Genomic DNA, 139,773 nt, shown 5'->3' with positions numbered 1-139,773 from the left:
ATACCGCATGGGTTTTAAGACCACCAAGTCTCACATCAGTGAGAGGAAAATCATTTTTGAAAATTCTTCGGGCTGTTGAGCCTGGCTCATTAAATATCTTTAGGATTGAGGCAGACTGATTTTCATACAAGGTTTATGGTGAAAATATAGACAAGTGGAATGGGGGATTATCAAAATCGATCTCACCTAATTGAGTGGAAAAGCAGACTCAGTGAGTGGATAGACATATTGGTGTCCCTATGTTGAATTGTATCATTTTTACAATAGCCTTGTATTCACTGGAACATCAACCTCGCTCGCTGTGGAGTGCGACACATTTTGGAATGCAGTCGACGGATTCAAGGAATTAATAAATGCAGTACTCTTAAACGGAAAGGACCAAGGGACTGTGGCAACGCAGATTGGCTGTCGGGGTGAAGATTAGCATCAGCGCAGTTAGCACTACCAGAAGGAAAATCTTAGTAAGACATATTCCAAGGCCAATCAGTGATCTTGGATGGAGAGCAGGTCGTCAGTGGCCAGGTATCAAGGAGTGCTTAATGCCCAAGTGCTACATCACTGCAGTGTCTCCCTCCTTCCCAATCCAAAACTAAATATGAAGGGGTAGAGAGACATGCGGTTGGCAGCAGAGTCAGGAGTAATGTTTGGCTCAAGAGGTTTTGGACAGCAGCAGCTCAGCGAAAACTACAGGCAAGCTCAAATAAAGTCCTTTCAACTTTAGTCTTGCAGCAATGGAGATGGCAGTTAGGACTGTTGAACGTTCTTCCTACGGGATTTGGGAGATCAGGGAAATTCCCACCGTCCGTGGTAACTGCACGTGTGGAAAATGCACCCAGCTGCAACTCCTGGGAGACCGTGTTCAGGAGCTGGAGCTGGATGCCCTCAGGATCATCTGAGATATTGAGAACTTCATAGATAAGAGCTTTTGTGTTGTGGTCACACCCAAGACTCGCCCCAATCATATTTCTGTAATGACTATAATATCCCAGTCCCACGTTAAGATCCATGCAATGAGTACATCAGGCTTACCTATCTGTCCTGTTGCATTTAAATAAGGGCAATTTAATCCAACAGGAGTCCTTGCTCCCTGTTGTGTTCAAGACAGAAAGGAGATTGGCGACCATCTGGAATGGCGAACGGAGTAGGCAGAGAATGCAGGAATCCCCTGTGGCAATTCCCCGCGAAAACAAGTGCACCGTTTTGGATACTGTTCAGGGGAAATACATTCCGGGGAAAGCAGCAGTAGCCAGGTTGGTGGCACTACCATTGACTCTGGGGCACAGTGGGAAATGGTAACAGTTAACAGGACCTTCGAGATAGGAGAGTCGATTGTTAGAGGGACAGATTGGAGATTCTGTGGCCTCAAATGGGAATCCAGAATGTTGAGTTACCGCCCAGGTGCCAGGGTCCAGGATGTCTCCGAGCGGCTGCAGAACATTCTCAAGGGGGAGGGGGAGCAGCCAGAAATCATTATGCACGTTGGCACAAATGACACGGGTAGATGTAGGAATGAGGTCGTACAGAGTGATTAGGGAGAGCTGGGAGAAAAGTTAAAAACCAGGACCTTGACAGTGGTAATATCCTGATTACTTCCATTGTAATGAGCTAATGAAGGTAAGAACAGGAGGATATAGCAGATAAATAAGTAACTAAAGAATTGGTGCGGGGGAGGGGGGCAGAGAGATTCAGATTTTTACATTGTTGTCTTTTCTGTGACAGAGTTGACCTGATCAGGAGGGACATTGGCGCATGCACTGGGAAGGGGACCACTGTCTTGTTGGCGAATTTTGTTCATGCTACAAGGGAGGATTTAAACTATATTGGCGAGGAGCAATACCGTCATGATCAGGGAGGCAAGAACGAGGCTGGTAGGAGATACAGTAATCAGAAACAATAAAGCGAAGAGACAGGTCAGGCTGGAACATGATAAGGAGTAAGGAATGCCTTTTGGATTAAACAACTTTTATTTCGGTGCAAGAGGGTTGGCAGGTAAGACCAATAAACTAATGGTGTGGATAGGAACATGGGATTGGGATAATATAGCCTTTATAGAAACATGGCTAAGCGAGGGTCAGGACTGGCAGCTTCACGCATCAGGTACAGGTGGTTTAGGCGGGACAGGGATGGTGGAAGGAGGGGAGGAGGAGTTGAATTTCTGATTAAGGGGATTATCACTGCAGTAATCAGAGATAAAATAACTGACCAATCATCCAGTGAGGCTTCGCGGGTGGAGCTAAGAAGTAGGAAGGAGATGATGATGTCACCGGGGTTGTACGATAGGCCTCCAAATAGTCAACGTGAATTAGAGTAACAAATATGCAGGGAGAAGGGAGACATGCAGGAGCATGGTTGTCAGAGCAGTGGATTTTAATTTTTGTAACAGACTGAGACTGCTGGAGCGTTAAGGATGTTGATGGAGTGGAGTACGTTAAGTGCGTTCTGGAAAGATTCCTCAAGCAGTATGTAGAGGGTCCTACTTGGGAAGGGGCAAAACTCGAACGACTCTTGGGAAACAGAGGAGGACAGGTGACTGAGGTGACAGTGGGGGAGCACTTTGGAACCAGTGACCATCGTCCTATTAATTTTCAAATAGCTATGGAGAGGGACAAAACTGGTCCACAGGTTCAAGTTCTAAATTGGGACAAGTGGAATATTGATGGGATTGGACAGGATCTTGCAGGGGTCGACTGGAGTAATTTGTTTACAGGTAAGTGGACCGCTGGCTAGTGTGAAGCCTTTAAACGTGAGATAGCTAGAGTTCAAGGTCTATATGTTCCTGATACGGTGAAGGGCAAGGTTGGCAGGAAAGGGGAACCCAGGATGACAAGAGATATTTAGGCTTTGACTGGAAAAAAATAGGGATGCGTGGCTCAGGCACAGGCAACTGGGATCAAGGGAGTCCCTGGCACACAATAAGGGATATAGGAGTTTACATTTGATGGAAATCAGGAGGGCGACAAAGTGGATATGAAAGAACCTTGGCTGAGAAGATTAGGATGAATCCAAAGAGGCACTTTAAGAATATGAAAGGAAAGCAATAGCTAGTGAGAGAATAGGACCCCTCAAATACTAAAGTGGACATATATGTGTGGAACCATAAGAGATGAACGAGGTCCTCAAAATATATTTCTTCTCCGTATTTACCATGGAGAAAGACATAAGGAGTTGGGGCCTTGAGGAAGTTAGTGGTGATATCTTAGGGGCAGTCTGTATCACAGTAAAGGAGGCATTGGGCGTACTAGGATGTTTGACGGTGGATTCATCTCACAATCCTTAACAAGTATATCCATGAACACTGCAAGGAGCTAGAGAAGAACTTGCGGGGACACTGGTTAAATCCATTTATCACAAAGGTGAGATTCCGGAAGACTGGAGGATAACAAATGTTGTGCCCTTATTCAAAAAGAACTGTTTAAAAAAAAGCCTGGGAACTATAGACCAGTAGGTTTAACATCTTTGGTAGGTACATTACTTGAGAATATACAAAGGAATAAGATGTAAATGTTTTCGGAAAGGCAGGGTTTGATTAGGAATAGTAAGCATAGGCTTTGTGCATGGAGGTTTATGCCTAATAGGCTGTTACAGTTATTTGATGATGTGACCAGAAAGGTTGATTTTGGCAGGGTGTTAGACGTCGAAACATATGGTGCTGGAAATGCACATCAGACCAGGCAGCATTCAAGGAACAGGAGAATCGATATTTCAGACATAAGCCCTACATCAGGAACGTCCAAACATCGATTCTCCTGCGTCTCGGATGGTGCCTGACCTGTCGTGATTTCCCAATGCCACACTTTTTTCGCTCTGATCTCCAGCATCTGCAGTGCTCACTTTCTCCTCGGATGGTAGAATTAGTCCGTATGGATTTCAGTTACAACATAATAGGATGAAGGTTTCCACCCCCCAGGACACTGACATACAGTTACAGGAGGAGGCTCATCAGCCCCTTGAGCCTATAAAGCTGTACCCAGATTAGATCACGCAGCATCAGTATCCTGTTCCAGGAACAGGATCAGTCTGTTCAGTTACTTGAAGTCCGTAACACAGGAAATCGAAGAGGCTACAAACTGCCTGGACTCTGGGGTATACTGGAATAATACAAGGCCATTTAGCTCCTCAATCCTCTTTTCCCTTCAGTAAAGTCAGGGCTGATCTGGTCTCGGCTGCAATTTCTCTTTCATGCCCAATTCTTTGTAGCCCTTGAATCTCTGACGTGTCAAAATCCATTGACATCCACTTCCACCCCCCCAACCATTTCAGGAATGCAGCTGTGAGAGACAGAGAGTCCCCAACATTCTCTACCCTCTGAGGGAAGGCAACACTCCCCACACATATGCCTTGGCCTATTGATATGAACAAAAATGCGAACTCAGCGTCAGAGTGGCTGGCCCTGACATTACAGCAGGATTTGACGGAGCAATGTGTCAAAGATTCTGAATAAGGTTGAACTGAATGGGAGCAGGTGTAACCTCCCCCCTGGGTCATTCAGAAAACAATGTGGCTGGTCGACAGCAATACTCTTTGTACCTGGATATGTCTGTGGGCAATCCTTCGGGTAGCTTCTTCAGCACAAACACCTTCAGCTACTTCATCAATGTCTTTCCCTCCATCATTCGATCAGAAGTGAAGATGTTCTGTAGAAATCACATAGAGCTTCAAAACCTGGACAACGTTCAAGCTCATGTTGTTAACGTGCAAGTAACATTCATGTGACATCACTGCTGGACCCTGAACATTTTTACAGGATAAAAAGAGGAGCTCTTTCAGCATGTCAAGCAGGTTTCACAGGAATGTGAGAAAGCCATTCAGTCCATCGAAACTATTGGATAAGCAGAGTCGCAACCAATTCACTCTCTCCTGCCTATTACACCTGAAGATTTTTTTAAAAAAAATACAAATATTGGAAAGCAGGCGGCTGGAAAACCACACCAAGCAAAGCAGCATCAGGAGGTGGAGAAGTCAAGACTTTGGGTGTAACATTACTTCAGGAGTGGGGATAGAGGTAAGGAGGTTTACAGATAAAGAAGCGGCATGGGGAGAAGAGGTGGTGTGGTAAGGTGGGGATGGATCACCACTGGTAAAGGGTACCACCGGGTTAGTCGATTGGAGGAATACATCCAGTTGGAAGCTGGAAGAAGGGTTGATCAGAGGAATGGTAAAGAGGTGGACGGGCTGGGAAGGGAGGGGGAGGTGATGGGAAGGGAGTGGGAGGGACTGAGTAGGGAGTCAACAGATTGGAAGGGTGTTTATTTGAAATTAGAGAACTCAGTGTTCTCGAGACAATTGAGACACTGACACATCAAAAGAAGAGGCCATTCGGCCCCTCTAAACAGTGATACTGAAACAGGAGGATGTCTTTGATGCTGCAATGTGACAAATTAACGAAGCATAGACTGCACAAACAATCTGCTCCATGTTTCTTTCCTCCTGGCCCCATTGCTAATGGTACACACGTGTTAAATTAACATGGTTTGATAACAGTAAGGAGGGAAAGTGAATGATTTGTACCAAGTTCCAAGGTGTTATGGACGAGTCTATACCACTCAAAACATGCTTAAGCAAACAGCCCAGAACATAACTTTGCAAATTGTTTCATTAAGTGTACGGTGAAAATTGCCTGGTGTAATTTAGCTGCGTTGATTACTGGATTTTAAAACAGACAAAAACGTTATTCACAAAAGTACCCAATGAACACAAAGAACAGAATAAAGAACGCCTTCAGAACTCAGCCTGTCCAGTGAGACTTAATTATACTGTTCTGAATGCACGTAACAGTCCCAATAAGCAAACTCCCTGTAAAACCCAGTACAAATGGAATACATGTTTACGGGTTGAAGTTGAAGAGCAGAAAAGAGAGAGAGAGTTGCCACACAGCTCCCTGTTGAACTTGCCAGTTCAAACTCAACTGAAAACTGAGTTCAGCTCAGCTCATCTCAGCTAGTTCAGCTCAAAGAGCTCATCACTCCCATTTAATTATACAGGTCACTTCTAAAGCACGACCACTTTGTACTGAATTCTCATCTATTTACAGATAAACAAATGGCCTCGAAAATCCTTTTAGTCTCTTTACCAAACCAGACTAACTGTAGTCCAGCCCAGTTTTATTGTCTCTCTGAAAAAAATCAAGGACAGAGTACTCCTGAACCATGAAAAAGCTTCATGACAAAAAAGGGACTAGCTTTACGACGACTCCCCCTTGAAAAATAAACCATCAATACCAAAAGATGACTGCAGTTTTAACCATTCAAACCCAGTTAGTAGTCTAAAAATGCACATATACACTATAGCAACTCTAAACATGCAAACATGCCAACCCCATGCAAATTCAGGCTGCGGTACACCCACAACAAAACACCTCCATATCTCATTTAAGTTTCAATAACGCATCGGCAAATACGTTTTTGCAACCTGCCACATGCACAATTGTCATAATGAATGGCTCCAACAACAAGCTCCATCGAAACAGTCTAGCACTTTTCTCCTTAAATTTATCCACAAATATCAATGGGTTGTGATCAGCATATACGATTGTCTGAGATGCATCGCTGGTGATATAAACACTGAAATGTTGTCATGCCAACACCAAGCTTTAATTCTCATTATCTACCATTGAATATTTCTGTTGATGAACGTTCAACTTCCTGGAAAAATACCCGATGGGTCTCTTGATTCCGTTGTCATCTTCCTGCAGGAGCACCGCATCGACCCCCACATCACTGGCATCGATAGCCACCTTGAAAGGCTTTGTGTAATCCCGTGGGGCTCATACTGGGGACAGTGGTTAACACAGTTTTTAGGCTGACAAATTGACAGTTTTCTATCCACTGAGAGTTCTTGCCCTTTTTAAATAATTTGGTGAGTGGGGCAGCCACACAGGTAACGTTTGGCACAAACTTTCAGTAAAATCCAGTCAATCCCAGTAAACGTAAAATTGCTTTTTGTTGATGGTGTGAGAATTTTCCCACTACTTTCGTTTTTGTATCTCATGGGGTTATTGGTCCATTTCCAATAACATGGCCCAGGAACGTGACTTGGGCTTTCGCAAATTCACTTTTATCTGGGTTTACCACCAAGCCTGCCTTCTGAATTCGAGAGAACATGTCCGATAAATGCTGAAAGTGATCCATCAATGAGCGACTAAAAATCACCACGACATTAATGTACATTACATAGTTGGGCAATCCGGCAAAAAACATTATTGTCAATCTCTGAAATGTGGCTGGAGCATTTTTCACACCAAATGCCATGGCTTTGAACTGATGTAGTTCATTTGGTGTTATGAACACCGAGATTGCCTTTTCCCTCAATGGCAGAGGTCCTTGCCAGGAGCCTCTGAACAAGTCTAACTTAGAAATGTAAGTAGCTTCTCCCACTTTTTCGACACAGTTCTCCAAACATGGAATTGGATATGCATCAGTCTTTGCAATGGTATTGACTTTGTGATAGTCCCCACTTGACCTCCGGGTACCATTTGGCTTTGGAATCATGACTATAGGAGAGTTCCAGTCATTGTAACTCACTTCGATTATGACATCTTGGAGCATTCACTCTCTCTCTCTTTCTGAACCTGTGCCAACTTTGGAGGGTTATGCCGAAAAGGATGTTGCTTAATCGGAACAGCATCTCCTATATCTACATCATGCACAATTATGATAGCACTTCCCAGTTTATTTCGGGATATCTGCCGAAGTGATAGTAATAACTCTTTTGGGTCATTTCGATTTTCTTGTGGAAGGTAACTCAATAATTTATCCCAATTTTTGGCAACTTTCTCATTGTTCAATTTGATTTGAGGAATGTCCAATTCAGAATCCTCTGAAATTGGTTCTTCCTTTCTTCATGATCACCTTCTCCTCTTGCTTTCTTTCACTATCAACCTATCTTTTGAGCATATTCACATGACACACTTTGTGCGATTTCTTCCTGTCTGGAGTCCTTATCAATTAGCTCATCTCATCTCACTATAGTTCTTCTCAACTTGATAAGGTACACGAAACCTTGTTTTTAAATGCTCACCTGTCACTGGAAGGAACACCAATGCCTTATTCCCAATGGCAAAATTGTAAATTTGTGATTTATTATCTGCTTCCTGTTTCATTGTATGCTGTGATACTTTTAAATGTATCTTTCCAACTCTCCAGCTCTATTGAGTCGTTCCCTAAAATTTGACACATCATTCAAATGGGTAGTCTCTGAATTATGACTTGTTAAATCTTCCCTCATCAAATTTAATGGTCCTGCTAGTTCTTACCCAAAAATTATTTAAAGTGTACTGAATTTGGTCGATTCATTCGATACATCTCTGATCGCAAAAAGTTCAAAAGGGATTTCCTTATCGCAATCATCTGGATAATCCTGATCACAAAAACTCAACCTGGTCTCGGTTTTTGATGCCATCTCTCTCATGCTCCCTGTGATTATGGATAATGAGCAATAGATTTGAATTGCTTTATTCCCAAGTTATCCGTCGCCTCCTTGAATACTTTGGATGTGAATTTTGATCGTTGATCTCACTGTATCATTATTGATAGTCCGTATCTATCAAAAAAATAATTATTTTTATCTACAACCTTTTAAGCTGTGGTGCTGAATAATGAGATTGCCTCTGGATCTCTAGTCAGCACGTCCGTTATTGTTAATAAATGCTTATTCCCACCGTTTGTTTGTAGTAGGGGACCTACGCAATCAATCAACACTCTTATGAAACGCTCCTCAAATGCTGGAATAGGTATTAAAGATGCAAGTTTTATTCCTGCCTGCGTGATATGTTTTACATGTCTAGCAAAATTCAGGTACATCTTTATGTAGTCCAAGCCTGTTACCAAATCTTTATATTTTAGCCGGTGCTGTCCTCACCCCAAAATGACCTCCATCTAGTAGCCCAAGTGCCAATCACGGCACCTCCTTTATATACCCAATTGGAAAAATAATTTGATGAATTTCTGCTCATGTCTGCTCTGCTTGAAATTGTGATGGTCTCCATTTATTCATTAAGACATAATTTGTTAAGTAATAACAGACAGGAATGCTTTCTTTCTTGCTTGCGAAATGCCTTTGATATAACTGTTTTAATTCCTCATCTTTCTGCTGCAAGTCAATCAACTTAACAGCGCTAAAAATACTTGCATGTTTTCCGACCTCCTCCTTCTCTGTTCTACTTAGCTGGTCAAAATAAGATTCGGATAACTCCACATCAGCTTCCTTTTCATCCATGCATTTTGATCCTTCCTGCTTCAACCTGTACATTGTGATCTGTGATCCCACAATCAGGGAAAATTCCTGGATAATCATTCCCCAGGTCTTCCGTTGCCTGCATCTCCACTGGCTTTTCAATTAGAGTAGGCTGCACTCCTACCGGTGAATCAGCTATACCATTTGCAAGGACAGATTTTGTTCCTGGAGCTGACAGTTTAGGGTCCAGTACTCCTATCACACATTCTCCACTGTTCTCACTTTACATAACCGAGCATATTTTGTCTCGCCATGAATTCTTGTTACCAGCACATTTTCTGACAATATTCTCTCAGGAGTGCATAATCTCCTCATCCCTCAGCATTACAGACTGAGAAGATCCCGTGACCAAGAATATTGGAACCTCCTTACCTATTACTCCTGGCCTATGTGAATTTCCTTTAATCTTTCAATATATATTTTTTAAGCAGATCTGAAACATCCTCATAAATCAACCTCTGATCATCTTGTAACTCTGAGACAGTTGTCAAACTTCTCTTGTGCTTTTTGTTACTAGTCCACCAAAACTTCCACGCTTGTCTAATTTTCCTATATCTGGTTTTCTGCTCGCCCACCAACACAGTGATTTTGTGTGGCCCACTTTATTGCAATGAAAACACCTGCGCCTTTTTTGTCCCCGTCAAGGGTTTCTTTTTTACCCTGTGGTAAATTATCCTTATGACCTTCACTGAGATCTATCCTTCCGTTTCCACGGGAGGAAATCTCTTTGCTCCAATTTCTATCCCTCATGGACTGAAATTGATTCTGGAAGCCCAACCGAGTTTATGGAACAGTTCATAATTATGAGCCACTTCAACAGCTCACCTTGCTGTTTTAACTCTCTTCTTTTCCATACGAGTTCACACCACTTCAGGCAGTGAACTTTTGAATTCATCCAAAATACTTACCTCTCTAAGGGCATCGTAGTTTTGCTTGATTTTTAAAGCCCTTATTCATTCAACGAAGTAACTCTCTTTGATCGTTTCGAACTCAATGTAGGTTTGACCAGGGTCCCTCCTTAGATTTCTGAGACGTTGGCCATAGCCTTCTAGTACAAGCTCATATGAAGTTAAAATGGCTTTTTTCACCTCCTCATACACCCCAGATACCTCGTCTGATAGTGGTGCAAATACCTCACTTGCCCTACCTACAAGTTTCGTTTGGACCAACAAAACCCACATTGCCTCTGGCCACTGCATTTGTTTAGCCAACTTTTCAAATAATTTGAAAAAAGACTTCTACATCCTCCTCATCAAATTTAGGGAATGCTTGAACATACTTAAACAGCTTCTCATTGGGCTTCTGACTATCAGGGGCTTGTTCATCCTCACTCTCTTCCTCACTAAGCCCCCAAAGCCTTTCTCTCCAGCCTTTGACACTGACTTTGCGTTTTAAAGTGTTAGTTTTCGCGGTCAAAAAAGCTCTCTCATTTTTCTCCTCTAATGCTCTCTCTTTTTCGTTTTCTTTTGCTTTTAATCGTAACTCAAATTCTTTCCTTTCTGCTGCCCTTTCCTTACCTCTCACCTCCAACTCAAGCTTCTTCAGTTGCAATTGAATTGTTGCCAACTCTAGAGATTCTGATGGTTTTTGTAGCAGGTTTAATTGATGTGCAACTGTTGTTATGAGCTCTCATTTCCTCACAGAAGCAGACAGTTCTAAATCCATCTTCTCTGCTAATTCTTGCAAGTTGGTCTTTTCTTACATTTTGCAAATCTTCCAGAATCACTGCATTCACATCGAGAAAACTTCTGGCGACTGAAATGGAAATTACTATCCCAAGATTTGACTACCCAACAAAACCAACACCCAAAATAAAGACACGAGCACCTCACACTCTCTGTTTAAAATCCCTTAAAGAGCCCCCAATCTGATAGGGGCTAGGCTGGACCACTCAACACATTCGTAAGCAGGCAGCCCAGACCATAACTTTGCAATCTTTTTCGTTCAATGTACAATGAAAATTACCCTGAGTAAGATAGCGAGGTTGTCCACTAGATTTTAAAACACACAAAAACTGTACTCACAAAATTACACAATGAAACACAAAGAACAGAGTAAAGAACCCCTATAGAACTCAATCTATCCAGCTAGATTAATTTAAGTGTTCCGAATATATACAACAGTCCCAATTAGCAAACTCCCTTTAAACCCCAGTATAAATGGAACACATGCTTACAGGTTGAAGGTGAAGGGCAGAAAAGAGAGAGAGAGTTTCCACATAGCTCCCTGCTGAACGTCCCAGTTCAAGACTCAACTGAAAACTGTTCAGCTCAGCTCAGCTCAGCTAGATAATCTAAAAGAGCTGACCACTCCCCTTTCATTATACATGTCACTTCTAAAGCATGACCACTTTGTCCTGACGTCTCATCTGTTTACATATAAACAAACATCTCTTAAAATAATTTCATCTCTGTAACAAACCAGACTGACTGGAGTCAGGTCCTGTTTTATTGCCCCTAAAGTCAAGGGCAGTCTCTTTGAGCCAACGAACAGCCTTGAGAAAACAAAAGGGACTAGATTTTTTTGACAGAGAAGACAGGGTAGTGTTCTGTATGGAGGTCACAATCTGGTGGGAATGGTTAACTCGATGAGAGGGTGACTGCTGACAGATCTGTGAACAACATGACGTTTAGTGCAAGGTCACACAACAACTGCACATTGAGGCGGTGAGCATTCATTCAGAACCTGGAGCTCTCTCTCAACCATCATGGTGGGTGTGTCTGCAGAGTTATGAAAACTAACATAGAGTCATAGAATCCTACAGCACGGAGACAGTCCGCTGTGCCCAAACTGGTTCATGCTGACAAAATTGTCCACTCATACTAACCTCATTTCTCTGCACTTGGCACATGTCCTTCTCAACATTTCCAATCTATATATTTGGCCTCGTGTGAAGACGTGAATAGCAGAAAACACGTTATATTTCACGCTATCAACGTTTTGGTTTGGAAATAATGAGAGTTACTCCATAACGTTCATGTTTTAATACAATCAGTTTTTTAAAAAATTCTTTTGTAGATATACAGTTTAAACACTCATTTCCTTCACACTGTCCTCATGGTCCCATCACTGCAGCGATGGTATGGTGATACTCCATTAAACTGTCACTCTGTAGCAAGGAGATCATACAATATAAATGAATGAAAATCTGTTCACCGTGACAGTGTACTGTCTCAATAACACTTTACAACTGAAGGAATGTGTCATCACACTTATACATTAATCATTTTGCAATGAACGATACCACACATTTACTGTGCTGATTACTTACTGCTCTGTATGAATTCTGTCAGTGGCTCATGTCCAAGGACATCCAGCTCCTTTTCACCAAGAGCACTTCCCATCATCTCGCCTTCTCATAAATACAAAATGAGAAGGATGGCATATTTTGCCAAATCATTTCTTTGCCTTATGAAGCAAAGCCACACCAAAAGCACCATCACTACTGTCAGTGGCGATGCTGAGGAGACGATGGTTTAGCTGTATTATGTACGAAATATTAATCCAGGGAGCCAGGTAATGACCCAGAGCCAGACTTCGAATCCTACCCCGGCAAATGTTGGAAGGAAATCAATAAAATATCAGGAATTCATAATCAAATAAAACAATGAAACCATTCTCTCGATTGTCCTACCTGGCACCCTCATGCTCTTCAGGGAAGGCAATCTACCATCTTAACCAGTTCGGGCTTACATGTGACTCCAGAACAACAGCAATGTGGTTAACCCTCAGTTGTAGTTTGAAATGGCCAAGCCAGCCACTCAGTTATATCACTCACTACAAAGTCTCAAAGAAATGAAACAGGACAGAACTACGCACTGACTCCTTACAGCCCCCAGACTGCAGTGGGTTAGGAAGGCAGCTCACCAACATCTTCTCAAGGACAATGAGGAAAGAGAATTACATGCTGGCTAAGCATTCATTCATGAATACAAGAAGATGATCACACTCAGGGAAGAGAAAAAAAGGGACATAATTCACTTCAACAGTAACTTTGATTTATACCTTACATGGGCATGATTTTCAGTAATATAGGAACAAGATAAAAATAAATAAGGTTAATCTCGTTTAACTTTCCATCCCAGCTGACCATCAACAATCCCTTTGCTTGCTCCTTTCTCTCTCTCTCTCTCTCTCTCTCTCTTTCTCTATCTATTCAACACAGTCCTACTCCCCTTTACAACAGACTTCCCTGTCGCCAGCATCAATCACGCTATTTCACAGCTGTGTTCAGTTCTGATGTACGCTCATTGTACTCGAAATGGAAATTTCGTTGTTCTCTCGATCCGAGGCTGCCAAATCAGCTGTTTCTCTGGCACTTTCTCGTTCTTTTTGCTTCTGATCTCTTGCGAAAATATTTGTTTTATTTAACCTTTAATTTTGTTATTACATGGGATGTCTGTATCGCTGGCAAGGGCAGCATTTGTTCACCTCACTGAATGCATTTTCCTGTGAGGTCATTCTTTCAGGCAGTATACAGCCAAGCACATTGGCTGTGGGTCTGACGTCAGTCTTATGTCTGACCAGATAATAATGCTAGATGTCCTTAACAAAGGACATCAGTGAAACAGATGAACTTATTGACAAAATTCAGGTGAAGATATGGTTGATATGAGTGAAATTGCTTTCCTTTCCAATTCCTGTCATTTGAGTTTAAGTTCTGACATCATCTGTGGTAGGATCTGAAACAGTATCATTATGTGACACAACCTGGGCCTCTGACTTAAATTTGTTGTGACATTACGAATATGACAGTATGCCTTTCGTGGAGTTAATTTAGAGACAAGAACAATGCTGTGATCGAAATATTTGCAACTGAAATCGTGCTTCGACGAGAGCTGGAACCATATAGTCTGAATTTTATCAAGGTATAGATAATCATTTATTAAGCATTAGCATTGATGTCAAGATGGCAACTGGGGGTATTATCGAGCTTGTAGTGGATAGGTTTGGTGACAGCCAGAATACCGAGACATAAATTAATTCAGGGAAAAAGGTACTTCGGTTTGTGAACAGTCTTGTTCTCAGATATTTGTGAGGCCAGGAGTGTGGGCGATTCTGAAATATGTGGGTAATGAATGGAATTTGCAGTTGAAACTAAAGACAACAGTTTCCGTCTTTGCCAATATAGAAAACAGAAATAACAATGAGGTTTGAAATGGTTTATGGGATTAATAAATGGATAGAGATGGAGAGACTTACCAGGAACACCAACAATAGCAAGCATGGGATAGCAACCGCCTGAATAATCATCAGTACACCGGATATCCGATCGGATAATGTCGACCCAGACCAGGAAAACATAATAAGACCCCAGGATAAACTCCTGTCCATTGTTGCAGCATTCCAGTCTAATGTTCTCAGATTCTAGTCCATTAATGGAACATTCCAGACTATTCTCAGATGTTGATCTCTCCTCTTACTGTACCTGGAGCTGTTGGTCACTTTTAGTGTTGGATGTGATGCATCTGCTGCTGCAATGGGATAAATCATTGCAAGAAGCCCCTTATGAATAGAAGAGGGAAACCATCCAGTGACACAATTAGGGTCGATGGAGACTGGCATCAACTACAGTCAATGAACAAACAGATCCAGTTAACTCCTTTCAGTATGGTTCCTTCAGATCATAATAAGAACAGGACTGGACTGGATTCTGACATTGCTGGCTATTGGTCACATCTCCCATCACCCATTGCTCTGGTGAAGTTCGTTGTGAGGAAGAATGATGGATGTTTTGTAATCGCAGGCTGGATGATACTGAAGTGCTGTCTGTTTGCAATGTTGTAACTGCCTGAGCCTCCCACAACCACCCCCCAGAAAACACAACCTAGATGCTGTTACTGAGCCAATCTCTCCTCGACTAGATTACGCAAAGCCAATAGATTCTCAGTGGGCATATTTGCCCTGACCATACACAGCAAGTGTTGGTCTGTCTGGGTATTCCTTTCATTGCTCTGATAAGGCAATTTTGTATCTTCAATAAACAATGCGCTAAAGTATTTTTCAATTCAAACTCACAAACATCTTAATGCACTTGATTTGCTTCAAACCAGTAAGTCTTACATTTCTTTGAATTCAGTCCAAAGCCAAATGTGGCATGTTACAACGCCGGTCCCTTTAAAAGTTTATGTTGTCCTTGTTTATTTTCAGAGAGGGTTCTAAAAACCCAAGATTCCAATATATCTGAATTTTGAAAAGTCCATTGTGGCACCTTTGATTGTAACTACAGGTAATGCCTCAGGTAGACCACTTTCATTTCATTTAAAAACAAACTAGTGTAATCAAGAGGACATGGATGGGATGGGCAGATCATTTAAGTTTGGGGGTTAGATGAGTCAGGGTCACTGTTGACTTTGGACGCTCTCTACCTCCTTCTGCCTTTCTGACCTCATAACCTGTAAGATTTTTGTGTCAGATTTACTCTTTGTCCTAAGAGGTTATTTGATTGCGATTGTTGCAAGTATTTTGGAACAGCATCCTTAAGTCAAACCCTATCGGTTGGATAGAATTAGTTATTCGGGTATTATATCTTCAGGTCGTGTCCTTCATTCCGTAATTTGGAAAATAAATATTGTTTGTTTAAAACTCGGCCGTCTGAACCAGCTCATTCCCTCCGGAAATATACACTATACACTAGCCTTCAATAAATAGCAAACCTATGGTCTGGGTTACCTGCTTAAAATGTGTTGAGGAGTTGGGCCTGGTCCTGTATAATAACCTTGTTCATTAAAAGTCATGAATTAATGAGTAAGGGATGGAATGAATAGGATATTGGCTATGAGACAAGAAGGGCTTCGGCCAGTGGCTGAGCAACGCTGAGGGGAGGACAGTAACATATTCTGGTCACGAGTATTCAACCATCACTCTTTCTGAAAAATGGAATGAAATGCAATGCAGAGCAAGATAACAGATAATCTTTGGTACATGGAATGCTGAACGACAATGTGAGTAGAACAGGACAATTTTAAATGAGATATGTGGAATTGTATTTTATGTTTAGACTGTTTAATCACAGGTTATATAGGTTGAGAAGATTGTTTATAAATGGACGTGATATTCAGAATTAAAAACAGACACAGATAACAAAATATGTTAAATTACAGGGAGTTACAGCAGAGTAAGAGTGAGGATATAGCTCATTCCGAGCTGGTACAGAGATGATGGGCTACGTGACCACCACCTTTGCTATAATTATTCTGAGAAACGTGTTGTAAACTTTCAAAGCCTAAGGGTATAAGCTTAATCAAAAAGCGCGCAGACGATGTCATAATTAATAATCTATTCCCAGTTTTCATCACGTGTAGCTGTCTCTAAAATACCTATTAAATCAAAATCAATTTGCTGTGATTCGTTAATTTATTTTCAGAACTTAAAGAAGCAGAAATGTAATACATATAGCACTCGCACAAAAAAAATGGGAACAGGATTGGAGCATGATTTCCAAATATAACCTGGTTCAGCATCTAGCCCAATCAAGATAAGCAAAATATATAGATAGTGGAAATCTTAAACACAAACAAAATGGGGGAGAAATGCAGCAGATGGCGCAGGATCTGGACGGAGAAACAAAGTTGACATATTGAGGCTTATACGAACCTGTTCTAAACAAGTCAAGTGGGACTCAAAAAGCTAATTCTGTTTTTCTCTGCTCTGATACTGCCTGACCTGTGGGGTTTCTCTCCACCACTTTCAATTGGTGCAATGGCAGGAGACAGAGAGTAATGGTGGGCAGTTGCTTTTTGGACTGAAGTCTTGTGACCAACAGTGTTACACAGAGAGTGGTTCTGGATTTTCATTGTTTGTCATTTATGTAAACTATTTGGATGAGAATATAGAAGGCATGTTCATAAGTTTGTGGATGACACCAAAACTGGTGACACAGTGGACAGTGAAGGAGGTTTTCTGAGATTACAAAAGGATCTTGATCAAATGGGTCAATGTGCTGACAAATAGCAGATAGTGTTCAATCTGGATGAATGCGAGGTGCAGTCAATAGTGTGTGTTTGTTGCTGTCTGATGCACCAGGAATGGAATGATTTTATTCCCCGTCTCCTGGGTTCAGCGCATCAATACCCTTCATGATCTTTGAGAGGCCTTACCCTCTCCGTGGGTACCCTCTTAATGTTAATGTGGTGGCACAATATGTTTGGATTATCCTTAAACTTAACTGCCCAAACTATCCCATTTCTCCTTTTACCTTTCCTGATTTCTCTCTAAATAATGGCCCACCATCTTCATCTTGATTAAGTCATCCAATTGAACAGAATTGTCTGTACCGAAAGTAACAATCTCTTTTATGATTTGTGGACATCAACAACTTTAGTCATCCATTGTTCCTTCATCTTACCAGCCTTACCCTTCACTCTAACAGGAACATAATGCCCCTCAACTCTCGTCGTCGCACTGTTGAATGCCTCCCATTTGTCAGGCGTTGTTTTACCTGCTAGCAGTCTAGTGCAACGAAAGTTGGTAAGTCCTTGTCCCATGCCATTAAAATTTATGGTACTCCAATTAAAAAGATAACATTGATGGAAGGCTTAATTGTTTTCTCTAAACATTTTGAAACTATACATTTATGATTGCAAGATCCAAACTATTCACCCACATTTACTTCAGACAGATGCCCTGTATATTGCACAGAAGAAGGTCAAGTTTTGTTCCTTCTCGAATGGGATCATGCACATATTGATAAAGAAGTTTTTCTTGAATATATTTGACAAGTATGTCACCATCCAACCCTTTAAAACTATGGCAGTCCGAATCAATTTTTAAAAAAATTAAAATCCCTCATTATGACAACCTCATTAAGTGTACACATATCTGAAATCAACCTCCATTTTGTTTCTCAATTTCTTTCTTACTGTTGGAGAGCATATGGTACAATACCATCCACGTGTTCTTTCCTTTCTTATTTTTATAAATTTCTTCCAGTATATTTTCACTGGGACGATTTGTCACATCTAAGAAGAGACTCCCTACAGTATGGAAACAGGCCTCTCAGCCGAACAACTCCATACCGACTCTCCGAAAGAGTAACACACAAAGACACATTCCCCTCTCCTATATTTACGTCTGGCAAATGCACCTCACACTATGGGCAATTTAGCATGGCCAATTCAACTAACCAGCACAGCTTTGGATTGTAGGAGGAAACCCCCTCAGACACGGTGAGAATGTACAAACTCCACACAGATAGGGGTCTGAGTTTGGGATCAAACCAGTGACCACTGATCCGCCATGCCACATGCCACGCCATGCGTGGGTTTCCTCCAGGTGCTCCGGTTTCCTCCCACAGTCCAAAAATGTCCAGGTCAGGTGTGTTGGCCATGCTAAATTGCCCATAGTGTTAGGTGCACAGTTAAGTGTAGGGGAATGGGTCTGGGTGAGTTGCGCTTCGGCGGGTCGGTGTGGTCTTGTTGGGCCGAAGGGCCTGGTTCCACACTGCAACTAATCTAATCTAATCTAATCTAAACTAAGCATACCGTACAATCTCTTCAAAGTGATCTTTACTTTCTTATGTGTAATTCTACCCTTATGTTTTATCTGGAGGGTTTTCACAAATATCTTCCCCAGTTCCAACAATAATTTATTCCTTAATCAAAAACGGGCAGGCATCCCTTCCCTGCTCATCACATGCCCCTTTTTCTATCCTTTCTATGACACCTAACACGTGGAACATTGTATTGTCAGTCTTGAAAATCACTCAGCCAAGGTTCTGTCATAAATTTGATGTCCCAATCCCATGTTCTTTAACATGCTCTGAGTTCATCAGTCTTCCCTGTAAGACCTCTTACAGTGAAATCAATGCAATTTAGTTCTTCAGACTTTCTATATATTCTGATTCTCTAATCGTTCTTTTCTAGTTGATGTGCTCTTGTCACATTCATAATCTTCTCCATCCATCCCACCATTAACACTGCTACTTAGAATACGTCCCATGCCTTCTCTGTGAATATAAATACTCCTTACACAGAGTGAGAAATTCTCACTGCTAACATATTGGTTGGTCTCCAGTTCAGATTAGACCAATCCTTTTTGAACAGATCGTTTCTATTCAAAAACACATTCCAATTTCCCAAAATCTAAATCGCTCAACAACATACCAGTTCGTCAGCCAGTGATTTTTCTCCTTTCACCCTTTGTTCATTTCCTGGTTGATTTTGGCATTGGGAGTAAACCAGAAATGAATTCTTTAAAGTTTTTATTTTTAATCTTCGACATCACCTCTTCAATTCACTCTGTATTGCTTTATTCTTTTCCCTAAAAAATGTAATTCCTACCAATATGTATAATAATTTCTGGCTACTCAATCTCACAGTTAACAACGTGCTTGAAGTGTTTGGCGTCATTCTTAATCCTACCACCGGGAAAGTCACAAGCTATCCTAAACTCCCACTCAGCGCCACAGAATCTCCTGTTGACGTCCCTGACAGAAGAGTAAACTGAAGCAATAATTCTACTAAATCTTCTAAAACGCTGCCGAACATAAGAATCATTCAAAATTTCCAATAATTGACTGCTCTTCCATTTTCCTCAGAGAGATAATCCCCTTCAACAGTTCTAAAAACTGAAAATCATTTTGACAGAGTAATAGCCACCGCAGACGTTTGAACTACCTTCTTATATTTCCTGACAGTCACTATTTATCTGACTGAAGTGCTGGATAATGATTTTTCTAAATATTCTAGCCATCCTCTGTGTACCTTATATTTGGCCTTAGTAATGTTATGTTTAAAGAAGGATTTTTCATGACACCTTATATATGTTACCTTTCATTACCTACAGACAATACTGTTAAGATGGAAAGAATATAGAAACATTTACACATCAAACATACGCAATATTGAATAAAACCAACCATTTAGCTAAATAAATCAATAAAAACATTCATCTTCAATAAATGCCTCGAAGAGACAAGTTTTCTCTGGAGCTAAAAACATGTCGGACTCTCCGGAATGAAGGCACAACTCCTTGTTTACAAAAAAGACTATTTAATTTTTCGAAAAAAAACTTTTACAGCATAAAAAAAACTTTTAAAATATGAGTCATGATTTGGAGATGCCGGTGTTGGACTGGGGTGCACAATGCAACTTTTAAAAAAAAGGGTTTTGTGATTTACACAAGAAAGAAGTGAAACTATTACTGTATTCTAACACATGAAAGGCTTAATGTGAAAGACAATCAATTTTTCAATGTATAATTTCAGTTACATCACACTGCAAATTTCTGCTATAAATTCTGTGTTACGATCGAGCCCTCCACTATCACCTGATGAAGGAGCGTTGCTCCGAAAGCTCGCGTGATTCCAATTAACCCTATTGGACTATAATCCCTGGTGTTGTGTGATTTTTAACTTTAAAATATGAATACACTTTGTTTTTTTAAACCACCCTTTAAAATGGTCTTTAAAAAGTACTCATTTGAAAGAAAATCGTGATTTTTTCCTTGTTTTTGCATGTTAATAGAAATTGAAACATAATGTTATATTAATAAACTATAATAACTTGATCATCTGTTAAAAAAAGACGATAATAAATATTTAACAGCCTGCAATCCCAGAAGCAGCTGTCACTTCCATGCTGCTCGAAGCGCATTTTTTGAAACTTTTTTTACAATATGAATAAACGTGGTTGAATGTTTTAATAATTTGTTTCCAGTTCAAGGTAGACTTGACGATATGACTCATCTCCTGCCGTGAGGTCTATATGTAGAATTTAATTGGAGCTTTATCCTCGTCACTCTAGCCCTTTCAAACAAAATTATGAATCTGTGAATCTGTGTCCATCCTACGGGCGAAATTTCCTTCAGCTCTGACTATTGCAGGGCATGTTACAAAGAACATTATCCAGGTCCACGTAAAGCACAAATATTGCAGTGAAAGCCACCTAAACTGAATCCAATATTAATTTCATACAAGCCTTATAAATGAAACGAACAGAGGCGCATAGTACAAAAGGGGCATTCAGCTACATGTCCAAAATAAAATTTGTGTCTCCGTCATAAAAAGACCTCAACTGCATCACGTTGTAAATTGTCCAAAATACGAAAAAAACAAGAGACCGCGATTCTCAATTCTTTCCCTGTGAGTAACATCTGAAGAACAGGCTTAGAGTGAACTTCATAAATGATGATGATGAGAATGGGAGGGAGAGAGTTTGGGGGAAATGATAAACAATGCTGTGGGTGATGCAAAGTTTAGCGAGGTAGTTCACAGTGAAGAGCAACGTGTTAGGGTTCGGAGGGTATACACTGATTGTTCAGGTAGCCAGGTCGATGACAGTTGAAAATTAATACTGACAAATTTGATAAATTTCAGATGCAACAAGTCAAGAGTACTCAATCTATGAAGACAGGCTAGAATTTCTTGATTTTACTTGTAAGCAAAGAAGGTTGAGAGGTGCTCCTGATGGAGTTGTTTAACAGCGTGAGGGTTCAGAACAGGGTGAACAGAGAACAGCTCTTCCCGTTGCTCCAAGGCTCAAAAACAAGAAGACACAATTATTAAAGTGAAAGTGATCTCACTATTAATCTGTAATGGAAATTTCCCTATTTCTAAATGTATTGGGTTTTAATATAATTCAAGCTTTATGTTGCCTCCTGAAAATAACTTGATGTTGATGTGAGAGGTTTTGTTTTGTGATCCAGGTTCCCCTTCCTTATGCCTCAGTTTTACAATCTGTCCATTGAAATACTACACTGCTTTTCCATTCAACTCATCAACGTATTCGAAGACAGAAAAAATTTCCCAACTATGATCCAAACACCAATATTTGTCAGTTTCCTTGACCCACCTATAAATATTTATAGACTCATATCCTCTTCACATCTTGTTTTTCTAACATTTTCAATATTTGTTTTCTTCCATGATACTTTCAAAATACTTTTCAGAAGATATAGATTATGGCCTCTTTACAATAGAATTGATAATGTAATATTTTTACTCAAGATCTGAACTTAGAGTTGCAACAACGCTAACGTGTTTTGTTGTCCCATCACCCAGTTCCCAGACTGCAGTTGCAGCAAATAGTCATTAAATCTCAAAAGAATTGCCAAGTCTTTGCTTCTGGTCTAAATTGTCATTTGTTCCTTTATTGCAAAACAGCATATTAATTACGAACTATCTGTTTGACTGTTACATTTTGATTTCTTTTATTCCAAACAATTAAACATCAGAAATTAAGAACGCGGATAGGCCATCTGTTTACCAGATTCTGGATTAGCGGTGCTGGAAGAGCACAGCCCAGTACCCTTCCACCAACACTCTCATACGTTTGGCCGAACTGGTTCTCAACCATAACAAGTTCTCCTTTGAATCCTCCCACTTCCTCCAGACCAAAGGGGTAGCCATGGGCACACGTATGGTCCCCAGCTATGCCTGTCTCTTTGTTGGCTACGTAGAGCAGTTGATCTTCCGTAATTACACCGGCACCACTCCCCACCTCTTCCTCCGCTACATTGATGACGGCATTGGCGCCACCTCGTGCTCCCGCGAGGAGGTTGAGCAATTCATCAACTTCACCAACACATTCTACACTGACCTTAAATTAACCTGGACCATCTCCGACACCTCCCTCCCCTTCCTGGACCTCTCCATCTCCATTAATGACAATCGACTTGACACTGACATTTCTTACAACACACCGACTCCCACAGCTCCCTGAATTACACCTCTTCCCACCCTACCTCTTGCAAAAATGTCATCCTGTATTCCCAATTCCTCCGCCTCCACCGTATCTGTTCCCAAGAGGACCAGTTCCACCACAGAACACACCAGATGGCCTCCTTCTTTAGAGACCGCAAATTCCCTTCCCATGTGGTTAAAGAAGCCCTCCAACGCATCTCATCCACATCTCGCACCTCCGTCCTCAGACCACACCCCTCCAGCCGTAACAAGGACAGAACGCCCCTGGTGCTCACCTTCCACCTTACCAACCTTCGCATCAACCAAATCATCTGCTGACATTTTTGCCACCTCCAAGCAGACCCCACCACCAGGAATATATTTCCCTACCCACCACTTTCCGCCTTCCGCAAATACCGTTCCCTCCGTGACTACCTGGTCAGGTCCACGCCCCCCCTATGTCCCACCCTCCCATCCTGGCACTTACCCCTGCCACTGCAGGAACTGTAAAACCTGCGCCCACACCTCCTCCCTCACCTCTATCCAAGGCCCTAAAGGAGCCTTCAAAACCCATCAAAGTTTTACCAGCACATTCACTAATATCATTTATGGTATCCGTTGCGCCCAATGTGGTCTCCTCTACATTGGGGAGACTGGGCACCTCCTAGCAGAGCGCTTTAGGGAACATCTCAGAAACACCTGCACCAATCAACCACACCGCCCCGTGGCCCAACTTTTCAACTCCCCCTCCCACTCTGCCGAGGACATGGAGGTCCTGGGCCTCCTTCACCGCCACTCCCTCACCACCAGACGACTGGAGGAAGAACGCCTCATCTTCCGCCTCGGAACACTTCAACCCCAGGGCATCAATGTGGACTTCAACAGTTTCCTCATTTCCCCTTAACCCACCTCATCCTACTTTCAAACTTCCAGCTCAGCACTGTCCCCATGACTTGTCCGGACTTGTCCGACCTGCCTAGCCCCTTTTCCACGTATCCACTCCACCCTCTCCTACCTGACCTATCACCTTCATCTCCTCCCCCACTCACCCATTGTACTCTATGCTACACACTCCCACCCCCACCCTCCCCTAGCTTATCTCTCCACGATTCAGGCTCACTGCCTTTATTCCTGATGAAGGGCTTTTGCCCAAAACGTCAATTTCGAAGCTCATTGGGTGCTGCCTGAACTGAAATGCTCTTCCAGCACCACTGACCCAGAATTGGGGAGGGATCAGTCAGGGAGGGGGAGATTGCAGTGTTGGATAGGGATCAGTCAGGAAGGGGGAGATTGCAGTGTTGGGTAGTGAACTGTCAGTGAGGGAGAGATTGCAGTGTTGGGTAGGGATCAGTCAACGAGGGTGGGTTGTAGTGTTGTGTAGACATCAGTCAGGGAGGGGGTGATTGCAGTGTTGGATAGGGATCAGACAGGGAGGGGGTTATTGCAGTGTTGGGTAGGGATTAGTCAGGGAAGGGGTGAGTGCAGTGTTGGGTAGAGATCAGTCAGGGACGGGGTGATTTCAGTGTTGGGTAAGGATCAGTCAGAGAGGGGGAGATTGCAGTGTTGGGTAGGGGATAGTCAAGGAGGGCGTGATTGCAGTGTTGGGTAGGGATCAGCCAGGTAGGGGGAGGTTGCAGTGTTGGGTAGAGATCAGTTAGGGAGGGGGAGATTGCAGTGTTGTGTAGGGATTAATCTGGGAGGGTGTGATTACAGTTTTGGATCGGTTTCGGACATAGATGTGGTGATTGCAGTATTGTATGGGATTTAGTCAGGGAAGGCATGATTGCAGTGTTGGGTTGGGGTCAGTCAGGGTGGGAGCAATTGCTGTATTGGGTAGGGATCAGTCATGGAGGAGGTGATGCAGTGTTGGGTAGGGATAGGTCAGGGAGGAGGAGATTGTAGTGTTGGATCGGGATCAGTCAGGGAAGGGGTGATTACAGTGTTGGGTATGGATGAGTCAGGGAAGGGGTGGATGGCAGTGTTGGGTTGGGAACATTCAGTGAGGGGGTGATTGCAGTGTTGTGTCGGAATCAGTCAGGGAGGGGGATATTGCAGTGTTAGGTAAGGATCAGTCAGGGAGGGGGTGATTGCAGTGTTGTGTTGGGATCAGTCAGGGAGGGGGATATTGCAGTTTTGGGTAGGGATCAGTCAGGGAGGGGGAGATTGCAGTGTTGTGTAGTGATCAGGCAGGGAGGGGGAGATTGCAGTTTTGGGCAGGGATCAGGCAGGGAGGGGGATTTTGCAGTGTTGAGTAGGGATCAGTCGGGGGGAGGGGGGACTGCAGTTTCGGTGAATTTGTTTTTTTGGTGACAGTACAGATGGATGTACAGTCTGTATCTGGAACTGTAACCAACGAATCCACATTGTTCCAAAGTCAGCAGAGTGTATGTTTGCTGCAAGATAGAAAATGCTTTTTGAATTTAAGCACAGCAACACCTGCCATCTGAGAGAGGAGGTGTTCCAAAATAGATACATGGTCCAATCCTTGAGGTTTGGCTGCTCTTTTGACCACAATTCCAATTTACCCAATTAGTTTAAATTGTGCCCAGGATACCAGAAACCAATAGCATTTGGTTTGATTGTTTTGACACCTTGAAACTGATTCTAAGAGTTTATTGAGTCGTGGGTGTTATATAAACCCGGTATTTTGAAAGTATGAGGGAGAGCAACTGCCATCGAATAGCGAGCAACTGCTGCCGAGACGGAGAGCTAAATGGCCATCTCGCATCTTCCTCTCAAAGAAATTAGAAAACAATTACTACCAATGGTATCTTTTCATGTAAAACCTTCTCATTTTAAAAAAAAGAAACAAGATGGCCCAGCGAGATCAGCAGCCAGAGGAGTGAATTCAGATGAACATGTTTGGTCTTGAGATTAAGTTAATGCAATGCTTAATAAGTGTCAAGTTTAATAATTGGAACAGTGTACTTTTGTGGAGTTGGAGTCAGATAATAAGTAGGTAAAAGAAGGGGACTTGGATTTGTGAACAGTTGTTGTTTAGTGTTCACTATTAAAGTTAATAAAATAATTATATTTTTCTTAATGTATTGGAATTTTAGAGTTCTCTGCCCCTATTACTTTAACAGATTACAGAGTGAACCAAGACTCTCTGGGTGTTTGGTTTAATTAACAGAGAGGTTCGACCTCTGCGTCGTAATCAATGGCAGGAAATTTCTGCTGAGACTGCAATGGATCAGCAGCCCAAAGAGACTGGAAGCTTGATGCTGAAAAATAGAGGCCAGCCATTCCTTTGGTGAGTGGGTTCTAATAATATCAATAATATCATTATTAGAACCTGCCATGATTTCTCACTTCAAAACAGCTCAAAGAAAGCTATTTGGGACATTAGTATAGGGTTGGTTGACATGGAATACTTACAGATTATCTCTTTTGTTTAACTGTATCAGAACCCGCTGAAGAATTTGCTTTTTAATGGACACTTAGAGGGTTCCAAGCTGATAGGACTTACCCAGTAGGAAATTCAACTTTCCTGGACAATTCCTTTGGATTATGCTAGGATGGGGAATCTGCCGGTTCCCAGCTCAACCCTGTCTCTACACTGGGATAAGGACTCTCTGTAGGATGTGATGGAATATGCTCCACTTGCCTGTATGAGTGCAACTCCAATAAACACTCAAGAAACTTGACATCATCCAGGACAAAGCAACCTGCTTGATTGGCACCCCACCCACAAATATCCACTCCCTCCACCAAAGATGCTCAGTAGCAGCAGTGTGGACCACCTACAAATTCAGTGCAGATATTCACCAAAGATCCTCAGACAGCACCTTCCAAACCTACAGTAAACCCAGGACAATGGCAACAAATACATGGGAATACCACCTTATGCAAATTGCCTTCCAAGCTTCTCACCATCTTGAAGTGGAAATATATCCCTGTGTCAAATTCCTGGAATTCCTTCCCTAACAACGTTATGGGTTGACCTACATGGACAGTAGCGGTTCAAGAAGGCAGTTCAACACCAACTTCTCAAGGGGCAATAAATGCTGGGCCTGGGCAGTGACGCCAACGTCCCATGAATGAATTTGTAAAATTGTTTCATGTCTGGAACAACAGACCCTCCTGTGGCTTAACTGAGGAGTTTTATATATTCATTATGCAAGGAATTTGCGTAACTCACTACTTTGTTGTGTTAGTGATCTTCACTCTGAACCGAGATAATGTTGCTGCATAAATAAACTTGTTTGTGCAACAACTTAGGGTCTGCAGCATATAACCAAGTTTTGTGAAGTTATGCAGGAAAAGCGAGTAATCTTCAGGATGGACTCCTTGAGTAACATAATGTAAGAAACTTAAAGCATACTTGAACAACAGGAGGATGAAGCTCCAAGAGATGGTGAGGAGCAAAATCACAGACTTCCTCCTGCTCTCCATCTCTGGGTCTCTGTGTTGTAAATACTGCACAAAATGTAGTTTTGTTGCCCACCGTCATTACTACTGGGACACCCTGTGCAGTATCTGCAGGAACAGGATGAGGGAGGAGTTCAGACAGGCCAGCCAAGGGAAAGCCCCATAGCAAATTTGTGACAAACAGTGTAAACATTTATTCCAGGAGAAGACCCACCCCAATATCTCTCACTGTCAGTTTAAATTACATACCCTATAATATAGAAACAGGCTCTTCGGCCCAACAAGTCCACACTGGCCCTCTGAAAAGGAACCCACTCAGACCCATTTCCCTACCCTATATTTACCCCTGACCAAGCACCTATCACTGTGGGCAATTTAGCATGGCCAATTCACCTAACCTGCACATTTTTGGCCTGTGGGTGGAAACCCATGCAGACACGGGAAGAATATGCAAACTCCACACAGACAGTCGCCCAAGGCTGGAAATGAACCCGTGTTCCTGGTGCTGTGAGGCAGCAATGCTGACCACTGAGCCACCATCCACCCCAATTACAGCAGCTCACTAAGGTCTGGTTTAATGGCAACTGCAAGGGCACTCTCAGTGCTCGGGATTCCAATTATCCCAAGTGACGAAGTTAGGATGATGTCCAAATTAACGGAATTATATTAAAAAATGTATTTAGATGGCTTATCATATCTTCCTCCCACATAATGTGGAGATAGAGGGGACATTGACAGGGACCACTCTTAAGTAAATGTGATGGAGAAGGCCATGCCATCACATGCCCATAGCCTGTACCCATGAATTCGGCTCCTCTCACATCAAGCTGTGGTCCTAACTGCACTCACCTTGATATATCTCGGGATACCGGTGGTTGTGATTGTACTTTGGAAAAGGCACCTATCCCCACACATGCGTATGATCCTGATGAATACTGACCAGGGGCGATAAGGTAGAGGGAACCTCCAGGGTTATCACTTTATTCTTATCCATTGATGGGATGTGGGCATCACTGGCTGGGCCAGTGTTTATTCTCGTCCCGAGTTGCCCCTTTGGGAAGGATGAAGAATGACAATAAGAGTGACATCGGTGATACCTCCATTGTTGGAAGCCCAACTTGTTCACTCAGTCCCCTTCCTCCAGGAAAGCCCTTCATGTACCTCTGGAACCTGGGCCATTAGGGATGAGGAATAAATGCTGACCTCGGCAGGAATGCACACATTCAGTGTGAATGAAGAATCCCATTTCAATCAGTGAGTGAAATGCTCTTGTTTAAAGAGGGCAGCTCCTACTCTAGAGAACAGAAGACCAGCTCTGAGATATATTTTCACACATGGAATAAACTGGCTCGATACAGCATTGGTTGAAATTATTTGTGATCTCGTGATGGGGCTCGCGGTATTTGTGTGGGCAGCATTATTGCTGAGAGATCCCAGGTTCTGTTTTTTTTTGTTATTTCATTATGATATACTAAACAGCAACGCCCCTTCATAATTGGGATCAAACTTGTTATTGTAATGAATTTGTTCATTGCCAGAGTTTTGAGACAAAGCTGAGCAATGCTGTCGTGTCAGTCTCCCAAAGGAGCTTTCAGACAGTATAAGGCAGCATCTCTGGGAATGCATCAGCCCAGAGTTTCAAACAAGGAGCTTGTCAGCTGCCTGAAGGGACAGACCACCTCACACGGAAACATGCATCGACCAACTCAGCAGGTGGAGAAGGGGTCCTACACCATCCTTGTTATTATTGGTGTTCCTGGAGTGGCATAAAGGCATTTTGGACTTACTTTAATCTGCTGCTGATCTGCTCTCTGGTTTTACCTTTTGAACAACAACGTCACCGTCTCATTGACTGGTCAGCCATATCCAGACCCCAGAACAGTGATAACAATCCAGTGAGCAGCGTTCATAGTACAATTTTCCATTGACAGAGACTCCCAAAGTCACTGCTGCTGCAGAATGTCCTGACTTCAGTATTCTCTCATCTGTTCTGGTTTCGTATATTCTGAAGGAATGAAGAGAGATCATGCAACTTAGTTCTGAAGAAGGGTCTCCGGACATGAAACATTTACTCTACTTTCTCTCTCACAGATGCTTGCCAGACCTGCTGAACAATTTCTGTTTTTTGATATGCAAACGAAGCCTGTGTTCACAAGGATCTTGAAGGTTAAGGGCTGATCTGAGTGAAGTCCTCCAAGACATTAACAGAAAAAGATAAATGATTTCCATTGGCTGGCAATTCTCTACCGAGGGGGCACAGTCTGAGAATGAGAGCCAGAGCGTTCAGGAGGAATGTTAGGATGCACATCTACAGACAAAGGATGGGAGAGGTTTGGAACTCTCTTCCACAAACGACAGTGGATACTGGAACTGTTAGTCAGTTTAAATGAGGAAGTTTTTTTTAACAAAGGAACTGAAGGATACACGTATTTTGATTTGTGAAGCTACATCCATCTACCATGCCACCCAGAAATGTTCTCGTTCTCACAGTCTCTGGTTAAAGAATTCAAGTCTTGACAGATTGCCCTCCTGGTCTCTGTACGTTGAGGTGTTTGTCATGTACAGATGTTGTAGATTTAGAGTGTAAATATCACCACAGTGCAAACACACCCTTGTTGTCACTAAGGGAGCCCTAAATGCTCTGATATACTGCACTTAGTCATAGAGATGTACAGCATGGAAACAAGCCCTTCGGTCCACCTCATTCATGCCAACCAGTTATCCTAACCTAATCTAGTCTCTATTGCCAGCACCTGGCCTGTATCCCTCTAAACTTTACTATTCATATACCCGTCCAGATGCCTTTTAAATGCTGTAATTGTACCAATCTCCACTACTTCCTCTGGTAGCTCATTCCATACACACACCATCCTCTATGTGAAAAAGTTGTCTCCTTTGGTCCATTTTATATCTTTCCCTCTTACGCTAAGCCTATGCCCTCCAATTTGGGACTCTCTCACCCCAGGAAAAGACTTCGTTCGATCCATGCCCCTCGTGATTTTATGAAACTTGAGCAGTCTCCAACACTCCAGGGAAAACAGCCCCAGACTATTTCAGCCTCTCCCTATAGCTCAAATCCTCCACCCTGGCAATATCTTTGTTAATATTATCTGAACCCTTTCAAGGTTCACAACATTCTTCGTTTGGAAGGAGACCAGAATTGCACGTGGCCTAACCAATGTCCTGTACAGCCACAAAATGACCTCCTAATTCCGATACTCAATCATCTGACCAATGAAGGAAAGCATGCCAAATGTCTTCTTCATTATCCTATCTGCCTGCAACTCTACTTACAAAGAACTATGAACTTGCACTCCAATGTCTCTTTGTTCAGCAACGCACCCTTACCTTTAAGTGGAAATGACGTGCTCTGATTTGATTTTCCAAAATGCAGTACCTCGTATTTATCTAAACTAAACTCCAACAGCCACTGCTCGGCCCATTGGCCCATTTGATCAAGATCCCATTGTACTCTGAGGAAACTTTCTTCACTGTCCACTGCACCCCCAATTTTGTTGCCACCTGCAAACTTACCTCCTATGTTTGCATCCAAATCATGTATATAAATGATGAAAAGTAGTGGACTCAGCACCGATCCTTGGAGCACACCACTGGGCATCGGCCTCCAGTCTGAAAAGCAACCTTACACCACTACCTCTTGCCTTTGAGACAATTCAAATGGCTAATTCTCCCTGTATTCCATATGATGTAACCTTGATAACCAGTATTCCATGGGGAACCTTGTCAAGCACCTTACAGAAGTCCATACGGATCCCGTTCACCGCTCTGCCCTCATCAATCCTCTTTGTTACTTCTTCAAAAAAATCAGTCAAGTTCGTGTGACATGATTTCCCACAGAAAAAAAACATTGCTACTTTAAAATTAATCAAATTTTGGTCACGGAAGAATGGGGACCACACAACAATCAACAGACTGGAGGGTTCCCTCCCAGTTCGGGAACACTTCAGTGGTCCAGGACATTCAGCCTCAGACCTTCGGGTGACCATCCACCAAGGTGGACTTCGGGACAGGCAGCAGAGGAAAGTGGCCGAGCAGAGGCTGATAGCTAAGTTCGGTACCCATAGGGAGGGCCTCAACTGGGACCTTGGGTTCATGTCACATTACAGGTGATCACCAGTGCACTACACCCAGACACAGGTATTCCTACACACACACCCTCACATGCACACGGACACACGTACACACAGACCCACACACACCCTTATAGACACACATACTCCCAAACATGCACCCCCTCACAGACTTAAGACGCTCTGCACTCACTACACACACACACGCACACACACTTTCTCACACTCACAACCCCCACCCCAGACAGACACACACACAAAGACCCACATGCACACATATACTACATGTAGTTTGTTCAAAAGCTGCATACATTCATGTAGAACTCTGAGCTCAAAAATGTATGAATTTATGGAAAACTCTGTTATCTCACTTTTTAGATTAGAATCAATCTAAACATCAGGTCATAGACAGAGAACACAGGGGGCTAACACCTTCAACATATTGTCTAGCTATCAGCATTGTTAACAGCTAACCCGAGAATGCAACTTTAAACAAAAGGGTTTTGTGATTTACACATGAAAGAAGTGAAACTATCACTGTATTCTAACAGATGAAAGGCTTAACAGACAATCAATTTTTAAATGTATAATTTCAGTTAGATCACACTGTAAATTTTTGCTATAAATTCTGTGTTACGATCGAGCCCTCCACTATCACCTGATGAAGGAGCGTCGCTCCGAAAGCTAGTGTGCTTCCAATTAAACCTGTTAGACTATAACGTGGTATTGTGTGATTTTTAACTTGGTACACCCCAGTCCAACACCGGCATCTCCGAATCTTAACCAAACAAAGTTGCCTTCTTTAAGACTTAAGAAATCAAGTGTCTTCCGGCTCTTGTCTCAATTTTAATGTTTCTTACAAGGAGTCACCCATGAAGGAAGCGTTGCTGCAGCTGTTCCCAGTTTTACTGAGATCACAGCTGGAGGACTGTATCGGGATTTTTAAAATCTCTTTACCTCAGAATGAATTTAATTACACGAGAAGGTGTATGGACATAGCTCACTCAGTTGATTCCTGGGATGACCAGTTCATCCCACGTGGAAATGTTGCGCTGTTTGGATGTATACCCTTTGAAGTTCAGCAGAAATAGGCATGATCATATTGAGACATAACTGACTCTGAGAGGACTTCACAGGCTGGATGCTGAGAGGATGGATCCCCACGTGTGGGTGTGTCGAACTAGGGGAACTGGAGAATGTTTGAAAATGTGGCCTCTTCCATTTCAGACTAAGATAAGGATGGATCTGATAATGTGTTGCCCAGAGAGCAGTGAAGGCTGAATTTGATAGATATTTGATCAACTAGACAGCCAGTGCTTATGTGGGTCAGGTTTGTTGTGGTTGAATGGTCTACGTCTGTTCTGATTTGTTGTGCATCATGTCACAAAGAGGAGGTGATTTGGTCCAAGGACAATCGCTTTAAATGTAAGGGTGCTCCCATTTCAGATTGAGGTGAGGATGTTCCTTTGTCCTGAGGGATGTGCTAACTGTGGCATTCTCATCTGCATGGAGCAGTGAAGATATTCAAGGCTGAGCTCAGTAGCTCCTTGATGGTCGAGGAAGCCCATGTTTATTGGGAACAGAGATGGACAGGGAGTTCAGCCACAGTCAGATCAGCTCTGATCTGTCTGAATGGTGTATCAGAGACCGAATGGCCAACTGGAGCTCATACCTCCCGTGTAATGTCACACAACACGTCTCTGACAGAATTCCTCATGGCTATTACTGAGGCACAGGAATAAACCATTCAGCCCCTCTAAAGAGTTGCAGAGAATCTTGTATTCAGCACTTAGAACGGACTGCACAGTGTACCAAGGAGATGATTTAACTCTTTTAAACAACTCCTCCTCATCTGACCAGATTCTGTGTATGCGTAGGGCTTGTCCATAGGGGCTGGCTGTTTTAATATGTTTTGGGTGGAAGCTGGAGAAGTGTAGCATTGTGAGGTTATCTGTGGGTTTGCAGTAGAGTGAGGTGCCCATCCTTGATGGAGATACATGTGTCCAAAATGAGACAGTAGAGAGTAGTCCATTGTGAGTGTGATGATGGGATGAAATTTGTTGATATCACTGTGTAGTTTTATCAGTGACTCCTCTCCATGGGTCCAGAGGAAGAAAATGTCGTTGATGTACCTGGTGTATAGTGTTGGTTGGAGGTCCTGCGTAAAGAAGAAGTCTTGTTCAGACATGTGCCTAAAGATGTTGGCATATTGGGGTGCAACTTTGGTCCCCGTGGTTGAACCATGTGTCTGGATGAAGAACCTGTTGTCAAAGGTGAAGACATTGTAATTGAGGATAAAGCGGATGAGTTGTAGGACGGTTCTTGGAAATAGGCAGTTGTTGCTCGTCTTTAAAGAACTCCCAAACCTCAAACAGGTGAAGGGGGAAATGTAGGGGAATGGGTCGGTGTGGACTTGTTGGGCCGAAGGGCCTGTTTCCACACTGTAAGTAATCTAATATAATCTAAACTATAGAGGAAACAGAGAGTAATGAATAACGAACAGTACAGCACAGGAACAGGCCCTTCAGCCCACCAAGACTGTGCTCACACTTGATGCCTTTCCAAATTAAAAACCATTTATCTTTTCATGGTCCACATCCCTTGATTCCCTACCTATCCAAGAAATTGCTATTGTATCCACCTCCACCATTACTTTTCAGAAGCACATTTCAGGTACTTATCACCATCGGTGTAAAAAAGCTGTCTCACATTTCCTTTAAACTTTCCCTTCTTACCTTAAAACTATGTCCCCTTGTTATTGAGATGAGTATCCTGGGAAAAAAGGCTCTGACTATCCACAGTAATAGCCTGGGGCTCTGATTGCAAGTGTAGTGATATTATCACAATCCCACTGACTCTCCTGAAGTCAGCACCTTTCAGGGAGAACACACAATATTTCTGGTCAAAGTTTGTGAGAAGATTTGTAGCTCGGATGATCGTTGTTGTGGTTCTGTTCGCCGAGCTGGGAATTTGTGTTGCAGACGTTTCGTCCCCTGTCTAGGTGACATCCTCAGTGCTTGGGAGCCTCCTATGATGCGCTTCTGTGATGTTTCCTCTGGCATTTATAGTGGTTTGAATCTGCCGCGTGCGGTTGTCAGTATAACTACTGTTATAGGACAAGCCAAAAAGAGAACAGACAAGGAATACCTAGAGGTATGGCACTCATCCACAGATTCAATCAATAAGCACATCGACCTGGAGCCAATTTACCGGCCACTGCAACGGACAGCTGGAACTGACAACCGGAAGCAGCAAATTCAAACCACTACAAATGCCGGAGGAAAGATCACAGAAGTGTTTCACAGGAGGCTCCCAAGCACTGAGGATGTCACCGAGACAGGGGACGAAACGTCTGTAACACAAAAACACAAATTCCCAACTCGACGAACAGAACCATTTCTGGTATAATTATTTGTGGCAGGAAGAGAATAGGAACAGTTGAATCTGGATATAACAAAGGTGCAGATGATGGTTTATTCAGCAGGTAGGCTGAGACAAAATGGTAGACCTGAGATATTGCGGAGTTGATAGTGAACAGGATTGATGCTGGAGAGAATATGGAAATAGATATCAGCTTAGAGCCGAAGTACATATTGGAGTTATACGCAGTTTAATTCCACTTCAGATATTGGCTTTAAAATTGCTTGGTTAGGAATGGAGTTTGTGAACAGAAGTCATGGCAACAGCTTCCTTTTTTTCAGTATTTAAATTATGAGGACAGTAAGTTAGTTCAACAAAGATTATTGAATTCATAGTCAGATAGAAAGACTTACCAGGAATAATAGTGAGGAGAGGATAGAAATCAGCTTGAATCAGCCAAAGCACACTTACGGTCCACCCAATCTTGAGGAAGATTGTGAAGACCCAAATGTAAACCCCTGGTCAGTTTTGGAACATTCCAGTCTATTGTTCTCATATTCTGGTCCATTGTTGGAACACTCCAGTGCATTGTTCTCAGACTCTGATCTCTTCTCTCCCTCACTCTTGAACTGTTGTTCCTGGGTAGTGCTGCAAGTGAAGTTCCTACTGATACTATGTGATAATATTGTAAGACCCCCTTATTCATAGGAAGTAAACCTTTTAGTGAAATAATTTGATGCATGGAGACTGACATTAACTACAATCACTGAACGAGCAGGTTCACTTAACCCCATTCAAACCAATTTGTTTTATACCATGGTAAATTAATACATTTGATCAGTCTGAATGGGATGTCTGAGTGTTTCTGAGGAATAGACACAACAGCAAAGTGATTGATCTTAACTATTTAATGCTCCATAGATATGGAAGTGTAGTCAGAGGACTGAAGAGTTTTCAATTACCATCTCTTTTCATAAAAGAAGAGACAAACCCTGTAATAAAGAACAACCAATATAATATAATTAAAATATTGAGGAGACTTCTAGAGTCCACCATTTGGGGAGAATAATCTGTTCCTCAGAACCATTGGATTTACACAAAGCAACTAGAATAGAGACGCAAATGGAAAACGCATGTATCGACAAGAAAGGTCAGTTTATTAAGCTCGTATCAGAACAGATCAATGAAGATGGTGCTGTAGATTTTCTCAACTAAAATACAATCAAGGGTCATTGTCGTGGAAATTAAATCTACTCAACTATTAGCAGGAGCAAAGAAAGGTCTTTATTTTGAATCCTGCAGGATTGACTCACTACGCTACGCCAGATGCCTTAATACAAAGAGCACTGAAACATTGTACAGATGCTTGCCATATAGTGTTCCTTATCACACTCTCAAGGGCAACTCCCTGGTCTTTCAGACATAATGGTTCTTCAGCCTTCGCTGAGTTCGACTATCGCAAGGTCAAGTAGAATGTTTACAGAATTCACACAGAGTTAAGCTGACTGCAACCCTTCATCAAAGCATCGTTTACAAAGATCAGTACAGCATTGAATTAAAGAAAAGCATTCTCTTTAAATTTCGCAGCAAATGGATAATTAATTTCACAGTAAATGGATAATTTCCCATTTCATTTTCCTCCTTTTTGTCGTTTTATGATATCAAGCCCAACTACAGCAACAACTACAAAGAAATACAGAGCCGTAATAGTTATACATCAAAAAAAAGTTGAGAAAACACCAGGCCTTTCCTCAGATACCACCTATCCGAAACACAGCTTTGTGGTGGTACCTTCCCTTGCTCTGGTGTGCCCTGGACACAGCCCATGTGTGAGCTGCGGCAGCTCCATAACCGTATGAGGCTTCTAATCACTACTTGCACTTAATTGGTTCTGGTGCTGTCCGATATCTCCTCAGGTCCAGCTACACGCCTGGAATGGCTGGTGTGTATCCACTTGGCTTTCTGCGATCTTAACTACTGTCTGTGTTGTGAGGAGCACTTGAAATGGTCCAAGCCACCTCTTCGCCACACACATGTCAATCTGCTCAGTTGGCAGCTGCTGGGCTGCCGTTCTTGCTGCTGAGTCTGCCCTCGCATTGCCTTGGGAAATAAGATCATTATTTTTTGTGTGAGCTTCACACTTACACACAGCGATTGATTTAGGCAACAGGACTGCTTCCAGGAGGTCGGAAAACAGGTCGCAGTGTGTGATGGGCTTTCCGGTGGAGGTCAAGAATCCCCTGTGTTTCCACAGGGTTCCAAAATCATGTACAACACCAAAGGCATATCTGCTATCGATGTAAATATTCACTGTCCTTCCCTCAGCCAACTTACAGGCCTCAGTCAAGGCAATCAGCTCCGCTGCTGGCACTGACAGATGAGAAGGGAGTGATCCCACTTTGACTACCTCGTACATAGTCACTGCATCATACCCAACACAATTCTGGCCTGTCCCCTTGCTCCTAAATGCTGACCCATCCACAAAAAACTCCATATCTGGAGTCTGACATGGTCAATCCTGCAAATCTGGTCTCGGGCTGCAAATTTCATTAGTTACAGCAACAGAATCATGTGGGTCTCTGTCTCCTTCTGTGGGGAGAAGGCTAGCAGGGTTAAGGGCGTTACATCGCTTTATTATAATGTTAGGCGTCTCCAATAACACAGTATTGTATCGGAGCCAACGTGCTGCTGAAATGTGTGCGGTCGTTTGCTCGGAAAGCAGTCAGGATCCTGCATGTGGGACCAGAAGGGTTAATTCACCACAGCCGACTATATCCCTGGATGCTCCAACAGCCTTTTCAGCTGCGGCCACAGCTCACAGGCATTGAGACAATCCTGCTGCTACAGGGTCAAGTTTAGCTGAAAAATATGCTCCCGGCCTCAATCTTCCCCAATGATCCTGGAACAGCACAGATGTCATGCAGCCACGCTAATCATCAACCGTTTGTGCAAAAGGCTGGTTTGGATTCAGAATCCCCAGTGTAGGCATAGTTTGGAGCGCCCCTTTTTAATTCAGCAAAGGCACTCTCGGCCTCTGGGGTCCACTGTAATGGACTCCGGTTCTGCAACCCTTTTCCATGGGCTATGTCACTTAGTGAGCCTCAAGGGTTGTGTAATGTGCAATAAACATCCTACAGTAGGAGCATATACCCAAAAAGGAGAGCAATTGTCTCTTCGTATGAGGCTTTGGAATTTGCTGGATTGCTTGACCTCTGTCTTGACCAATAGCCTTCCCTTGTTCAGATATTAGGTGACCTAAGAACTTCACCTGTTGTTGCATAAATTGTAGCTTTGTGAGACTGCCTTTGTGCCCTTTCCGCATTAGATGGCAGAGCAACGGAAGGGTCTACTTCTCACATTGTTCCTTTGTTGGTGTCGCAGTCAAGCAATCATCTACATCCTGCAGCAGCACTGACCCTGGGGTTGGAACAAGAGTCTCCAGACTCCTGTGTAGAGCCCCATTATATATGGTGGGAGACTCACAGTAACCTCACGTGAAGGTATATGATTTCCCTTTGAATGAAAAAGCGAACCAGAATTGACTCTCTGGGTGTACCGGTACACTAAAGGAGGCATTTGTTAAATCCACAACAGGGAACCATTTCCTGTCCGGTGGAATTTGAGCCAATATAGTATAGGGATTGTGAATGTTTGGGGCATGTGGAACAACAGCGTCATTGACAGCAGGTCTTGAACAAATCTCCATTCCTCTGGTTCACCGGGACTGTTTGTCTTTTTGAACGGATAAATGGGGGTTCTCACTGGTGAGTTTACACAAAGGATTATCACTCCAGCTTTTAGGAGGGATTCAAAGACTGGAGTAATTCCTTCTTTGCCTTCGGGTTTTAACAGGTATTGTGCTCTACAAGGACGATACTCAGACTTCGGGGTTATCCTTATGGGCTCACAGCCCCATATGAGTCCCATATCATGTTTGCCCTTTGTCCACAACTCAGTAGGGACCATTTTTAATCTTGGGTTTGAGACTTCAATCTTAGGGAAATGCCAGGCTATCTCCCTAGGCTTCTCAGGGTTAGCGGGCCTTACCTGGACTGTCCTATCTGCCTGAGTTAGCCAGTTTAATTTATTCTTATATGTCCGCATATCTGCATTTAACCAGATACCCACATCATCCCTGAAGACCCAACCTTTCATTCTTTGTGCCTTTAGCACCCATGCTCCTAAATCCTACCACCTGTCACTAGACGCCTTCGCCAGTAACACGTGAGACCAGAACCTTCCACATCAACAAGATAGGGTCTACTTGCCGTCACAGATACTTTAGATAAGTTCCAATAAAATTCACACAATAACAACTGATCTGGTTTCACAAATCTCCTGAACCAATCCTTCTCATATGGTTCGTCAGGGCCAACGTTATGTATGTGTGCTGTGCAGTGCAGCATGTCTCCAGCAAGAAAATTGGTGTTAAATAGGATTAATATAATTACTTGCTTCCAGGGCGAGGGAATTGCTCACTGAACTTATCGCTCTCTGTATTAATAGCCACTCATAGACATACATCAGGGGTCGTAGGTCATATTTTACAGCCTGCACTGGGTAAATCGTTTCTTTGAATTATCTACAAGCCCGTCGGAGTACTGATCAAATCCAATCCCAGTCTCTGTATGAGATCCCAGCCCATCAAATTTAAAGGAGAAAATTCCGATAACAAGAAGGAGAATTGGAATGTTTCCCTTTTACGAGAGGTGCAGAAAATCTCTCCCGCATCATGACTCCTGATGCACCCATTGTGTTCAGGAACCTTTCACTCATCTTTATTTGTGTCGATTGTCTAAACGGGCCTAATGTAAGGATTGAGTATGTGGCCCTGTATCTACCAAAAAGGTAACTGATGTACTTTCATATATAACATAGAGGTGGGCATCAGCTTATACACATCATTGTGATATTGGACATACCGTCCACACTTTGCAATCTCAGTGCTGAACATTGAGGTGTGATTTGTCTCAGTGTGTGAAAGGTTAGTAGAAGAGATTAGCATAAGCGAGTCTTCGTTGCCAAGCATAAAGGAAAGAGGCTTACCTGTACCTTGTGGGCTGCCCACCTCCACCTCAGCCTTCCCCTGTTAGTCACCCTCATGTCCCACCTCTAGGGCCGAGTGAGGCTGTCTGTGTGGGGCACCGTCTCACCCAGTGGTCCATTGCTCTGCAAACAAAGCACCCGCCAGATCTCCCTCTATCAGTGCCTCTTTTGTGACCTCTTCCTCTTCCGCGACCTCCCCCTCTGCCTCTCTCTCTTCCTGCAGCACCTCCCTCCAACAGCTGGGTGACCATTTACACCAGAGTAAGCTGAGCTTTATGTGTTTGCTGTTCCATCTTTAGTTTCTGATTATCCTTCTCTTGGGTAAGCCATATTTCAGCATGTATTGCATGTTGTTCTATCAAATTCAGCTTTCCCGTGTCCCAGGTCTTTTACCTTTTTCACTATTTCTTCCTTCTTTCCATTGATGAAGCTGTTCCTCAGGTGTGCCTCATACAGTGTGATTTCTGCCGTCGTTATGTCCTCATCTCGTCTCAGTGCACTATGGGTGTTATGGACTTCAGTGAGGTACTGGGACACTCTCTCACATTCCCATTGTTTTCACATTGCTGTTTTGGTCATGTCCATTCACACTGGGAATGCCTCCCTCCAGGCGGTTGCCAGCACTGTAACAAAAGCATTAAAGTCTCCCTTCTCTTCCACTTGTGGGTTGGCTGCTCTGGCATGGACGTTTGCAGCTGGCCAGGTATACTTGTGTTTGGTGACATTGGCACCTAGTTTTCATCCCAGGAGACCTCTCATCTCTTGTGACGTGTGACGGAACTCAGTACAGAACTTTGTCACTTCTTATTAGCTCCAACCTCGTGTGGGTCAGGCAACTGCCCACAGGCACTTTCCAGATCCTTCATGGTCCATGGCTGGTGGGCCAACACTGGGCACCCTTCTGGACCTGTAATTTCAACCATTGAGTCTTGCAGAACGACCTGGTTAGATGATCGTTCACCAGTACCCTCACGGACTCATCATCTGTCGGGGGGTGATCACGGACAATCCTTGGATGCCTTTCCACCTTGGAGTGGTCGTCCTTCTTTTGGCCTTCTTGCTTCGGTCTGTTGCGGGTATGGTGTACTCTCGGTGATCTAGCAGGCCCTGAGGCGGTGGTCGCGGACGTGGAACTTTCACCAGGCGGATCCCGTGGCGGGGAGGGTGGGGGGGGGGGGGGGCGGCAGGTCTCGGAGGGAAGTCGTCAAGGTCAGGGTCTGAAACAGATTTAAGACACTGTACAGCTTCGTTAGGTTGTTTCCCACATGGGCACTGGTGGTTGTACGTGTATTTGATCTATCCTTTACTTGAGAATTCCTTTCTCTGATATCAGCCTCAACCTTCCACATACAAGAAGCACTCCAATTCATAGCTTCGATCTTTCCGTCCCTTTTCTCCTTCTCTCTCTCCTCCTACCTCAACCTTAATATTTCCAGCTGTTTTTTACTAAAACTTCCTCCCTCCGGAAAACCACATTCCTTAATCCACAATTCTAACTGCTTTACACATTCTGGGCGGTACTTATTTAGCATGTATTGTAATTTTGGTTGGCCATTCCAAATTTTGTGTGGATTCCCCTTTGTTTGCTCTTGCTGGAGCCCATTTTTAGTGTAACTGGAAAAGTGTTCAGCTCTCTCTCTCTCTCTCTCTCTCTCTCTCTCTCTCTCTCTGTCTCTCGCTCTCGTGGTACAGTTATCTTTTCCCTTTTGACTTGTTTTTACCTCCGGAGGTCCCCTCTCACATTGAGCACGTCCGCCTCAAGGCCTTGGTTTTCGTAAACCAAGAAACCACGTACCTGGTACGTCTTTGGCGAGTCCAACTCAGCCAGTGGTGGTTCCAAGTCTAAAACCAGCCTTAAACTTGCTGTTTCCTAAACACTTTTCAGACAGCAATCCCCTTCCCCTTGGGGTTTTACTCTAATACCACGTGAGAGTTCACTGAACCCTTTTCCTGCTGTATTTATTCTCTTAGAATGACTCTCTAAGTAGGATTATATAAACCACAACTATTACCCAACCTTAATTGATTTGAAACCCTGGTGCTAGGGCAATCTGCAGATTCCCAGTCCTCTCACGCAAAAGGGCCAATTCAGCTCTCGAGATGAAGTGAAAGACCTTTCAGGCGCTGGCACCTGCGCTTCTTGGGAATCTTCAGAATCTCATCCAGTCGCGGGGTCCCAGGACGAGCCCCCACGTTTACTGGCATGGAAATTAAATTGACTTGACTCAATAATTAGCAAGAGCAAAGCAAAGGTCTTTATTAAAAATTTTACAGATTGACCCATTACACAAAGTCAGATGCCTCAATGCAATAAGTACCCAAACATTTACACAGACACCTGCCTTATAGCGTTCCTTACCACACTCTCAAGGGCAGAAACTGGGAAACTCAAGTTATTATCCTCTCATCCCCTGGTGCGAGAAATAACAGTTATTCAGCTTTCGCTGAGTTCGACTATCGCAAGGTCGAGTTGAATGCTTACAGAAATCAAACAGAGATAAGCTAACTGCAACCCTTCATCAAAGCATCGTTTACAAAGCTCAGCACAGCATTGATTTAAACAAAGCATTCTCTTTAAACTTTACAGTAAATGGATAATTAATTTCACAGTAAATGGATAGTTTTCTATTACTGTCACAGTGTATTCAGAGAGTCAGAGGGTGTCACAATGTGTCTCAGAGAGAGCCACAGTGAGTCCGAGTGTCATAGTGTGTCTCAGGGTGTGTCTTTGAGAGAGTCTCAGTGTGTCCCATTGTGTCTCAGAGAGTGTCACAGTGTATCAGAGAGAGGCAGGGAATGTCATATTTGTCAGAGAGTGTCGCAGTGTGTCAGGGAATATCACAGTATGTCTCAAAGACTGTCAGAGCGCTTCAAAGTGTATCAGAGAGTGGCACAGTATGTCCCCGACAATGCCAGAGAGTGTCACAGTGGGACTCAGAGAGTGTCAGAGAGAGTCAGAGAGTGTCACAGTGTGCTATAGAGAGTGTCAAAGAGGGTCAGACAGTGTAACAGTGTGTCTCAGAGAGTGTCACAGTGTGTTTCAGGGAGTGTCAGAGAGAGAGTCAGGGAGTGTCACAGTGTGTCACAGTCTGTTAGAGAGTGTCACAGTATGTCTCAGAGAGCGTCAGAGATTATCACAGTGTCTTAGCGAGGGATACAGAATGTCTCTGAGAGTGTCAGAAAGTGCCACAGTGTCTTAGAGAGTGTAACAGTGTGTCAGAGATTGTCATAGTGTGTCAGATAGATTCAGAGAGTGTCACAGTGTGTCTCACAGATTGTCAGAATTTGTCACAGCGTCTCAGTGGGTGTCACAGTGTGTCAGGGATTGTCGCAGTTTGTCAGAGAGAGAGTCAGAGAGTGTCACAGTGTGTCAGCGAGTGTCATAGTGTGTCTCAGAGAGTCAGAGAGTGCTTCATACAGAGTCAAACAGTACCACAGTGTTTCACAGTCTGTCAGAGAATGTCACAGTGTTTCGCAGAGAGTGACAGAGAGAGTTGGAGAGTGGCACAGTGTGTTTCAGAGAGTGTCAGAGAGAGTCAAAACGTGTCACAGTGTGTCACAGTCTGTCAGAGAGTGTCACAGTACGTTTCAGAGAATGTCAGAGAGTGTCAGAGAGTGTCGGAGAGAGTCAAAAAGTGTCACAGTCTGTCACAGTCTGTCAGAGAGTGTCACAGTACGTTTCGGAGAGTGTCCGAGAGTCAGAGAGTGCCACAGTGTGTTTCACAGAGAGTAAGAGACAGTCAAAACGTGTCAGAGATTGTCACAGTATGTTTCAGAGAGTGTCAGAGAGAGCAGCAATGTGTTTCAGAGAGTGCCACAGTGTGTCTCAGAGAGTGTCGCAGTGAATCAGTTTGTCACAGTGTCTTACAGTCGGTCAGAGAGTGTCAGAGAGAGTCAGAGAGTGTCACAGTGTGTTACAGAGAGTGTCAGAGAGTGTTACAGTCTGCCTCAGAGAGTGTCAGAGAAAGACAGGGAGTGTCACAGTTTCTCACAGTCTGTAAGAGAGATGTCACAGTGTGATTCAGAGTGAGTCAGAGATGTGTCACAGTCTATCTCAAAGCGGGTCAGAGTGTGTCGCAGTGTGTTACAACGTGTCAAAGAGTGCCATAGTATGTCTCAGAGAGTGTCAGAGAGAGTCAGAGAGTGTCACAGTGTGTCTCAAAACAGTGTCAGTGAAAGTCAGATAGTGACACAGTCTGCCAGAGAGTGTCACAGTATGTATCAGAGATTTTCAGAGAGTGTCTCAGTGTGTCACAGTCTGTCAGAGAGAGTCAGTGTGTCTCAGAGAGTATCAGCGAGAGTCAGAGAGTGTCACAGTGTGTCTCAGAGAGGGTCAGTGAGAGTCAGAGAGTGTCACAGTCTGTCTCAGAGAGCGTCAGAGAGTGTCACTATGTGCCTCAGAGAGAGTCACAGCGTGTCTCAGAGAGTCAGATAGAGTCAAAAAGTGTTACTGTGTGTCTCAGAGAGTGTCACGGTGTGTCACAGTCTGTAAGAGAGTGTCACAGTGTGTTACAGAATGCGTCAGAGAGTGTCAGTGAGTGTCACAGTCGGTCTCAGAGAGGGTCAGAGTGTGCCACAGTTTGTCACAGCCTGTCAAAGAGTGTCACAGTCTGCTTCAGAGAGTGTCAGAGAAAGACAGAGAGTGTCACAGTTTGTCACAGTGTGTTAGAGAGTATCACAGTGTGTTACAGAGTGCGTCAGAGAGTGTCAGAGAGTGTCAAGTCTATCTCAAAGCGGGTCAGAATGTGATACAGTGTGTCACAACCTGTCAAAGAGTGTCATAGAATGTCTCAGAGTGTGTCAGAGAGAGTCGGAGAGTGTTACAGTGTGTCTCAGATAGTGTCACAGTGTTTTTCAGAGAATCAGAGAAAGTCAGAAAGTGTCACAGTGTGTCTCAGAGAGTTTCACAGTGTGTCACAGTCTTTCAGAGAAGGTTACAGTGTATTTCAGAGTGTCTCAGAGAGTGTCAGAGAGTTTCAGTGTTTGTCTCAGAGGATGTCACAGTCTGTCAGAGAGTGTTACAGTGTGTCTCAGAGAGTGTCAGAGAGTGTCACAGTGTGTCAGAGAGTGTTACAGTGTGTCACAGTCTTTCAGAGAAGGTTACAGTGTATTTCAGAGTGTGTCAGAGAGAGTCAGAGAGTGTCACAGTGTGTCATACCGTGTCTCAGAGAGTGTCAGAGAGCGTCAGTGTTTGTCTCAGAGAATGTCACAGTCTGTCAGAGAGTGTTACAGTGTGTCTCAGAGAGTGTCAGAGAGGGTCAGCATTTGTCTAAGAGAGAGTCAGAGAGTGACACAGTGTCTCTGAGAATGTCACCGTGTGTCAGAGTGTCTCAGCGTTTCACAATGTGTTTCAGAGTGTGTTAGAGAGTCTGAGAGTGTCACAGTGTGTCATACTATATCTCAGAGAGTGTCCGAGAGAGCCAGAGAATGTCTCAGTCTGTATCAGAGTGTAGAGAGAGTCAGAAAGTGTCACAGTGTGTCTCAGAGAGTTTCACACTGTCTCAGAGAATGTCACAGTGTGTCAGAAGTTTCAGTTGTCACAATCTGTCAGAGAGAGTCACAGTGTGTCTCAGAGATTGTGAGAGAGAGTCAGAAGATGTCACAGTGTGTCACACGCTATCTCAGAGAGTGACCGAGTGTCTCAGAGAGAGAGGCAAGAAGTGTCACAGTGTGTCTCAGAGAGTGTCACAGTGTGTTTCTGAGGGTCAGAGAGAGAGAGACAGAATATGTCACAGTGCGTCTCAGAGAGTGTCACAGCATCTCAGAGAACGTCACCGTGTGTCAGAGTGTCACAGTGTGTTACAGAGAGTGCCAAAGAGGATCAGACAGTGTAACATTGTGTCCCAGAGTTTTACAGGGAGTATCAGAGAGAGTCAGGGAGTGTCACAGTGTGTCACAGTCTGTTAGAGAGTGTCATAGTGTGTCAGATAGATTCAGAGAGTGTCACAGTGTGTCAAAGAGAGTGGCACAGTTTGTCTCGCAGAGTGTCAGAAAGTGTCACAGCATTTCTGTGGGTGTCACAGTGTATCAGGGATTGTCACAGTGTGTCAGAGAGAGAGAGAGTCAGAGAGTGTTACAGTGTGTAAGCGAGTGTCATAGTGTGTCTCAGAGAGAGTCAGATAGCGCTGCATGCAGAGTCAAACCGTATCACAGTATGTCACAGTCTGTCAGAGAATGTCACAGTGTTTCTCAGAGAGTGACAGAGAGAGTCGGAGAGTGGCGCAGTGTGTTTCAGAGAGTGTCAGAGAGTGTCAGAGAAAGTCAAAACGTGTCACAGTCTGTCACAGCCTGTCAGAGAGTGTCACAGTACGTTTCAGAGAGTGTCAGAGAGAGGTACAGTGTGTTTCCGGGAGTGTCACAGTGTGTCTCAGAGAGTGTCACAGTGTCTCACAGTCAGTCAGAGAGTGTCACAGTGTGTCTCAGAGAGTGTCGCAGTGTGTCTCAGAGAGTGTCAGTGAGAGTCACACAGTGTCACAGTCTGCCAGAGAGTGTCACAGTGTGTCTCGGAGATTTTCAGAGAGTGTCTCAGTGTGTCACAGTCTGTCAGAAAGAGTCAGTTTGTCTCAGAGAGTGTCAGAGAGTGTCAGAGAGTGTCAGTCTTTGTCTCAGAGAATGTCACAGTCTGTCAGAGAGTGTTACAGTGTGTCTCAGAGAGTGTCAGAGAGGGTCAGCATTTGTCTAAGTGAGGGTCAGAGAGGATCAGAGAGTGACACAGTGTCTCTGAGAATGTCATCGCTTGTCAGAGTGTCGCAGTGTGTCACAGTGTGTTTCGGAGTGTGTTAGAGAGAGTCTGAGAGTGTCACAGTGTGACATACTATATCTCAGAGAGTGTCTGAGAGAGCCAGAGTGTCTCAGTCTGTATCAGAGTGTCAGAGAGAGTCATAAAGTGTCACAGTGTGTCTTGGAGAGTGTCACAGTGTCTCAGAGAATGACACAATGTGTCAGAAAGTGTCACAGTGTGTCTCAGAGTGAGTCAGAGAGTGTCACAGTGTGTCACAATCTGTCGGAGAGAGATACAGTGTGTCTCAGAGAGTGTCAGAGAGGGTCAGCATTTGTCTAAGTGAGGGTCAGAGAGGATCAGAGAGTGACACAGTGTCTCTGAGAATGTCACCGTGTGTCAGAGTGTCGCAGTGTGTCACAGTGTGTTTCGGAGTGTGTTAGAGAGAATCTGAGAGTGTCACAGTGTGTCATACTATATCTCAGAGAGTGTTTGAGAGAGTCAGAGTGTCTCAGTCTGTATCAGAGTGTCAGAGAGAGTCATAAAGTGTCACAGTGTGTCTCGCAGAGTGTCACAGTGTCTCAGAGAATGACACAATGTGTCAGAAAGTGTCACAGTGTGTCTCAGAGTGAGTCAGAGAGTGTCACAGTGTGTCACAATCTGTCGGAGAGAGATACAGTGTGTCTCAGAGAGTGTCAGAGAGGGTCAGCATTTGTCTAAGTGAGGGTCAGAGAGGATCAGAGAGTGACACAGTGTCTCTGAGAATGTCACCGTGTGTCAGAGTGTCGCAGTGTGTCACAGTGTGTTTCGGAGTGTGTTAGAGAGAATCTGAGAGTGTCACAGTGTGTCATACTATATCTCAGAGAGTGTCTGAGAGAGTCAGAGTGTCTCAGTCTGTATCAGAGTGTCAGAGAGAGTCATAAAGTGTCACAGCGTGTCTCGCAGAGTGTCACAGTGTCTCAGAGAATGACACAATGTGTCAGAAAGTGTCACAGTGTGTCTCAGAGTGAGTCAGAGAGTGTCACAGTGTGTCTCAGAGAGTGAGAGAGAGAGTCAGAAGATGTCACAGTGTATCACACTCTGTCTCAGAGCGTGACCGAGTGTCTCAGAGAGAGAGGCAGGGAGTGTCACAGTGTGTCTCAGAGAGTGTCACAGTGTGTTTCTGAGGGTCAGAGAGAGAGACAGAATGTGTCACAGTGCGTCTCAGAGAGTGTCACAACATCTCAGAGAACGTCACCGTGTGTCAGAGAGAGTTTTGGTGTTTTACAGAGAGTGCCAAAGAGGATCGGACAGTGTAACAGTGTGTCAGAGAGTGTCACAGTGTGTCAATGAGAGTGGCACAGTTTGTCTCACAGTGTGTGAGAAAGTGTCACAGCGTCTCAGTGGGTGTCACAGTGTGTCACGGATTGTCACAGTGTGTCAGAGTGAGAGAGTCAGAGAGTCTCACAGTGTGTCAGCGAGTGTCATAGTGTGTCTCGGAGAGAGTCAGAGAGCGCTGCATGCAGAGTCAAACAGTATCACAGTGTGTCACAGTCTGTCAGAGGATGTCACAGTGTTTCTCAGAGAGTGACAGAGAGATTCGGAGAATGGCTCAGTGTGTTTCAGAGAGAGTCAAAACGTGTCACAGTGTGTCACAGCCTGTCAGAGAGTGTCACAGTGTGTCTCGGAGATTTTCAGAGAGTGTCTCAGTGTGTCACAGTCTGTCAGGGGGAGTCATTTTGTCTCAGAGAGTGTCAGATGGAGTCAGAAAGTGTTATCATGTGCTCAGAGTGTCTCAGAGTGTGTCACAGTCTGTCAGAAAGTGTCGCAGTCTGTTTCAGAGAGTGTCAGTGAGAGTCAGATAGTGTCACAGTGTGTCTCGGAGATTTTCAGAGTCTGTCTCAGTGTGTCACAGTCTGTCAGAGAGAGTCAGTGTGTCTCAGAGAGCATCAGAGAGAGTCACAGAGTGTCACAGTGTGTCTCAGAGCGTGTCAGTGTGAGTCAGATAGTGTCACAGTCTGCAAGAAAGTGTCAAAGTGTGTCTCGGAGATTTTCAGAGAGAGTCTGCGTGTGTCACAGTTTGTCAGAGAGAGTCAGTGCGTCTCAGAGAGTGTCAGAGAGAGTCAGAGAGTGTCACAGTATCTCTCTGAGAGTGTCAGAACGAGTCAGACAGTGTCACGGTATCTCTCTGAGAGTGTCAGAACGAGTCAGAGAGTGTCACAGTATCTCTCTGAGAGTGTCAGAACGAGTCAGAAAGTGTCACAGTGTGTAAACGTTTGTCAGAGAGTGTTACAGCTTGCCTCAGAGAGTGTCAGAAAGTGTCACAGTTTGTCACAATTTGTCAGAGAGTGTCACAGTGTGTTTTGCCTCAGAGAGGGTCAGAGAGAGTCAGTGAGTGTCACAGTCTGTCTCAGAGAGGGTCAGAGAGTGTCACTATGTGTCTCAGAGAGAGTCATAGCGTGTCTCAGAGAGTTAGATAGAGTCAAAAAGTGTCACCGTGTGTCTCAGAGTGTGTCACAGTGTGTCACAGTCAGTCAGAGAGTGTCACAGTGTGTTTCAGAGAGTGTCAGTGAGTGTCACAGTCGGTCTCAGAGAGTGTCAGATTGTGCCACAGTTTGTCGCAACCTGTCAAAGAGTGTCACAGTCTGCCTCAGACAGTGTCAGAGAAAGACAGAGAGTGTCACAGTTTGTCACAGTCTGTCAGAGAGTGTCACAGTGTGTTACGGAGTGCGTTAGAGAGTGTCAGAGAGTGTCACAGTCTATCTCAAAGCGGGTCAGAATGTGATATAGTGTGTCACAACCTGTCAAAGAGTGTCATGGTATGTCTCAGAGTGTGTCAGAGGGAGTCGGAGAGTGTTACAGTGTGTCTCAGAGAGTGTCACAGTGTCACAGTCTGTCAGAGAGTGTCACAGTGTGTTTGAGAGAGTGTCAGAGATTGTTACAGTCTGCCTACAGTCAGAGAAAGGCAGAGAGTGTCACAGTTTCACACAGTCTGTCATTGAGATGTCACAGTGTGTTACAGAGGGAGTCAAGAGGGTCACAGACGATCTCAAAGTGGGTCAGAGTGTGTCTCAGTGTGTCACAACGTGTCGAAGAGTGTCATAGTATGTCTCAGAGAGTGTAAGAGAGAGTCAGAGAGTGTCACAGGGTGTCTCAGACAGTGTCAGTGAGAATCACATAGTGTCACTGTCTGCCAGAGAGTGTCACAGTGTGTCTCGGAGATTTTCAGAGAGTGTCTCAGTGTGTCTCGGAGATTTTCAGAGAGTGTCTCAGTGTGTCTCGGAGATTTTCAGAGAGTGTCTCAGTGTGTCACAGTCAGTCAGAGAGTGTCAGATAGAGTCAGAGAGTGTCACAGTGTGTCTTAGACAGTGTCAGTGAGAGTCAGATAGTGTCACAGTCTGCCAGAGAGTGTCACAGTGTGCCTCGGAGATTTTCTGAGAGGCGTCAGTGTGTCACAGTCTGTCAGAGAGAGTCAGTTTGTCTCAGAGAGTGTCAGATAGAGTCGGAAGTTGTCACCATGTGTCTCAGAGTGTGTCACAGTGTGTCACAGTCTGTCAGAAAGTGTCACAGTGTGTTTCAGAGAGTGTCACAGACGGTCTCAGAGAGGGACAGAGTGTGACACAGTGTGTCACAACCTGTCAAAGAGTGTCAAAGTATGTCTCAGAGTGTGTCAGAGAGAGTCGGAGCGTGTTATAGTGAGTCTCAGAGAGTGTCACAGTGTATTTCAGACAATCAGAGAAAGTCAGAAAGTGTCACAGTGTGTCTCAGAGAGTTTCACATTGTGTCACAGTCTTTCAGAGAAGGTTACAGTGTATTTCAGAGTGTGTCAGAGAGAGTCAGAGAGTGTCACAGTGTGTCATACTGTGTCTCAGAGAGTGTCAGAGAGCGTCAGTGTTTGTCTCAGAGAATGTCACAGTCTGTCAGAGAGTGTTACAGTGTGTCACAGAGACTGTCAGAGAGGGTCAACATTTGTCTAAGAGAGGGTCAGAGAGGGTCAGAGAGTGACACAGTGTCTCTGAGAATGTCACCGTGTGTCAGAGGGTCGCAGCGTTTCACAGTGTGTTTCAGAGTGTGTTAGAGAGAATCTGAGAGTGTCACAGTGTGTCATACTATATCTCAGAGAGTGTCCGAGAGAGCCAGAGAATGTGTCAGTCTGTATCAGAGTGTCAGAGAGAGTCAGAAAGTGTCAAAGTGTGTATCAGAGAGTTTCACAGTACATTTCAGAGAGTGTCACAGAGAGTGTCACAGACTGTCAGAGTGTCAGAGAGTCAGAAAGTGTCACAGTGTGTCTCAGAGAGTTTCACAGTGTCTTAGAGAATGTCACAGTGTGTCAAAAAGTGTCACAGTTGTCACAATCTGTCAGAGAGTGTCACGGTGTGTCTCAGAGATTGGGAGAGAGAGTGTGTCACACTCTGTCTCAGAGAGTGACCGAGTGTCTCAGAGAGAGAGGCAAGAAGTGTCACAGTGTGTCTCAGAGAATGTCACAGTGTGTTTCTGAGGGTCAGAGAGAGAGACAGAATGTGTCACAGTGCGTCTCATAGAGTGTCACAGCATCTCAGAGAACGTCACCATGTGTCAGAGAGTGTCACAGTGTGTTACAGAGAGTGCCAAAGAGGATCAGACAGTGTAACATTGTGTCCCAGAGAGTTTCACAGGGAGTATCAGAGAAAGTCAGGGAGTGTCACAGTGTGTCACAGTCTGTTAGAGAGTGTCATAGTGTGTCAGATAGATTCAGAGAGTGTGACAGTGTGTCAAAGAGAGTGCCACAGTTTGTCTCGCAGGGTGTCAGAAAGTATCACAGCGTCTCAGTGGGTGTCACAGTGTGTCAGAGAGAGAGAGTCAGAGAGTGTCACAGTGTGTCAGCGAGTGTCATAGTGTGTCTCAGAGAGAGTCAGAGAGTGCTGCATGCAGAGTCAAACAGTATCACAGTGTGTCACAGTCTGTCAGAGAATGTCACAGTGTTTCTCAGAGAGTGACAGAGAGAGTCGGAGAGTGGCACCGTGTGTCACAGTCTGTCAGACAGTGTCACAGTTCGTTTCAGAGAGTGTCAGAGATAGTCAGAGAATGTCGGAGAGAGTCAAAATATATCACAGTGTGTCACAGTCTGTCAGAGAGTACCACAGTGTGTTTCAGAGAATGTCAGAGAGTCAAATACGTGTCACAATCTGTCACAGTCTATCAGAGAGTGTCACAGTACGTTTCAGAGAGTGTCATTGAGAGAGCCACAGTGTGTTTCAGAGAGTGTCACAGTGTGTCTCAGAGAGTGTCAGTGAGAGTCAGATAGTGTCACAGTCTGCCAGAGAGTGTCACAGTGTATTTTGGAGATTTTCAGAGAGTGTCTCAGTGTGGCACAGTCTGTCAGAGAGAGTCAGAGAGTGTCACAGTGTGTCGCAGACAGTGTCAGTGAGAGTCAGATAGTGTCTCAGTCTGCCAGAGAGTGTCACAGTGTGTCTCGGAGATTTTCAGATAGTGTCTCAGTGTGTCACAGTCTGTCAGCGAGAGTCAGTTTGTCTCTGAGAGTGTCAGATAGAGTCGGAAAGTGTCACCGTGTGTATCAGAGAGTGTCACAGTGTGCAACAGTCTGTCAGAACGTGGCACAGTGTGTTTCAGAGAGTTTTAGAGAGTGTCACAGTCGGTCTCAGAGAGGGACAGAGTGTTCCACAGTGTGTCACAACCTGACAAAGAGTGTCAAAGTATGTCTCAGAGTGTGTCAGAGAGAGTCGGAGCGTGTTACAGTGTGTCACATAAAGTGTCACTGTGTATTTCAGAGAATCAGAGAAAGTCAGAAAGTTTCACAGTGTGTCTCAGAGAGTTTCACAGTGTGTCACAGCTTTTCAGAGAAGGATACAGTGTATTTCAGAGTGTGTCAGAGAGAGTCAGAGAGTGTCAGTGTTTGTCTCAGAGAATGTCACAGTCTGTCAGAGAGTGTTACAGTGTGTCTCAGAGAGTGTCAGAGAATGTCACAGTGTGTCAGAGAGTGTTACAGTGTGTCTCAGAGAGTTTCACAGTGTGTCAAAGTCTTTCAGAGAAGGTTACAGTGTATTTCATAGGGAGTCAGAGAGAGTTAGAAAATGTCAAAGGGTGTCATTCTGGGTCTCAGAGAGTGTCAGAGAGTGTCAGTGTTTGTCTCAGAGAATGTCACAGTCTGTCAGAGAGTGTTACAGTGTGTCTCAGAGAGTGTCAGAGAGGGTCAGCATTTGTCTAAGTGAGGGTCAGAGAGGGTGAGAGAGTGACACAGTGTCTCTGAGAATGTCACCGTGTGTCAGAGTGTCGCAGTCTGTCACAGCGTGTTTCAGAGTGTGTTAGAGAGATTTTGAGAGTGTCACAGTGTGTCATACTATATCTCAGAGTGTCCGAGAGAGCCAGAGAATGTCTCAGTCTGTATCAGAGTGTCAGAGAGAGTCATAAACTGTTACAGTGTGTCTCGGAGAGTGTCACAGTGTCACAGAGAATGACACAATGTGTCAGAAAGTGTCACAGTGTGTCTCAGAGTGAGTCAGAGAGTGTCATAGTGTGTCACAATCTGTCAGAGAGAGATACAGTGTGTCTCAGAGAGTGTGAGAGAGAGTCAGAAGATGTCACAGTGTGTCACACTCTGTCTCAGAGCGTGACCGAGTGTCTCAGAGAGAGAGGCAGGGAGTGTCACAGTGTGTCTCAGAGAGTGTCACAGTGTGTTTCTGAGGGTCAGAGCGAGAGACAGAATGTGTCACAGTGCATCGCAGAGAGTGTCACAGCATCTCAGAGAATGTCACTGTGTCTCAGAGAGAGCTTGGGTGTGTTACAGAGAGTGCCAAAGAGGATCAGACAGTGTAACAGTGTGTCAGAGAGTGTCACAGTGTGTCAATGAGAGTGGCACAGTTTGTCTCACAGTGTGTGAGAAAGTGTCACAGCGTCTCAGTGGGTGTCACAGTGTGTCAGGGATTGTCATAGTGTGTCAGAGTGGGAGAGTCAGAGAGTGTCACAGTGTGTCAGAGAGTGTCATAGTGTGTCTCAGAGAGTCAGAGAGCGCTGCATGCAGAGTCAAACTGTATCACAGTGTGTCACAGTCTGTCAGAGAATGTCACAGTGTTTCTCAGAGAGTGACAGAGAGATTCGGAGAATGGCACAGTGTGTTTCAGAGAGTGTCAGAGAGAGTCAAAACGTGTCACAGTGTGTCGCAACCTGTCAGAGAGTGTCACAGTGTGTCTCGGAGATTTTCAGAGAGTGTCTCAGTGTGTCACAGTCTGTCAGAGGGAGTCATTTTGTCTCAGAGAGTGTCAGATAGAGTCATAAAGTGTCACCATGTGTCTCAGAGTGTCTCAGAGTGTGTCACAGTCTGTCAGAAAGTGTCGCAGTCTGTTTCAGAGAGTGTCAGTGAGAGTCAGATAGTGTCACAGTGTGTCTCGGAGATTTTCAGAGACTGTCTCAGTGTGTCACAGTCTGTCAGAGAGAGTCAGTGTGTCTCAGAGAGCATCAGAGAGAGTGACAGAGTGTCACAGTGTGTCTCAGAGAGTGTCAGTGTGAGTCAGATAGTGTCACAGTCTGCCAGAAAGTGTCACAGTGTGTCTCGGAGATTTTCAGAGAGAGTCTGCGTGTGTCAAAGTTTGTCAGAGAGAGTCAGTGCGTCTCAGAGAGTGTCAGAGAGTGTCAGAGAGTGTCACAGTATCTCTCTGAGAGTGTCAGAACGAGTCAGACAGTGTCACAGTATCTCTCTGAGAGTGTCAGAACGAGCCAGAGAGTGTCACAGTGTGTAGACGTCTGTCAGAGAGTGTTGCGGCGTGCCTCAGAGAGTGTCAGAAAGTGTCACAGTTTGTCACAATTTGTCTGAGAGTGTCCCAGTGTGTTGTGTTGTGCCTCAGAGAGGGTCAGAGAGAGTCAGAGAGTGTCACAGTCTGTCTCAGAGAGGGTCAGAGAGTGTCACTATGTGTCTCAGAGAGAGTCACAGCGTGTCTCAGACAGTCAGATAGAGTCAAAGTGTGTCATACTGTGTCTCAGAGAGTGTCAGAGAGGTTCAGCATTTGTCTCAGAGAGGGTCACAGTCCGTGAGAGAATGTTACAGTGTGTCTCAGAGATTGACAGAAAAAGTCAGAGAGTTTCACATTGTGCTTCAGTGTCAGAGAGTGTCACATTGTCTCAGAGAATGTCACCGTGTGTCAGATAGCATCGCAGTCGGGCAGACAGTGTCACAGTGTGTCAGCGAGAGTCAGAAAGTGTCACAATGTGTCTCAGAGAGTTTCACAGTGTCTCAGAGAATGTCACAGTGTGTCGCAATCTGTCAGAGAGAGTCACAGTGTGTCTCAGAGAGTGTGAGGGAGAGTCAGAAGATGTCACAGTGTGTCACACTCTGTCTCAGAGAGAGACCGAGTGTCTCAGAGAGAGATGCAGAGAATGTCACAGTGTGTCTCAGAGTGTCAGAGTGTGTTTCTGAGAGTCAGCGAGAGAGACAGAATGTGTCACAGTGCGTCTCAGAGCGTGTCACAGCATCTCAGAGAACGTCACCGTGTGTCAGAGAGTGTCACAGTGTGTTACAGAGAGTGCCAAAGACGGTCAGACAGTGTAACAGTGTGTCCCAGAGAGTATCACAGTGTGTCTCAGGGAGTATCAGAGAGAGTCAGGGAGTGTCACAGTGTGTCACAGTCTGTTAGAGAGTGTCACAGTATGTCTCAGAGAGTGTCAGATATTATCACATTGTCTTAGAGAGGGATACAGTATATCTCTGAGAGAGTCAGAAAGTTTCACAGTGTCTTTGAGAGTGTCACAGTGTGTCAGAGATTGTCATAGTGTGTCAGATAGATTCAGAGAGTGTCACAGTGTGTCAGAGAGTGTCACAGTGTGTCTCACAGAGTGTCAAAAAGTGTCACAGCGTCTCAGTGGGTGTCACAGTGTGTCAGGGATTGTCACAGTTTGTCAGAGAGAGAGAGTCAGAGAGTGTCACAGTGTGTCAACGAGTGTCATAGTGTCTCTTAGAGAGTGTCAGAGAGTGCTGTATGCAGAGTCAAACAGTATCACAGTGTGTCACAGTCTGTCAGAGAATGTCATAGTGTTTCTCAGAGAGTGACAGAGAGAGTCGGAGAATGGCACAGTGTGTTTCAGAGTGTCGGAGAGTGTCAGAGAAAGTCTTTCAGAGAAGGTTACAGTGTGTTTCAGAGTGTGTCAGAGAGAGTCAGAGAGTGTCACAGTGTGTCATACTGTGTCTCAGAGAGTGTCAGTGTTTGTCTCAGAGAATGTCACAGTTTTTCAGAGAGTGTTACAGTGTGTCTCAGAGAGTGTCAGAGAGGGTCAGCATTTGTCTAAGAGTGGTTCAGAGAGTGTCAAAGAGTGACACGGTGTCTCTGAGAATGTCACCGTGTGTCAGAGTGTCGCGGTGTGTCACAGTGTGTTTCAGAGTGTGTTAGAGAGAGTCTGAGTGTCACAGTGTGTCATACTGTATGTCAGAGACTGTCCGAGAGAGCCAGAGAGTGTCTCAGTCTGTATCAGAGTGTCAGGGAGAGTCAGAAAGTGTCATAGTGTGTCTCAGAGAGTATCAGAGTACATTTCAGAGAGTGTCAGAGATAGTCAGAGAGTGTCAGAGAGAGTCAAAACGTGTCACAGTCGGTCACAGCCCGTCAGAGAGTGCCACAGTGTGTTTCAGAGAATATCAGAGAGAGTCAGAGACAGTCAAATACGTGTCACAGTGTGTTACAGTCTGTCAGAGAGTGTCACAGTGTGTTTCGGAGAGTGTCAGAGAGAGTGCCAAAGAGGGTCAGCCATTGTAACAGTGTGTCCCAGAGAGTGTCACAGTGTGTCTCAGGGAGTATCAGAGAGAGTCAGAAAGTGTCACAGTGTGTCTCAGAGAGTATCAGAGTACATTTCAGAGAGTGTCAGAGATAGTCAGAGAGTGTCAGAGAGAGTCAAAACGTGTCACAGTCGGTCACAGCCCGTCAGAGAGTGTCACAGTGTGTCTCACAGAGTGTCAGAAAGTATCACAGCGTCTCAGTGGGTGTCACAGTGTGTCAGAGAGAGAGAGTCAGAGAGTGTCACAGTGTGTCAGCGAGTGTCATAGTGTGTCTTAGAGAGTGTCAGATAGTGCTGTATGCAGTGTCAAACAGTATCACAGTGTGTCACAGTCTGTCAGAGAATGTCATAGTGTTTCTAAGAGAGTGACAGAGAGAGTCGGAGAATGGCACAGTGTGTTTCAGAGAGTGTCGGAGAGTGTCAGAGAAAGTCCAAACATGTCACAGTGTGTCACAGCCTGTCAGAGAGTGTCACAGTATGTTTCAGAGAGTGTCAGAGAGAGTCAGAGAGTATCAGAGAGAGTCAAAACGTGTCACAGTCGGTCACAGCCCGTCAGAGAGTGCCACAGTGTGTTTCAGAGAATATCAGAGAGAGTCAGAGACAGTCAAATACGTGTCACAGTGTGTTACAGTCTGTCAGAGAGTGTCACAGTGTGTTTCGGAGAGTGTCAGAGAGAGTGCCAAAGAGGGTCAGCCATTGTAACAGTGTGTCCCAGAGAGTGTCACAGTGTGTCTCAGGGAGTATCAGAGAGAGTCAGGGAGTGTCACAGTGTGTCACAGTCTGTTAGAGAGTGTCACAGTATGTCTCAGAGAGTGTCAGAGATTATTACAGTGTCTTAGAGAGGGATACAGTATGTCTCTGGGAGTGTCAGAAGGTGTCACAGTGTCTTAGAGAGTGCCACAGTGTGTCAGAGAATGTCATAGTGTGTCAGATAGATTCAGAGAGTGTCACAGTGTGTCAGAGAGAGAGAGTCAGAGAGTGTCACAGTGTGTCAGCGAGTGTCATAGTGTGTCTTAGAGAGAGTCAGAGAGTGCTGTATGCAGAGTCAAACAGTATCACAGTGTGTCACAGTCTGTCAGAGAATGTCATAGTGTTTCTCAGAGAGTGACAGAGAGAGTCGGAGAATGGCACAGTGTGTTTCAGAGAGTGTCGGAGAGTGTCAGAGAAAGTCCAAACATGTCACAGTGTGTCACAGCCTGTCAGAGAGTGTCACAGTATGTTTCAGAGAGTGTCAGAGAGAGTCAGAGAGTGTCAGAGAGAGTCAAAACGTGTCACAGTCTGTCACAGCCTGTCAGAGAGTGCCAGTGTATTTCAGAGAATGTCAGAGAGAGTCAGAGACAGTCAAATACGTGTCAAAGTCTGTCACAGTCCGTCAGAGAGTGTCACAGTATGTCTCAGCGAACGTCAGAGATTAACACAGCGTCTTAGAGAGGGATACAGTATATCTCTGAGAGTGTCCGAAAGTGTCACAGTGTCTTAGAGAGTGTCACAGTGTGTCAGAGATTGTTATAGTGTGTCAGATAGATTCTGAGAGAATCACAGTGTGTCAGAGAGTGCCACAGTTTGTCTCACAGAGTGTCAGAAAGTGTCACAGCCTCTCAGTGGGTGTCACTGTGTGTCAGGGGTTGTCACAGTGTGTCCGAGAGAGAGAGAGTCAGAGAGTGTCACAGTGTGTCAGCGAGTGTCATAGTGTGTTTCAGAGAGAGTCAGAGAGTGCTGCATGCAGAGTCAAACTGTATCACAATGTGTCACAGTCTGTCAGAGAATGTCACCGTGTTTCTCAGAGCGTGACAGAGAGAGTCGGAGAGTGGCAGTGTGTTTCAGAGAGTGTCAGAGAGAGTGAAAACGTGTCACAGTCTGTCAGAGAGTGTCACAGTGTGTTTCAGAGACTGTCAGAGAGTGTCAAAACGTGTCACAGTGTGTCACATTCTGTCAGAGAGTGTCACAGTACGTTTCAGAGAGTGTCAGAGTGAGCCTCAGTGTGTTTCAGAGAGTGTCACAGTGTGTCTCAGAGAGTGTCACAGTGTATCAGAGATTGTCACAGTGTCTCACAGTCAGTCAGAGAGTGTCAGAGAGAGTCAGAGAGTGTCACAGTGTGTCTCAGACAGTGTCAATGAGAGTTAGATAGTGTCACAGTCTGCCAGAGAGTGTCACAGTGTGTCTCGGAGATTTTCAGACAGTGTGTCAGTGTGTCACGGTCTTTCAGAGAGAGTCAGTTTGTCTCAGAGAGTGTCAGATAGAGTCGGAAAGTGTCACCGTGTGTCACAGAGAGCGTCACATTGTGTCACAGTCTGTCAGAAAGTGTCACAGTGTGTTTTAGATCGTGTCAGAGAGTGTCACAGTCGGTCTCAGAGAGGGTCAGAGTGTGACACAGTGTGTCACTACCTGTCAAAGAGTGTCATAGTATGTCTCAGAGTGTCACAGTGTTTTTCAGAGAATCAGAGAAAGTCAGAAAGTGTCACAGTGTGTCTCAGAGAGTTTCACAGTGTGTCACAGTCTTTCAGAGAAGGTTACAGTGTGTTTCAGAGTGTGTCAGAGAGAGTCAGAGAGTGTCACAGTGTGTCATACTGTGTCTCAGAGAGTGTCAGTGTTTGTCTCAGAGAATGTCACAGTTTTTCAGAGAGTGTTACAGTGTGTCTCAGAGAGTGTCAGAGAGGGTCAGCATTTGTCTAAGAGTGGTTCAGAGAGTGTCAAAGAGTGACACGGTGTCTCTGAGAATGTCACCGTGTGTCAGAGTGTCGCGGTGTGTCACAGTGTGTTTCAGAGTGTGTTAGAGAGAGTCTGAGTGTCACAGTGTGTCATACTGTATGTCAGAGACTGTCCGAGAGAGCCAGAGAGTGTCTCAGTCTGTATCAGAGTGTCAGGGAGAGTCAGAATGTGTCACAGTGTGTCTCAGAGAGTATCAGAGTACATTTCAGAGAGTGTCAGAGAGAGTCAAAACGTGTCACAGTCGGTCACAGCCTGTCAGAGAGTGCCACAGTGTGTTTCAGAGAATATCAGAGAGAGTCAGAGACAGTCAAATACGTGTCACAGTGTGTTACAGTCTGTCAGAGAGTGTCACAGTGTGTTTCGGAGAGTGTCAGAGAGAGTGCCAAAGAGGGTCAGCCATTGTAACAGTGTGTCCCAGAGAGTGTCACAGTGTGTCTCAGGGAGTATCAGAGAGAGTCAGGGAGTGTCACAGTGTGTCACAGTCTGTTAGGGAGTGTCACAATATGTCTCAGAGAGTGTCAGAGATTATTACAGTGTCTTAGAGAGGGATACAGTATGTCTCTGGGAGTGTCAGAAGGTGTCACAGTGTGTTAGAGAGTGCCACAGTGTGTCAGAGAATGTCATAGTGTGTCAGATAGATTCAGAGAGTGTCACAGTGTGTCAGAGAGTGTCACAGTGTGTCTCACAGAGTGTCAGAAAATATCACAGCGTCTCAGTGGGTGTCACAGTGTGTCAGAGAGAGAGAGTCAGAGAGTGTCACAGTGTGTCAGCGAGTGTCATAGTGTGTCTTAGAGAGAGTCAGAGAGTGCTGTATGCAGAGTCAAACAGTATCACAGTGTGTCACAGTCTGTCAGAGAATGTCATAGTGTTTCTCAGAGAGTGACAGAGAGAGTCGGAGAATGGCACAGTGTGTTTCAGAGAGTGTCGGAGAGTGTCAGAGAAAGTCCAAACATGTCACAGTGTGTCACAGCCTGTCAGAGAGTGTCACAGTATGTTTCAGAGAGTGTCAGAGAGAGTCAGAGAGTGTCAGAGAGAGTCAAAACGTGTCACAGTCTGTCACAGCCTGTCAGAGAGTGCCAGTGTATTTCAGAGAATGTCAGAGAGAGTCAGAGAGCGTAACAATGTGTCCAGGTGAGTGTCAGAGAGAGTCAGCGAGTGTAACAGTGTGTCAAGGTGAGTGTCAGAGAGAGTCAACGAGTGTAACAGTGTGTCTAGGTGAGTGTCAGAGAGAGTCAGCGAGTGTAACAGTGTGTCAAGTTGAGTGTCAGAGAGTGTCAGCGAGAGTAACAGTGTGTCTAGGCGAGTATCAGAGAGAGTCAACGAGTGTAACAGTGTGTCTAGGTGAGTGTCAGAGTGGGGCAGCGAGAGTAACAGTGTGTCTAGGCGAGTGTCAGAGAGAGTCAGCGAGAGAAACAGTGTGTCGAGGTGATTGTCAGAGAGAGTCAGCGAGTGGAACAGTGTGTCTAGGTGAGTGTCAGAGAGAGTCAACGAGTGTAACAGTGTGTCTAGGTGAGTGTCAGAGAGAGTCAGCGAGTGTAACAGTGTGTCTAGGTGAGTGTCAGAGAGAGTCAGCGAGTTTAACAGTGTGTCTAGGTGAGTGTCAGAGAGAGTCAGCGAATGTAAAAGTGTGTCTAGGTGAGTGTCAGAGAGAGTCATCGAGTGTCACAGTGTGTCTAGCAGAGTGTCAGAGAGAGTCAGCGAGTGTAACAGTGTGTTTAGGTGAGTGTCACAGAGAGTCAGCGAGAGTAACAGTGTGTCTAGGCGAGTGTCAGAGAGAGTCAACGAGTGTAACAGTGTGTCTAGGTGAGTGTCAGAGAGAGTCAGCGAGAGTAACAGTGTGTCTAGGTGAGTGTCAGAGAGAGTCAGCGACAGTGACAGTGTGTCGAGGTGATTGTCAGAGAGAGTCAGCGAGTGGAACAGTGTGTCTAGGTGAGTGTCAGAGAGAGTCAGCGAGTGTAACAGTGTGTCAAGGTGAGTGTCAGAGAGAGTCAACGAGTGTAACAGTGTGTCTATGTGAGTGTCAGAGAGAGTCAGCGAGAGTAACAGTGTGTCTAGGTGAGTGTCAGAGAGAGTCCGCGAGTGTAACAGTGTTTCTAGGTGAGTGTCAGAGAGAGTCAGCGAGTGTAACAGTGTGTCTAGGTGAGTGTCAGAGAGAGTCAGCGAGAGTAACAGTGTGTCTAGGCGAGTGTCAGAGAGAGTCAACGAGTGTAACAGTGTGTCTAGGTGAGTGTCAGAGAGAGTCAGCGAGAGTAACAGTGTGTCTAGGTGAGTGTCAGAGAGAGTCAGCGAGAGTGACAGTGTGTCGAGATGATTGTCAGAGAGAGTCAGCGACTGGAACAGTGTGTCTAGGTGAGTGTCAGAGAGAGTCAGCGAGTGTAACAGTGTGTCAAGGTGAGTGTCAGAGAGAGTCAACGAGTGTAACAGTGTGTCTAGGTGAGTGTCAGAGAGATTCAGCGAGTGTAACAGTGTGTCTAGGTGAGTGTCAGAGAGAGTCAGCGAGTGTAACAATGTGTCTAGGTGAGTGTCAGAGAGAGTCAGAGAGTGTAACATTGTGTCTAGGTGAGTGTCAGAGAGAGTCAGAGAGTGTAACAGTGTGTCTAGGTGAGTGTCAGAGACAGTCAACGAGTGTAACAGTGTGTCTCGGTGAGTGTCAGAGAGAGTCAGCGAGTGTAACAGTGTGTCTAGGTGAGTGTCAGAGAGAGTCAGCGAGAGTAACTGTGTGTCTAGGCGAGTGTCAGAGAGAGTCCACGAGTGTAACAGTGTGTCTAGGTGAGTGTCAGAGAGAGTCAGCGAGAGTAACAGTGTGTCGAGGTGATTGTCAGAGAGAGTCAGCGAGTGGAACAGTGTGTCTAGGTGAGTGTCAGAGAGAGTCAGCGAGTGTTACAGTGTGTCTAGGTGATTGTCAGAGAGAGTCAGCGAGTGTAACAGTGTGTCTAGGTAGGTGTCGGAGAGAGTCCGCGAGTGTAACAGTGTGTCTAGGTGAGTGTTAGAGAGAGTCAGCGAGTGTCACAGTGTGTCCAGGTGAGTGTCAGAGAGAGTCAGCGAGTGTCACAGTGTGTCCAGGTGAGTGTCAGAGAGAGTCAACGAGTGTAACAGTGTGTCTAGATGAGTGTCAGAGAGAGTCAGCGAGTGTAACAGTGTGTCTAGGTGAGTGTCAGAGAGAGTCAGCGAGTTTAACAGTGTGTCTCGGTGAGTGTCAGAGAGAGTCAGCGAATGTAAAAGTGTGTCTAGGTGAGTGTCACAGAGAATCATCGAGTGTCACAGTGTGTCTAGCAGAGTGTCAGACAGAGTCAGCGAGTGTCACAGGATGTCTAGGTGAGTGTCAGAGAGAGTCAACGAGTGTAACAGTGTGTCTAGGCGAGTGTCAGAGAGAGTCAGCGAGAGTAACAGTGTGTCTAGGTGAGTGTCAGAGAGAGTCCGCGAGTGTAACAGTGTTTCTAGGTGAGTGTCAGAGAGAGTGAGCGAGTGTAACAGTGTGTCTAGGTGAGTGTCAGAAAGAGTCAGCGAGTGTCACAGGATGTCTAGGTGAGTGTCAGAGAGAGTCAACGAGTGTAACAGTGTGTCTAGGTGAGTGTCAGAGAGAGTCAGCGAGAGTAACAGTGTGTCTAGGTGAGTGTCAGAGAGAGTCCGCGAGTGTAACAGTGTTTCTAGGTGAGTGTCAGAGAGATTGAGCGAGTGTAACAGTGTGTCTAGGTGAGTGTCAGAGAGAGTCAGCGAGAGTAACAGTGTGTCTAGGCGAGTGTCAGAGAGAGTCAACGAGTGTAACAGTGTGTCTAGGTGAGTGTCAGAGATAGTCAGCGAGAGTAACAGTGTGTCTAGGTGAGTGTCAGAGAGAGTCAGCGAGAGTAACAGTGTGTCGAGGTGATTGTCAGAGAGAGTCAGCGAGTGGAACAGTGTGTCTAGGTGAGTGTCAGAGAGAGTCAGCGAATGTAAAAGTGTGTCTAGGTGAGTGTCAGAGAGAGTCATCGAGTGTCACAGTGTGTCTAGCAGAGTGTCAGAGAGAGTCAGCGAGTGTAACAGTGTGTTTAGGTGAGTGTCACAGAGAGTCAGCGAGAGTAACAGTGTGTCTAGGCGAGTGTCAGAGAGAGTCAACGAGTGTAACAGTGTGTCTAGGTGAGTGTCAGAGAGAGTCAGCGAGAGTAACAGTGTGTCTAGGTGAGTGTCAGAGAGAGTCAGCGACAGTGACAGTGTGTCGAGGTGATTGTCAGAGAGAGTCAGCGAGTGGAACAGTGTGTCTAGGTGAGTGTCAGAGAGAGTCAGCGAGTGTAAAAGTGTGTCAAGGTGAGTGTCAGAGAGAGTCAACGAGTGTAACAGTGTGTCTATGTGAGTGTCAGAGAGAGTCAGCGAGAGTAACAGTGTGTCTAGGTGAGTGTCAGAGAGAGTCCGCGAGTGTAACAGTGTTTCTAGGTGAGTGTCAGAGAGAGTCAGCGAGTGTAACAGTGTGTCTAGGTGAGTGTCAGAGAGAGTCAGCGAGAGTAACAGTGTGTCTAGGCGAGTGTCAGAGAGAGTCAACGAGTGTAACAGTGTGTCTAGGTGAGTGTCAGAGAGAGTCAGCGAGAGTAACAGTGTGTCTAGGTGAGTGTCAGAGAGAGTCAGCGAGAGTGACAGTGTGTCGAGATGATTGTCAGAGAGAGTCAGCGACTGGAACAGTGTGTCTAGGTGAGTGTCAGAGAGAGTCAGCGAGTGTAACAGTGTGTCAAGGTGAGTGTCAGAGAGAGTCAACGAGTGTAACAGTGTGTCTAGGTGAGTGTCAGAGAGATTCAGCGAGTGTAACAGTGTGTCTAGGTGAGTGTCAGAGAGAGTCAGCGAGTGTAACAATGTGTCTAGGTGAGTGTCAGAGAGAGTCAGAGAGTGTAACATTGTGTCTAGGTGAGTGTCAGAGAGAGTCAGAGAGTGTAACAGTGTGTCTAGGTGAGTGTCAGAGACAGTCAACGAGTGTAACAGTGTGTCTCGGTGAGTGTCAGAGAGAGTCAGCGAGTGTAACAGTGTGTCTAGGTGAGTGTCAGAGAGAGTCAGCGAGAGTAACTGTGTGTCTAGGCGAGTGTCAGAGAGAGTCCACGAGTGTAACAGTGTGTCTAGGTGAGTGTCAGAGAGAGTCAGCGAGAGTAACAGTGTGTCGAGGTGATTGTCAGAGAGAGTCAGCGAGTGGAACAGTGTGTCTAGGTGAGTGTCAGAGAGAGTCAGCGAGTGTTACAGTGTGTCTAGGTGATTGTCAGAGAGAGTCAGCGAGTGTAACAGTGTGTCTAGGTAGGTGTCGGAGAGAGTCCGCGAGTGTAACAGTGTGTCTAGGTGAGTGTTAGAGAGAGTCAGCGAGTGTCACAGTGTGTCCAGGTGAGTGTCAGAGAGAGTCAGCGAGTGTCACAGTGTGTCCAGGTGAGTGTCAGAGAGAGTCAACGAGTGTAACAGTGTGTCTAGATGAGTGTCAGAGAGAGTCAGCGAGTGTAACAGTGTGTCTAGGTGAGTGTCAGAGAGAGTCAGAGAGTGTAACAATGTGTCTAGGAGAGTGTCAGAGATTGTCAGAGAGTGTAACAGTGTGTCTCGGTGAATGTCAGAGAGAGTCAGCGAGTGTAACAGTGTGTCAAGGTGAGTGTCAGAGAGAGTCAACGAGTGTAACAGTGTGTCTAGGTGAGTGTCAGAGAGAGTCAGCGAGTGTAACAGTGTGTCAAGGTGAGTGTCAAAGAGTGTCAGCGAGAGTAACAGTGTGTCTAGGCGAGTGTCAGAGAGAGTCAACGAGTGTAACAGTGTGTCTAGGTGAGTGTCAGAGAGAGTCAGCGAGAGTAACAGTGTGTCTAGGTGAGTGTCAGAGAGAGTCAGCGAGAGTAACAGTGTGTCGAGGTGATTGTCAGAGAGAGTCAGCGAGTGGAACAGTGTGTCTAGGTGAGTGTCAGAGAGAGTCAACGAGTGTAACAGTGTGTCCAGGTGAGTGTTAGAGAGTATCAACGAGTGTAACAGTGTGTCTAGGTGAGTGTCAGAGAGAGTCAGCGAGTGTAACAGTGTCTCTAGGTGAGTGTCAGAGAGAGTCAGCGAGTTTAACAGTGTGTCTCGGTGAGTGTCAGAGAGAGTCAGCGAATGTAAAAGTGTGTCTAGGTGAGTGTCACAGAGAGTCATCGAGTGTCACAGTGTGTCTAGCAGAGTGTCAGACAGAGTCAGCGAGTGTCACAGGATGTCTAGGTGAGTGTCAGAGAGAGTCAACGAGTGTAACAGTGTGTCTAGGCGAGTGTCAGAGAGAGTCAGCGAGAGTAACAGTGTGTCTAGGTGAGTGTCAGAGAGAGTCCGCGAGTGTAACAGTGTTTCTAGGTGAGTGTCAGAGAGAGTGAGCGAGTGTAACAGTGTGTCTAGGTGAGTGTCAGAAAGAGTCAGCGAGTGTCACAGGATGTCTAGGTGAGTGTCAGAGAGAGTCAACGAGTGTAACAGTGTGTCTAGGTGAGTGTCAGAGAGAGTCAGCGAGAGTAACAGTGTGTCTAGGTGAGTGTCAGAGAGAGTCCGCGAGTGTAACAGTGTTTCTAGGTGAGTGTCAGAGAGAGTGAGCGAGTGTAACAGTGTGTCTAGGTGAGTGTCAGAGAGAGTCAGCGAGAGTAACAGTGTGTCTAGGCGAGTGTCAGAGAGAGTCAACGAGTGTAACAGTGTGTCTAGGTGAGTGTCAGAGATAGTCAGCGAGAGTAACAGTGTGTCTAGGTGAGTGTCAGAGAGAGTCAGCGAGAGTAACAGTGTGTCGAGGTGATTGTCAGAGAGAGTCAGCGAGTGGAACAGTGTGTCTAGGTGAGTGTCAGAGAGAGTCAGCGAGTGTTACAGTGTGTCTAGGTGATTGTCAGAGAGAGTCAGCGAGTGTAACAGTGTGTCTAGTTAGGTGTCGGAGAGAGTCCGCGAGTGTAACAGTGTGTCTAGGTGAGTGTTAGAGAGAGTCAGCGAGTGTCACAGTGTGTCCAGGTGAGTGTCAGAGAGAGTCAGCGAGTGTAACAGTGTGTCCAGGTGAGTGTCAGAGAGAGTCAACGAGTGTAACAGTGTGTCTAGGTGAGTGTCAGAGAGAGTCAGCGAGTGTAACAGTGTGTCTAGGTGAGTGTCAGAGAGAGTCAGAGAGTGTAACAATGTGTCTAGGTGAGTGTCAGAGAGAGTCAGAGAGTGTAACAGTGTGTCTAGGTGAGTGTCAGAGAGAGTGAGCAAGTGTAACAGTGTGTCAAGGTGAGTGTCAGAGAGAGTCAACGAGTGTAACAGTGTGTCTAGGTGAGTGTCAGAGAGAGTCAGCGAGTGTAACACTGTGTCTAGGTGAGTGTCAGAGAGAGTCAGCGAGAGTAACAGTGAGTCTAGGCGAGTGTCAGAGAGAGTCAGCGAATGTAAAAGTGTGTCTAGGTGAGTGTCAGAGAGAGTCATCGAGTGTCACAGTGTGTCTAGCAGAGTGTCAGAGAGAGTCAGCAAGTGTAACAGTGTGTTTAGTTGAGTGTCACAGAGAGTCAGCGAGAGTAACAGTGTGTCTAGGCGAGTGTCAGAGAGAGTCAACGAGTGTAACAGTGTGTCTAGGTGAGTGTCAGAGAGAGTCAGCGAGAGTAACAGTGTGTCTAGGTGAGTGTCAGAGAGAGTCAGCGAGAGTGACAGTGTGTCGAGGTGATTGTCAGAGAGAGTCAGCGAGTGGAACAGTGTGTCTAGGTGAGTGTCAGAGAGAGTCAGCGAGTGTAACAGTGTGTCAAGGTGAGTGTCAGAGAGAGTCAACGAGTGTAACAGTGTGTCTAGGTGAGTGTCAGAGAGAGTCAGCGAGAGTAACAGTGTGTCTAGGTGAGTGTCAGAGAGAGTCCGCGAGTGTAACAGTGTTTCTAGGTGAGTGTCAGAGAGAGTCAGCGAGTGTAACAGTGTGTCTAGGTGAGTGTCAGAGAGAGTCAGCGAGAGTAACAGTGTGTCTAGGCGAGTGTCAGAGAGAGTCAACGAGTGTAACAGTGCGTCTAGGTGAGTGTTAGAGAGAGTCAGCGAGAGTAACAGTGTGTCTAGGTGAGTGTCAGAGAGAGTCAGCGAGAGTGACAGTGTGTCGAGATGATTGTCAGAGAGAGTCAGCGAGTGGAACAGTGTGTCTAGGTGAGTGTCAGAGAGAGTCAGCGAGTGTAACAGTGTGTCAAGGTGAGTGTCAGAGAGAGTCAACGAGTGTAACAGTGTGTCTAGGTGAGTGTCAGAGAGATTCAGCGAGTGTAACAGTGTGTCTAGGTGAGTGTCAGAGAGAGTCAGCGAGTGTAACAATGTGTCTAGGTGAGTGTCAGAGAGAGTCAGAGAGTGTAACATTGTGTCTAGGTGAGTGTCAGAGAGAGTCAGAGAGTGTAACAGTGTATCGAGGTGAGTGTCAGAGACAGGCAACGAGTGTAACAGTGTGTCTCGGTGAGTGTCAGAGAGAGTCAGCGAGTGTAAAAGTGTGTCTAGGTGAGTGTCAGAGAGAGTCAGCGAGAGTAACAGTGTGTCTAGGCGAGTGTCAGAGAGAGTCCACGAGTGTAACAGTGTGTCTAGGTGAGTGTCAGAGAGAGTCAGCGAGAGTAACAGTGTGTCGAGGTGATTGTCAGAGAGAGTCAGCGAGTGGAACAGTGTGTCTAGGTGAGTGTCAGAGAGAGTCAGCGAGTGTTACAGTGTGTCTAGGTGATTGTCAGAGAGAGTCAGCGAGTGTAACAGTGTGTCTAGGTAGGTGTCGGAGAGAGTCCGCGAGTGTAACAGTGTGTCTAGGTGAGTGTTAGAGAGAGTCAGCGAGTGTCACAGTGTGTCCAGGTGAGTGTCAGAGAGAGTCAGCGAGAGTAACAGTGTGTCGAGGTGATTGTCAGAGAGAGTCAGCGAGTGGAACAGTGTGTCTAGGTGAGTGTCAGAGAGAGTCAGCGAGTGTTACAGTGTGTCTAGGTGATTGTCAGAGAGAGTCAGCGAGTGTAACAGTGTGTCTAGGTAGGTGTCGGAGAGAGTCCGCGAGTGTAACAGTGTGTCTAGGTGAGTGTTAGAGAGAGTCAGCGAGTGTCACAGTGTGTCCAGGTGAGTGTCAGAGAGAGTCAGCGAGTGTCACAGTGTGTCTAGGTGAGTGTCAGAGAGAGTCAGAGAGTGTAACAATGTGTCTAGGTGAGTGTCAGAGATTGTCAGAGAGTGTAACAGTGTGTCTCGGTGAATGTCAGAGAGAGTCAGCGAGTGTAACAGTGTGTCAAGGTGAGTGTCAGAGAGAGTCAACGAGTGTAACAGTGTGTCTAGGTGAGTGTCAGAGAGAGTCAGCGAGTGTAACAGTGTGTCAAGGTGAGTGTCAAAGAGTGTCAGCGAGAGTAACAGTGTGTCTAGGCGAGTGTCAGAGAGAGTCAACGAGTGTAACAGTGTGTCTAGGTGAGTGTCAGAGAGAGTCAGCGAGAGTAACAGTGTGTCTAGGTGAGTGTCAGAGAGAGTCAGCGAGAGTAACAGTGTGTCGAGGTGATTGTCAGAGAGAGTCAGCGAGTGGAACAGTGTGTCTAGGTGAGTGTCAGAGAGAGTCAACGAGTGTAACAGTGTGTCTAGGCGAGTGTTAGAGAGTATCAACGAGTGTAACAGTGTGTCTAGGTGAGTGTCAGAGAGAGTCAGCGAGTGTAACAGTGTCTCTAGGTGAGTGTCAGAGAGAGTCAGCGAGTTTAACAGTGTGTCTCGGTGAGTGTCAGAGAGAGTCAGCGAATGTAAATGTGTGTCTAGGTGAGTGTCAGAGAGAGTCATCGAGTGTCACAGTGTGTCTAGCAGAGTGTCAGACAGAGTCAGCGAGTGTCACAGGATGTCTAGGTGAGTGTCAGAGAGAGTCAACGAGTGTAACAGTGTGTCTAGGTGAGTGTCAGAGAGAGTCAGCGAGAGTAACAGTGTGTCTAGGTGAGTGTCAGAGAGAGTCCGCGAGTGTAACAGTGTTTCTAGGTGAGTGTCAGAGAGAGTGAGCAAGTGTAACAGTGTGTCTAGGTGAGTGTCAGAAAGAGTCAGCGAGTGTCACAGGATGTCTAGGTGAGTGTCAGAGAGAGTCAACGAGTGTAACAGTGTGTCTAGGTGAGTGTCAGAGAGAGTCAGCGAGAGTAACAGTGTGTCTAGGTGAGTGTCAGAGAGAGTCCGCGAGTGTAACAGTGTTTCTAGGTGAGTGTCAGAGAGAGTGAGCGAGTGTAACAGTGTGTCTAGGTGAGTGTCAGAGAGAGTCAGCGAGAGTAACAGTGTGTCTAGGCTAGTGTCAGAGAGAGTCAACGAGTGTAACAGTGTGTCTAGGTGAGTGTCAGAGATAGTCAGCGAGAGTAACAGTGTGTCTAGGTGAGTGTCAGAGAGAGTCAGCGAGAGTAACAGTGTGTCGAGGTGATTGTCAGAGAGAGTCAGCGAGTGGAACAGTGTGTCTAGGTGAGTGTCAGAGAGAGTCAGCGAGTGTTACAGTGTGTCTAGGTGATTGTCAGAGAGAGTCAGCGAGTGTAACAGTGTGTCTAGTTAGGTGTCGGAGAGAGTCCGCGAGTGTAACAGTGTGTCTAGGTGAGTGTTAGAGAGAGTCAGCGAGTGTCACAGTGTGTCCAGGTGAGTGTCAGAGAGAGTCAGCGAGTGTAACAGTGTGTCTAGGTGAGTGTCAGAGAGAGTCAGCGAGTGTAACAGTGTGTCTAGGTGAGTGTCAGAGAGAGTCAGAGAGTGTAACAATGTGTCTAGGTGAGTGTCAGAGAGAGTCAGAGAGTGTAACAGTGTGTCTAGGTGAGTGTCAGAGAGAGTCAGCAAGTGTAACAGTGTGTCAAGGTGAGTGTCAGAGAGAGTCAACGAGTATAACAGTGTGTCTAGGTGAGTGTCAGAGAGAGTCAGCGAGTGTAACACTGTGTCTAGGTGAGTGTCAGAGAGAGTCAGCGAGAGTAACAGTGAGTCTAGGCGAGTGTCAGAGAGAGTCAGCGAATGTAAAATTGTGTCTCGGTGAGTGTCAGAGAGAGTCATCGAGTGTCACAGTGTGTCTAGCAGAGTGTCAGAGAGAGTCAGCGAGTGTAACAGTGTGTTTAGGTGAGTGTCAAGTCAGCGAGAGTAACAGTGTGTCTAGGCGAGTGTCAGAGAGAGTCAACGAGTGTAACAGTGTGTCTAGGTGAGTGTCAGAGAGAGTCAGCGAGAGTAACAGTGTGTCTAGGTGAGTGTCAGAGAGAGTCAGCGAGAGTGACAGTGTGTCGAGGTGATTGTCAGAGAGAGTCAGCGAGTGGAACAGTGTGTCTAGGTGAGTGTCAGAGAGAGTCAGCGAGTGTAACAGTGTGTCAAGGTGAGTGTCAGAGAGAGTCAACGAGTGTAACAGTGTGTCTAGGTGAGTGTCAGAGAGAGTCAGCGAGAGTAACAGTGTGTCTAGGTGAGTGTCAGAGAGAGTCCGCGAGTGTAACAGTGTTTCTAGGTGAGTGTCAGAGAGAGTCAGCGAGTGTAACAGTGTGTCTAGGTGAGTGTCAGAGAGAGTCAGCGAGAGTAACAGTGTGTCTAGGCGAGTGTCAGAGAGAGTCAACGATTGTAACAGTGTGTCTAGGTGAGTGTCAGAGAGAGTCAGCGAGAGTAACAGTGTGTCTAGGTGAGTGTCAGAGAGAGTCAGCGAGAGTGACAGTGTGTCGAGATGATTGTCAGAGAGAGTCAGCGAGTGGAACAGTGTGTCTAGGTGAGTGTCAGAGAGAGTCAGCGAGTGTAACAGTGTGTCAAGGTGAGTGTCAGAGAGAGTCAACGAGTGTAACAGTGTGTCTAGGTGAGTGTCAGAGAGATTCAGCGAGTGTAACAGTGTGTCTAGGTGAGTGTCAGAGAGAGTCAGCGAGTGTAACAATGTGTCTAGGTGAGTGTCAGAGAGAGTCAGAGAGTGTAACATTGTGTCTAGGTGAGTGTCAGAGAGAGTCAGAGAGTGTAACAGTGTGTCTAGGTGAGTGTCAGAGACAGTCAACGAGTGTAACAGTGTGTCTCGGTGAGTGTCAGAGAGAGTCAGCGAGTGTAACAGTGTGTCTAGGTGAGTGTCAGAGAGAGTCAGCGAGAGTAACAGTGTGTCTAGGCGAGTGTCAGAGAGAGTCCACGAGTGTAACAGTGTGTCTAGGTGAGTGTCAGAGAGAGTCAGCGAGAGTAACAGTGTGTCGAGGTGATTGTCAGAGAGAGTCAGCGAGTGGAACAGTGTGTCTAGGTGAGTGTCAGAGAGAGTCAGCGAGTGTTACAGTGTGTCTAGGTGATTGTCAGAGAGAGTCAGCGAGTGTAACAGTGTGTCTAGGTAGGTGTCCGAGAGAGTCCGCGAGTGTAACAGTGTGTCTAGGTGAGTGTTAGAGAGAGTCAGCGAGTGTCACAGTGTGTCCAGGTGAGTGTCAGAGAGAGTCAGCGAGTGTCACAGTGTGTCCAGGTGAGTGTCAGAGAGAGTCAACGAGTGTAACAGTGTGTCTAGATGAGTGTCAGAGAGAGTCAGCGAGTGTAACAGTGTGTCTAGGTGAGTGTCAGAGAGAGTCAGAGAGTGTAACAATGTGTCTAGGTGAGTGTCAGAGATTGTCAGAGAGTGTAACAGTGTGTCTCGGTGAATGTCAGAGAGAGTCAGCGAGTGTAACAGTGTGTCAAGGTGAGTGTCAGAGAGAGTCAACGAGTGTAACAGTGTGTCTAGGTGAGTGTCAGAGAGAGTCAGCGAGTGTAACAGTGTGTCAAGGTGAGTGTCAAAGAGTGTCAGCGAGAGTAACAGTGTGTCGAGGCGAGTGTCAGAGAGAGTCAACGAGTGTAACAGTGTGTCTAGGTGAGTGTCAGAGAGAGTCAGCGAGAGTAACAGTGTGTCTAGGTGAGTGTCAGAGAGAGTCAGCGAGAGTAACAGTGTGTCGAGGTGATTGTCAGAGAGAGTCAGCGAGTGGAACAGTGTGTCTAGGTGAGTGTCAGAGAGAGTCAACGAGTGTAACAGTGTGTCTAGGTGAGTGTTAGAGAGTATCAACGAGTGTAACAGTGTGTCTAGGTGAGTGTCAGAGAGAGTCAGCGAGTGTAACAGTGTCTCTGGGTGAGTGTCAGAGAGAGTCAGCGAGTTTAACAGTGTGTCTCGGTGAGTGTCAGAGAGAGTCAGCGAATGTAAAAGTGTGTCTAGGTGAGTGTCAGAGAGAGTCATCGAGTGTCACAGTGTGTCTAGCAGAGTGTCAGACAGAGTCAGCGAGTGTCACAGGATGTCTAGGTGAGTGTCAGAGAGAGTCAACGAGTGTAACAGTGTGTCTAGGTGAGTGTCAGAGAGAGTCAGCGAGAGTAACAGTGTGTCTAGGTGAGTGTCAGAGAGAGTCCGCGAGTGTAACAGTGTTTCTAGGTGAGTGTCAGAGAGAGTGAGCGAGTGTAACAGTGTGTCTAGGTGAGTGTCAGAAAGAGTCAGCGAGTGTCACAGGATGTCTAGGTGAGTGTCAGAGAGAGTCAACGAGTGTAACAGTGTGTCTAGGTGAGTGTCAGAGAGAGTCAGCGAGAGTAACAGTGTGTCTAGGTGAGTGTCAGAGAGAGTCCGCGAGTGTAACAGTGTTTCTAGGTGAGTGTCAGAGAGAGTGAGCGAGTGTAACAGTGTGTCTAGGTGAGTGTCAGAGAGAGTCAGCGAGAGTAACAGTGTGTCTAGGCGAGTGTCAGAGAGAGTCAACGAGTGTAACAGTGTGTCTAGGTGAGTGTCAGAGATAGTCAGCGAGAGTAACAGTGTGTCTAGGTGAGTGTCAGAGAGAGTCAGCGAGAGTAACAGTGTGTCGAGGTGATTGTCAGAGAGAGTAAGCGAGTGGAACAGTGTGTCTAGGTGAGTGTCAGAGAGAGTCAGCGAGAGTTACAGTGTGTCTAGGTGATTGTCAGAGAGAGTCAGCGAGTGTAACAGTGTGTCTAGTTAGGTGTCGGAGAGAGTCCGCGAGTGTAACAGTGTGTCTAGGTGAGTGTTAGAGATAGTCAGCGAGAGTAACAGTGTGTCTAGGTGAGTGTCAGAGAGAGTCAGCGAGAGTAACAGTGTGTCGAGGTGATTGTCAGAGAGAGTAAGCGAGTGGAACAGTGTGTCTAGGTGAGTGTCAGAGAGAGTCAGCGAGTGTTACAGTGTGTCTAGGTGATTGTCAGAGAGAGTCAGCGAGTGTAACAGTGTGTCTAGTTAGGTGTCGGAGAGAGTCCGCGAGTGTAACAGTGTGTCTAGGTGAGTGTTAGAGAGAGTCAGCGAGTGTCACAGTGTGTCCAGGTGAGTGTCAGAGAGAGTCAGCGAGTGTAACAGTGTGTCCAGGTGAGTGTCAGAGAGAGTCAACGAGTGTAACAGTGTGTCTAGGTGAGTGTCAGAGAGAGTCAGCGAGTGTAACAGTGTGTCTAGGTGAGTGTCAGAGAGAGTCAGAGAGTGTAACAATGTGTCTAGGTGAGTGTCAGAGAGAGTCAGAGAGTGTAACAGTGTGTCTAGGTGAGTGTCAGAGAGAGTCAGCGAGTGCAACAGTGTGTCAAGGTGAGTGTCAGAGAGAGTCAACGAGTGTAACAGTGTGTCTAGGTGAGTGTCAGAGAGAGTCAGCGAGTGTAACACTGTGTCTAGGTGAGTGTCAGAGAGAGTCAGCGAGAGTAACAGTGAGTCTAGGCGAGTGTCAGAGAGAGTCAACGAGTGTAGCAGTGTGTCTAGGTGAGTGTCAGAGAGAGTCAGCGAGAGTAACAGTGTGTCTAGGTGAGTGTCAGAGAGAGTCAGCGAGAGTAACAGTGTGTCGAGGTGATTGACAGAGAGAGTCAGCGAGTGTAACAGTGTGTCTAGGTGAGTGTCAGAGAGAGTCAGCGAGTGTTACAGTGTGTCTAGGTGATTGTCAGAGAGAGTCAGCGAGTGTAACAGACTGTCTAGGTCGGTGTCGGAGAGAGTCCGCGAGTGTAACAGTGTGTCTAGGTGAGTTTTAGAGAGAGTCAGCGAGTGTAACAGTGTGTCCAGGTGAGTGTCAGAGAGAGTCAGCGAGAGTAACAGTTTGTCTAGGTGAGTGTCAGAGAGAGTCAGCGAGTGTAACTGTGTGTCTAGGACAGTGTCAGCGAGAGTCAGCGAGAGTAACATTGTGTCTAGGTGAGTGTCAGAGAGAGTCAGCGAGAGTAACAGTGTGTCGAGGTGATTGTCAGAGAGAGTCAGCGAGTGGAACAGTGTGTCTAGGTGAGTGTCAGAGAGAGTCAACGAGTGTAACAGTGTGTCTAGGTGAGTGTCAGAGAGTATCAACGAGTGTAACAGTGTGTCTAGGTGAGTGTCAGAGAGAGTCAGCGAGTGTAACAGTGTGTCAAGGTGAGTGTCAGAGAGAGTCAACGAGTGTAACAGTGTGTCTAGGTGAGTGTCAGAGAGAGTCAGCGAGTGTAACAGTGTGTCAAGGTGAGTGTCAGAGAGTGTCAGCGAGAGTAACAGTGTGTCTTGGCGAGTGTCAGAGAGTGTCAACGAGTGTAACAGTGTGTCTAGGTGAGTGTCAGAGAGAGTCAGCGAGAGTAACAGTGTGTCTAGGTGAGTGTCAGAGAGAGTCAGCGAGAGTAACAGTGTGTCGAGGTGATTGTCAGGGAGAGTCAGCGAGTGGAACAGTGTGTCTAGGTGAGTGTCAGAGAGAGTCAACGAGTGTAACAGTGTGTCTAGGTGAGTGTCAGAGAGTATCAACGAGTGTAACAGTGTGTCTAGGTGAGTGTCAGAGAGAGTCAGCGAGTGTAACAGTGTGTCTAGGTGAGTGTCAGAGAGAGTCAGCGAGTTTAACAGTGTGTCTAGGTGAGTGTCAGAGAGAGTTAGCGAATGTAAAAGTGTGTCTAGGTGAGTGTCAGAGAGAGTCAACGAGTGTAACAGTGTGTCTAGGTGAGTGTCAGAGAGAGTCAGCGAGAGTAACAGTGTGTCTAGGTGAGTGTCAGAGAGAGTCCGCGAGTGTAACAGTGTTTCTAGGTGAGTGTCAGAGAGAGTGAGCGAGTGTAACAGTGTGTCTAGGTGAGTGTCAGAGAGAGTCAGCGAGTGTAACATTGTGTCTAGGTGAGTGTCAGAGAGATTCAGCGAGAGTAACAGTTTGTCTAGGTGAGTGTCAGAGAGAGTCAGCGAGTGTAACTGTGTGTCTAGGACAGTGTCAGAGAGAGTCAGCGAGAGTAACAGTGTGTCTAGGTGAGTGTCAGAGAGAGTCAGCGAGAGTAACAGTGTGTCTTGGCGAGTGTCAGAGAGTGTCAACGAGTGTAACAGTGTGTCTAGGTGAGTGTCAGAGAGAGTCAGCGAGAGTAACAGTGTGTCAAGGTGAGTGTCAGAGAGAGTCAGCGAGAGTAACAGTGTGTCGAGGTGATTGTCAGGGAGAGTCAGCGAGTGGAACAGTGTGTCTAGGTGAGTGTCAGAGAGAGTCAACGAGTGTAACAGTGTGTCTAGGTGAGTGTCAGAGAGTATCAACGAGTCTAACAGTGTGTCTAGGTGAGTGTCAGAGAGAGTCAGCGAGTGTAACAGTGTGTCTAGGTGAGTGTCAGAGAGAGTCAGCGAGTTTAACAGTGTGTCTAGGTGAGTGTCAGAGAGAGTCAGCGAATGTAAAAGTGTGTCTAGGTGAGTGTCAGAGAGAGTCAACGAGTGTAACAGTGTGTCTAGGTGAGTGTCAGAGAGAGTCAGCGAGAGTAACAGTGTGTCTAGGTGAGTGTCAGAGAGAGTCCGCGAGTGTAACAGTGTTTCTAGGTGAGTGTCAGAGAGAGTGAGCGAGTGTAACAGTGTGTCTAGGTGAGTGTCAGAAAGAGTCAGCGAGTGTCACAGGATGTCTAGGTGAGTGTCAGAGAGAGTCAACGAGTGTAACAGTGTGTCTAGGTGAGTGTCAGAGAGAGTCAGCGAGAGTAACAGTGTGTCTAGGTGAGTGTCAGAGAGAGTCCGCGAGTGTAACAGTGTTTCTAGGTGAGTGTCAGAGAGAGTGAGCGAGTGTAACAGTGTGTCTAGGTGAGTGTCAGAGAGAGTCAGCGAGAGTAACAGTGTGTCTAGGCGAGTGTCAGAGAGAGTCAACGAGTGTAACAGTGTGTCTAGGTGAGTGTCAGAGATTGTCAGCGAGAGTAACAGTGTGTCTAGGTGAGTGTCAGAGAGAGTCAGCGAGAGTAACAGTGTGTCGAGGTGATTGTCAGAGAGAGTCAGCGAGTGGAACAGTGTGTCTAGGTGAGTGTCAGAGAGAGTCAGCGAGTGTTACAGTGTGTCTAGGTGATTGTCAGAGAGAGTCAGCGAGTGTAACAGTGTGTCTAGTTAGGTGTCGGAGAGAGTCCGCGAGTGTAACAGTGTGTCTAGTTGAGTGTTAGAGAGAGTCAGCGAGTGTCACAGTGTGTCCAGGTGAGTGTCAGAGAGAGTCAGCGAGTGTAACAGTGTGTCCAGGTGAGTGTCAGAGAGAGTCAACGAGTGTAACAGTGTGTCTAGGTGAGTGTCAGAGAGAGTCAGCGAGTGTAACAGTGTGTCTAGGTGAGTGTCAGAGAGAGTCAGAGAGTGTAACAATGTGTCTAGGTGAGTGTCAGAGAGAGTCAGAGAGTGTAACAGTGTGTCTAGGTGAGTGTCAGAGAGAGTCAGCAAGTGTAACAGTGTGTCAAGGTGAGTGTCAGAGAGAGTCAACGAGTGTAACAGTGTGTCTAGGTGAGTGTCAGAGAGAGTCAGCGAGTGTAACACTGTGTCTAGGTGAGTTTCAGAGAGAGTCAGCGAGAGTAACAGTGAGTCTAGGCGAGTGTCAGAGAGAGTCAACGAGTGTAGCAATGTGTCTAGGTGAGTGTCAGAGAGAGTCAGCGAGAGTAACAGTGTGTCTAGGTGAGTGTCAGAGAGAGTCAGCGAGAGTAACAGTGTGTCGAGGTGATTGACAGAGAGAGTCAGCGAGTGTAACAGTGTGTCTAGGTGATTGTCAGAGAGAGTCAGCGAGTGTTACAGTGTGTCTTGGTGATTGTCAGAGAGAGTCAGCGAGTGTAACAGACTGTCTAGGTCGGTGTCGGAGAGAGTCCGCGAGTGTAACAGTGTGTCTAGGTGAGTTTTAGAGAGAGTCAGCGAGTGTAACAGTGTGTCCAGGTGAGTGTCAGAGAGAGTCCGCGAGTGTAACATTGTGTCAAGGTGAGTGCCAGAGAGAGTCAGCGAGTGGAACAGTGTGTCTAGGTGAGTGTCAGAGAGAGTTAACGAGTGTAACAGTGTGTCTAGGTGAGTGTCAGAGAGAGTCAGCGAGTGTAACAGTGTGTCAAGGTGAGTGTCAGAGTGTGTCAGCGAGAGTAACAGTGTGTCTAGGCGAGTGTCAGAGAGAGTCAACGAGTGTAACAGTGTGTCTAGGTGAGTGTCAGAGAGAGTCAGCGAGAGTAACAGTGTGTCTAGGTGAGTGTCAGAGAGAGTCAGCGAGAGTAACAGTGTGTCGAGGTGATTGTCAGGGAGAGTCAGCGAGTGGAACAGTGTGTCTAGGTGAGTGTCAGAGAGAGTCAACGAGTGTAACAGTGTGTCTAGGTGAGTGTCAGGGAGTATCAACGAGTGTAACAGTGTGTATAGGTGAGTGTCAGAGAGAGTCAGCGAGTGTAACAGTGTGTCTAGGTGAGTGTCAGAGAGAGTCAGCGAGTTTAACAGTGTGTCTAGGTGAGTGTCAGAGAGAGTCAGCGAATGTAAAAGTGTGTCTAGGTGAGTGTCAGAGAGAGTCAACGAGTGTAACAATGTGTCTAGGTGAGTGTCAGAGAGAGTCAGCGAGTGTAACACTGTTTCTAGGTGAGTGTCAGAGAGAGTGAGAGAGTGTAACAGTGTGTCTCGGTGAGTGTCAGAGAGAGTCAGCGAGATTAACAGTGTGTCTAGGCGAGTGTCAGAGAGAGTCAACGAGTGTAACAGTGTGTCTAGGTGAGTGTCAGAGAGAGTCAGCGAGAGGAGCAGTGTGTCTAGGTGAGTGTCAGAGAGAGTCAGCGAGAGTGACAGTGTGTCGAGGTGATTGTCAGAGAGAGTCAGCGAGTGGAACGGTATGTCTAGGTGAGTGTCAGAGAGAGTCAGCGAGTGTAACAGTGTGTCAAGGTGAGTGTCAGAGAGAGTCAACGAGTGTAACAGTGTGTCTAGGTGAGTGTCAGAGAGAGTCAGCGAGAGTAACAGTGTGTCTAGGTGAGTGTCAGAGAGAGTCCGCGAGTGTAACAGTGTTTCTAGGTGAGTGTCAGAGAGAGTCAGCGAGTGTAACAGTGTGTCTAGGTGAGTGTCAGAGAGAGTCAGCGAGAGTAACAGTGTGTCTAGGCGAGTGTCAGAGAGAGTCAACGAGTGTAACAGTGTGTCTAGGTGAGTGTCAGAGAGAGTCAGCGAGAGTAACAGTGTGTCTAGGTGAGTGTCAGAGAGAGTCAGCGAGAGTGACAGTGTGTCGAGGTGATTGTCAGAGAGAGTCAGCGAGTGTAACAGTGTGTCTAGGTGAGTGTCAGAGAGTATCAACGAGTGTAACAGTGTGTCTAGGCGAGTGTCAGAGAGTGTCAACGAGTGTAACAGTGTGTCTAGGTGAGTGTCAGAGAGAGTCAGCGAGAGTAACAGTGTGTCTAGGTGAGTGTCAGAGAGAGTCAGCGAGAGTAACAGTGTGTCGAGGTGAGTGTCAGAGAGAGTCAGCGAGAGTAACAGTGTGTCGAGGTGATTGTCAGAGAGAGTCAGCGAGTGGAACAGTGTGTCTAGGTGAGTGTCAGAGAGAGTCAACGAGTGTAACAGTGTGTCTAGGTGAGTGTCAGAGAGTATCAACGAGTGTAACAGTGTGTCTAGGTGAGTGTCAGAGAGAGTCAGCGAGTGTAACAGTGTGTCAAGGTGAGTGTCAGAGAGAGTCAACGAGTGTAACAGTGTGTCTAGGTGAGTGTCAGAGAGAGTCAGCGAGTGTAACAGTGTGTCAAGGTGAGTGTCAGAGAGTGTCAGCGAGAGTAACAGTGTGTCTAGGCGAGTGTCAGAGAGTGTCAACGAGTGTAACAGTGTGTCTAGGTGAGTGTCAGAGAGAGTCAGCGAGAGTAACAGTGTGTCTAGGTGAGTGTCAGAGAGAGTCAGCGAGAGTAACAGTGTGTCGAGGTGATTGTCAGGGAGAGTCAGCGAGTGGAACAGTGTGTCTAGGTGAGTGTCAGAGAGAGTCAACGAGTGTAACAGTGTGTCTAGGTGAGTGTCAGAGAGTATCAACGAGTGTAACAGTGTGTCTAGGTGAGTGTCAGAGAGAGTCAGCGAGTGTAACAGTGTGTCTAGGTGAGTGTCAGAGAGAGTCAGCGAGTTTAACAGTGTGTCTAGGTGAGTGTCAGAGAGTTTCAGCGAATGTAAAAGTGTGTCTAGGTGAGTGTCAGAGAGAGTCAACGAGTGTAACAGTGTGTCTAGGTGAGTGTCAGAGAGAGTCAGCGAGAGTAACAGTGTGTCTAGGTGAGTGTCAGAGAGAGTCCGCGAGTGTAACAGTGTTTCTAGGTGAGTGTCAGAGAGAGTGAGCGAGTGTAACAGTGTGTCTAGGTGAGTGTCAGAAAGAGTCAGCGAGTGTCACAGGATGTCTAGGTGAGTGTCAGAGAGAGTCAACGAGTGTAACAGTGTGTCTAGGTGAGTGTCAGAGAGAGTCAGCGAGAGTAACAGTGTGTCTAGGTGAGTGTCAGAGAGAGTCCGCGAGTGTAACAGTGTTTCTAGGTGAGTGTCAGAGAGAGTGAGCGAGTGTAACAGTGTGTCTAGGTGAGTGTCAGAGAGAGTCAGCGAGAGTAACAGTGTGTCTAGGCGAGTGTCAGAGAGAGTCAACGAGTGTAACAGTGTGTCTAGGTGAGTGTCAGAGATAGTCAGCGAGAGTAACAGTGTGTCTAGGTGAGTGTCAGAGAGAGTCAGCGAGAGTAACAGTGTGTCGAGGTGATTGTCAGAGAGAGTCAGCGAGTGGAACAGTGTGTCTAGGTGAGTGTCAGAGAGAGTCAGCGAGTGTTACAGTGTGTCTAGGTGATTGTCAGAGAGAGTCAGCGAGTGTAACAGTGTGTCTAGTTAGGTGTCGGAGAGAGTCCGCGAGTGTAACAGTGTGTCTAGGTGAGTGTTAGAGAGAGTCAGCGAGTGTCACAGTGTGTCCAGGTGAGTGTCAGAGAGAGTCAGCGAGTGTAACAGTGTGTCCAGGTGAGTGTCAGAGAGAGTCAACGAGTGTAACAGTGTGTCTAGGTGAGTGTCAGAGAGAGTCAGCGAGTGTAACAGTGTGTCTAGGTGAGTGTCAGAGAGAGTCAGAGAGTGTAACAATGTGTCTAGGTGAGTGTCAGAGAGAGTCAGAGAGTGTAACAGTGTGTCTAGGTGAGTGTCAGAGAGAGTCAGCAAGTGTAACAGTGTGTCAAGGTGAGTGTCAGAGAGAGTCAACGAGTGTAACAGTGTGTCTAGGTGAGTGTCAGAGAGAGTCAGCGAGTGTAACACTGTGTCTAGGTGAGTGTCAGAGAGAGTCAGCGAGAGTAACAGTGAGTCTAGGCGAGTGTCAGAGAGAGTCAACGAGTGTAGCAATGTGTCTAGGTGAGTGTCAGAGAGAGTCAGCGAGAGTAACAGTGTGTCTAGGTGAGTGTCAGAGAGAGTCAGCGAGAGTAACAGTGTGTCGAGGTGATTGACAGAGAGAGTCAGCGAGTGTAACAGTGTGTCTAGGTGATTGTCAGAGAGAGTCAGCGAGTGTTACAGTGTGTCTTGGTGATTGTCAGAGAGAGTCAGCGAGTGTAACAGACTGTCTAGGTCGGTGTCGGAGAGAGTCCGCGAGTGTAACAGTGTGTCTAGGTGAGTTTTAGAGAGAGTCAGCGAGTGTAACAGTGTGTCCAGGTGAGTGTCAGAGAGAGTCCGCGAGTGTAACATTGTGTCAAGGTGAGTGCCAGAGAGAGTCAGCGAGTGGAACAGTGTGTCTAGGTGAGTGTCAGAGAGAGTTAACGAGTGTAACAGTGTGTCTAGGAGAGTGTCAGAGAGAGTCAGCGAGTGTAACAGTGTGTCAAGGTGAGTGTCAGAGTGTGTCAGCGAGAGTAACAGTGTGTCTAGGCGAGTGTCAGAGAGAGTCAACGAGTGTAACAGTGTGTCTAGGTGAGTGTCAGAGAGAGTCAGCGAGAGTAACAGTGTGTCTAGGTGAGTGTCAGAGAGAGTCAGCGAGAGTAACAGTGTGTCGAGGTGATTGTCAGGGAGAGTCAGCGAGTGGAACAGTGTGTCTAGGTGAGTGTCAGAGAGAGTCAACGAGTGTAACAGTGTGTCTAGGTGAGTGTCAGGGAGTATCAACGAGTGTAACAGTGTGTATAGGTGAGTGTCAGAGAGAGTCAGCGAGTGTAACAGTGTGTCTAGGTGAGTGTCAGAGAGAGTCAGCGAGTTTAACAGTGTGTCTAGGTGAGTGTCAGAGAGAGTCAGCGAATGTAAAAGTGTGTCTAGGTGAGTGTCAGAGAGAGTCAACGAGTGTAACAATGTGTCTAGGTGAGTGTCAGAGAGAGTCAGCGAGTGTAACACTGTTTCTAGGTGAGTGTCAGAGAGAGTGAGAGAGTGTAACAGTGTGTCTCGGTGAGTGTCAGAGAGAGTCAGCGAGATTAACAGTGTGTCTAGGCGAGTGTCAGAGAGAGTCAACGAGTGTAACAGTGTGTCTAGGTGAGTGTCAGAGAGAGTCAGCGAGAGGAGCAGTGTGTCTAGGTGAGTGTCAGAGAGAGTCAGCGAGAGTGACAGTGTGTCGAGGTGATTGTCAGAGAGAGTCAGCGAGTGGAACGGTATGTCTAGGTGAGTGTCAGAGAGAGTCAGCGAGTGTAACAGTGTGTCAAGGTGAGTGTCAGAGAGAGTCAACGAGTGTAACAGTGTGTCTAGGTGAGTGTCAGAGAGAGTCAGCGAGAGTAACAGTGTGTCTAGGTGAGTGTCAGAGAGAGTCCGCGAGTGTAACAGTGTTTCTAGGTGAGTGTCAGAGAGAGTCAGCGAGTGTAACAGTGTGTCTAGGTGAGTGTCAGAGAGAGTCAGCGAGAGTAACAGTGTGTCTAGGCGAGTGTCAGAGAGAGTCAACGAGTGTAACAGTGTGTCTAGGTGAGTGTCAGAGAGAGTCAGCGAGAGTAACAGTGTGTCTAGGTGAGTGTCAGAGAGAGTCAGCGAGAGTGACAGTGTGTCGAGGTGATTGTCAGAGAGAGTCAGCGAGTGTAACAGTGTGTCTAGGTGAGTGTCAGAGAGTATCAACGAGTGTAACAGTGTGTCTAGGCGAGTGTCAGAGAGTGTCAACGAGTGTAACAGTGTGTCTGGGTGAGTGTCAGAGAGAGTCAGCGAGAGTAACAGTGTGTCTAGGTGAGTGTCAGAGAGAGTCAGCGAGAGTAACAGTGTGTCGAGGTGAGTGTCAGAGAGAGTCAGCGAGAGTAACAGTGTGTCGAGGTGATTGTCAGAGAGAGTCAGCGAGTGGAACAGTGTGTCTAGGTGAGTGTCAGAGAGAGTCAACGAGTGTAACAGTGTGTCTAGGTGAGTGTCAGAGAGTATCAACGAGTGTAACAGTGTGTCTAGGTGAGTGTCAGAGAGAGTAAACGAGTGTAACAGTGTGTCAAGGTGAGTGTCAGAGAGAGTCAACGAGTGTAACAGTGTGTCTAGGTGAGTGTCAGAGAGAGTCAGCGAGTGTAACAGTGTGTCAAGGTGAGTGTCAGAGAGTGTCAGCGAGAGTAACAGTGTGTCTAGGCGAGTGTCAGAGAGTGTCAACGAGTGTAACAGTGTGTCTAGGTGAGTGTCAGAGAGAGTCAGCGAGAGTAACAGTGTGTCTAGGTGAGTGTCAGAGAGAGTCAGCGAGAGTAACAGTGTGTCGAGGTGATTGTCAGGGAGAGTCAGCGAGTGGAACAGTGTGTCTAGGTGAGTGTCAGAGAGAGTCAACGAGTGTAACAGTGTGTCTAGGTGAGTGTCAGAGAGTATCAACGAGTGTAACAGTGTGTCTAGGTGAGTGTCAGAGAGAGTCAGCGAGTGTAACAGTGTGTCTAGGTGAGTGTCAGAGAGAGTCAGCGAGTTTAACAGTGTGTCTAGGTGAGTGTCAGAGAGTTTCAGCGAATGTAAAAGTGTGTCTAGGTGAGTGTCAGAGAGAGTCAACGAGTGTAACAGTGTGTCTAGGTGAGTGTCAGAGAGAGTCAGCGAGAGTAACAGTGTGTCTAGGTGAGTGTCAGAGAGAGTCCGCGAGTGTAACAGTGTTTCTAGGTGAGTGTCAGAGAGAGTGAGCGAGTGTAACAGTGTGTCTAGGTGAGTGTCAGAAAGAGTCAGCGAGTGTCACAGGATGTCTAGGTGAGTGTCAGAGAGAGTCAACGAGTGTAACAGTGTGTCTAGGTGAGTGTCAGAGAGAGTCAGCGAGAGTAACAGTGTGTCTAGGTGAGTGTCAGAGAGAGTCCGCGAGTGTAACAGTGTTTCTAGGTGAGTGTCAGAGAGAGTGAGCGAGTGTAACAGTGTGTCTAGGTGAGTGTCAGAGAGAGTCAGCGAGAGTAACAGTGTGTCTAGGCGAGTGTCAGAGAGAGTCAACGAGTGTAACAGTGTGTCTAGGTGAGTGTCAGAGATAGTCAGCGAGAGTAACAGTGTGTCTAGGTGAGTGTCAGAGAGAGTCAGCGAGAGTAACAGTGTGTCGAGGTGATTGTCAGAGAGAGTCAGCGAGTGGAACAGTGTGTCTAGGTGAATGTCAGAGTGAGTCAGCGAGTGTTACAGTGTGTCTAGGTGATTGTCAGAGAGAGTCAGCGAGTGTAACAGTGTGTCTAGTTAGGTGTCGGAGAGAGTCCGCGACTGTAACAGTGTGTCTAGGTGAGTGTTAGAGAGAGTCAGCGAGTGTCACAGTGTGTCCAGGTGAGTGTCAGAGAGAGTCAGCGAGTGTAACAGTGTGTCCAGTTGAGTGTCAGAGAGAGTCAACGAGTGTAACAGTGTGTCTAGGTGAGTGTCAGAGAGAGTCAGCGAGTGTAACAGTGTGTCTAGGTGAGTGTCAGAGAGAGTCAGAGAGTGTAACAATGTGTCTAGGTGAGTGTCAGAGAGAGTCAGAGAGTGTAACAGTGTGTCTAGGTGAGTGTCAGAGAGAGTCAGCAAGTGTAACAGTGTGTCAAGGTGAGTGTCAGAGAGAGTCAACGAGTGTAACAGTGTGTCTAGGTGAGTGTCAGAGAGAGTCAGCGAGTGTAACACTGTGTCTAGGTGAGTGTCAGAGAGAGTCAGCGAGAGTAACAGTGAGTCTAGGCGAGTGTCAGAGAGAGTCAACGAGTGTAGCAGTGTGTCTAGGTGAGTGTCAGAGAGAGTCAGCGAGAGTAACAGTGTGTCTAGGTGAGTGTCAGAGAGAGTCAGCGAGAGTAACAGTGTGTCGAGGTGATTGACAGAGAGAGTCAGCGAGTGTAACAGTGTGTCTAGGTGATTGTCAGAGAGAGTCAGCGAGTGTTACAGTGTGTCTAGGTGATTGTCAGGGAGAGTCAGCGAGTGTAACAGACTGTCTAGGTCGGTGTCGGAGAGAGTCCGCGAGTGTAACAGTGTGTCTAGGTGAGTTTTAGAGAGAGTCAGCGAGTGTAACAGTGTGTCCAGGTGAGTGTCAGAGAGAGTCCGCGAGTGTAACATTGTATCTAGGTGAGTGCCAGAGAGAGTCAGCGAGTGTAACATTGTGTCTAGGTGAGTGTCAGAGAGAGTCAGCGAGAGTAACATTTTGTCTAGGTGAGTGTCAGAGAGAGTCAGCGAGTGTAACTGTGTGTCTAGGACAGTGTCAGAGAGAGTCAGCGAGAGTAACAGTGTGTCTAGGTGAGTGTCAGAGAGAGTCAGCGAGTGTAACAGTGTGTCGAGGTGAGTGTCAGAGAGAGTCAGCGAGTGGAACAGTGTGTCTAGGTGAGTGTCAGAGAGAGTCAACGAGTGTAACAGTGTGTCTAGGTGAGTGTCAGAGAGTATCAACGAGTGTAACAGTGTGTCTAGGTGAGTGTCAGAGAGAGTCAGCGAGTGTAACAGTGTGTCAAGGTGAGTGTCAGAGAGAGTCAACGAGTGTAACAGTGTGTCTAGGTGAGTGTCAGAGAGAGTCAGCGAGTGTAACAGTGTGTCAAGGTGAGTGTCAGAGAGTGTCAGCGAGAGTAACAGTGTGTCTTGGCGAGTGTCAGAGAGTGTCAACGAGTGTAACAGTGTGTCTAGGTGAGTGTCAGAGAGAGTCAGCGAGAGTAACAATGTGTCAAGGTGAGTGTCAGAGAGAGTCAGCGAGAGTAACAGTGTGTCGAGGTGATTGTCAGGGAGAGTCAGCGAGTGGAACAGTGTGTCTAGGTGAGTGTCAGAGAGAGTCAACGAGTGTAACAGTGTGTCTAGGTGAGTGTCAGAGAGTATCAACGAGTGTAACAGTGTGTCTAGGTGAGTGTCAGAGAGAGTCAGCGAGTGTAACAGTGTGTCTAGGTGAGTGTCAGAGAGAGTCAGCGAGTTTAACAGTGTGTCTAGGTGAGTGTCAGAGAGAGTCAGCGAATGTAAAAGTGTGTCTAGGTGAGTGTCAGAGAGAGTCAACGAGTGTAACAGTGTGTCTAGGTGAGTGTCAGAGAGAGTCAGCGAGAGTAACAGTGTGTCTAGGTGAGTGTCAGAGAGAGTCCGCGAGTGTAACAGTGTTTCTAGGTGAGTGTCAGAGAGAGTGAGCGAGTGTAACAGTGTGTCTAGGTGAGTGTCAGAAAGAGTCAGCGAGTGTCACAGGATGTCTAGGTGAGTGTCAGAGAGAGTCAACGAGTGTAACAGTGTGTCTAGGTGAGTGTCAGAGAGAGTCAGCGAGAGTAACAGTGTGTCTAGGTGAGTGTCAGAGAGAGTCCGCGAGTGTAACAGTGTTTCTAGGTGAGTGTCAGAGAGAGTGAGCGAGTGTAACAGTGTGTCTAGGTGAGTGTCAGAGAGAGTCAGCGAGAGTAACAGTGTGTCTAGGCGAGTGTCAGAGAGAGTCAACGAGTGTAACAGTGTGTCTAGGTGAGTGTCAGAGATAGTCAGCGAGAGTAACAGTGTGTCTAGGTGAGTGTCAGAGAGAGTCAGCGAGAGTAACAGTGTGTCGAGGTGATTGTCAGAGAGAGTCAGCGAGTGGAACAGTGTGTCTAGGTGAGTGTCAGAGAGAGTCAGCGAGTGTTACAGTGTGTCTAGGTGATTGTCAGAGAGAGTCAGCGAGTGTAACAGTGTGTCTAGTTAGGTGTCGGAGAGAGTCCGCGAGTGTAACAGTGTGTCTAGTTGAGTGTTAGAGAGAGTCAGCGAGTGTCACAGTGTGTCCAGGTGAGTGTCAGAGAGAGTCAGCGAGTGTAACAGTGTGTCCAGGTGAGTGTCAGAGAGAGTCAACGAGTTTAACAGTGTGTCTAGGTGAGTGTCAGAGAGAGTCAGCGAGTGTAACAGTGTGTCTAGGTGAGTGTCAGAGAGAGTCAGAGAGTGTAACAATGTGTCTAGGTGAGTGTCAGAGAGAGTCAGAGAGTGTAACAGTGTGTCTAGGTGAGTGTCAGAGAGAGTCAGCAAGTGTAACAGTGTGTCAAGGTGAGTGTCAGAGAGAGTCAACGAGTGTAACAGTGTGTCTAGGTGAGTGTCAGAGAGAGTCAGCGAGTGTAACACTGTGTCTAGGTGAGTGTCAGAGAGAGTCAGCGAGAGTAACAGTGAGTCTAGGCGAGTGTCAGAGAGAGTCAACGAGTGTAGCAGTGTGTCTAGGTGAGTGTCAGAGAGAGTCAGCGAGAGTAACAGTGTGTCTAGGTGAGTGTCAGAGAGAGTCAGCGAGAGTAACAGTGTGTCGAGGTGATTGACAGAGAGAGTCAGCGAGTGTAACAGTGTGTCTAGGTGATTGTCAGAGAGAGTCAGCGAGTGTTACAGTGTGTCTTGGTGATTGTCAGAGAGAGTCAGCGAGTGTAACAGACTGTCTAGGTCGGTGTCGGAGAGAGTCCGCGAGTGTAACAGTGTGTCTAGGTGAGTTTTAGAGAGAGTCAGCGAGTGTAACAGTGTGTCCAGGTAAGTATCAGAGAGAGTCCGCGAGTGTAACATTGTGTCAAGGTGAGTGCCAGAGAGAGTCAGCGAGTGTAACATTGTGTCTAGGTGAGTGTCAGAGAGAGTCAGCGAGAGTAACAGTTTGTCTAGGTGAGTGTCAGAGAGAGTCAGCGAGTGTAACAGTGTGTCAAGGTGAGTGTCAGAGAGAGTCAGCGAGTGGAACGGTGTGTCTAGGTGAGTGTCAGAGAGAGTCAGCGAGTGTAACAGTGTGTCAAGGTGAGTGTCAGAGAGAGTCAACGAGTGTAACAGTGTGTCTAGGTGAGTGTCAGAGAGTATCAACGAGTGTAACAGTGTGTCTAGGTGAGTGTCAGAGAGAGTCAGCGAGTGTAACAGTGTGTCTAGGTGAGTGTCAGAGAGAGTCAGCGAGTTTAACAGTGTGTCTAGGTGAGTGTCAGAGAGAGTCAGCGAATGTAAAAGTGTGTCTAGGTGAGTGTCAGAGAGAGTCAACGAGTGTAACAGTGTGTCTAGGTGAGTGTCAGAGAGAGTCAGCGAGAGTAACAGTGTGTCTAGGTGAGTGTCAGAGAGAGTCCGCGAGTGTAACAGTGTGTCAAGGTGAGTGTCAGAGAGAGTCAGCGAGAGTAACAGTGTGTCTAGGCGAGTGTCAGAGAGAGTCAACGAGTGTAACAGTGTGTCTAGGTGAGTGTCAGAGATAGTCAGCGAGAGTAACAGTGTGTCTAGGTGAGTGTCAGAGAGAGTCAGCGAGAGTAACAGTGTGTCGAGGTGATTGTCAGAGAGAGTCAGCGAGTGGAACAGTGTGTCTAGGTGAGTGTCAGAGAGAGTCAGCGAGTGTTACAGTGTGTCTAGGTGATTGTCAGAGAGAGTCAGCGAGTGTAACAGTGTGTCTAGTTAGGTGTCAGAGAGAGTCCGCGAGTGTAACAGTGTGTCTAGTTAGGTGTCGGAGAGAGTCAGCGAGTGTAACAGTGTGTCAAGGTGAGTGTCAGAGAGAGTCAGCGAGTGGAACGGTGTGTCTAGGTGAGTGTCAGAGAGAGTCAGCGAGTGTAACAGTGTGTCAAGGTGAGTGTCAGAGAGAGTCAACGAGTGTAACAGTGTGTCTAGGTGAGTGTCAGAGAGTATCAACGAGTGTAACAGTGTGTCTAGGTGAGTGTCAGAGAGAGTCAGCGAGTGTAACAGTGTGTCTAGGTGAGTGTCAGAGAGAGTCAGCGAGTTTAACAGTGTGTCTAGGTGAGTGTCAGAGAGAGTCAGCGAATGTAAAAGTGTGTCTAGGTGAGTGTCAGAGAGAGTCAACGAGTGTAACAGTGTGTCTAGGTGAGTGTCAGAGAGAGTCAGCGAGAGTAACAGTGTGTCTAGGTGAGTGTCAGAGAGAGTCCGCGAGTGTAACAGTGTGTCTAGGTGAGTGTCAGAGAGAGTCAGCGAGAGTAACAGTGTGTCTAGGCGAGTGTCAGAGAGAGTCAACGAGTGTAACAGTGTGTCTAGGTGAGTGTCAGAGATAGTCAGCGAGAGTAACAGTGTGTCTAGGTGAGTGTCAGAGAGAGTCAGCGAGAGTAACAGTGTGTCGAGGTGATTGTCAGAGAGAGTCAGCGAGTGGAACAGTGTGTCTAGGTGAGTGTCAGAGAGAGTCAGCGAGTGTTACAGTGTGTCTAGGTGATTGTCAGAGAGAGTCAGCGAGTGTAACAGTGTGTCTAGTTAGGTGTCGGAGAGAGTCCGCGAGTGTAACAGTGTGTCTAGTTGAGTGTTAGAGAGAGTCAGCGAGTGTCACAGTGTGTCCAGGTGAGTGTCAGAGAGAGTCAGCGAGTGTAACAGTGTGTCCAGGTGAGTGTCAGAGAGAGTCAACGAGTGTAACAGTGTGTCTAGGTGAGTGTCAGAGAGAGTCAGCGAGTGTAACAGTGTGTCTAGGTGAGTGTCAGAGAGAGTCAGAGAGTGTCACAATGTGTCTAGGTGAGTGTCAGAGAGAGTCAGAGAGTGTAACAGTGTGTCTAGGTGAGTGTCAGAGAGAGTCAGCAAGTGTAACAGTGTGTCAAGGTGAGTGTCAGAGAGAGTCAACGAGTGTAACAGTGTGTCTAGGTGAGTGTCAGAGAGAGTCAGCGAGTGTAACACTGTGTCTAGGTGAGTGTCAGAGAGAGTCAGCGAGAGTAACAGTGAGTCTAGGCGAGTGTCAGAGAGAGTCAACGAGTGTAGCAGTGTGTCTAGGTGAGTGTCAGAGAGAGTCAGCGAGAGTAACAGTGTGTCTAGGTGAGTGTCAGAGAGAGTCAGCGAGAGTAACAGTGTGTCGAGGTGATTGACAGAGAGAGTCAGCGAGTGTAACAGTGTGTCTAGGTGATTGTCAGAGAGAGTCAGCGAGTGTTACAGTGTGTCTTGGTGATAGTCAGAGAGAGTCAGCGAGTGTAACAGACTGTCTAGGTCGGTGTCGGAGAGAGTCCGCGAGTGTAACAGTGTGTCTAGGTGAGTTTTAGAGAGAGTCAGCGAGTGTAACAGTGTGTCCAGGTGAGTGTCAGAGAGAGTCCGCGAGTGTAACATTGTGTCAAGGTGAGTGCCAGAGAGAGTCAGCGAGTGTAACATTGTGTCTAGGTGAGTGTCAGAGAGAGTCAGCGAGAGTAACAGTTTGTCTAGGTGAGTGTCAGAGAGAGTCAGCGAGTGTAACTGTGTGTCTAGGACAGTGTCAGAGAGAGTCAGCGAGAGTAACAGTGTGTCTAGGTGAGTGTCAGAGAGAGTCAGCGAGTGTAACAGTGTGTCGAGGTGATTGTCAGAGAGAGTCAGCGAGTGGAACAGTGTGTCTAGGTGAGTGTCAGAGAGAGCTAACGAGTGTAACAGTGTGTCTAGGTGAGTGTCAGAGAGTATCAACGAGTGTAACAGTGTGTCTAGGTGAGTGTCAGAGAGAGTCAGCGAGTGTAACAGTGTGTCAAGGTGAGTGTCAGAGAGAGTCAACGAGTGTAACAGTGTGTCTAGGTGAGTGTCAGAGAGAGTCAGCGAGTGTAACAGTGTGTCGAGGTGATTGTCAGAGAGAGTCAGCGAGTGGAACAGTGTGTCTAGGTGAGTGTCAGAGAGAGTCAGCGAGTGTTACAGTGTGTCTAGGTGAGTGTCAGAGAGAGTCAGCGAGAGTAACAGTGTGTCTAGGTGAGTGTCAGAGAGAGTCAGCGAGAGTAACAGTGTGTCGAGGTGATTGTCAGGGAGAGTCAGAGAGTGTAACAATGTGTCTAGGTGAGTGTCAGAGAGAGTCAGAGAGTGTAACAGTGTGTCTAGGTGAGTGTCAGAGAGAGTCAGAGAGTGTAACAATGTGTCTAGGTGAGTGTCAGAGAGAGTCAGAGAGTGTAACAGTGTGTCTAGGTGAGTGTCAGAGAGAGTCAGAGAGTGTAACAATGTGTCTAGGTGAGTGTCAGAGAGAGTCAGAGAGTGTAACAGTGTGTCTAGGTGAGTGTCAGAGAGAGTCAGAGAGTGTAACAGTGTGTCTAGGTGAGTGTCAGAGAGAGTCAGAGAGTGTAACAGTGTGTCTAGGTGAGTGTCAGAGAGAGTCAGAGAGTGTAACAATGTGTCTAGGTGAGTGTCAGAGAGAGTCAGAGAGTGTAACAGTGTGTCTAGGTGAGTGTCAGAGAGAGTCAGCAAGTGTAACAGTGTGTCAAGGTGAGTGTCAGAGAGAGTCAACGAGTGTAACAGTGTGTCTAGGTGAGTGTCAGAGAGAGTCAGCGAGTGTAACACTGTGTCTAGGTGAGTGTCAGAGAGAGTCAGCGAGAGTAACAGTGAGTCTAGGCGAGTGTCAGAGAGAGTCAACGAGTGTAGCAGTGTGTCTAGGTGAGTGTCAGAGAGAGTCAGCGAGAGTAACAGTGTGTCTAGGTGAGTGTCAGAGAGAGTCAGCGAGAGTAACAGTGTGTCGAGGTGATTGACAGAGAGAGTCAGCGAGTGTAACAGTGTGTCTAGGTGATTGTCAGAGAGAGTCAGCGAGTGTTACAGTGTGTCTTGGTGATTGTCAGAGAGAGTCAGCGAGTGTAACAGACTGTCTAGGTCGGTGTCGGAGAGAGTCCGCGAGTGTAACAGTGTGTCTAGGTGAGTTTTAGAGAGAGTCAGCGAGTGTAACAGTGTGTCCAGGTGAGTGTCAGAGAGAGTCCGCGAGTGTAACATTGTGTCAAGGTGAGTGCCAGAGAGAGTCAGCGAGTGGAACAGTGTGTCTAGGTGAGTGTCAGAGAGAGTTAACGAGTGTAACAGTGTGTCTAGGTGAGTGTCAGAGAGTATCAACGAGTGTAACAGTGTGTCTAAGTGAGTGTCAGAGAGAGTCAGCGAGTGTAACAGTGTGTCAAGGTGAGTGTCAGAGAGAGTCAACGAGTGTAACAGTGTGTCTAGGTGAGTGTCAGAGAGAGTCAGCGAGTGTAACAGTGTGTCAAGGTGAGTGTCAGAGTGTGTCAGCGAGAGTAACAGTGTGTCTAGGCGAGTGTCAGAGAGAGTCAACGAGTGTAACAGTGTGTCTAGGTGAGTGTCAGAGAGAGTCAGCGAGAGTAACAGTGTGTCTAGGTGAGTGTCAGAGAGAGTCAGCGAGAGTTACAGTGTGTCGAGGTGATTGTCAGGGAGAGTCAGCGAGTGGAACAGTGTGTCTAGGTGAGTGTCAGAGAGAGTCAACGAGTGTAACAGTGTGTCTAGGTGAGTGTCAGGGAGTATCAACGAGTGTAACAGTGTGTATAGGTGAGTGTCAGAGAGAGTCAGCGAGTGTAACAGTGTGTCTAGGTGAGTGTCAGAGAGAGTCAGCGAGTTTAACAGTGTGTCTAGGTGAGTGTCAGAGAGAGTCAGCGAATGTAAAAGTGTGTCTAGGTGAGTGTCAGAGAGAGTCAACGAGTGTAACAGTGTGTCTAGGTGAGTGTCAGAGAGAGTCAGCGAGTGTAACACTGTTTCTAGGTGAGTGTCAGAGAGAGTGAGAGAGTGTAACAGTGTGTCTCGGTGAGTGTCAGAGAGAGTCAGCGAGATTAACAGTGTGTCTAGGCGAGTGTCAGAGAGAGTCAACGAGTGTAACAGTGTGTCTAGGTGAGTGTCAGAGAGAGTCAGCGAGAGGAGCAGTGTGTCTAGGTGAGTGTCAGAGAGAGTCAGCGAGAGTGACAGTGTGTCGAGGTGATTGTCAGAGAGAGTCAGCGTGTGGAACGGTATGTCTAGGTGAGTGTCAGAGAGAGTCAGCGAGTGTAACAGTGTGTCAAGGTGAGTGTCAGAGAGAGTCAACGAGTGTAACAGTGTGTCTAGGTGAGTGTCAGAGAGAGTCAGCGAGAGTAACAGTGTGTCTAGGTGAGTGTCAGAGAGAGTCCGCGAGTGTAACAGTGTTTCTAGGTGAGTGTCAGAGAGAGTCAGCGAGTGTAACAGTGTGTCTAGGTGAGTGTCAGAGAGAGTCAGCGAGAGTAACAGTGTGTCTAGGCGAGTGTCAGAGAGAGTCAACGAGTGTAACAGTGTGTCTAGGTGAGTGTCAGAGAGAGTCAGCGAGTGTAACAGTGTGTCTAGTTAGGTGTCGGAGAGAGTCCGCGAGTGTAACAGTGTGTCTAGTTGAGTGTTAGAGAGAGTCAGCGAGTGTCACAGTGTGTCCAGGTGAGTGTCAGAGAGAGTCAGCGAGTGTAACAGTGTGTCCAGGTGAGTGTCAGAGAGAGTCAACGAGTGTAACAGTGTGTCTAGGTGAGTGTCAGAGAGAGTCAGCGAGTGTAACAGTGTGTCTAGGTGAGTGTCAGAGAGAGTCAGAGAGTGTAACAATGTGTCTAGGTGAGTGTCAGAGAGAGTCAGAGAGTGTAACAGTGTGTCTAGGTGAGTGTCAGAGAGAGTCAGCAAGTGTAACAGTGTGTCAAGGTGAGTGTCAGAGAGAGTCAACGAGTGTAACAGTGTGTCTAGGTGAGTGTCAGAGAGAGTCAGCGAGTGTAACACTGTGTCTAGGTGAGTGTCAGAGAGAGTCAGCGAGAGTAACAGTGAGTCTAGGCGAGTGTCAGAGAGAGTCAACGAGTGTAGCAGTGTGTCTAGGTGAGTGTCAGAGAGAGTCAGCGAGAGTAACAGTGTGTCTAGGTGAGTGTCAGAGAGAGTCAGCGAGAGTAACAGTGTGTCGAGGTGATTGACAGAGAGAGTCAGCGAGTGTAACAGTGTGTCTAGGTGATTGTCAGAGAGAGTCAGCGAGTGTTACAGTGTGTCTTGGTGATAGTCAGAGAGAGTCTGCGAGTGTAACAGACTGTCTAGGTCGGTGTCGGAGAGAGTCCGCGAGTGTAACAGTGTGTCTAGGTGAGTTTTAGAGAGAGTCAGCGAGTGTAACAGTGTGTCCAGGTGAGTGTCAGAGAGAGTCCGCGAGTGTAACATTGTGTCAAGGTGAGTGCCAGAGAGAGTCAGCGAGTGTAACATTGTGTCTAGGTGAGTGTCAGAGAGAGTCAGCGAGAGTAACAGTTTGTCTAGGTGAGTGTCAGAGAGAGTCAGCGAGTGTAACTGTGTGTCTAGGACAGTGTCAGAGAGAGTCAGCGAGAGTAACAGTGTGTCTAGGTGAGTGTCAGAGAGAGTCAGCGAGTGTAACAGTGTGTCGAGGTGATTGTCAGAGAGAGTCAGCGAGTGGAACAGTGTGTCTAGGTGAGTGTCAGAGAGAGTTAACGAGTGTAACAGTGTGTCTAGGTGAGTGTCAGAGAGTATCAACGAGTGTAACAGTGTGTCTAGGTGAGTGTCAGAGAGAGTCAGCGAGTGTAACAGTGTGTCAAGGTGAGTGTCAGAGAGAGTCAACGAGTGTAACAGTGTGTCTAGGTGAGTGTCAGAGAGAGTCAGCGAGTGTAACAGTGTGTCGAGGTGATTGTCAGAGAGAGTCAGCGAGTGGAACAGTGTGTCTAGGTGAGTGTCAGAGAGAGTCAGCGAGTGTTACAGTGTGTCTAGGTGAGTGTCAGAGAGAGTCAGCGAGAGTAACAGTGTGTCTAGGTGAGTGTCAGAGAGAGTCAGCGAGAGTAACAGTGTGTCGAGGTGATTGTCAGGGAGAGTCAGAGAGTGTAACAATGTGTCTAGGTGAGTGTCAGAGAGAGTCAGAGAGTGTAACAGTGTGTCTAGGTGAGTGTCAGAGAGAGTCAGAGAGTGTAACAATGTGTCTAGGTGAGTGTCAGAGAGAGTCAGAGAGTGTAACAGTGTGTCTAGGTGAGTGTCAGAGAGAGTCAGAGAGTGTAACAATGTGTCTAGGTGAGTGTCAGAGAGAGTCAGAGAGTGTAACAGTGTGTCTAGGTGAGTGTCAGAGAGAGTCAGAGAGTGTAACAGTGTGTCTAGGTGAGTGTCAGAGAGAGTCAGAGAGTGTAACAGTGTGTCTAGGTGAGTGTCAGAGAGAGTCAGAGAGTGTAACAATGTGTCTAGGTGAGTGTCAGAGAGAGTCAGAGAGTGTAACAGTGTGTCTAGGTGAGTGTCAGAGAGAGTCAGCAAGTGTAACAGTGTGTCAAGGTGAGTGTCAGAGAGAGTCAACGAGTGTAACAGTGTGTCTAGGTGAGTGTCAGAGAGAGTCAGCGAGTGTAACACTGTGTCTAGGTGAGTGTCAGAGAGAGTCAGCGAGAGTAACAGTGAGTCTAGGCGAGTGTCAGAGAGAGTCAACGAGTGTAGCAGTGTGTCTAGGTGAGTGTCAGAGAGAGTCAGCGAGAGTAACAGTGTGTCTAGGTGAGTGTCAGAGAGAGTCAGCGAGAGTAACAGTGTGTCGAGGTGATTGACAGAGAGAGTCAGCGAGTGTAACAGTGTGTCTAGGTGATTGTCAGAGAGAGTCAGCGAGTGTTACAGTGTGTCTTGGTGATTGTCACAGAGAGTCAGCGAGTGTAACAGACTGTCTAGGTCGGTGTCGGAGAGAGTCCGCGAGTGTAACAGTGTGTCTAGGTGAGTTTTAGAGAGAGTCAGCGAGTGTAACAGTGTGTCCAGGTGAGTGTCAGAGAGAGTCCGCGAGTGTAACATTGTGTCAAGGTGAGTGCCAGAGAGAGTCAGCGAGTGGAACAGTGTGTCTAGGTGAGTGTCAGAGAGAGTTAACGAGTGTAACAGTGTGTCTAGGTGAGTGTCAGAGAGTATCAACGAGTGTAACAGTGTGTCTAAGTGAGTGTCAGAGAGAGTCAGCGAGTGTAACAGTGTGTCAAGGTGAGTGTCAGAGAGAGTCAACGAGTGTAACAGTGTGTCTAGGTGAGTGTCAGAGAGAGTCAGCGAGTGTAACAGTGTGTCAAGGTGAGTGTCAGAGTGTGTCAGCGAGAGTAACAGTGTGTCTAGGCGAGTGTCAGAGAGAGTCAACGAGTGTAACAGTGTGTCTAGGTGAGTGTCAGAGAGAGTCAGCGAGAGTAACAGTGTGTCTAGGTGAGTGTCAGAGAGAGTCAGCGAGAGTAACAGTGTGTCGAGGTGATTGTCAGGGAGAGTCAGCGAGTGGAACAGTGTGTCTAGGTGAGTGTCAGAGAGAGTCAACGAGTGTAACAGTGTGTCTAGGTGAGTGTCAGGGAGTATCAACGAGTGTAACAGTGTGTATAGGTGAGTGTCAGAGAGAGTCAGCGAGTGTAACAGTGTGTCTAGGTGAGTGTCAGAGAGAGTCAGCGAGTTTAACAGTGTGTCTAGGTGAGTGTCAGAGAGAGTCAGCGAATGTAAAAGTGTGTCTAGGTGAGTGTCAGAGAGAGTCAACGAGTGTAACAGTGTGTCTAGGTGAGTGTCAGAGAGAGTCAGCGAGTGTAACACTGTTTCTAGGTGAGTGTCAGAGAGAGTGAGAGAGTGTAACAGTGTGTCTCGGTGAGTGTCAGAGAGAGTCAGCGAGATTAACAGTGTGTCTAGGCGAGTGTCAGAGAGAGTCAACGAGTGTAACAGTGTGTCTAGGTGAGTGTCAGAGAGAGTCAGCGAGAGGAGCAGTGTGTCTAGGTGAGTGTCAGAGAGAGTCAGCGAGAGTGACAGTGTGTCGAGGTGATTGTCAGAGAGAGTCAGCGTGTGGAACGGTATGTCTAGGTGAGTGTCAGAGAGAGTCAGCGAGTGTAACAGTGTGTCAAGGTGAGTGTCAGAGAGAGTCAACGAGTGTAACAGTGTGTCTAGGTGAGTGTCAGAGAGAGTCAGCGAGAGTAACAGTGTGTCTAGGTGAGTGTCAGAGAGAGTCCGCGAGTGTAACAGTGTTTCTAGGTGAGTGTCAGAGAGAGTCAGCGAGTGTAACAGTGTGTCTAGGTGAGTGTCAGAGAGAGTCAGCGAGAGTAACAGTGTGTCTAGGCGAGTGTCAGAGAGAGTCAACGAGTGTAACAGTGTGTCTAGGTGAGTGTCAGAGAGAGTCAGCGAGAGTAACAGTGTGTCTAGGTGAGTGTCAGAGAGAGTCAGCGAGAGTGACAGTGTGTCGAGGTGATTGTCAGAGAGAGTCAGCGAGTGTAACAGTGTGTCTAGGTGAGTGTCAGAGAGTATCAACGAGTGTAACAGTGTGTCTAGGCGAGTGTCAGAGAGTGTCAACGAGTGTAACAGTGTGTCTAGGTGAGTGTCAGAGAGAGTCAGCGAGAGTAACAGTGTGTCTAGGTGAGTGTCAGAGAGAGTCAGCGAGAGTAACAGTGTGTCGAGGTGAGTGTCAGAGAGAGTCAGCGAGAGTAACAGTGTGTCGAGGTGATTGTCAGAGAGAGTCAGCGAGTTGAACAGTGTGTCTAGGTGAGTGTCAGAGAGAGTCAACGAGTGTAACAGTGTGTCTAGGTGAGTGTCAGAGAGTATCAACGAGTGTAACAGTGTGTCTAGGTGAGTGTCAGAGAGAGTCAGCGAGTGTAACAGTGTGTCAAGGTGAGTGTCAGAGAGAGTCAACGAGTGTAACAGTGTGTCTAGGTGAGTGTCAGAGAGAGTCAGCGAGTGTAACAGTGTGTCAAGGTGAGTGTCAGAGAGTGTCAGCGAGAGTAACAGTGTGTCTAGGCGAGTGTCAGAGAGTGTCAACGAGTGTAACAGTGTGTCTAGGTGAGTGTCAGAGAGAGTCAGCGAGAGTAACAGTGTGTCTAGGTGAGTGTCAGAGAGAGTCAGCGAGAGTAACAGTGTGTCGAGGTGATTGTCAGGGAGAGTCAGCGAGTGGAACAGTGTGTCTAGGTGAGTGTCAGAGAGAGTCAACGAGTGTAACAGTGTGTCTAGGTGAGTGTCAGAGAGTATCAACGAGTGTAACAGTGTGTCTAGGTGAGTGTCAGAGAGAGTCAGCGAGTGTAACAGTGTGTCTAGGTGAGTGTCAGAGAGAGTCAGCGAGTTTAACAGTGTGTCTAGGTGAGTGTCAGAGAGAGTCAGCGAATGTAAAAGTGTGTCTAGGTGAGTGTCAGAGAGAGTCAACGAGTGTAACAGTGTGTCTAGGTGAGTGTCAGAGAGAGTCAGCGAGAGTAACAGTGTGTCTAGGTGAGTGTCAGAGAGAGTCCGCGAGTGTAACAGTGTTTCTAGGTGAGTGTCAGAGAGAGTGAGCGAGTGTAACAGTGTGTCTAGGTGAGTGTCAGAAAGAGTCAGCGAGTGTCACAGGATGTCTAGGTGAGTGTCAGAGAGAGTCAACGAGTGTAACAGTGTGTCTAGGTGAGTGTCAGAGAGAGTCAGCGAGAGTAACAGTGTGTCTAGGTGAGTGTCAGAGAGAGTCCGCGAGTGTAACAGTGTTTCTAGGTGAGTGTCAGAGAGAGTGAGCGAGTGTAACAGTGTGTCTAGGTGAGTGTCAGAGAGAGTCAGCGAGAGTAACAGTGTGTCTAGGCGAGTGTCAGAGAGAGTCAACGAGTGTAACAGTGTGTCTAGGTGAGTGTCAGAGATAGTCAGCGAGAGTAACAGTGTGTCTAGGTGAGTGTCAGAGAGAGTCAGCGAGAGTAACAGTGTGTCGAGGTGATTGTCAGAGAGAGTCAGCGAGTGGAACAGTGTGTCTAGGTGAGTGTCAGAGAGAGTCAGCGAGTGTTACAGTGTGTCTAGGTGATTGTCAGAGAGAGTCAGCGAGTGTAACAGTGTGTCTAGTTAGGTGTCGGAGAGAGTCCGCGAGTGTAACAGTGTGTCTAGGTGAGTGTTAGAGAGAGTCAGCGAGTGTCACAGTGTGTCCAGGTGAGTGTCAGAGAGAGTCAGCGAGTGTAACAGTGTGTCCAGGTGAGTGTCAGAGAGAGTCAACGAGTGTAACAGTGTGTCTAGGTGAGTGTCAGAGAGAGTCAGCGAGTGTAACAGTGTGTCTAGGTGAGTGTCAGAGAGAGTCAGAGAGTGTAACAATGTGTCTAGGTGAGTGTCAGAGAGAGTCAGAGAGTGTAACAGTGTGTCTAGGTGAGTGTCAGAGAGAGTCAGCAAGTGTAACAGTGTGTCAAGGTGAGTGTCAGAGAGAGTCAACGAGTGTAACAGTGTGTCTAGGTGAGTGTCAGAGAGAGTCAGCGAGTGTAACACTGTGTCTAGGTGAGTGTCAGAGAGAGTCAGCGAGAGTAACAGTGTGTCTAGGTGAGTGTCAGAGAGAGTCAGCGAGAGTAACAGTGTGTCGAGGTGATTGTCAGAGAGAGTCAGCGAGTGGAACAGTGTGTCTAGGTGAGTGTCAGAGAGAGTCAGCGAGTGTTACAGTGTGTCTAGGTGATTGTCAGAGAGAGTCAGCGAGTGTAACAGTGTGTCTAGTTAGGTGTCAGAGAGAGTCCGCGAGTGTAACAGTGTGTCTAGTTAGGTGTCGGAGAGAGTCAGCGAGTGTAACAGTGTGTCAAGGTGAGTGTCAGAGAGAGTCAGCGAGTGGAACGGTGTGTCTAGGTGAGTGTCAGAGAGAGTCAGCGAGTGTAACAGTGTGTCAAGGTGAGTGTCAGAGAGAGTCAACGAGTGTAACAGTGTGTCTAGGTGAGTGTCAGAGAGTATCAACGAGTGTAACAGTGTGTCTAGGTGAGTGTCAGAGAGAGTCAGCGAGTGTAACAGTGTGTCTAGGTGAGTGTCAGAGAGAGTCAGCGAGTTTAACAGTGTGTCTAGGTGAGTGTCAGAGAGAGTCAGCGAATGTAAAAGTGTGTCTAGGTGAGTGTCAGAGAGAGTCAACGAGTGTAACAGTGTGTCTAGGTGAGTGTCAGAGAGAGTCAGCGAGAGTAACAGTGTGTCTAGGTGAGTGTCAGAGAGAGTCCGCGAGTGTAACAGTGTGTCTAGGTGAGTGTCAGAGAGAGTCAGCGAGAGTAACAGTGTGTCTAGGCGAGTGTCAGAGAGAGTCAACGAGTGTAACAGTGTGTCTAGGTGAGTGTCAGAGATAGTCAGCGAGAGTAACAGTGTGTCTAGGTGAGTGTCAGAGAGAGTCAGCGAGAGTAACAGTGTGTCGAGGTGATTGTCAGAGAGAGTCAGCGAGTGGAACAGTGTGTCTAGGTGAGTGTCAGAGAGAGTCAGCGAGTGTTACAGTGTGTCTAGGTGATTGTCAGAGAGAGTCAGCGAGTGTAACAGTGTGTCTAGTTAGGTGTCGGAGAGAGTCCGCGAGTGTAACAGTGTGTCTAGTTGAGTGTTAGAGAGAGTCAGCGAGTGTCACAGTGTGTCCAGGTGAGTGTCAGAGAGAGTCAGCGAGTGTAACAGTGTGTCCAGGTGAGTGTCAGAGAGAGTCAACGAGTGTAACAGTGTGTCTAGGTGAGTGTCAGAGAGAGTCAGCGAGTGTAACAGTGTGTCTAGGTGAGTGTCAGAGAGAGTCAGAGAGTGTAACAATGTGTCTAGGTGAGTGTCAGAGAGAGTCAGAGAGTGTAACAGTGTGTCTAGGTGAGTGTCAGAGAGAGTCAGCAAGTGTAACAGTGTGTCAAGGTGAGTGTCAGAGAGAGTCAACGAGTGTAACAGTGTGTCTAGGTGAGTGTCAGAGAGAGTCAGCGAGTGTAACACTGTGTCTAGGTGAGTGTCAGAGAGAGTCAGCGAGAGTAACAGTGAGTCTAGGCGAGTGTCAGAGAGAGTCAACGAGTGTAGCAGTGTGTCTAGGTGAGTGTCAGAGAGAGTCAGCGAGAGTAACAGTGTGTCTAGGTGAGTGTCAGAGAGAGTCAGCGAGAGTAACAGTGTGTCGAGGTGATTGACAGAGAGAGTCAGCGAGTGTAACAGTGTGTCTAGGTGATTGTCAGAGAGAGTCAGCGAGTGTTACAGTGTGTCTTGGTGATAGTCAGAGAGAGTCAGCGAGTGTAACAGACTGTCTAGGTCGGTGTCGGAGAGAGTCCGCGAGTGTAACAGTGTGTCTAGGTGAGTTTTAGAGAGAGTCAGCGAGTGTAACAGTGTGTCCAGGTGAGTGTCAGAGAGAGTCCGCGAGTGTAACATTGTGTCAAGGTGAGTGCCAGAGAGAGTCAGCGAGTGTAACATTGTGTCTAGGTGAGTGTCAGAGAGAGTCAGCGAGAGTAACAGTTTGTCTAGGTGAGTGTCAGAGAGAGTCAGCGAGTGTAACTGTGTGTCTAGGACAGTGTCAGAGAGAGTCAGCGAGAGTAACAGTGTGTCTAGGTGAGTGTCAGAGAGAGTCAGCGAGTGTAACAGTGTGTCGAGGTGATTGTCAGAGAGAGTCAGCGAGTGGAACAGTGTGTCTAGGTGAGTGTCAGAGAGAGTTAACGAGTGTAACAGTGTGTCTAGGTGAGTGTCAGAGAGTATCAACGAGTGTAACAGTGTGTCTAGGTGAGTGTCAGAGAGAGTCAGCGAGTGTAACAGTGTGTCAAGGTGAGTGTCAGAGAGAGTCAACGAGTGTAACAGTGTGTCTAGGTGAGTGTCAGAGAGAGTCAGCGAGTGTAACAGTGTGTCGAGGTGATTGTCAGAGAGAGTCAGCGAGTGGAACAGTGTGTCTAGGTGAGTGTCAGAGAGAGTCAGCGAGTGTTACAGTGTGTCTAGGTGAGTGTCAGAGAGAGTCAGCGAGAGTAACAGTGTGTCTAGGTGAGTGTCAGAGAGAGTCAGCGAGAGTAACAGTGTGTCGAGGTGATTGTCAGGGAGAGTCAGAGAGTGTAACAATGTGTCTAGGTGAGTGTCAGAGAGAGTCAGAGAGTGTAACAGTGTGTCTAGGTGAGTGTCAGAGAGAGTCAGAGAGTGTAACAATGTGTCTAGGTGAGTGTCAGAGAGAGTCAGAGAGTGTAACAGTGTGTCTAGGTGAGTGTCAGAGAGAGTCAGAGAGTGTAACAATGTGTCTAGGTGAGTGTCAGAGAGAGTCAGAGAGTGTAACAGTGTGTCTAGGTGAGTGTCAGAGAGAGTCAGAGAGTGTAACAGTGTGTCTAGGTGAGTGTCAGAGAGAGTCAGAGAGTGTAACAGTGTGTCTAGGTGAGTGTCAGAGAGAGTCAGAGAGTGTAACAATGTGTCTAGGTGAGTGTCAGAGAGAGTCAGAGAGTGTAACAGTGTGTCTAGGTGAGTGTCAGAGAGAGTCAGCGAGTGTAACATTGTGTCAAGGTGAGTGCCAGAGAGAGTCAGCGAGTGTAACATTGTGTCTAGGTGAGTGTCAGAGAGAGTCAGCGAGAGTAACAGTTTGTCTAGGTGAGTGTCAGAGAGAGTCAGCGAGTGTAACAGTGTGTCAAGGTGAGTGTCAGAGAGAGTTCGCGAGTGGAACGGTGTGTCTAGGTGAGTGTCAGAGAGAGTCAGCGAGTGTAACAGTGTGTCAAGGTGAGTGTCAGAGAGAGTCAACGAGTGTAACAGTGTGTCTAGGTGAGTGTCAGAGAGTATCAACGAGTGTAACAGTGTGTCTAGGTGAGTGTCAGAGAGAGTCAGCGAGTGTAACAGTGTGTCTAGGTGAGTGTCAGAGAGAGTCAGCGAGTTTAACAGTGTGTCTAGGTGAGTGTCAGAGAGAGTCAGCGAATGTAAAAGTGTGTCTAGGTGAGTGTCAGAGAGAGTCAACGAGTGTAACAGTGTGTCTAGGTGAGTGTCAGAGAGAGTCAGCGAGAGTAACAGTGTGTCTAGGTGAGTGTCAGAGAGAGTCCGCGAGTGTAACAGTGTGTCAAGGTGAGTGTCAGAGAGAGTCAGCGAGAGTAACAGTGTGTCTAGGCGAGTGTCAGAGAGAGTCAACGAGTGTAACAGTGTGTCTAGGTGAGTGTCAGAGATAGTCAGCGAGAGTAACAGTGTGTCTAGGTGAGTGTCAGAGAGAGTCAGCGAGAGTAACAGTGTGTCGAGGTGATTGTCAGAGAGAGTCAGCGAGTGGAACAGTGTGTCTAGGTGAGTGTCAGAGAGAGTCAGCGAGTGTTACAGTGTGTCTAGGTGATTGTCAGAGAGAGTCAGCGAGTGTAACAGTGTGTCTAGTTAGGTGTCAGAGAGAGTCCGCGAGTGTAACAGTGTGTCTAGTTAGGTGTCGGAGAGAGTCAGCGAGTGTAACAGTGTGTCAAGGTGAGTGTCAGAGAGAGTCAGCGAGTGGAACGGTGTGTCTAGGTGAGTGTCAGAGAGAGTCAGCGAGTGTAACAGTGTGTCAAGGTGAGTGTCAGAGAGAGTCAACGAGTGTAACAGTGTGTCTAGGTGAGTGTCAGAGAGTATCAACGAGTGTAACAGTGTGTCTAGGTGAGTGTCAGAGAGAGTCAGCGAGTGTAACAGTGTGTCTAGGTGAGTGTCAGAGAGAGTCAGCGAGTTTAACAGTGTGTCTAGGTGAGTGTCAGAGAGAGTCAGCGAATGTAAAAGTGTGTCTAGGTGAGTGTCAGAGAGAGTCAACGAGTGTAACAGTGTGTCTAGGTGAGTGTCAGAGAGAGTCAGCGAGAGTAACAGTGTGTCTAGGTGAGTGTCAGAGAGAGTCCGCGAGTGTAACAGTGTGTCTAGGTGAGTGTCAGAGAGAGTCAGCGAGAGTAACAGTGTGTCTAGGCGAGTGTCAGAGAGAGTCAACGAGTGTAACAGTGTGTCTAGGTGAGTGTCAGAGATAGTCAGCGAGAGTAACAGTGTGTCTAGGTGAGTGTCAGAGAGAGTCAGCGAGAGTAACAGTGTGTCGAGGTGATTGTCAGAGAGAGTCAGCGAGTGGAACAGTGTGTCTAGGTGAGTGTCAGAGAGAGTCAGCGAGTGTTACAGTGTGTCTAGGTGATTGTCAGAGAGAGTCAGCGAGTGTAACAGTGTGTCTAGTTAGGTGTCGGAGAGAGTCCGCGAGTGTAACAGTGTGTCTAGTTGAGTGTTAGAGAGAGTCAGCGAGTGTCACAGTGTGTCCAGGTGAGTGTCAGAGAGAGTCAGCGAGTGTAACAGTGTGTCCAGGTGAGTGTCAGAGAGAGTCAACGAGTGTAACAGTGTGTCTAGGTGAGTGTCAGAGAGAGTCAGCGAGTGTAACAGTGTGTCTAGGTGAGTGTCAGAGAGAGTCAGAGAGTGTAACAATGTGTCTAGGTGAGTGTCAGAGAGAGTCAGAGAGTGTAACAGTGTGTCTAGGTGAGTGTCAGAGAGAGTCAGCAAGTGTAACAGTGTGTCAAGGTGAGTGTCAGAGAGAGTCAACGAGTGTAACAGTGTGTCTAGGTGAGTGTCAGAGAGAGTCAGCGAGTGTAACACTGTGTCTAGGTGAGTGTCAGAGAGAGTCAGCGAGAGTAACAGTGAGTCTAGGCGAGTGTCAGAGAGAGTCAACGAGTGTAGCAGTGTGTCTAGGTGAGTGTCAGAGAGAGTCAGCGAGAGTAACAGTGTGTCTAGGTGAGTGTCAGAGAGAGTCAGCGAGAGTAACAGTGTGTCGAGGTGATTGACAGAGAGAGTCAGCGAGTGTAACAGTGTGTCTAGGTGATTGTCAGAGAGAGTCAGCGAGTGTTACAGTGTGTCTTGGTGATAGTCAGAGAGAGTCAGCGAGTGTAACAGACTGTCTAGGTCGGTGTCGGAGAGAGTCCGCGAGTGTAACAGTGTGTCTAGGTGAGTTTTAGAGAGAGTCAGCGAGTGTAACAGTGTGTCCAGGTGAGTGTCAGAGAGAGTCCGCGAGTGTAACATTGTGTCAAGGTGAGTGCCAGAGAGAGTCAGCGAGTGTAACATTGTGTCTAGGTGAGTGTCAGAGAGAGTCAGCGAGAGTAACAGTTTGTCTAGGTGAGTGTCAGAGAGAGTCAGCGAGTGTAACTGTGTGTCTAGGACAGTGTCAGAGAGAGTCAGCGAGAGTAACAGTGTGTCTAGGTGAGTGTCAGAGAGAGTCAGCGAGTGTAACAGTGTGTCGAGGTGATTGTCAGAGAGAGTCAGCGAGTGGAACAGTGTGTCTAGGTGAGTGTCAGAGAGAGTCAACGAGTGTAACAGTGTGTCTAGGTGAGTGTCAGAGAGAGTCAGCGAGTGTAACAGTGTGTCAAGGTGAGTGTCAGAGAGTGTCAGCGAGAGTAACAGTGTGTCTAGGCGAGTGTCAGAGAGAGTCAACGAGTGTAACAGTGTGTCTAGGTGAGTGTCAGAGAGAGTCAGCGAGAGTAACAGTGTGTCTAGGTGAGTGTCAGAGAGAGTCAGCGAGAGTAACAGTGTGTCGAGGTGATTGTCAGGGAGAGTCAGCGAGTGGAACAGTGTGTCTAGGTGAGTGTCAGAGAGAGTCAACGAGTGTAACAGTGTGTCTAGGTGAGTGTCAGGGAGTATCAACGAGTGTAACAGTGTGTCTAGGTGAGTGTCAGAGAGAGTCAGCGAGTGTAACAGTGTGTCTAGGTGAGTGTCAGAGAGAGTCAGCGAGTTTAACAGTGTGTCTAGGTGAGTGTCAGAGAGAGTCAGCGAATGTAAAAGTGTGTCTAGGTGAGTGTCAGAGAGAGTCAACGAGTGTAACAGTGTGTCTAGGTGAGTGTCAGAGAGAGTCAGCGAGTGTAACACTGTTTCTAGGTGAGTGTCAGAGAGAGTGAGAGAGTGTAACAGTGTGTCTCGGTGAGTGTCAGAGAGAGTCAGCGAGAGTAACAGTGTGTCTAGGCGAGTGTCAGAGAGAGTCAACGAGTGTAACAGTGTGTCTAGGTGAGTGTCAGAGAGAGTCAGCGAGAGGAGCAGTGTGTCTAGGTGAGTGTCAGAGAGAGTCAGCGAGAGTGACAGTGTGTCGAGGTGATTGTCAGAGAGAGTCAGCGAGCGGAACGGTGTGTCTAGGTGAGTGTCAGAGAGAGTCAGCGAGTGTAACAGTGTGTCAAGGTGAGTGTCAGAGAGAGTCAACGAGTGTAACAGTGTGTCTAGGTGAGTGTCAGAGAGAGTCAGCGAGAGTAACAGTGTGTCTAGGTGAGTGTCAGAGAGAGTCCGCGAGTGTAACAGTGTTTCTAGGTGAGTGTCAGACAGAGTCAGCGAGTGTAACAGTGTGTCTAGGTGAGTGTCAGAGAGAGTCAGCGAGAGTAACAGTGTGTCTAGGCGAGTGTCAGAGAGAGTCAACGAGTGTAACAGTGTGTCTAGGTGAGTGTCAGAGAGAGTCAGCGAGAGTAACAGTGTGTCTAGGTGAGTGTCAGAGAGAGTCAGCGAGTGTAACAGTGTGTCAAGGTGAGTGTCAGAGAGAGTCAACGAGTGGAACAGTGTGTCTAGGTGAGTGTCAGAGAGAGTCAACGAGTGTAACAGTGTGTCTAGGTGAGTGTCAGAGAGTATCAACGAGTGTAACAGTGTGTCTAGGTGAGTGTCAGAGAGAGTCAGCGAGTGTAACAGTGTGTCAAGGTGAGTGTCAGAGAGAGTCAACGAGTGTAACAGTGTGTCTAGGTGAGTGTCAGAGAGAGTCAGCGAGTGTAACAGTGTGTCAAGGTGAGTGTCAGAGAGTGTCAGCGAGAGTAACAGTGTGTCTAGGCGAGTGTCAGAGAGTGTCAACGAGTGTAACAGTGTGTCTAGGTGAGTGTCAGAGAGAGTCAGCGAGAGTAACAGTGTGTCTAGGTGAGTGTCAGAGAGAGTCAGCGAGAGTAACAGTGTGTCGAGGTGATTGTCAGGGAGAGTCAGCGAGTGGAACAGTGTGTCTAGGTGAGTGTCAGAGAGAGTCAACGAGTGTAACAGTGTGTCTAGGTGAGTGTCAGAGAGTATCAACGAGTGTAACAGTGTGTCTAGGTGAGTGTCAGAGAGAGTCAGCGAGTGTAACAGTGTGTCTAGGTGAGTGTCAGAGAGAGTCAGCGAGTTTAACAGTGTGTCTAGGTGAGTGTCAGAGAGAGTCAGCGAATGTAAAAGTGTGTCTAGGTGAGTGTCAGAGAGAGTCAACGAGTGTAACAGTGTGTCTAGGTGAGTGTCAGAGAGAGTCAGCGAGAGTAACAGTGTGTCTAGGTGAGTGTCAGAGAGAGTCCGCGAGTGTAACAGTGTTTCTAGGTGAGTGTCAGAGAGAGTGAGCGAGTGTAACAGTGTGTCTAGGTGAGTGTCAGAAAGAGTCAGCGAGTGTCACAGGATGTCTAGGTGAGTGTCAGAGAGAGTCAACGAGTGTAACAGTGTGTCTAGGTGATTGTCAGAGAGAGTCAGCGAGAGTAACAGTGTGTCTAGGTGAGTGTCAGAGAGAGTCCGCGAGTGTAACAGTGTTTCTAGGTGAGTGTCAGAGAGAGTGACCGAGTGTAACAGTGTGTCTAGGTGAGTGTCAGAGAGAGTCAGCGAGAGTAACAGTGTGTCTAGGCGAGTGTCAGAGAGAGTCAACGAGTGTAACAGTGTGTCTAGGTGAGTGTCAGAGATAGTCAGCGAGAGTAACAGTGTGTCTAGGTGAGTGTCAGAGAGAGTCAGCGAGAGTAACAGTGTGTCGAGGTGATTGTCAGAGAGAGTCAGCGAGTGGAACAGTGTGTCTAGGTGAGTGTCAGAGAGAGTCAGCGAGTGTTACAGTGTGTCTAGGTGATTGTCAGAGAGAGTCAGCGAGTGTAACAGTGTGTCTAGTTAGGTGTCGGAGAGAGTCCGCGAGTGTAACAGTGTGTCTAGGTGAGTGTTAGAGAGAGTCAGCGAGTGTCACAGTGTGTCCAGGTGAGTGTCAGAGAGAGTCAGCGAGTTTAACAGTGTGTCCAGTTGAGTGTCAGAGAGAGTCAACGAGTGTAACAGTGGGTCTAGGTGAGTGTCAGAGAGAGTCAGCGAGTGTAACAGTGTGTCTAGGTGAGTGTCAGAGAGAGTCAGAGAGTGTAACAATGTGTCTAGGTGAGTGTCAGAGAGAGTCAGAGAGTGTAACAGTGTGTCTAGGTGAGTGTCAGAGAGAGTCAGCAAGTGTAACAGTGTGTCAAGGTGAGTGTCAGAGAGAGTCAACGAGTGTAACAGTGTGTCTAGGTGAGTGTCAGAGAGAGTCAGCGAGTGTAACACTGTGTCTAGGTGAGTGTCAGAGAGAGTCAGCGAGAGTAACAGTGAGTCTAGGCGAGTGTCAGAGAGAGTCAACGAGTGTAGCAGTGTGTCTAGGTGAGTGTCAGAGAGAGTCAGCGAGAGTAACAGTGTGTCTAGGTGAGTGTCAGAGAGAGTCAGCGAGAGTAACAGTGTGTCGAGGTGATTGACAGAGAGAGTCAGCGAGTGTAACAGTGTGTCTAGGTGATTGTCAGAGAGAGTCAGCGAGTGTTACAGTGTGTCTAGGTGATTGTCAGAGAGAGTCAGCGAGTGTAACAGACTGTCTAGGTCGGTGTCGGAGAGAGTCCGCGAGTGTAACAGTGTGTCTAGGTGAGTTTTAGAGAGAGTCAGCGAGTGTAACAGTGTGTCCAGGTGAGTGTCAGAGAGAGTCCGCGAGTGTAACATTGTATCTAGGTGAGTGCCAGAGAGAGTCAGCGAGTGTAACATTGTGTCTAGGTGAGTGTCAGAGAGAGTCAGCGAGAGTAACAGTTTGTCTAGGTGAGTGTCAGAGAGAGTCAGCGAGTGTAACTGTGTGTCTAGGACAGTGTCAGAGAGAGTCAGCGAATGTAAAAGTGTGTCTAGGTGAGTGTCAGAGAGAGTCAGCGAGTGTAACAGTGTGTCGAGGTGATTGTCAGAGAGAGTCAGCGAGTGGAACAGTGTGTCTAGGTGAGTGTCAGAGAGAGTCAACGAGTGTAACAGTGTGTCTAGGTGAGTGTCAGAGAGTATCAACGAGTGTAACAGTGTGTCTAGGTGAGTGTCAGAGAGAGTCAGCGAGTGTAACAGTGTGTCAAGGTGAGTGTCAGAAAGAGTCAACGAGTGTAACAGTGTGTCTAGGTGAGTGTCAGAGAGAGTCAGCGAGTGTAACAGTGTGTCAAGGTGAGTGTCAGAGAGTGTCAGCGAGAGTAACAGTGTGTCTAGGCGAGTGTCAGAGAGAGTCAACGAGTGTAACAGTGTGTCTAGGTGAGTGTCAGAGAGAGTCAGCGAGAGTAACAGTGTGTCTAGGTGAGTGTCAGAGAGAGTCAGCGAGAGTAACAGTGTGTCGAGGTGATTGTCAGGGAGAGTCAGCGAGTGGAACAGTGTGTCTAGGTGAGTGTCAGAGAGAGTCAACGAGTGTAACAGTGTGTCTAGGTGAGTGTCAGGGAGTATCAACGAGTGTAACAGTGTGTCTAGGTGAGTGTCAGAGAGAGTCAGCGAGTGTAACAGTGTGTCTAGGTGAGTGTCAGAGAGAGTCAGCGAGTTTAACAGTGTGTCTAGGTGAGTGTCAGAGAGAGTCAGCGAATGTAAAAGTGTGTCTAGGTGAGTGTCAGAGAGAGTCAACGAGTGTAACAGTGTGTCTAGGTGAGTGTCAGAGAGAGTCAGCGAGTGTAACACTGTTTCTAGGTGAGTGTCAGAGAGAGTGAGAGAGTGTAACAGTGTGTCTAGGTGAGTGTCAGAGAGAGTCAGCGAGAGTAACAGTGTGTCTAGGCGAGTGTCAGAGAGAGTCAACGAGTGTAACAGTGTGTCTAGGTGAGTGTCAGAGAGAGTCAGCGAGAGGAGCAGTGTGTCTAGGTGAGTGTCAGAGAGAGTCAGCGAGAGTGACAGTGTGTCCAGGTGATTGTCAGAGAGAGTCAGCGAGTGGAACGGTGTGTCTAGGTGAGTGTCAGAGAGAGTCAGCGAGTGTAACAGTGTGTCAAGGTGAGTGTCAGAGAGAGTCAACGAGTGTAACAGTGTGTCTAGGTGAGTGTCAGAGAGAGTCAGCGAGAGTAACAGTGTGTCTAGGTGAGTGTCAGAGAGAGTCCGCGAGTGTAACAGTGTTTCTAGGTGAGTGTCAGAGAGAGTTAGCGAGTGTAACAGTGTGTCTAGGTGAGTGTCAGAGAGAGTCAGCGAGAGTAACAGTGTGTCTAGGCGAGTGTCAGAGAGAGTCAACGAGTGTAACAGTGTGTCTAGGTGAGTGTCAGAGAGAGTCAGCGAGAGTAGCAGTGTGTCTAGGTGAGTGTCAGAGAGAGTCAGCGAGAGTGACAGTGTGTCGAGGTGATTGTCAGAGAGAGTCAGCGAGTGGAACAGTGTGTCTAGGTGAGTGTCAGAGAGAGTCAGCGAGTGTAACAGTGTGTCAAGGTGAGTGTCAGAGAGAGTCAACGAGTGTAACAGTGTGTCTAGGTGAGTGTCAGAGAGATTCAGCGAGTGTAACAGTGTGTCTAGGTGAGTGTCAGAGAGAGTCAGCGAGTGTAACAATGTTTCTAGGTGAGTGTCAGAGAGAGTCAGAGAGTGTAACAATGTGTCTAGGTGAGTGTCAGAGAGAGTCAGAGAGTGTAACAGTGTGTCTAGGTGAGTGTCAGAGACAGTCAACGAGTGTAACAGTGTGTCTCGGTGAGTGTCAGAGAGAGTCAGCGAGTGTAACAGTGTGTCTAGGCGAGTGTCAGAGAGAGTGAGCGAGTGTAACAGTGTGTCTAGGTGAGTGTCAGAGAGAGTCAGCGAGAGTAACAGTGTGTCGAGGTGATTGTCAGAGAGAGTCAGCGAGTGGAACAGTGTGTCTAGGTGAGTGTCAGAGAGAGTCAGCGAGTGTTACAGTGTGTCTAGGTGATTGTCAGAGAGAGTCAGCGAGTGTAACAGTGTGTCTAGGTAGGTGTCGGAGAGAGTCCGCGAGTGTAACAGTGTGTCTAGGTGAGTGTTAGAGAGAGTCAGCGAGTGTCACAGTGTGTCCAGGTGAGTGTCAGAGAGAGTCAGCGAGTGTCACAGTGTGTCCAGGTGAGTGTCAGAGAGAGTCAACGAGTGTAACAGTGTGTCTAGGCGAGTGTCAGAGAGAGTCAACGAGTGTAACAGTGTGTCTAGGTGAGTGTCAGAGAGAGTCAGCGAGAGTAACAGTGTGTCCAGGTGAGTGTCAGAGAGAGTCAGCGAGAGTAACAGTGTGTCGAGGTGATTGTCAGAGAGAGTCAGCGAGTGGAACAGTGTGTCTAGGTGAGTGTCAGAGAGAGTCAACGAGTGTAACAGTGTGTCTAGGTGAGTGTCAGAGAGTATCAACGAGTGTAACAGTGTGTCTAGGTGAGTGTCAGAGAGAGTCAGCGAGTGTAACAGTGTGTCTAGGTGAGTGTCAGAGAGAGTCAGCGAGTTTAACAGTGTGTCTCGGTGAGTGTCAGAGAGAGTCAGCGAATGTAAAAGTGTGTCTAGGTCAGTGTCAGAGAGAGTCATCGAGTGTCACAGTGTGTCTAGCAGAGTGTCAGAGAGAGTCAGCGAGTGTAACAGTGTGTTTAGGTGAGTGTCAGAGAGAGTCAGCGAGTGTCACAGGATGTCTAGGTGAGTGTCAGAGAGAGTCAACGAGTGTAACAGTGTGTCTAGGTGAGTGTCAGAGAGAGTCAGCGAGTGTAACAGTGTGTCTAGGTGAGTGTCAGAGAGAGTCCGCGAGTGTAACAGTGTTTCGAGGTGAGTGTCAGAGAGAGTGAGCGAGTGTAACAGTGTGTCTAGGTGAGTGTCAGAGAGAGTCAGCGAGAGTAACAGTGCGTCTAGGCGAGTGTCAGAGAGAGTCAACGAGTGTAACAGTGTGTCTAGGTGAGTGTCAGAGAGAGTCAGCGAGAGTAACAGTGTGTCTAGGTGAGTGTCAGAGAGAGTCAGCGAGAGTAACAGTGTGTCGAGGTGATTGTCAGAGAGAGTCAGCGAGTGGAACAGTGTGTCTAGGTGAGTGTCAGAGAGAGTCAGCGAGAGTAACAGTGTGTCTAGGTGATTGTCAGAGAGAGTCAGCGAGTGTCACAGTGTGTCCAGGTGAGTGTCAGAGAGAGTCAGCGAGTGTAACAGTGTGTCCAGGTGAGTGTCAGAGAGAGTCAACGAGTGTAACAGTGTGTCTAGGTGAGTGTCAGAGAGAGTCAGCGAGTGTAACAGTGTGTCTAGGTGAGTGTCAGAGAGAGTCAGAGACTGTAACAATGTGTCTAGGTGAGTGTCAGAGAGAGTCAGAGAGTGTAACAGTGTGTCTAGGTGAGTGTCAGAGAGAGTCAGCGAGTGTAACAGTGTGTCAAGGTGAGTGTCAGAGAGAGTCAACGAGTGTAACAGTGTGTCTAGGTGAGTGTCAGAGAAAGTCAGCGAGTGTAACACTGTGTCTAGGTGAGTGTCAGAGAGAGTCAGCGAGAGTAACAGTGAGTCTAGGCGAGTGTCAGAGAGAGTCAACGAGTGTAACAGTGTGTCTAGGTGAGTGTCAGAGAGAGTCAGCGAGAGTAACAGTGTGTCTAGGTGAGTGTCAGAGAGAGTCAGCGAGAGTAACAGTGTGTCGAGGTGATTGACAGAGAGAGTCAGCGAGTGTAACAGTGTGTCTAGGTGAGTGTCAGAGAGAGTCAGCGAGTGTTACAGTGTGTCTAGGTGATTGTCAGAGAGAGTCAGCGAGTGTAACAGACTGTCTAGGTCGGTGTCGGAGAGAGTCCGCGAGTGTAACAGTGTGTCTAGGTGAGTTTTAGAGAGAGTCAGCGAGAGTAACAGTGTGTCTAGGTGAGTGTCAGAGAGAGTCAGCGAGTGTAACTGTGTGTCTAGGACAGTGTCAGAGAGAGTCAGCGAGTGTAACAGTGTGTCTAGGGGAGTGTCAGAGAGAGTCAGCGAGTGTAACTGTGTGGCTAGGTGAGTGTCAGAGAGAGTCAGCGAGTGTAACAGTGTGTCGAGGTGAGTGTCAGAGAGACTCAGCGAGTGTAACAGTGTTTCTAGGTGAGTGTCAGAGACAGTCAGACAGTGTCACAGTGTGTCTAGGTGAGTGTCAGAGAGAGTCAGAGCGTGTCTCAGTGTGTCTAGGTGAGTGTCAGAGAGAGTCAGACAGTGTCACAGTGCGTCTAAGAGAGTCTCAGCGAGTCATAGTGTCACAGTCTGTCAGAGAGTGTCACCGTGAGTCTCAGTGAGTCTCAGTGAGTGTCACAGTGTGTCTCAGAGAGTCAGAGAGAGTCACAGTCTAAATTTGAGAGTGTCGCAGTGTGCCACAGAGAGTGTCAGAGAGAGTCACAGTGTGTTTAAGAGAGTGTCAGAGAGAGTCTCAGTGCGTTTTAGAGAGAGTCACAGACTGTCTCAGAGAGATTCACAGTGTGTCTCAGAGAGTCAGAGAGAGTCAGAACGTGTCAAATTCCGTCTCATAGAGCGTCACAGTGTGTCAGTCTCTCAGTAAAGGTTATATGTATTTTAGAGTTTGTCAGAGAGAGTCAGGGAGTGTCACAGTGAGTCCTACTGTGTCTCAGAGAGTGTCAGCATTTGGCTCAGAGAGGGTCACAGTCTGAGAGAGAGTGTTATAGTGTGTCTCAGAGAATGACAGAATGACTCAGAAAGTGTGACAGAGTGTCTCAGACAGAGTCAGAGAGTGTCACAGTGTGCCTAAGAGAGTGTCAGAGAAAGTCAGAGAGTGTCACAGATTGTGACAATCTGTCACAGAGGATCACAGATGTCGTGCTGTGCCTCAAAGAGTGTCAGGGAGAGTCAGAGAATGTCACAGCGGTCTCAGAGATTGTCAGAGAGTGTCACAGTGTGTCACAGTCTGTCAGAGCGTGTCACAGTGTGCAGCAGAGTGTGTCAGAGAGTTTCACAGTCTGTTAGAGAATGTCACAGTGTGTTTCAGAGAGTGTCACAGTGTGCTTCAGGGAGTGTCAGAGAGAGTTAGAGTGTCACAGTTTGTTTAAGCGAGTGTGAGAGAGAGTCACAATGTTTCTAAAGGTATTCTCAGCGTGTCTCAGAGAGTCAGAGAGAGTCGGAACGTGTCACAGCCTGTCTCTGAATGTGCCACAGTGTGTCACAGTCTGTCAGAGAAGGTTACAGTATATTTCGAAGTGAGTCAGAGAAGGTCAGAGAGTGTCACAGTTTGTCACAATCTGTCAGAGATGGTCACAGATGTCGTGCTGCGCCACAGAGAGTGTCAGGGAGAGTCAGAGAGTGTCACAGTCAATCTCAGAGAGGGTCAGAGAGTGTCACAGTGTTACCCAGAGTATCAGAGAGAGTCACAGAGTGTCACAGTGTGTCTCAGAGTCAGAGACAGTCAGAGAGTGCCGCAGTGTGTCATACCGTGCATCAGAGAGTTTCACAGTGAGTGAGACTGTATCACAGTGTATCTCAGAGATTCAGAGTGTGTCGCAGTCTATCTCAGAGAGTGACACCGTGGGGCACGCTCTGTCAGAGAAGCCTACAGTATATTTCAGAGTGAGTCAGAGGGAGTCAGAAAGTGTCACTGCCTGTCTTTGAGAGTGACACAGTGTGTCAGTCTGTCAGAGAGTGCCACAGTGTGTCTCAGAATGGATCAGAGAGTGTCACAGTGCATCACAAATTGTCAGAGAGAGTTAGAGAGTGAAACAGTGTCTCACACTCTGTCAGAGAGTCTCACATTGCTTTTCAGATAGTGTCAGAGAGTGTCACAGTGTGTTTGAGAGAGAGTCAGACAGTGTCACAGTGTGTCTCAGAGAGTGTCACAGTGTGTTTCAGAGACTGTCACTGTGCCTTTCGGAGAGAGTTAGAGAGTGTCACAGTGTGTCTAGGTGAGTGTCAGAGAGAGTCAGCGAGTGTAACAGTGTGTCTAGGGGAGTATCAGAGAGAGTCAGCGAGTGTAACAGTGTGTCTAGGTGAGTGTCAGAGAGAGTCAGCGAGTGTAACAGTGTGTCTAGGTGAGTGTCAGAGAGAGTCAGCGAGTGTAACAGTGTTTCTAGGTGAGTGTCAGAGACAGTCAGCGAGTGTAACAATGTGTCTAGGTGAGTGTCAGAGAGAGTCAGCGAGTGTAACAGTGTTTCTAGGTGAGTGTAAGAGAGAGTCAGCGAGTGTAGCATTGTGCCTAGGTGAGTGTCAGAGAATCAGCGAGTGTAACAGTGTGTCTAGGTGAGTGTCAGAGAGAGTCCTCGAGTGTAACAATGTGTCTAGGTGAGTGTCAGAGAGAGTCAGAGAGTGTAACAGTGTGTCTAGGTAGGTGTCGGAGAGAGTCCGCGAGTGTAACAGTGTGTCTAGGTGAGTGTTAGAGAGAGTCAGCGAGTGTCACAGTGTGTCCAGGTGAGTGTCAGAGAGAGTCAGAGACTGTAACAATGTGTCTAGGTGAGTGTCAGAGAGAGTCAGAGAGTGTAACAGTGTGTCTAGGTGAGTGTCAGAGAGAGTCAGCAAGTGTAACAGTGTGTCAAGGTGAGTGTCAGAGAGAGTCAACGAGTGTAACAGTGTGTCTAGGTGAGTGTCAGAGAGAGTCAGCGAGTGTAACACTGTGTCTAGGTGAGTGTCAGAGAGAGTCAGCGAGAGTAACAGTGAGTCTAGGCGAGTGTCAGAGAGAGTCAACGAGTGTAACAGTGTGTCTAGGTGAGTGTCAGAGAGAGTCAGCGAGAGTAACAGTGTGTCTAGGTGAGTGTCAGAGAGAGTCAGCGAGAGTAACAGTATGTCGAGGTGATTGACAGAGAGAGTCAGCGAGTGTAACAGTGTGTCTAGGTGAGTGTCAGAGAGAGTCAGCGAGTGTTACAGTGTGTCTAGGTGATTGTCAGAGAGAGTCAGCGAGTGTAACAGACTGTCTAGGTCGGTGTCGGAGAGAGTCCGTGAGTGTAACAGTGTGTCTAGGTGAGTTTTAGAGTCAGCGAGTGTAACAGTGTGTCCAGGTGAGTGTCAGAGAGAGTCAGCGAGTGTAACATTGTGTCTAGGTGAGTGTCAGAGAGAGTCAGCGAGTGTAACATTGTGTCTAGGTGAGTGTCAGAGAGAGTCAGCGAGAGTAACAGTTTGTCTAGGTGAGTGTCAGAGAGAGTCAGCGAGTGTAACTGTGTGTCTAGGACAGTGTCAGAGAGAGTCAGCGAGTGTAACAGTGTGTCTAGGGGAGTGTCAGAGAGAGTCAGCGAGTGTAACTGTGTGGCTAGGTGAGTGTCAGAGAGAGTCAGCGAGTGTATCAGTGTGTCGAGGTGAGTGTCAGAGACAGTCAGCGAGTGTAACAGTGTGTCTAGGTGAGTGTCAGAGAGAGTCAGCGAGTGTAACAGTGTGTCTAGGTGAGTGTCAGAGAGAGTCAGCGAGTGTAACAGTGTTTCTAGGTGAGTGTCAGAGACAGTCAGCGAGTGTAACAATGTGTCTAGGTGAGTGTCAGAGAGAGTCAGCGAGTGTAACAGTGTTTCTAGGTGAGTGTAAGAGAGAGTCAGCGAGTGTAGCATTGTGCCTAGGTGAGTGTCAGAGAATCAGCGAGTGTAACAGTGTGTCTAGGTGAGTGTCAGAGAGAGTCCTCGAGTGTAACAATGTGTCTAGGTGAGTGTCAGAGAGAGTCAGAGAGTGTAACAGTGTGTCTAGGTAGGTGTCGGAGAAAGTCCGCGAGTGTAACAGTGTGTCTAGGTGAGTGTTAGAGAGAGTCAGCGAGTGTCACAGTGTGTCCAGGTGAGTGTCAGAGAGAGTCAGAGACTGTAACAATGTGTCTAGGTGAGTGTCAGAGAGAGTCAGAGAGTGTAACAGTGTGTCTAGGTGAGTGTCAGAGAGAGTCAGCAAGTGTAACAGTGTGTCAAGGTGAGTGTCAGAGAGAGTCAACGAGTGTAACAGTGTGTCTAGGTGAGTGTCAGAGAGAGTCAGCGAGTGTAACACTGTGTCTAGGTGAGTGTCAGAGAGAGTCAGCGAGAGTAACAGTGAGTCTAGGCGAGTGTCAGAGAGAGTCAACGAGTGTAACAGTGTGTCTAGGTGAGTGTCAGAGAGAGTCAGCGAGAGTAACAGTGTGTCTAGGTGAGTGTCAGAGAGAGTCAGCGAGAGTAACAGTATGTCGAGGTGATTGACAGAGAGAGTCAGCGAGTGTAACAGTGTGTCTAGGTGAGTGTCAGAGAGAGTCAGCGAGTGTTACAGTGTGTCTAGGTGATTGTCAGAGAGAGTCAGCGAGTGTAACAGACTGTCTAGGTCGGTGTCGGAGAGAGTCCGTGAGTGTAACAGTGTGTCTAGGTGAGTTTTAGAGAGAGTCAGCGAGTGTAACAGTGTGTCCAGGTGAGTGTCAGAGAGAGTCAGCGAGTGTAACATTGTGTCTAGGTGAGTGTCAGAGAGAGTCAGCGAGTGTAACATTGTGTCTAGGTGAGTGTCAGAGAGAGTCAGCGAGAGTAACAGTTTGTCTAGGTGAGTGTCAGAGAGAGTCAGCGAGTGTAACTGTGTGTCTAGGACAGTGTCAGAGAGAGTCAGCGAGTGTAACAGTGTGTCTAGGGGAGTGTCAGAGAGAGTCAGCGAGTGTAACTGTGTGGCTAGGTGAGTGTCAGAGAGAGTCAGCGAGTGTATCAGTGTGTCGAGGTGAGTGTCAGAGAGACTCAGCGAGTGTAACAGTGTTTCTAGGTGAGTGTCAGAGACAGTCAGACAGTGTCACAGTGTGTCTAGGTGAGTGTCAGAGAGAGTCAGAGCGTGTCTCAGTGTGTCTAGGTGAGTGTCAGAGAGAGTCAGACAGTGTCACAGTGCGTCTAAGAGAGTCTCAGCGAGTCATAGTGACACAGTCTGTCAGAGAGTGTCACCGTGAGTCTCAGTGAGTCTCAGTGAGTGTCACAGTGTGTCTCAGAGAGTCAGAGAGAGTCACAGTCTAAATTTGAGAGTGTCGCAGTGTGCCACAGAGAGTGTCAGAGAGAGTCACAGTGTGTTTAAGAGAGTGTCAGAGAGAGTCTCAGTGCGTCTTAGAGAGAGTCACAGACTGTCTCAGAGAGATTCACAGTGTGTCTCAGAGAGTCAGAGAGAGTCAGAACGTGTCAAATTCCGTCTCATAGAGCGTCACAGTGTGTCAGTCTCTCAGTAAAGGTTATATGTATTTTAGAGTGTGTCAGAGAGAGTCAGGGAGTGTCACAGTGAGTCCTACTGTGTCTCAGAGAGTGTCAGCATTTGGCTCAGAGAGGGTCACAGTCTGAGAGAGAGTGTTATAGTGTGTCTCAGAGAATGACAGAATGACTCAGAAAGTGTGACAGAGTGTCTCAGACAGAGTCAGAGAGTTTCACAGTGTGCCTAAGAGAGTGTCAGAGAAAGTCAGAGAGTGTCACAGATTGTGACAATCTGTCACAGAGGATCACAGATGTCGTGCTGTGCCTCAAAGAGTGTCAGGGAGAGTCAGAGAATGTCACAGCGATTTCAGAGATTGTCAGAGAGTGTCACAGTGTGTCACAGTCTGTCAGAGCGTGTCACAGTGTGCAGCAGAGTGTGTCAGAGAGTTTCACAGTCTGTTAGAGAATGTCACAGTGTGTTTCAGAGAGTGTCACAGTGTGCTTCAGGGAGTGTCAGAGAGAGTTAGAGTGTCACAGTTTGTTTAAGCGAGTGTGAGAGAGAGTCACAATGTTTCTAAAGGTATTCTCAGCGTGTCTCAGAGAGTCAGAGAGAGTCGGAACGTGTCACAGCCTGTCTCTGAATGTGCCACAGTGTGTCACAGTCTGTCAGAGAAGGTTACAGTATATTTCGAAGTGAGTCAGAGAAGGTCAGAGAGTGTCACAGTTTGTCACAATCTGTCAGAGATGGTCACAGATGTCGTGCTGCGCCACAGAGAGTGTCAGGGAGAGTCAGAGAGTGTCACAGTCAATCTCAGAGAGGGTCAGAGAGTGTCACAGTGTTACCCAGAGTATCAGAGAGAGTCACAGAGTGTCACAGTGTGTCTCAGAGTCAGAGACAGTCAGAGAGTGCCGCAGTGTGTCATACCGTGCATCAGAGAGTTTCACAGTGAGTGAGACTGTATCACAGTGTATCTCAGAGATTCAGAGTGTGTCGCAGTCTATCTCAGAGAGTGACACCGTGGGGCACGCTCTGTCAGAGAAGCCTACAGTATATTTCAGAGTGAGTCAGAGGGAGTCAGAAAGTGTCACTGCCTGTCTTTGAGAGTGACACAGTGTGTCAGTCTGTCAGAGAGTGCCACAGTGTGTCTCAGAATGGATCAGAGAGTGTCACAGTGCATCACAAATTGTCAGAGAGAGTTAGAGAGTGAAACAGTGCCTCACACTCTGTCAGAGAGTCTCACATTGCTTTTCAGATAGTGTCAGAGAGTGTCACAGTGTGTTTGAGAGAGAGTCAGACAGTGTCACAGTGTGTCTCAGAGAGTGTCACAGTGTGTTTCAGAGACTGTCACTGTGCCTTTCGGAGAGAGTTAGAGAGTGTCACAGTGTGTCTAGGTGAGTGTCAGAGAGAGTCAGCGAGTGTAACAGTGTGTCTAGGGGAGTATCAGAGAGAGTCAGCGAGTGTAACAGTGTGTCTAGGTGAGTGTCAGAGAGAGTCAGCGAGTGTAACAGTGTGTCTAGGTGAGTGCCAGAGAGAGTCAGCGAGTGTAACAGTGTTTCTAGGTGAGTGTCAGAGAGAGTCAGCGAGTGTAACAATGTGTCTAGGTGAGTGTCAGAGAGAGTCAGCGAGTGTAACAGTGTTTCTAGGTGAGTGTAAGAGAGAGTCAGCGAGTGTAACAATGTGTCTAGGTGATTGTCAGAGAGAGTCTGCGAGTGTAACAGTGTGTCTAGGTGAGTGTCAGAGAGAGTCCGCGAGTGTAGCATTGTGCCTAGGTGAGTGTCAGAGAGAGTCAGCGAGTGTAACAGTGTGTCTAGGTGAGTGTCAGAGAGAGTCCTCGAGTGTAACAATGTGTCTAGGTGAGTGTCAGAGAGAGTCAGAGAGTGTAACAGTGTGTCTAGGGGAGTGTCAAGAGAGAATCAGCGAGTGTCACAGTGTGTCTAGGTGAGTGTCAGAGAGAGTCAGCGAGTGTAACAGTGTGTCTAGGGGAGTATCAGAGAGAGTCAGCGAGTGTAACAGTGTGTCTAGGTGAGTGTCAGAGAGAGTCAGCGAGTGTAACAGTGTGTCTAGGTGAGTGCCAGAGAGAGTCAGCGAGTGTAACAGTGTTTCTAGGTGAGTGTCAGAGAGAATCAGCGAGTGTAACAATGTGTCTAGGTGAGTTTCAGAGAGAGTCAGCGAGTGTAACAGTGTGTCTAGGTGAGTGTAAGAGAGAGTCTGCGAGTGTAACAATGTGTCTAGGTGATTGTCAGAGAGAGTCTGCGAGTGTAACAGTGTGTCTAGGTGAGTGTCAGAGAGAGTCCGCGAGTGTAGCAGTGTGCCTAGGTGAGTGTCAGAGAGAGTCAGCGAGTGTAACAGTGTGTCTAGGTGAGTGTCAGAGAGAGTCCGCGAGTGTAACAATGTATCTAGGTGAGTGTCAGAGAGAGTCAGCGAGTGCAACAGTGTGTCTCGGGGAGTGCCAAGAGAGAATCAGCGAGTGTAACAGTGTGTCTAGGTGAGTGTCAGAGAGAGTCAGAGAGTGTAACAGTGTGTCTAGGTGAGTGTCAGAGAGTGTCAGCGAGTGTAACAGTGTGGCTTGATGAGTGTCAGAGAGAGTCAGTGAGTGTAACAGTGTTTCGAGGTGAGTGTCAGAGAGAGTCAGCAAGTGTAACAGTGTTTCTAGGTGAGTGTCAGAGAGAGACAGCGAGTGTAACAGTGTGTCTAGGGGAGTGTCAGAGAGAGTCAGCGAGTGTAACAGTGTGTCTAGGTGAGTGTCAGAGAGAGTCAGCGAGTGTAACTGTGTGGCTTGGTGAGTGTCAGAGAGAGTCAGTGAGTGTAACAGTGTTTCGAGGTGAGTGTCAGAGAGAGTCAGCGAGTATAACAGTGTTTCTAGGTGAGTGTCAGAGAGAGTCAGCGAGTGTAACAGTGTGGCTAGGTGAGTGTCAGAGAGAGTGAGTGAGTGTAACAGTGTTTCTAGGTGAGTGTCATAGAGAGTTAGACAGTGTCACAGTGCGTCTAAGAGAGTCTCAGCGAGAGTCATAGTGTCACATTCTGTCAGAGAGTGTCACCGTGAGTCTCAGTGAGTGTCACAGTGTGTCTCAGAGAGTCAGAGAGAGTCACAGTCTGTCTTTGAGAGTGTCACCGTGTGCCACAGAGAGTGTCAGAGAGAGTCACAGTGTGTTTAAGAGAGTGTCAGAGAGAGTCCCAGTGCGTCTAAGAGAGAGTCACAGTGTGTCTCAGAGAGTCAGAGTGAGTCAGGACGTGTCACAATCTGTCTCATAGAGTGTCACAGTGTGTCAGTCTCTCAGTAAAGGTTATATGTATTTCAGAGTGTGTCAGAGAGATTCAGGGAGTGTCACAGTGAGTCCTACTGTCTGTCAGAGAGTGTCAGCATTTGGCTCAGAGAGGGTCATTGTCTGAGAGAGAGTGTTATAATGTGTCTTAGAGAATGACAGAATGACTCAGAAGGTGTGACAGAGGGTCTCAGAGAGAGTCAGAGAGTGTCACAGAGTGTCTCAGACAGAGTCAGAAAGTGTCACAGTGTGCCTAAGAGAGTGTCAGAGAAGGTCAAAGAGTGTCACAGATTGTCACAATCTGTCAGAGTGTGTCACAGATGTCGTGCTGTGCCTCCGTGAGTGTCAGGGAGAGTCAGGGAGTGTCACCGCCAGTCTCAGAGAGGGTCAGAGAGTGTCACAGTGTGTCACAGTCTGTCAGAGCGTGTCACAGTGTGCCGCAGAGTGTGTCAGAGAGTTTCACAGTCTGTTAGAGAGTGTCACAGTGTGTTTCATAGAGTGTCACAGTGTGCTTCAGAGAGTGTCAGAGAGAGTCAGAGAATCACAGTTTGTTTAATCGAGTGTGAGAGAGAGTCACAGTGTTTCTGAAGATATTCTCAGCGTGTCTCAGAGAGGCAGAGAGAGTCTGAACGTGTAACAGTCTGTCTCTGAAAGTGCCACAGTGTGTCACAGTATGTCAGAGAAGGTTACAGTATATTTTGGAGTGAGTCAGAGAGAGTCAGAGAGTGTCACAGATTGTCACAATCTGGCAGAGAGGGTCACAGATGTCGTGCTGCGCCACAGAGAGTGTCAGGGAGAGTCAGAGAGTGTCACAGTCAATCTCAGAGAGGGTCAGAGAGTGTCACAGTGTTCCCAGAGTATCAGAGAGAGTCACAGAGTGTCACAGTGTGTCTCAGAGAGTCAGAGACAGTCAGAGAGTGCCGCAGTGTGTCATACTGTGCATCATAGAGTGTCACAGTGAGTCAGACTGTATCACAGTGTATCTCAGAGAGTCAGAGTGTGTCGCAGTCTATCTCAGAGAGTGACACCGTGGGGCACGCTCTGTCAGAGAAGCCTACAGTATATTTCAGAGTGAGTCTGTGGGAGTCAGAAAGTGTCACTGTCTGTCTTTGAGAGTGACACAGTGTGTCAGTCTGTCAGAGAGTGCCACAGTGTGTCTCAGAAAGGATCAGAGAGTGTCACAATGCATCTCAAATTGTCAGAGTTAGAGAGTGAAATATTGTGTGAGTGTCACAGTGTGTCTCAGAGAGTCAGAGAGAGTCGCAGTCTGCCTTTGAGAGTGTCACAGTATGCCACAGAGAGTGTCAGAGCGTGTCACAGTGTGCCGCAAAGTGTGTCAGAGAGTTTCACAGTCTGTTAGAGTGTGTCACAGTGTGTTTCAGAGAGTGTCAGAGAGAGTCAGAGAGAGTCACAGTGCGTTTAAGAGACCGTGAGAGATAGTCACAGTGTTTCTAAAGATGTTCTCAGCGTGTCTCAGAGAGGCAGAGAGAGTCGGATCGTGTCACAGTCTGTCTCTGAGAGTGCCACAGTGTGTCACAGTATGTTCGAGAAGTTCACAGTATATTTGGGAGTGAGTCAGAGAGAGACAGAGAGTGTCACAGTTTGTCACAATCTGTCAGAGAATGTAACAGATGTCGTGGAGCGCCTCAGAGAGTGTCAGGGAGAGTCAGAGAGTGTCACAGTCAATCTCAGAGAGGGTCAGAGAGTATCACAGTGCTTCCCAGAGTATCAGAGAGAGTCAGAGAGTGTCACCAGTGTGTCACAGAAAGTCAGAGACAGTCAGAGAGTGTCACAATCTGTTAGAGGGTGTCACAGTGTGTTGCAGAGTCAGAGAGTGTCATAATGTGTTTCAGAGAGTGTCACAATGTGTTTCAGAGGATCAGATAGGTTCAGAGAGTTTCACAGTGTGTCTAGGTGAGTGTCAGAGAGAGTCACCGAGTGTCACAGTGTGTCTAGTTGAGAGTCAGAGAGAAACAGAGAGTGTAACAGTGTGTCTAAGTGAGTGTCAGAGAGAGTCAGCGAGTGTAACAGTGTGTCTAGGTGAGTATCAGAGAGAGTCAGCGAATGTAAAAGTGTGTCTAGGTGAGTGTCAGAGAGAGTCAGCGAGTGTAACAGTGTGTCTAGGTGAGTATCAGAGAGAGTCAGCGAATGTAAAAGTGTGTCTAGGTGAGTGTCAGAGAGAGTCAGCGAGTGTAACAGTGTGTCTAGGTGAGTATCAGAGAGAGTCAGAAAATAAAAGTGTGTCTAGGGGAGTGTCAGAGAGAGTCAGAGGGTGTTAGAGTATGTCTAGGTGAGTGTCAGGGAGAGTCAGCGAGTGTAACAGTGTGTCTAGGTGAGTGTCAGAGAGAGTCAGCGAGAGGAACAGTGTGTCTAGGTGAGTGTCAGAGAGAGTCAGCGAGAGTATCAGTGTGTCTAGGTGATGGTCAGAGAGAGTCAGCGAGTGGAACAGTGTGTCTAGGGGAGTGTCAGAGAGAGTCGGAGAGTGTAACAGTGTGTCTGGGTGAGTGTCAGGGAGAGTCAGAGAGTGTAACAGTGTGTCTAGGTGAGTGTCAGAGAGAGTCAGCGAGTGTAACAGTGTGTCCAGGTGAGTGTCAGAGAGAGTCAACGAGTGTAACAGTGCGTCTAGGTGAGTGTCAGAGAGAGTCAGCGAGTGTAACAGTGTGTCCAGGTGAGTGTCAGAGAGAGTCAGCGAGTGTAACATTGTGTCTAGGTGAGTGTCAGAGAGAGTCAGCGAGTGTAACATTGTGTCTAGGTGAGTGTCAGAGAGAGTCAGCGAGAGTAACAGTTTGTCTAGGTGAGTGTCAGAGAGAGTCAGCGAGTGTAACTGTGTGTCTAGGACAGTGTCAGAGAGAGTCAGCGAGAGTAACAGTGTGTCTAGGTGAGTGTCAGAGAGAGTCAGCGAGAGTAACAGTGTGTCGAGGTGATTGTCAGAGAGAGTCAGCGAGTGGAACAGTGTGTCTAGGTGAGTGTCAGAGAGAGTCAACGAGTGTAACAGTGTGTCTAGGTGAGTGTCAGAGAGTATCAACGAGTGTAACAGTGTGTCTAGGTGAGTATCAGAGAGAGTCAGCGAGTGTAACAGTGTGTCAAGGTGAGTGTCAGAGAGAGTCAACGAGTGTAACAGTGTGTCTAGGTGAGTGTCAGACAGAGTCAGCGAGTGTAACAGTGTGTCAAGGTGAGTGTCAGAGAGTGTCAGCGAGAGTAACAGTGTGTCTAGGCGAGTGTCAGAGAGAGTCAACGAGTGTAACAGTGTGTCTAGGTGAGTGTCAGAGAGAGTCAGCGAGAGTAACAGTGTGTCTAGGTGAGTGTCAGAGAGAGTCAGCGAGAGTAACAGTGTGTCGAGGTGATTGTCAGGGAGAGTCAGCGAGTGGAACAGTGTGTCTAGGTGAGTGTCAGAGAGAGTCAACGAGTGTAACAGTGTGTCTAGGTGAGTGTCAGAGAGTATCAACGAGTGTAACAGTGTGTCTAGGTGAGTGTCAGAGAGAGTCAGCGAGTGTAACAGTGTGTCTAGGTGAGTGTCAGAGAGAGTCAGCGAGTTTAACAGTGTGTCTAGGTGAGTGTCAGAGAGAGTCAGCGAATGTAAAAGTGTGTCTAGGTGAGTGTCAGAGAGAGTCAACGAGTGTAACAGTGTGTCTAGGTGAGTGTCAGAGAGAGTCAGCGAGTGTAACACTGTTTCTAGGTGAGTGTCAGAGAGAGTGAGAGAGTGTAACAGTGTGTCTAGGTGAGTGTCAGAGAGAGTCAGCGAGAGTAACAGTGTGTCTAGGCGAGTGTCAGAGAGAGTCAACGAGTGTAACAGTGTGTCTAGGTGAGTGTCAGAGAGAGTCAGCGAGAGGAGCAGTGTGTCTAGGTGAGTGTCAGAGAGAGTCAGCGAGAGTGACAGTGTGTCGAGGTGATTGTCAGAGAGAGTCAGCGAGTGGAACAGTGTGTCTAGGTGAGTGTCAGAGAGAGTCAGCGAGTGTAACAGTGTGTCAAGGTGAGTGTCAGAGAGAGTCAACGAGTGTAACAGTGTGTCTAGGTGAGTGTCAGAGAGAGTCAGCGAGAGTAACAGTGTGTCTAGGTGAGTGTCAGAGAGAGTCCGCGAGTGTAACTGTGTTTCTAGGTGAGTGTCAGGGAGAGTCAGCGAGTGTAACAGTGTGTCTAGGTGAGTGTCAGAGAGAGTCAGCGAGAGTAACAATGTGTCTAGGCGAGTGTCAGAGAGAGTCAACGAGTGTAACAGTGTGTCTAGGTGAGTGTCAGAGAGAGTCAGCGAGAGTAACAGTGTGTCTAGGTGAGTGTCAGAGAGAGTCAGCGAGAGTGACAGTGTGTCGAGGTGATTGTCAGAGAGAGTCAGCGAGTGGAACAGTGTGTCTAGGTGAGTGTCAGAGAGAGTCAGCGAGTGTAACAGTGTGTCAAGGTGAGTGTCAGAGAGAGTCAACGAGTGTAACAGTGTGTCTAGGTGAGTGTCAGAGAGATTCAGCGAGTTTAACAGTGTGTCTAGGTGAGTGTCAGAGAGAGTCAGCGAGTGTAACAATGTGTCTAGGTGAGTGTCAGAGAGAGTCAGAGAGTGTAACAATGTGTCTAGGTGAGTGTCAGAGAGAGTCAGAGAGTGTAACAGTGTGTCCAGGTGAGTGTCAGAGACAGTCAACGAGTGTAACAGTGTGTCTAGGTGAGTGTCAGAGAGAGTCAGCGAGTGTAACAGTTTGTCTCGGCGAGTGTCAGAGAGAGTCCACGAGTGTAACAGTGTGTCTAGGTGAGTGTCAGAGAGAGTCAGCGAGAGTAACAGTGTGTCGAGGTGATTGTCAGAGAGAGTCAGCGAGTGGAACAGTGTGTCTAGGTGAGTGTCAGAGAGAGTCAGCGAGTGTTACAGTGTGTCTAGGTGATTGTCAGAGAGAGTCAGCGAGTGTAACAGTGTGTCTAGGTATGTGTCGGAGAGAGTCCGCGAGTGTAACATTGTGTCTAGGTGAGTGTTAGAGAGAGTCAGCGAGTGTCACAGTGTGTCCAGGTGAGTGTCAGAGAGAGTCAGCGAGTGTCACAGTGTGTCCAGGTGAGTGTCAGAGAGAGTCAACGAGTGTAACAGTGTGTCTAGATGAGTGTCAGAGAGAGTCAGCGAGTGTAACAGTGTGTCTAGGTGAGTGTCAGAGAGAGTCAGAGAGTGTAACAATGTGTCTAGGTGAGTGTCAGAGATTGTCAGAGAGTGTAATAGTGTGTCTCGGTGAATGTCAGAGAGAGTCAGCGAGTGCAACAGTGTGTCAAGGTGAGTGTCAGAGAGAGTCAACGAGTGTAACAGTGTGTCTAGGTGAGTGTCAGAGAGAGTCAGCGAGTGTAACAGTGTGTCAAGGTGAGTGTCAGAGAGTGTCAGCGAGAGTAACAGTGTGTCTAGGCGAGTGTCAGAGAGAGTCAACGTGTGTAACAGTGTGTCTAGGTGAGTGTCAGAGAGAGTCAGCGAGAGTAACAGTGTGTCCAGGTGAGTGTCAGAGAGAGTCAGCGAGAGTAACTGTGTCGAGGTGATTGTCAGAGAGAGTCAGCGAGTGGAACAGTGTGTCTAGGTGAGTGTCAGAGAGAGTCAACGAGTGTAACAGTGTGTCTAGGTGAGTGTCAGAGAGTATCAACGAGTGTAACAGTGTGTCTAGGTGAGTGTCAGAGAGAGTCAGCGAGTGTAACAGTGTGTCTAGGTGAGTGTCAGAGAGAGTCAGCGAGTTTAACAGTGTGTCTCGGTGAGTGTCAGAGAGAGTCAGCGAATGTAAAAGTGTGTCTAGGTGAGTGTCAGAGAGAGTCATCGAGTGTCACAGTGTGTCTAGCAGAGTGTCAGAGAGAGTCAGCGAGTGTAACAGTGTGTTTAGGTGAGTGTCAGAGAGAGTCAGCGAGTGTCACAGGATGTCTAGGTGAGTGTCAGAGAGAGTCAACGAGTGTAACAGTGTGTCTAGGTGAGTGTCAGAGAGAGTCAGCGAGTGTAACAGTGTGTCTAGGTGAGTGTCAGAGAGAGTCCGCGAGTGTAACAGTGTTTCTAGGTGAGTGTCAGAGAGAGTGAGCGAGTGTAACAGTGTGTCTAGGTGAGTGTCAGAGAGAGTCAGCGAGAGTAACAGTGCGTCTAGGCGAGTGTCAGAGAGAGTCAACGAGTGTAACAGTGTGTCTAGGTGAGTGTCAGAGAGAGTCAGCGAGAGTAACAGTGTGTCTAGGTGAGTGTCAGAGAGAGTCAGCGAGAGTAACAGTGTGTCGAGGTGATTGTCAGAGAGAGTCAGCGAGTGGAACAGTGTGTCTAGGTGAGTGTCAGAGAGAGTCAGCGAGTGTTACAGTGTGTCTAGGTGATTGTCAGAGAGAGTCAGCGAATGTAAAAGTGTGTCTAGGTAGGTGTCGGAGAGAGTCCGCGAGTGTAACAGTGTGTCTAGGTGAGTGTTAGAGAGAGTCAGCGAGTGTCACAGTGTGTCCAGGTGAGTGTCAGAGAGAGTCAGCGAGTGTAACAGTGTGTCCAGGTGAGTGTCAGAGAGAGTCAACGAGTGTAACAGTGTGTCTAGGTGAGTGTCAGAGAGAGTCAGCGAGTGTAACAGTGTGTCTAGGTGAGTGTCAGAGAGAGTCAGAGACTGTAACAATGTGTCTAGGTGAGTGTCAGAGAGAGTCAGAGAGTGTAACAGTGTGTCTAGGTGAGTGTCAGAGAGAGTCAGCAAGTGTAACAGTGTGTCAAGGTGAGTGTCAGAGAGAGTCAACGAGTGTAACAGTGTGTCTAGGTGAGTGTCAGAGAGAGTCAGCGAGTGTAACACTGTGTCTAGGTGAGTGTCAGAGAGAGTCAGCGAGAGTAACAGTGAGTCTAGGCGAGTGTCAGAGAGAGTCAACGAGTGTAACAGTGTGTCTAGGTGAGTGTCAGAGAGAGTCAGCGAGAGTAACAGTGTGTCTAGGTGAGTGTCAGAGAGAGTCAGCGAGAGTAACAGTGTGTCGAGGTGATTGACAGAGAGAGTCAGCGAGTGTAACAGTGTGTCTAGGTGAGTGTCAGAGAGAGTCAGCGAGTGTTACAGTGTGTCTAGGTGATTGTCAGAGAGAGTCAGCGAGTGTAACAGACTGTCTAGGTCGGTGTCGGAGAGAGTCCGCGAGTGTAACAGTGTGTCTAGGTGAGTTTTAGAGAGAGTCAGCGAGTGTAACAGTGTGTCCAGGTGAGTGTCAGAGAGAGTCAGCGAGTGTAACATTGTGTCTAGGTGAGTGTCAGAGAGAGTCAGCGAGTGTAACATTGTGTCTAGGTGAGTGTCAGAGAGAGTCAGCGAGAGTAACAGTTTGTCTAGGTGAGTGTCAGAGAGAGTCAGCGAGTGTAACTGTGTGTCTAGGACAGTGTCAGAGAGAGTCAGCGAGTGTAACAGTGTGTCTAGGGGAGTGTCAGAGAGAGTCAGCGAGTGTAACTGTGTGGCTAGGTGAGTGTCAGAGAGAGTCAGCGAGTGTAACAGTGTGTCGAGGTGAGTGTCAGAGAGACTCAGCGAGTGTAACAGTGTTTCTAGGTGAGTGTCAGAGACAGTCAGACAGTGTCACAGTGTGTCTAGGTGAGTGTCAGAGAGAGTCAGAGCGTGTCTCAGTGTGTCTAGGTGAGTGTCAGTGAGAGTCAGACAGTGTCACAGTGCGTCTAAGAGAGTCTCAGCGAGTCATAGTGTCACAGTCTGTCAGAGAGTGTCACCGTGAGTCTCAGTGAGTCTCAGTGAGTGTCACAGTGTGTCTCAGAGAGTCAGAGAGAGTCACAGTCTAAATTTGAGAGTGTCGCAGTGTGCCACAGAGAGTGTCAGAGAGAGTCACAGTGTGTTTAAGAGAGTGTCAGAGAGAGTCTCAGTGCGTTTTAGAGAGAGTCACAGACTGTCTCAGAGAGATTCACAGTGTGTCTCAGAGAGTCAGAGAGAGTCAGAACGTGTCAAATTCCGTCTCATAGAGCGTCACAGTGTGTCAGTCTCTCAGTAAAGGTTATATGTATTTTAGAGTGTGTCAGAGAGAGTCAGGGAGTGTCACAGTGAGTCCTACTGTGTCTCAGAGAGTGTCAGCATTTGGCTCAGAGAGGGTCACAGTCTGAGAGAGAGTGTTATAGTGTGTCTCAGAGAATGACAGAATGACTCAGAAAGTGTGACAGAGTGTCTCAGACAGAGTCAGAGAGTGTCACAGTGTGCCTAAGAGAGTGTCAGAGAAAGTCAGAGAGTGTCACAGATTGTGACAATCTGTCACAGAGGATCACAGATGTCGTGCTGTGCCTCAAAGAGTGTCAGGGAGAGTCAGAGAATGTCACAGCGGTCTCAGAGATTGTCAGAGAGTGTCACAGTGTGTCACAGTCTGTCAGAGCGTGTCACAGTGTGCAGCAGAGTGTGTCAGAGAGTTTCACAGTCTGTTAGAGAATGTCACAGTGTGTTTCAGAGAGTGTCACAGTGTGCTTCAGGGAGTGTCAGAGAGAGTTAGAGTGTCACAGTTTGTTTAAGCGAGTGTGAGAGAGAGTCACAATGTTTCTAAAGGTATTCTCAGCGTGTCTCAGAGAGTCAGAGAGAGTCGGAACGTGTCACAGCCTGTCTCTGAATGTGCCACAGTGTGTCACAGTCTGTCAGAGAAGGTTACAGTATATTTCGAAGTGAGTCAGAGAAGGTCAGAGAGTGTCACAGTTTGTCACAATCTGTCAGAGATGGTCACAGATGTCGTGCTGCGCCACAGAGAGTGTCAGGGAGAGTCAGAGAGTGTCACAGTCAATCTCAGAGAGGGTCAGAGAGTGTCACAGTGTTACCCAGAGTATCAGAGAGAGTCACAGAGTGTCACAGTGTGTCTCAGAGTCAGAGACAGTCAGAGAGTGCCGCAGTGTGTCATACCGTGCATCAGAGAGTTTCACAGTGAGTGAGACTGTATCACAGTGTATCTCAGAGATTCAGAGTGTGTCGCAGTCTATCTCAGAGAATGACACCGTGGGGCACGCTCTGTCAGAGAAGCCTACAGTATATTTCAGAGTGAGTCAGAGGGAGTCAGAAAGTGTCACTGCCTGTCTTTGAGAGTGACACAGTGTGTCAGTCTGTCAGAGAGTGCCACAGTGTGTCTCAGAATGGATCAGAGAGTGTCACAGTGCATCACAAATTGTCAGAGAGAGTTAGAGAGTGAAACAGTGTCTCACACTCTGTCAGAGAGTCTCACATTGCTTTTCAGATAGTGTCAGAGAGTGTCACAGTGTGTTTGAGAGAGAGTCAGACAGTGTCACAGTGTGTCTCAGAGAGTGTCACAGTGTGTTTCAGAGATTGTCACAGTGCCTTTCGGAGAGAGTTAGAGAGTGTCACAGTGTGTCTAGGTGAGTGTCAGAGAGAGTCAGCGAGTGTAACAGTGTGTCTAGGGGAGTATCAGAGAGAGTCAGCGAGTGGAACAGTGTGTCTAGGTGAGTGTCAGAGAGAGTCAGCGAGTGTAACAGTGTGTCTAGGTGAGTGCCAGAGAGAGTCAGCGAGTGTAACAGTGTTTCTAAGTGAGTGTCAGAGAGAGTCAGCGAGTGTAACAATGTGTCTAGGTGAGTGTCAGAGAGAGTCAGCGAGTGTAACAGTGTGTCTAGGTGAGTGTAAGAGAGAGTCTGCGAGTGTAACAATGTGTCTAGGTGATTGTCAGAGAGAGTCTGCGAGTGTAACAGTGTGTCTAGGTGAGTGTCAGAGAGAGTCCGCGAGTGTAGCAGTGTGCCTAGGTGAGTGTCAGAGAGAGTCAGCGAGTGTAACAGTGTGTCTAGGTGAGTGTCAGAGAGAGTCCGCGAGTGTAACAGTGTGTCTAGGGGAGTGTCAAGAGAAAATCAGCGAGTGTCACAGTGTGTCTAGGTGAGTGTCAGAGAGAGTCAGCGAGTGTAACAGTGTGTCTCGGGGAGTATCAGAGAGAGTCAGCGAGTGTAACAGTGTGTCCAGGTGAGTGTCAGAGAGAGTCAGCGAGTGTAACAGTGTGTCTAGGTGAGTGCCAGAGAGAGTCAGCGAGTGTAACAGTGTTTCTAGGTGAGTGTCAGAGAGAGTCAGCGAGTGTAACAATGTGTCTAGGTGAGTGTCAGAGAGAGTCAGCGAGTGTAACAGTGTGTCTAGGTGAGTGTAAGAGAGAGTCTGCGAGTGTAACAATGTGTCTAGGTGATTGTCAGAGAGAGTCTGCGAATGTAACAGTGTGTCTAGGTGAGTGTCAGAGAGAATCCGCGAGTGTAGCAGTGTGCCTAGGTGAGTGTCAGAGAGAGTCAGCGAGTGTAACAGTGTGTCTAGGTGAGTGTCAGAGAGAGTCCGCGAGTGTAACAATGTGTCGAGGTGAGTGTCAGAGAGAGTCAGCGAGTGTAACAGTGTGTCTAGAGGAGTGTCAGAGAGAGTCAGCGAGTGTAACAGTGTGGCTAGGTGAGTGTCAGAAAGAGTGAGTGAGTGTAACAGTGTTTCTAGGTGAGTGTCATATAGAGTCAGACTGTGTCACAGTGCGTCTAAGAGAGTCTCAGCAAGAGTCATAGTGTCACATTGTGTCAGAGAGTGTCACCGTGATTCTCAGTGAGTCTCAGTGAGTGTCACAGTGTGTCCTAGAGAGTCAGAGAGAGTCACAGTCTGTCTTTGAGAGTGTCACAGTGTGCCACAGAGAGTGTCAAAGAGTGTCACAGTGTGTTTAAGAGAGTGTCAGAGAGAGTCTCAGTGCGTCTAAGAGAGAGTCACAGCCTCTCTCAGAGAGAGTCACAGTGTGTCTCAGAGAGTCAGAGTGAGTCAGGACGTGTCACAATCTGTCTCATAGAGTGTCACAGTGTGTCAGTCTCTCAGTAAAGGTTATATGTATTTCAGAGTGTGTCAGAGAGATTCAGGGAGTGTCACAGTGAGTCCTACTGTCTGTCAGAGAGTGTCAGCATTTGGCTCAGAGAGGGTCATTGTCTGAGAGAGAGTGTTATAATGTGTCTCAGAAAATGACAGAATGACTCAGAAAGTGTGACAGAGGGTCTCAGAGAGAGTCAGAGAGTGTCACAGAGTGTCTCAGACAGAGTCAGAAAGTGTCACAGTGTGCCTAAGAGAGTGTCAGAGAAGGTCAAAGAGTGTCACAGATTGTTACAATCTGTCAGAGTGTGTCACAGATGTCGTGCTGTGCCTCCGTGAGTGTCAGGGAGAGTCAGGGAGTGTCACCGCCAGTCTCAGAGATGGTCAGAGAGTGTCACAGTGTGTCACAGTCTGTCAGAACGTGTCACAGTGTGCCGCAGAGTGTGTCAGAGAGTTTCACAGTCTGTTAGAGAGTGTCACAGTGTGTTTCATAGAGTGTCACAGTGTGCTTCAGAGAGTGTCAGAGAGAGTCAGAGAATCACAGTTTGTTTAAGCGAGTGTGAGATAGAGTCACAGTGTTTCTGAAGATATTCTCAGCGTGTCTCAGAGAGGCAGAGAGAGTCTGAACGTGTAACAGTCTGTCTCTGAAAGTGCCACAGTGTGTCACAGTATGTCAGAGAAGGTTACAGTATATTTTGGAGTGAGTCAGAGAGAGTCAGAGAGTGTCACAGATTGTCACAATCTGGCAGAGAGGGTCACAGATGTCGTGCTGCGCCACAGAGAGTGTCAGGGAGAGTCAGAGAGTGTCACAGTCAATCTCAGAGAGGGTCAGAGAGTGTCACAGTGTTCCCAGAGTATCAGAGAGAGTCACAGAGTGTCACAGTGTGTCTCAGAGAGTCAGAGACAGTCAGAGAGTGCCGCAGTGTGTCATACTGTGCATCATAGAGTGTCACAGTGAGTCAGACTGTATCACAGTGTATCTCAGAGAGTCAGAGTGTGTCGCAGTCTATCTCAGAGAGTGACACCGTGGGGCACGCTCTGTCAGAGAAGCCTACAGTATATTTCAGAGTGAGTCTGTGGGAGTCAGAAAGTGTCACTGTCTGTCTTTGAGAGTGACACTGTGTGTCAGTCTGTCAGAGAGTGCCACAGTGTGTCTCAGAAAGGATCAGAGAGTGTCACAGTGCATCTCAAATTGTCAGAGTTAGAGAGTGAAATATTGTGTAAGTGTCACAGTGTGTCTCAGAGAGTCAGAGAGAGTCGCAGTCTGCCTTTGAGAGTGTCACAGTGTGCCACAGAGAGAGTCAGAGAGTGTCACAGTATGTTTAAGAGAGTGTCAGAGAGAGTCACAGTGTGTCTCAGAGAGTCAGAGAGAGTCAGAACGTGTCACAGTCTGTCTCATAGAGTGTCACAGTGTGTCAGTTTCTCAGTAAAGGTTGTATGTATTTCAGAGTGTGTTAGAGAGAGTCAGAGAGTGTCACAGTGCGTCTCAATGTGTCTCCGAGAGTCAGAAAGTGTGACAGTGTGTCTCACAGAGTGTCAGATAGGATCAGAGATTGCCATAGTGCGTCTCAAAGTATCAGCGAGTATGGGAGAGTGTCACACTGCTTTTCAGAGAGTGACAGAAAGTGTCACAGTGCATCTCAAATTCTCAGAGAGTTTCCCAGTGTGTCTCAGAGAGTCTCAGAGAGTATCACAGTTTGTCATAGTTTCTCAGAGAGCGTCATGGTCTGTTTCAGAGAGAGTCAGAGAGTGTCACAATGTGTCTTATAGAGTGTCAGAGTGTGTCACTTTCTGTCAGAGAGTGTCACAGTGCATCTCAAAATCTCGGAGAGGGTCCCAGTGTGTCTCAGAGAGTCTCAGAGAGTGGCACAGTTTGACATAGTTTCTCAGAGAGTGTCACAGTGTGTTTCAGATAGAATCAGAGTCTCACAGTGCGTCTCAGAGAGTGTCGGATAGGATCAGAGAGCATCACAGTGTGTCTCAAAGCGTCAGAGAGTGTCACAGTGCGGCTCAGAGTGTCTCAGTGTGTCTAAGAGAGTCTCAGAGAGAGTCAGAGTATCACAATCTGTCAGAGAGTGTCAGATTGTGTCTCAGAGCGTGTCACAGTGTGTCACAGTCTGCCAGAGAGTGTCACAGTGCATTTCAGAGAGAGTCAGAGAGTGTCACAGTGTGTCTTATAGAGTGTCAGAGTGTGCCACAGTGTGTCACTTTCTGTCAGAGAGCATCACAGTGCATCCCAAAATCTCAGAGAGTCTCAGAGAGTATCACAGTTTTTCAGACAGTGTCACAGTGTGTCTCAGAAAGTGTCAGAGAGTGTCAGAGAGTGTCACAGTGTGTCTCAGAGAGTGTCAGATAGGATCAGTGAGTGTCTCAGTGCATCTCAACGTGTCAGCGAGAGTCAGAGAGTGTCACAGTGTGTCTAAGAGTGTATCAGAGAGAGTCAGAGAGTGTTTCATTGTTTCACAGTCTGTCAGAGAGTGTCACAGTTTGTCATACTGTGTCTCAGAGAGTGGCAGAGAATGTCAGCATTTGGCTCAGAGATGGCCACAGTCTGTGAGAGAGTGTCACAGTGTGTCTCAGAGATGTCAGAGTGAGCCAGAGAGTATCACAGTATGTCATATTGTGCCTCAGAGAGTGTCAGATAGAGTCAGACTGCATCACAGTGTGTCTCAGAGAATGTCAGATAGGATCAGGGAGTGTCTCAGTGCGTCTCAAAGTGCCGGAGAGTGTCATAGTGTGTCACAGTCTGTCTGAGAGTGTCACAGTGTGTCTCAGAGAGTGTCACAGTGTGTCTCAGAGAGTGTCTCAGTATGTCACAGTCTGTCAGAGAGTGTCACAGTGTGTTTCAAAGAATGTCAGCGAATGTCATAGTGTGTCTTATAGAGTGTCAGAGTGTGTCACAGTCTGTCAGAGAGTGTCACAGTTCGTCTCAAATTGTCAGAGAGTGTCCCAGTGTGTCTCCGAGAGTCTCAGAGTGTTACAGTGTGTCTCAGAGAGTGTCAGATAGGTTCAGAGAATGTCATAGTGCGTCTCAAACTGTCAGCAAGAGTCAGAGAGTGTCACAGTTTGTCTAATAGAGTGTTGGAGAGTGTCACAGTGTGTCTCAGTGAATGTTGTATAGGATCAGAGAGTGTCCCAGTGCGTGTCGAATTGTCAGAGTGGGTCCCGCTGTCTCGCAGAGTATGTCAGAGTGTGTCACAGTCTGTCAGAGATTGTCACAGTGTGTTTCAAAGAATGTCAGAGAGTGTCACAGTGTTTCTTATAGAGTGTCAGAGTGTGTCACATTGTGTCACTTTCTGTCAGAGAGAATCACAGTGCATCTCAAAATCTCAGAGTATCCCAGCGTGTCTCAGAGAGTGTCACAGTTTGTCACACTTACTCAGAGAGTGTCACAGTGTGTTTCAGAGAGACTCAGAGAGAGTCAGAGTGTGTCACAGTGTGTCAGAGATTGTCACAGTGTGTTTCAAAGAATGTCAGTGAATGTCACAGTGTGTGTCAGAGTGTGTCAGAGTGTCTCAGACTGTGTTACAGTCTGTCCGAGAGTGTCACAGTGCGCCTCAATGTGTCTCCGAGAGTCAGAGAGTGTGACAGTGTGTCTCAGAGAGTGTCAGGTAGGATCAGAGAGTGTCATAGTGCGTCTCAAAGTATCAGCGAGTGTGGGAGAGTGTCACTGTGCTTTTCAGAGAGTGTCAGAAAGTGTCACAGTGCATCTCAAATTCTCAGAGATATTCCCAGTGTGTCTCAGAGAGTCTCAGAGAGAGTCACAGTTTGTCATAGTTTCTCAGAGAGCGTCATAGTGTGTTTCAGAGAGAGTCAGAGAGTGTCACAATGTGTCTTATAGAGTGTCAGAGAGTGTCACAGTGTGTATCAGAGAGAGTCAGAGATTGTTACAGTGCGTCTCCGAGAATGTCAGATAGGATCAGAGAGCGTCACGGTGTGTCTCAAGGTGTCAGAGGGTGTCACAGTGTGTTTCAGAATGTCAGAGTGTGTCACAGTGTGTCCCTTTCTGTCAGAGAATGTCACAGTGCATCTCAAATTGTCAGAGAGTGTCCAGGTATGTCGCAGATAGTGTCAGAGTGTGTCACAATTTGTCAGAAATTGTCACACTGTGATTCAAAGAATGTCAGCGAGCATCACAGTGTGTGTCAGAGTGTCTCAGAGTGTGTCACAGTCTGTCAAAGAGGGTCACAGTGCGTCTCAATGTGTCTCCGAGTGTCAGAGAGTGTCACAGTGCATCTCAAATTCTCATAGAGTTTCCCAGTATGTCTCAGAGAGTGTCACTGTTTGTCAGAGTTTCTCAGAGAACGTCATAGTATGTTTCAGAGAGAGCGAGCAATGTGTCGTATAGAGTGTCAGACTGTGTCAGAGTGTGTCACTTTCCCTCAGAGAATGTAGCAGTGCATCTCAAAATCAGAGAGGGTCCCAGTGTGTCTCAGAGAGTCTCAGAGAGTGGCACAGTTTGTCATAGTTTCTCAGAGAGTGTCACAGTGTGTTTCAGGGAGAGTCAGAGAGACTCACAGTGTGTCTCCGAGAGTGTCAGATAGGATCAGAGAGCGTAACAGTGTGTCTCAAAGTGTCAGAGAGTGTCACAGTGTGTTTCAGAGAGAGTCAGAGAGTGTCGCAATGTGTCTTACAGAGCGTCAGAGTGTGTTACAGTGTCTCACTTTCTGTCAGAGAGTGTCACGGTGCATCTCAAATTGTCAGAGAGTGTCCAGGTATGTCTCAGATAATGTCAGAGTGTGTCACAGTTTGTCAGAGATAGTCACAGTGTGATTCAAAGAATGTCAACGAGTGTCACAGTGTGTGTCAGAGTGTGTCACAGTCTATCAGAGAGTGTCACAGTGCGTCTCAATGTGTCTCCGAGAGTCAGAGAGTGTCACAGTGTGTCTCAGAGTGTCAGATAGGATCAGAGAGTGTCTCAGTGCATCTCAACGTGTCAGCGAGAGTCAGAGAGTGTCACAGTGTGTCTAAGAGTGTATCAGAGAGAGTCAGAGAGTGTTTCAGTGTGTCACAGTCTGTCAAAGAATGTCACATTGTTTCTTACTGTGTGTCAGAGAGTGTCAGCATTTGGCTCAGAGATGGTCACAGTCTGTGATAGAGTGTCACAGTGCGTCTCAGAGATGTCAGAGTGAGTCAGAGAGTGTCTCAGTAATACATACTGTGCCTCGAAGAGTGTCAGATAGAGTCAGACTGTATCCCAGTGTGTCTCCGAGAGTGTCAGATAGGATTAGAGAGTGTCACCGTGTGTCTCAACGTGTCAGAGAGTGTCAGAGAATTTCACAGTGTGTCACAGTCTGTCAGGGAGTGTCACAGTGCATCTCAGAGAGTGTCTCAGTGTGTCACAGTCTGTCAGAGAGTGTCACATTGTGTCTAAGAGAGTGACAGACAGTATCACAATGTGTGTCAGAGATTCTGAGAAAAACTGAAAATGTCACTATCTGCGAGAGAGTGTGAAAATGTGTCACAGTCTGTCAGAGAGTATCACAGTGCTTTTCAGAGAGTTTGAGAGAATGTCATATTGTGTCTCAGTGAGTATTGGATAGGATTAGAGAGTGTTGCAGTGCGTCTCAAATTGTCAGAGAGTGTCCCAGTGTGTCTTAGAGAGTGCCAGAGTGTGTCACAGTTTGTTAGAGAGTGTCACAGTGTGTTTCAAAGAATGTCAGCGAATGTCACAGTGTGTGTCAGAGTCTGTCAGAGACTGTCACAGTACGTCTCAAATTGTTAGAGAGGGTCCCAGTATGTCTCCGAGAGTCTCAGAGAGTGTCACAGTGTGTCTCAGAGAGTGTCAGATAGAATCAGAGAGCGTCATAGTGCGTCTCAAAGTGTCAGAGAGTGTCAGAGAGTGTCACAGTGTGTCTCCGAGTGTGTAGGATAGGATCAGAGAGTATCCTAGTGCGTGTCAAATTGTCAGAGAGGGTCCAGCTGTGTCGCAGAGTGTGTCATAGTGTGTCACAGTCTGTCAGAGATTGTCACATTGTGTTTCAAAGACTGTCAGAGTGTCACAGTGTGTCTTATAGAGTGTCAGAGTGTGTCACAGTGTGTCACTTTCTGTCAGAGAGTGTCACAGTGCATCTCAAAATCTCAGAGAGGGTCCCAGTGTGTCTCACTTCTTAATGAGATTGAGGAAGGGTTTAAGTGAAATGTAACTACTCTCTCTGACACAGAAGGCAAATGTGCTGTTGCTGATGTTATCAGAGCCCATCAACTTGAGCTAACGATATCAAGGGGGAAGATGCTTTGATGCAGCATGTTGTTGTGCTCTGGGATATAATTCATATCAATTCCAATGCTCAACAATATTTATAAAAAAGCATGTACATCTCCAAAACAAAACAGGATTTAACCTGAATTGTTCCTATCCACAACAACATTTATATTTATAAACAAACAGTTCCCAATCAAAAAATATTTATTAATAACCAGAGATGGTTCGATGCACAGTAATATTTACATGTTAACATATCAGCTCTAATGCAAAACAATATTTATGCGCAGACAAACAGCTCTATACAACAATGTATATGAGATATTGTATGTATTATATAATACAAAACCTGAAAGAGCTCAGCCACTGAATTGTCAATTTTCAGTGTTGGATCAGAACCTCTCTCAACCTCTCTCTCGCTCCCTCTCTCTTTCCCCCTTCTACACGCTCTCTCCTCACCCTCTGTCACCCCCTCTCTCGCCCTCCCCGCTCTTTCCCCCTCCCTCTCTCCCTCTCTCTTCTCCCTCTTCCCCCTCTCTCTCCCCCCTTTTCCGCTGTCTGTCTCTCCCTCCTCTCCCCATTCTCCCACTCCCCTCCTCTCCCCCTTCCCTCCACCTTTCGCCACCTCACGCACCCTCCCTATCTCCCCATCCCCTTCTCTCCTGCCTCTCTCTTCCCCCTCCTCTCACCCCTGTCCGCTAACCACCTACACACCCTCCACGCCGTCTCTAATCCTCCCTTCTCAACCCCCATGCTCCCCCCTCTCTCCACTTCTCTATCTCGCCGACCTCTCTTCCCACTCTCTCCCTCCCCTCTCTCCGTCCCAATCTCTATTGCCACTCTCTCTCCACCCTCTCTCCCCTCTCTCCTCCTCACTTTCTCTCCCCCTCCACTCTCTACCCCTCTCTCTTGCTCTCCCCTCTCTCGCCCTCACCTCTTCCGCCCATCCCTGTATCTCGCCCAGCCCTCTCTCACCCTCCCCTCTCTCGCCCTCTCCACCCGCCCTCTCCCTCTTGTCATCCCCTCTCTTGTCCTCCCCTCTCTTGTCCTCCCCTCTCTCACACTCACTTCTCTCTCACCCTCCCCTCCCTCCCTACCCTCTCACGCCCTCCTGTCTCTCGCCTGCCCCCTCACTCGCCCTCCCCTCTCTCGCCTTCTCCCTCCCTCTCGTCCTCAACTCCATCCCATCTCTCGCCTTCCCTTTTCTTGCCCTCCTCTCTCTCTCTCTATCGCCCTCCCCTGTCTCGCCCTCCCCTCGCTCACCCGTCCCTCTATCTTGCCCTTCCCTCTCTCTCCCTCATCTCTCTCGCCCTCCACTCTCTCGATCTCCCCTCTCTCGCCGCCTCAATCCCTCTCATTTTCCCCTCCCTCCCTCCCTCCCCTCTCTTGCACTCACCTCTCTCGCCCTCCCCCGCCCTCTCTCCCCTCTCTCGCCCTCCCCTCTCTCGCCCTCTCCCTCTTTCTGGCCTTCATCTCCATCCTTCTCTCTCGCCCTCCACGCTCTCTTGCCCCCCTCTCTTGCCCTCACCTCTCTCACCCTCTCCCTCCCTCTCGCCCTCCCCTCCCTCCCTTCCCCTCTCTGGCCCTCCTCTCTCTCGCCCTCCCCTCTCCCCCTCACCTCTCTCACCCTCTCCCTCCCTCTCGCCCTCCCTTCTCTCGGCCTCCCCTCACTTGACCTCCCCTCCCTCCCTCCCCTCATTCGCCCTCCCCTCGCTCGCCCTCCCCTCCCTCCCTCCCCTCTCTCCCCTTCCCCTCTCTCCCCTTCCCCTCTCTCCCCTCTCTCGCCTCCCACTCCCTCCCTGTGCTCTCTCGCCATCCCCTCTCTCGCCCTCCCCTCTCTCACCGTCCCTCTCCCTCTCATCCTCCCCTCTCTCGTCCTCCCCTCTCTCACACTGACTCCTCTCTCACCCTCCCCTCCCTCCCTCCACTCTCTCATCCTCCTCTTCCCTCCCTACCCTCTCTTGCCCTCCCCTCTCTTGCCCTCTCACTCCTTCTTGCCTTCACCTCCATCCCTCTCTTCTCTCGCACTTGTCTCTCTTGCTGTCCCCTCTCTCGCCCTCCCCCATTTGGTGCCCTCACCTCTCTCACCCTCTCCCTCCCTCTCGCCCTCCCCTCCCTCCCTTCCCCTCTCTGGATCTCCTCTCTCTCGCCCTCCCCTCTCTTGCCCTCCCCTCTCTCACCCATCCCTCTATCTCGCCCTCCACTCTCTCGCCCTCCCCGCTCTTGCCCCCCCCTCCTTATTGCCTTCACCTCCATCCCTCCTTTCTCTCACCCTCTCCCTCCCTCTCGCCCTCCCCCCTCTCGGCCTCCCCTCACTTGTCCTCCCCTCCCTCCCTCCCCTCTCTCGCCCTCCCCCCGCTCGCCCTTCCCTCCCATCCCTCCCCTCTCTCGCACTCCCCTTACTCTCCCTCCCCTCTCTCGCACTCCCTTCTCTCACCCTCCCTTCCCTCCCACCCTTCTCTCGCCCTCCCCCTCCCTCCCGACCCTCTCTCGCCTTCCGCTCTCTTGCAATCCCCGCTCTTGCCCACCTCTCTCGCGCTCTCCTCTCTCTCGCCATCCTCTCTCACCCTCTACCTCCCTCTCGCCCTCCCCTCCCTCCCTTCCCCTCTCTGGCCCTCCTCTCTCTCGCCATCCCCTCTCCCCTCCCACCTCTATCACCCGTTCCCTCCCTCTCGCCCTCCCCTCTGTCGGCCTCCCCTCACTTATAATCCCCTCCCTCCCTCCCCTCTCTCGCCCTCCACTCCCTCCCCTCTCTCGCCCTCCCCTCTCTCACGCTCCACTCCCTCTCTCTCCCCTCGCTCGCCCTCCCATCCCCTCCCTACCCTCTCTCGCCTTCCCCTCTCGCACTCCCCTCTCTCGCCCACCTCTCTCTCAACCTCTCCTCTCTCTCGCTCTCCCCTCTCTCGCCCTCCCACCCCGTCCCTACCCTCACTCGCCTTCCCCTCTCGCACTTCCCTCTCTCGCCCACCTCTCTCTCACCCTCTGCTCTCTCTCGCCCTCCTCTCTCACCCTCCCATCTCTCTCGCCCATCCCTCTATCTCACTACACCTCTCTCGCTCACCCCTCTCTCGCCCTCCCCTCTCTCTAGCCCATCCCTCTATCGCCCATCCCTCTCTCTTGCTCTCCACTCTCACACTCCCCTCTCTCTCGCCCATCCTTCTATCTCACCACCCTTCTCTCGCTCTCCCCTCTCTCGCCCTCCCACCCCCTCCCTACCCTCTCTCGCCTTCCCCTCTCGCACTCCCCTCTCTCTAGCCCATCCCTCTCTCGCCCATCCCTCTCTCTTGCTCTCCACTCTCACACTCCCCTCTCTCTCACACATCCCTCTATCTGACCATGGCCTTTCTCGCTCGCCCCTCTCTCACCCTCCCCTCACTCTCTCCCCTCTTTCGCCCTCCCCCCTCCCTCCCTACCCTCTCTCACCCTCCCCTCTCCCACCTTCTCCCTCCTTCTTGCCTTCACCTCCATCCCTCCCT

Source organism: Chiloscyllium punctatum, chromosome 50, assembly GCF_047496795.1.
Source record: "Chiloscyllium punctatum isolate Juve2018m chromosome 50, sChiPun1.3, whole genome shotgun sequence".
Classification (NCBI taxonomy): Eukaryota; Metazoa; Chordata; class Chondrichthyes; order Orectolobiformes; family Hemiscylliidae; genus Chiloscyllium; species Chiloscyllium punctatum.
This window is presented reverse-complemented; position numbering follows the sequence as displayed.